The sequence below is a fragment of the Cibotium barometz genome, chromosome 8 (genome assembly GCF_041138505.1).
Source record: "Cibotium barometz isolate CiBa-2024 chromosome 8, ASM4113850v1, whole genome shotgun sequence".
NCBI lineage: Eukaryota > Viridiplantae > Streptophyta > Polypodiopsida > Cyatheales > Cibotiaceae > Cibotium > Cibotium barometz.
The window spans coordinates 7,559,180-7,703,358 of NC_141053.1; the positions used below are offsets into that span (position 1 = coordinate 7,559,180).

Below are 144,179 nucleotides of genomic sequence, written 5' to 3' on the forward strand. Positions count from 1 at the left end.
ATTGGAGAGGATAGTGTTGCCTTCCTCAACATTTATGCTTTGAATGCTGCTTTAGGTAGAGCCCTCTTTTGGAGCTCAGTAAGGCAGGCCCTCCCTCAAGTTGACTTTTGGTGCTTAGGCAGTGACTTCAACATGACAGAGGCAACAGAGGACAGGCTTGGAGGTGGCATGACCACAGTTTCACGAGCAGAGTACTTAGCCTGGGAGGAGGAGATGATTCTTGTAGTCAAGGGACATGACACTTGGCATCTTCCAGAGTTTGGGCGTAGCCCTAGGATCCTTTTCTTCTCGAGATTGGATAGCAGGAGCACCAGCCTCAACCTCTCTAGACTAGATAGGTTTTATGTTAATGAGTGGGCTTGCAACCGAGGGGGTATGATTGGTATTTTGGCAGGTGCTTCATTTTCTAATCATGCCCTATTTATTTTGTCCTTAGGAGGCATGACAGACATGTGAGCTCGAGGATCTTGGAGAGCCCAAGATATGCAGCAAGATAGAGTAAATATGGGCGGGATTGGATTTTCTTTCAAGCTCTACTGCGTGCACATTGGATGAGGACTTAGGGGAGATCAACAATTTCTTGCAGGAGGCAGCCTAAAGCCGATTAGAGGGTTTCCAGGAGTAGGAGAGGAGTTTGAGGAGGAGTCTTGTCTCTTTACAAGGGCTTCAGGAGAGGTCCTCGGACTAGAAACACTTTGTCACCTAGACAGTGGGTATTTGGACATGATCAGCCCGGGGGGGACAATCAGCAATATGAGGTCTTCTTTGTTTTCTTTCGATGGTTGGGTCTTTGGCATAATTGGCTTATGTGAAATGCTTTCATCTTTGATTCACAATCAGGGGTGAAAGGTCGTGTCCAGCGCGTTCGTGGTCTATTGCTTTGGCAAGTTTCTTCTTTGATCAATGCACATGTTATCACCAGGGCACAAGTTGACCCTTGGTTACATGCTCTTCGTACGGTGGGCATGCCTCATGTGGCCTTTTAGTGTGTGCGGTGTGATGGCCTCTATGTACATGTTTGTATAGTTGGTCATGTGACCTTTGCTTTGTATTACATTTTCGTAATCTAATCAACCAACCATTACGGAAGAAAAAAAAGAAAAAAGAGAGAGAATTGCACGTAAAAGATAATGATTAGATTGATGATAGAACCATTGCCTCGTACATGCATAGCCAGTGGATCAAGAGTCAGCTTGCCGCCGCTTGCAATGGAGATTAGATCCATAGAGGAGAGGAGGGTGGAGTATAGGTATCATGCCAGGGCCTCTTGCTGGACTCAGGCAGGCGACAAAGTCACATGGGATCTCTTTGAGAGATAGCCGACCCCCACAGGAGGAGAGACGATATTTGCAGGTTGTGTGGCCAAGATGGAGCTATTGTTTCAGATCCCCCTAGGTGAGAGCCATCATCATCGACTTTTTTCGATCCCTCCTCACTAGTGCCCTAGCATCTCCACAGGGTGGACGCACGCAAGAGGGTGGACGAACGCAAGAGGGTCTGGTGGCATACAAGGGAGGTGGTTCCCCACTCTCTTTGGTCATTCTTATTGACACCATTTACTGTTGAGGAGTTGGCAAAGGCATTGATGGCACTTCCCATGGGAAAATGCCCGAGGGTGACGGGTTTTCAATCTCCTTCTTTCTTCGCCATTGGGACCTCATGGAAGGTGGCCTTCGAGCTGCCTTCAATGAGATTATGATCACATGTGCCATGCTAGAGAGGCTGTCAGAGGGCTTGATTCACTTGATTCCCAAGGAGGGTGGTGATAGATTGGAGATCCAGAAATGGAGACCCATCACTCTTCTAGGGACAACCTATAAGATCTTGGCCAAGGCCATCAACAGGAGACTTCAGCCTTTTCTCCCAGACTTGATCCACAACTCATACTAGCTTTGTTCAAGATTGGAGCATTCTAGGACAACATCTTTACCTTCTAGGAGAGGTGACAGCTTCGGCCAGGATGTGGCAGCAGGACCTCATTGTGCTACTCCTAGACTTTGAGAAAGCTTATGAGATAGGGTGGATTGGAGCTTTCTAGAGGGCACTATGAGCCAGATAGGATTCTCCATGGATTGGATTTGTGGAGTCTCGGGACTTTACATAGCCTCACACAGCCAAGTTCTCATTCAAGGAGCCCATGGAGACAAATTCCCCCTCTCCTGCTTGGTTAGACAGGGCTGTCCTTTGGCACCTTACCTCTTCCTATTCGTCATGGAGGGCATGAGTAGTTTTCTCTCTGCCCAGGAGACTGGGCTTCAGGGATTATGTCTTCCCCTCTGCACGTAGGAGCTCCAGAGCTGCTGGACTCAGAGTTTTCATATGACACAATAGCTTTCTTGCATGAGATGTGGGGGAATCTACAGAGATTTGTGGAGGCGATTGAGGTTTTTTGTCTTGCATCAGGAGCACAAATCAACTAGCACAAGTCATGTGGTTTTTGGTTAGGCTTAGCATCGGCCCCGACTTGGCAACCAATTGAGGATTTTTGGTGGATCTCGAGGGGCACTCCAGTTTGATATGCTAGGTTGGCATTGATATCTCTTCCGAGCAGTAGCTTGCCTTGCTTCTTTTGAGTATTTCGAAGAAGCTTCTATATTTGAGTTCAACAAGGCTCTCCCTAGCAGGCAGGGTGGTGGTGGCAAACGAGGTACTTCTTGCCACCATGTGGTACATCACTTCATGTTGGGCCTTTTCTCGGGCATGTATTGGTTAGGTACAATGATTGATCCGGAACTTCTTATGGGCCGAAAGTGATGGGATTCCAACCAGGGCCAAGGTAGCATGGAGAGTGATTGTTCAGCCACGTCACCTCATTGACCCGGCTATTTAGAGTCGTGCCCTACTGGGCAAGCTGATTATTAGAGGCCTCCTTCTCGGTGGTGGATTTCCTATTGGCTCGGATTTGAGCCCGCACTCCAAGTCTTGGGCCCTTGGCCTAGATGGATCTTCACAAAGATGCGAGCCCATGGTTTTAGCTTGGCTTATGAGGATAGATTTGCAGCCTGTTCATGCTTAGGAGCACCTTAGGCCTGCCCTCAGACAGATAGCTCCAATTGCCTCAAAGGAGCGACTTTGGTAGCTTTTGGTCTGGAACCCCCTGATCTGTTTACCCAGTGGCCACATGCTAGGGGCCCGACCGCATGTTTCTTGGGGTGCCTTGAGCATGGGGCTAGCCAAGTCTCTTGGAGACTGGATCGCCCACATCAAGCAGTTACCCTCGGAGGTATAAGAGAGAGGCCTGACAGGGATCTGGGGTAGAAATAGGCTCAGCATTGACACTGACTCAGGAGTGGCTAACTCCCCCAGACCCGACCCCCCCAGTGTTGGTAGGAGTGTTTACCAGACATGATATCCTTGTGGCGGTCCACGGAGCATATGAGGACAATGGTATGCTCACTTTCTCTATTGGATCCCATGGCAGACTAGAGAGATCTAAGCAACCCTTGGAGGATTTTAGTGGTTGCACCTTACAGAGGGTGAGAGTGATTGGTTTTCGGGCACGGGAATGGCATATTGATCCAGCACCGGCCAAGGTGCCCAGGGAGAGATTATGGCAGCTATGGATATGGGAGTGTCGACCTCTCACACACGTTCAGTGGGATTTGGGAGAGTGGACTTGGCATGATGCTGCAGATCGGGAGGAGACTCTGGATGCCCCCTTCTTTGCATATACTACGCGGCTAGAACACAGGATGATCCAGATGCTTGAGATAGACAGCACAACGGCAGCAAGTAGCACTTTGGTAGTCTTAGGGCCTCTCACAACTTTTCCTTTTAGATTTTTGGAAGAGATTGTGGGATAGCTTTTGGCCAAGAAAGATCACCCTCTTTCTTTGGTTGAGATGGCACATAGAGGTCGGTACTTGGCTCTCAGTTGTTGGTGGTCCACCAACGGCTTGTCCGTGGTGTGGCAACCCCCAGGAGACTTAGAGACATTGCCTTTGGGATTGCCTAAAGGCTCAATAGATTTGGCAGTGGATTCTCCACATCTTTGCTATGGACAAGGCATCAACCCGGATCATCACATGGGGCATTGTCGCGCTTGGGCCACAGTGGGGCTGGAGTGGGCAAGGCTTATGAGGAGGATGGAGGAGGGCTAGGTGTTCAAATCTCTCACCATCGTATTGCAACAGTACCAATCACAGCCCCACCTACAGGCGACAGGCTCATTCTAGAGATAGGAGATTTCCAGTAGTATAGCAGCCTGATACATTTGGCATGCTAGATGCAGCGGGCCATCGAGGGTACCCACACTCCGTCGAGACGGAGACCATCAGGAACATATGGCTTGATATCATTCACACCCTCCGCGGTTAGTGGGGGCAGTTTACAGGGAGGTTCTGAATGCATGCGGAAGCGGCGAGAAGATTTCTTGAGACTTTGGAGGCCTGGCCCTTTCCTCACAGATAGAGGTGGCTACCCCATTTGGCACTATAGACCACCTGTGTGGTTATTTCCCCCCCCCCTTCTCCCCTCCCCCTGTATGAGATAGCCTTCTTCTTATAAAGCAGCCAATCGGAGGAGAAGTGTCTTTTTCCCTCATGATCATTTGATTCTCGCCCTTAAATGAGATGAGTTTGTATTTAGCCCTCTGTGTTTGTATCTAGCCGTTTGCGGCTATTTTTTTCTTTAACTAATTGGAGGATCTTTTTCCCAAAAAAGAAGAAGATTTCTCCTCGAAAAGGATATAAAAGCTCCATTATGTTCCAATTATCATCCTCCCTTACTTTTGCATTTTTTCCCAAAAAAATTTGTGTTCTTGAACACCAAGCTTCATCTCTCACTTGGATTTGGGTTTCATCCCTTATATATAACCTCATCCTCTCTTCTAAGTATCAAGAAATCTTTATCATTGCCTGACATTTTAACATTCCCATCAAGTTCCTTCTCCTCGAAAGCTTTGAAACGAGTTGACTGAATTTGAGAGAGGGGACTTCAGTACTCTCTTAGAGTTGGGCTTTGCATATTTCATCCCCAAGGCAACCTGCCATTTATCCCCTTCTTGTATGAACATGGCTGCATGGTGAGGTGCTCATTGGACATGGACTGATTTGGCATCAACAATTATGAATTGACTTGTTGTGGGAGCTAATTCAGATCTTGTTTGAGTTATGTGGAATGGGTTTAAAGGGATTTGAGGCTACACTTGTGTGAACGAGCTTCCTTGTGATATAGATTGGTGTAATCATTTTGGTACGGTCTTCTTTTGGCAACAAAACTTAGAGCTGGCAAAATAGGAGCTACGAGATGAGCAATAAGCATAGGGATCGTATCGGGGAGAGTAGGAGTACAGAGTAGTAGTAGTCTCATCATTAAGGTGAAGGAGTGAGTGTAGACGGAGATCATGATTGCGGTGATATTCAACAAGAGTAATTGTAATTATGAAGCATGAGGGAAGGCACAAGGGTGAAGATGATGATGAGAACAATCAAGGTGAGAAGGAGAGGATATTTAGTATTCAAGCTTTAGTTGGTTATGGCCCGCCGGCCCCAACGGCCCAGTGTTAGGGTTTGAATGGCACGATTTTCAAAAGACATTTAACATGTAGTCTTGCCATTTTTGCAAGCATGGCAAATTTTTAGTGAGCCTTTCTACTGACATGTTTAAAAAACCTTCAACATGCAAAAGTCTTTATACAAATTTTTCGGCTTCCAAAAGAGTATTTGAATAATATCCAAGAAGTAACATATAATGTATTAGTATGCCAAACATCTACAAGTCCAGTTGCAAAAGAGGATTAGTACAAAGTTTTTCATATATATAATTGGAAAGCCTTTGGCACGAGGACACAAAAAGGCTCATGAGTGGGAACAAAAAGATAGGTGAGGAAAAACCATGACTCATGAGCATCAAGTGGCACTGTTTATAGCATAATAGATAGAGAAGGATGTTAAGAACACAAGCCCAAGTCAAGTTGTATGCATGGGTATGGATTTCCTATTCTTCAAAAGCTTCCAAGCTTCAAAACATTTATCCCAAAGCACATCTTCAGGGTGTTTTACCTTTGGAGTATTCAAATCGATAAACATCATCAAGCTAAGCATATCAAGTGACAAACAATTTCAGAACTTGTCTTTGATCTTATTTATCTTTGAAAACCCTCTCTCGCATGCTACCGATGAAGGGGATAACACTAAAAGAACTCTCCAAAGCTTCATAGTCCATGGAAATGACTAATCCCACAATCTTGCCATGCTAAGTGCATATCCTTACCCTTGAAACAATTCCTCATTCTTGTAATAAAAGGCCTACATTCCCCTTTGCACTCCAGCTCATTTATGAATGCATTCGGGCCTTGTCCAAAGTGATTACAAAGAATTTGCAGCCATTCTCTTGTGGAGACATCCAACTTTGTCAAATCCTCATTGTAGTCCTTTGGATTGAAGATTTGGATTGAAGAACTGCCACAAAAAGATCAAAATCTGCTTTAAACCTGTCCCACAATGCTTGTGATATAGCTTTGGCATATTGAAACCAAATGCATCATTACACTCCCAATGGTTTTGTGTGGGTTTACAACATCCCCTCCACACATTGGTCCCAAGTGCAAGTAATGAGAGTGAACAAGACCATTTGTATCTTAATATCACTATTCCCATTTGTCCATGTGCCATCCTTAAGAAAGCTTCTACATGCTTAGTATCAACTCTAAAGCTATTTCGAAGAAATGCTAAACGAAGAGTTTCATTAGTATCCGGATACTAAGTGGCATCCAATAAGAGAGATATCTATCTGGATGCTCTTCTTGCAATTTACAATTTGAGAACATCTAGCTCTCCAAGCACATCAGCAAAAAAGTGTAACAAAAACTGCACCTTGTAATTATTAGTGAGTGAAGAGTACATGGCTGCAAATTCAGACTTCATGATTGTCAACAAGGCTGGCATAATCTTTATGGTTCTCACCGTGACTTTACCCTTCGAGAGCCATCTCACACAATGCATTATTAGTAATCTCAGTTTTCCAAGTGTACCGAGACCGAATTCATTCACAACATCAGTGACAATCACATGCATTTTGGCTGACCTGGCTGCCCACTCATAAAGCCTTTTTTCTATCATATCTATGAGCTTGAACTCTTTGAAGCCATTAAAAGCATCTCCAGCTGCAAGGGCCTCTCTATGTGCAAGGGCCTCTCTATGTGCAATGCAATGGAAGCTCACTAGATGTGGAATGTGGTTCTTCAACCTTGTAACCAAACCTATACTAGAACCTGTCATCACACTTGCTTTATCTGTGGCAATTCCAATCATTTTCGACAAAGGTAAATCCATTTACTGTAAAAAGCTTATCAAAGCACTATGTAAAGCCTCAGTTGTCGCATTTTTTAGTTGCAAAAGATTTACAAACTTTGTAGTGATTGACCCATTCCCTCCCTCCTCAATGAGAGTTATATAGATAATCATGTATTGGTGCATATGGTGATGTATGTGCTTTCATCAACCTGAATGGAGTAAAAGCGGCTGCTATTGATTGCTTTCTTCAATCTATCCCAATATACTAATTTGATTGCCTTTACAAATTCTTTACCAGCATCTGCACTTGTGTAGGAGGAATACTCACTCACTATAGGCATATTTGGCGTCCTAAGAAACCGTTGGAGGTTGCATTGATGATGAAATTCTTCCAAAGGAAAACTTCTCTTCATGACATACCATAAAGTCTGCATGAGTCTTATGCATGAGTCTTATGATCCTTCCCTTTTCATCATTTGTCATGGGTGCAATATGCTTTTCCATAGGCACAACTCACCTTTTCTCATATTCTCTCCACATTTGCCTTGCCTCATTGTGTTCTTTGGAGTTGTCATGCACACTTAGTGCATTCTTTTGTATTGTGACGAAGACCATTCTTTTGCAAAAGGATTATATAATGACAAGTAAGAAAGCTTCAAGTGGATTACCACCACATTATTGACTTGACATAAGTTTTAAGAACTTGGAACTTAAAAGTACATGTGCAATCACTTGGAGAAAGAGAATGAATAAAAGCACTCTAACATCTTCCAACTCCATATTTCATTATTGGTGGGTGATTTGTATCCATTCAACATACTTGTCACCTATCATTATGATAAAGTAAAACATGTAACATATCTAAAGCAATGCAATGACTTAAGAAGTAAAAATAAAAAAAACTAATATACACACGTATGTGTATTTCATGAAAAACAAAACACCTTAGTGTAATAATGGCATCCTTTAAAAGTAAAAATGTACACAAAAATTAACTTCAATAAGAGTAATTTGCAAAATGTTGCAGTGCATCAGTTAAGATCATTTGAGTGTCAATGGCTTTGCACCAAGATGCTAGAATGAACCATTAAGGATTTCTCCTTGTAAACTAGTACATATAGCCAAATTACCTGTGCACAAAAATCATTTGCCATAAAATCCCATATAGAAGTTCATGAAACACACATATAACTTGCCTAAAACTAATGGCAACCAATAAATAATCATTAAAAAATCTTATCCATTCATCACATGAGAGCAATGTTTTGGCACCCATTCATCACACGATAGCTATGGGTGGGCTCATATACATGCCAAAATACATAAAGCGGACTTCTCTCGAGACTCAAGTAAAACAAGCTCAAATTTCCATAGAGAAAACTCTCTTACGGCACATCTTCTACATATTAGATTAAGATCCATCACTAGTTGTGGTGTGAGGGGCATGACAAAGTGGTCATGACACCACCATAGACAAAAAGGTATGTAGAAGAAAGGTTAAGAAAAGGGACCATTTTGTCTTAAACTTGTTGAAGTAAGACTCTCTTGAGCTAATGAATACCAATGTTGCTGCCTCTCTCTCTCTCTCTCTCTCTCTCTCTCTCTCTCTCTCTCTCTCTCTCTCTCTCTCTTTGCTAAAATTGGTTGCACTCTGTTGATGTAATCGGCTACTGCTTGTGCCAAATCGAAGGATGATTTGCAGGCTATGGTGGTCATAAACATAGACACTCACATTATGTTGTTGAGTGACTTCCTCCTTTTCGAGTTTTGCACTACCCTACATTATTGAGCCTATATCTCCTCCTTTGATGAACAAGTTCAACTTCCTTCTTCATTATAGATTTCTTTTATCTTATTGCAAGTTTCTTGCACATGTGAGCTAACATGCCCTCACCTCATATGTGCATTATCACTATGTATCTGTAGTTGAATGACTATGGATGAATCTTCCCACAATGCAAGGCCACTCTATATGTGGGCAGCCTAATAAGTAATTGAAAAAATTCACTACCTTCATAGTTGACATGAGCAACTTATGAATTACCAAAATATGTTGTTATTAGTGTTTGCACTACCCTCTAAATGAGAAGGGATTTCTCTCGACTCCTATGATAATTAAACCTCAACACATGGAGGTGTAACAAGAGGTTTATCCATCTAAAAAGATATCATCCCACTCCCATAAAAAATAGAGCTTGGCATTACAACATGGAGGTCTACCATATGGAAAGATCCATAAATACCTAGGGTTCATTAGCTCAACATTTTTGATGCAGTAATTTTTCTTAGCAACTTGGGAAATATTGCACAAATATACATGAATGCCAATGGCTACCAAAATGCTGAATAAATACTAATGGCTACCAAAATGTCATTCCAAGTCAGACAACAAATACCATGGCATCATGCTATGGGACTTCCCTGGCGCGAGAACATTGGGACGAGTATTTACAGCCAGATGCCTACTTTTTTACCCTTATAAAAATGTGACATACCTGCCACCCACAGGCAATGCAAACTGCCGAGTGTGTTGTCATTGATGTGTGGAAAGAGCATCAGGTGCACCTATACCCTTACCCATTCATTTGATACATTGAACGTTACCTTAACTCATCACTCACAAGGCTATAGTAGTCCAGCTACGTAGAGAACAACATGCTCTATGCTTTCTAGTGCTCTCCTTTGATCATTTCATGAAATCCATTAGGCTCTTTACAAACTTAAGCGCCATCTAGCAGTTAAAAGCAAAGCGTCGCTTGATACTGAGTGGCGGCCCCATTCAGGTATTGTTTATAATTCGATTTTGAGGTTTCCATATTCGGGGGGTGGACGTATTAGGAAAGCTATAGTGAGATCCCTTAACAAATGAGAGGTCAAGGCGATGAGATCCCTTAATAAAGGAGAGATCAAAGACTATGACATTGCAGGCCAAGCTTGCCGGTACAAAAGGCCATTGCAGACACAAAAGGCCATGCGCTTTTCTGCGCACCAAAGCAAATCAATTGCTAAAATCGATAGCACAAAGTAACCGATTATGAGATAATACATTGTAGACAAATCTTGGCAATACAAAAGGCCATGCGCTTTTCTACACACCAAAGCAAATCAATCGCTAAAATCGATAGCACAAAGGAAGGCGGTCGCCTGTAAGAATGCGGGATGCAAGCAAAGATTTGAGGCTCAGATTTATAGGTCAAAGCTTTCAAAGGGTTTGAGGGATTGCGTGAGCCCTGGGCCCTGAGTGGATGGTCGCTCACCGGAAAGCTTGGTAAAAGATTGGAAAAGGTGGACGAGCGCCGAGGATAACTTAGAACTTGTTGTATTCAATAAAATCTCATTTAAAAACCCTAAACAATACATGCAGGAGTTACCTTAGCTTGCAAGCTACGGCTGTGGAGAAGACAAGTGTGTGTTAGAGCCAGCTGTTGACCACCAGTGACCACCTGTCTAAGGACCACCACCTTGTTCCTCTATGAAACCCTGCTAAGCAATCCCAAAAACACAAAGAAAGCGTATCCAATATCTATTTCAGAAGAAAGACAAAGATTTATTTCTTTTTTTATAAGTTTATATAAGCATTGAACAATTTCCCAAAATCAATCTTGATTGAAATTTGGAATCCTAAAAGCTTTGATTCCTTTCTAACACGAATGGACTTAACTTGACTTGGTGCTTCTCAAATTTCAATGCAAGAGTTGAATTTTGAAGGCCTAACCAATAATAACCATAGAATTAGTACTAGATGGGCATTTTTTTATATTGCCCTTCCATTGTGACATTTTGGCTATTTTTTTTACGATTTTTTGAAGACTTGCATTTTTACATTTTGCTTTTCAAATGAAATTTTCCATATTAACTTGGCTTGCATGTGATGGGTTAGAGGGCTTTGGATGGGCAGATGGCCATCAAAACCTGTCACTGGTTGTGGGTGCCGTTGGGCAGCAAAAGTTGCATGCATACTTTTACTGGCTGTGGCTTCTTCTAAGAGTTATGCACAAGAGGAATGTCTTGGCGCCCGTTGTAAAGGGCGGACAATGTGAAAGTGGAGTGTCGGGAATGCTAGGCTTGGGTGGGTGACTTGGCACGCTGAGGTGGAGTGCCGAGGCAGCCACCCGCCGCCCGGCCTGCTCCGGCCTTCAGTCCCCCGCCCAGAAGAGGAAAATCGGAGCCGGGCGGACACGAACCAAAGTTACGAAACGGTCATATTCTCGCTTGCGAATCTACCTGTCCGCACGACCACTGAAATACGCCTCTCTGCTGATGCACACTGCAGAAGGTTTAGAAAAAACAACAAAAACAAAAGCGCGCAAGACCTGCAGGGCAGCAGAGAGCGCACATTGGGAAGGGAGACGCCTGGTCACGGTGAGACTCCACTCCTCTCTCTCTCTCTCTCTCTCTCTCTCTCTCTCACATCTCACCGCCTCTCAGAATCGGTGCTATTCTACCTAGTTCGGTCCTTGAGACTAGTGAGACTCTCGTTCCTTGCTGCCTGTAGGCCGCACACTCCCACTTGCCACGGCCCCCCACACTGAGAGCACACTCTCTCTCGCTCATCTCTCTAGTTCCTTCTTCCACAGTGCATGCCAGCTTCAGCTTCCTTATTAAAGTCCCTTCTACAGCTTAACCATTCTTTCTGACAATAGCACAGTGGCATCCGAAGCATCTCTGCATCGCCTTCTTCCCTTCAATTTCTTTAACCTCTCTCTCTCTCTCTCTCTCTCTCAGCGTTAATGTTCGAAATGGTGTCGAAGCTTGTACACGGACTTTTGCTATGGCTCCTAACCCTCTGTAGCCTGTCGGACTTGGGCTACGTAGCAGGTTTTTCTAATTCCTAAATTGTTCGACCTACGCATCATATTTCTTCCAAATTTCAAAGCTGTGTGTCATTTAAGATATAAGCTGTGTGTCATTTAAGATATAAGTGTCCCTTTAACTTGTGTCCACTACCACTGTGCTAGTTGCCCGCTCAGGTTAATTGCTTGTTTGTATTTAAATGGATTCTCGGTTAATCGTTCTAATCGGTCTTCTAAGAACTTCAGGGTCGTATGGATTGATTGACACACACTGTGTACCGATATATTTATGGGGGTGCAGGGGCTATTGTGGGTTTCAACTATGGTTCGCAACTCTCAGTGGTGCCCTCCGCTTCGCAGCTGATGAATCTGGTCAAGGTTCAGCACATGACAAGCATCCGCCTCTACGATGCCAACTCCACAATCCTGCAAGCCTTGGGCGGGACGGGGGTGCAGGTGAGCATCACCATCCCCAACACGCAGCTGCTGAGCATCGGGGAGTCCAATGCCTCGGCTGCCAATTGGGTGAAGAACAATGTGGTGGCCTACCTGCCCAACACCAACATAACAGGCATCATCGTGGGCAACGAGGTGTTCACAAGCCTGCCCAATGCCGCCCTGGTGCTACTCCCTGCCATGAAGTTTCTCTACTCGGCTTTAGTAGCTTCCAATTTCCAAAACCAGGTCAAGATCTCAACAACCCTCTCCACTTCCCTCATCTTGGACTCCTTCCCTCCATCCCAAGCCTTCTTCAACAAGACTCTCAACAATGTCATGCAGCCCATGTTGAGCTTTCTCTCCCAAACAGGGTCTTATCTTATGCTCAATGTTTACACTTACGACATTTATAAGGCTAGCAATGGTGTTATCTCATTAGATTATGCCCTCTTTAAACCCCTCCCGTCAGGAAGCGAGACGGTGGATTCCAATACGCTTCTCACATACAATAATCTCTTTGATGCTGTGCTAGACTCCGCATTTTATGCCCTGGCCCAGCTCAACTTCACAACTCTACCCATAGTAGTCTCGGAAACAGGGTGGCCTTCTCAGGGTGATTCTTCCGACGCAGACGCTACATCTGACAATGCCGCCACCTACAACAGCAACCTCATAAGGCACATTGTGAACAATACGGGCACTCCCAAACACCCTCGGACTGCCATAAACACCTTCATTCTGGAGCTTTTTAATGAGGATTTGAAGACAGGCCCTGTCACCGCCAGGCATTATGGGCTCTTCAACGCATCGAGCATGTTGCCAACCTACTTGCTGCGCTTGGCTGGCTCCGGCCAGCTCTTGTCCAATGACACCACCAACCAGTTGTACTGCGTTGCTAAGCCAGGGGTTGATGATGATGCCCTCCAGATTGCCCTGGACTGGGCCTGCGGTATTGGGCAGGCCAACTGCTCCGCAATTCAACCTGGCATGCTCTGCTATGAGCCAGACACAGTGCCCAACCATGCCTCTTATGCTTTCGATAGCTACTATCAATCTAATGGAAGATCAGACGATAGCTGCACTTTTGGTGGAGTTGCGGTTGTCACCACCACTAATCCAAGTATGTCTTTCGCGTGTGTACGCTTCTTCTTCTTCTTCTTCTTCTTCTTCTTCTTCTTTTGGGTGGGTTTGATTTGTTTTTGCAATGGCAAATTTGATTAGAGCAAGTCACTTACTTGGGCTTGTCTTTCAGGTTATGGTGCATGTCTCTATCCGGGAAGGTATGTCTACTTTTAGCTTGAACGTAAAAAAGAAAGAGAGGGTGGAGTACAGTCGCACCTAGTTTTGTTCCGAATGATATGAGAAGTTAATTAAGTCAGCCTCCCTCCCATATATATGTCTTTAACATAGGATTTGCTAGCAACAACACACATGGACACATATAGAGCATATAAATTGCTGATTGATTCGGATGCACAGGCAGCTTGAGTCGTCGTAGCATTTATGTTGCATGCAAGGCTTCTTTTTTTTTTTTTTTTTTGTGTGTGTGATGTGATGAGGCCTAGTATGTATACTAATTACTGAACTCTATCTACTACACTGTGTGCACATGTTAATAATTACAGCGTCTCGAACAGGTCCATTTCTTCCTCGGGCAACCTCACTCTATCGACACCGGCGAATAGCACACTCGATAGAAACAACACACTCAACGGCAACGACAGCACATCCGGAGCTGCCACCCACTACATCATCATGGAGCCAATGCAGCCGTCCTTTTTGTACGCTTTTTCAACTCTTGCGGCCCTGGCGAGTGTACTCGCTGTAAGCTCCTGGCTCTGAGCCTGAGAGACAGCGAGAACCCCCTCGTCACATGAATCAGGATTCAGGCCCCGACTCCCACAGCTAGCAGCAGCATTCGTAGTACATAAAAGTTTTTGTAAATCCGTGCCGACTATATAATCTAATGCTTAATCATGATGATTCAAGGGGCAATTATCAAAAAAAAAAAAACAGAAGAGGAGACCGTCGCAAAATCAACAAACATATAAATATATCTCGGATTCGAGATGCCATTTTCTATCCGGCGATTCCGGCCTTTTTTTGAACATGAATCGTGAAATTTGACGGTCGATCGATGGCGTTGAACTTTGGAAATTGGGAAGTTATCACATCAATCTGCTCATTGCTCGGTAATCTAGACGTAAATAAAAGGAAATCGCATCAATCTCCCTCTCTGTTCTGACGAAATGCCAGACTTTTGAGTACTGATGCATGCACTGAATCTCTTAAGCTGTACACGCTTCTTAACGTTCGTTTTTCCCTGCACGTGTCAGGAGTCTGCTATGTAGACTCGTCACTCTAGACTCTACTATGTAATAACCTTGTCCTTCATTTGCAACAAGGGTTTGTTCCTCCTACCCTTGTCTTACAATTACAATGCACATAAGGGGAACTTTTACAATGCTTAATCACTCAAATTTAGACATGTGAACATGTAATAATACTTTATTTCGTACCAGTAGATTCATGTTCACTAGCACTCCAAAGATTTGTTTCCAATCACTTTTTGGAGTCTTCTATCCTATCTCTACTAACACACCTCAAATATGTTATCCCAATTCACATTCTCAAGCTTCTCTCAAGCAGGTAGGGCTATTGTTACCTACCATGACGTCCGTCACGGGGTTGTTTGTGGAGAATCTTCACACAGTGGAACTAGCACCTTCATCTGGTTGTATGAAGGAGAATCCCCACACAACCGATCTAGTAAGTATGACTAGAACATTCTCTCTATTCTACTAAGAGTTAAAGATACCCTTTGTGGAGTAAGACTTGACTAATGTAGGTGCAAAATGTGCAATCTCTCCTTTGCATAGCACTTAATGAACCAATGAAGAGCAATCTCTGACATCAACTCTATCACATAATCAATCAAAAAATTGCCTTGTAAAACTTGTGACCTTATTTGTTGTTTGGATAATTTCTTGGTGAGAAGAGCTCTGTTGGTTTAAACAATCTACAAGTAAGATAACATCTCTTTCAAAAGTTATAATATCTAAAAATTCTTTTTGAAATTTAAAAGTTCTTCAACCAAAAAGTGGACTTGAAACAGAAGCCCTTGTGCATACAGTTTCTCTTTCTTTTGATTCCAAAATGAGAAGTGTAGGTGCTATGTTTACCAATCGATTCATCACCTTTCACCTTTGGACCTTCAAAACTTGATGATGCTTCATATCAAATGCATCATAAACTTGTCATAGATTAGACTCCTAACCACTCTCTCACCTTGCTTGTAACCCATGAAGATACGTGAACTCTGCAAAGCTTTAACTTGCATCTTTAACAAGGTTTGCATGCTATGCAATGTAAACTTGTTGTAAAGTAGACTCCTAACCATTCTCTCACCTTGTTTGTAACTTATCAAGATACGTGAACTTCACAAAGCTTTAACTTCCATCTTTAACAACAAGGTTTGCATGCTATGCAATGCAATGCAATGCACACCCACAAGATGGGGAATGTTTTGTCTAAGCTTTGTAACAAGGATTGCATTCACACTAACCATGGCACTAGCTCCATCTGAAGCAAACCCAATCATCTCCTTTCTTAATTATAAATCTTAAAGGAATTGTTTCACTCCTTCTTCGTACATAGATTGGGCCCTTCCATCCTGTATATGTACAAGTCTAACAAATTGGGTTTTACACACCAACTACTTCTTTAGACAGTACATTGTGTGAATACTTAAATATTTAACGATGATTTGTGTTTTCATCCACCATTATGGAAAAGAATCTTTCAAGACACATACACCTAGTCTCGAGCAAGGTAATTGAGTGAGCAAGACTCTTCATTATAGCCATGAGCAAGGAAGTCTTGAATCACTATAATATGGACTCCACATGAGAAGAGTAAGGTAGAGCACACTAGCGCACAACACGGAGGGCAAAGCACTCTATTCTTGAGCAAGTCATCCAAACCACTATAGTAGTCTTAAGCAAGGTAGTCATTTGAGCTTTGAGGAGACTAGTGAGCAAGGTAGCCTTAAGTTGGGTGAGGAGAAGGAGAGCAAGGAGTCTAAAGCAAGGTAGTTATGTAACCTACTGATGGCTAGCTCTACCACTCTTGGTAGGGCGGCTACTTTCCAAAATAGGCCTAGCTATGTCGACTTGATCAATAGCCACGTGACTAGCTAGAAGCACAGACCTATCTTAGGAAGTAGGCTCTTCTTGTCTCTTTAGCAATGAGCATTAAACATTTTATTGCTAGAAGCGCAAGAGCTTGGATGGAGGTTAGGTCATAGGTGATCATAGAAGCGAACAGATAGCATACGCACATGTCTCCGATCGGTGGGCGCCGTTCGACAACAAAAGAGTGACCGATTGGACCTCCTCGGACGGAGTGGTATCTCACACATGATCTCCAAAAAGTCCGATCGATGGTAAAGATCCTAATGGATGTTGCCGGTCGGATGTCGTCGGATGGATCTCGCACATGAAAGTCTGACCAACCGACCACCACACTTGTAAACATGCATAAACAAATTAATCAAGCTTGAGGGGAATTGAACCCCTAAGCAGCCATGGTGCCACTCTATGACCAAGAGGCTCCCCTACCCACCTCTCCATAGTTTGTAAAAGTTAAAAAGAGAGCAAACGATTTAAAAAAGCAAAAAATTACCTCATTTGTCTTTGCATCTCCCTTCTCAATCGCAAACGAAAATGATGAAACAAGGCGGCACGCAGCTTCCATCCAAGTATTCGTTGTCTCCCCATGCTGGCCTATTGCCACCACCACCATTTGGATGAGGATGATGTTGTTCTTATGGTTCTACCTCGCCATGCATCTGTACAAAATTATGTAACGCACAACAGGCACCAACCACTTTTGGGGCAAAATGCAATGCGACATTCAACTCTCTCAATATGCACCACTTGTTCTTTAAAATTCCAAGCGCATTTTCAACTTTCACTCTATCTTTGGACAAATGCCTATCAAACTCTATTGTGGCCTCAAGCATTTGTCTTGCAACTTGCCTAAATGGCTTCAGAAACTAGTGGGCTTATACGCCGAGTCAGTACAACAATATAAGGTCGTATAGTTTGCCCAACAAGTTTATTGTTGGAGTGTCCAATATCTCACCCCTCTTCAAATTTTTGTAAAGTGAGCACCCCTTAAAATGTGTAGTCATGCATACGACCGGGAGCACTACACACAACACTCCAAAACATCTTACGGGCATATACAATCCCTTGAAGCACAATGCTCGAAAAACCATGTCGACCCACGTACTAAGCCGGAAAACACTCTTGTGGTGGCTTTCGTTGCAACCTGATGTGTGTCCCATCTAAGGCACCACACATATTTGGTGGCAAAGACATGATTTCCTCAAACTCAGAATTAATTTTAACCAAGCAATCTCCAGTAGGCACCACTATTCCATGTCTTGCATCGGCAAGCACAAAATATGGATGATGATGCCCATATATTTACAAATAGTGGACTCCCCAATCCTAAATAAATGTGAAATTGATGTACTAGAATGACCATGCGCTAATCTCCAAAGAACAGTTGTTGCTAATGCAAGGTCAGCAGGTATAGGATCATGCACTATGTTCTCACTATGTATGGATGGCAAATGGGGCTCAATCATTTCACGCAAAACATGGAATGAGTCATATGACATTCGATATGCGTAAAAAAACCTATGTTGATTTTCAAGTCATGCTTCGGACCAAATACGAGAGTGAATGCGTCTCCAAAAAGTCACTTGGCGTGGGAAACACTGCCATTCTCGAGGACCGTACCTCCACCCCTCCTTTTCTAGGAATTCAATGATTATACTTTGCATCATAAAGGCACATAAAATAAGCATTAAAGTGCCTACTAGAATACAATTACGTTGCATTTCAACTGAAGTCTGGCATGGAGCATAATTAAGCATCGACAAATAAACCAAAAATCACAAGAGGATGCATGGATTGATGTGTACCTTTGATCAATCTACTATGTCACCTTTGGGTGAGTGGTTCCAAATGTTTGCACAAAAGTCGTAAAAGATTTCTCAAATACCTAAGGCAAAGAGCAAGAATACAAAAGTAACACATCAATACCATGATTAAATCTTACCATTCTTTGCCTAATTTGCTAAGAATCTTTGCAATTTCCACTTGCGTGTTTAAATAGGTTCTTTGCCTCTTTATCTCCTCTTCCTGTCTTATCTGAAAATAGTCTCTCTTCATGAATCATCTTTGCTGCTTCAATCTCGCCTAATTTATATGAAACTACTTTCATGCCGTCTCCATCGATCGACCAGAATGTTTAGTGAGGATTTCTTCAATTCCTTCACTTTTTGGCCTTTCACACGATCATGGACGATGCTTCCTTTTTTGCTTTTCGCTCGAGCTTGATCTATTGTTGCTTTAATGCCTCCGTCCACAATTGGATCCTCCTCCTCGTCATTCAGTATCTCTATGTCTACCCTAGTATCAACTTATGCCTCTGCCATTACATCGCTGTGTCGAGAGAATTCATCAAGCTAGTGCATTTTGGAGTTCTTCCCCACAAGGTATCACATTTCTAATATAAAAAGGCCATGATGATGGCTCAGCCGCCGCTGGGGATTTCTGCTTTACATTTTCTTTCTTATAAGCTTTCTTCAAGGTGTATTTTGTTTTTTTCTTGGTCTTGGCTGATGAGCCACTTGTATCTTTGTTCAGTCTGTCTGTGGTGATAACTTTTCAATCCTTTGCTCGAAAGTTTCCTTTGTTGATGTGCGTCCCGACCTCATCATAATGATGTAATAAAGTGTACGTTGTGCTATCAGACCACCATACAATTCTTGTAACCGTAGCCTTCTTTGATGGGGGGCCCATCCTTTAGAGATTGAGCTGGGTTGGATGGAGCACTTGAGGTCACTCTAGATTGAGTCGCACTAGATTTAGTCCTAGCATTTAGAGTGGATCTCGGTGGCCGATATGGCAAGGCTATGGGACTAGTAATTGGGGCTATGGGTGAACTATGTCGAGAAGAAACAGATGGATGTTGCATAGACGCAAACTCGATCGAACTTAAAGGCTTGCTTTCAGTAGGAAGTCCTTCCCATGGCATTGTCAACATGGACATGAAAGTGTTCCGCTGTGGGTGGTCTCAGGAGAGAAAGAGGGACGTACTCCTCACAGTCATTCTAATATGGAGAGCTAGTTTTAGTGTTAAACACAGTCCATGTAGGTACCTCCTTGCCTTGTTGAGATGACATGCTTCTACATACGTTATCACATAACTTACGCTTGCATGCTTATGTAATAAAACCAAATTGTACGCTTGCATGCATGTTGTCAATCCATAAGAAGTCTGTGCATTTGCATGGATTTTGCTCACCCACTTATGGACATGCATGTGCATGTGCACAAGCCCATATGCACATGCACACGAGCGTACAAAAACCCATGTGCTTATGTAATAAACCCGCCCATATACATGTATCAAAAACATGCATGCTTATGTAATAAACCCGCCCATATGCATGTATTTACAAAACAAGAAGTAATCAAAACACGGGAAATAGTCTTCACACACGCATACCTCTGATGATAAATTGATGAACCTCATTTGCAAAATGTTGAATTTTCCCATATGCTCTCCAAAACGAAGCTCTGTGAACAAAGGTAAACATGGCTTCGAGAATGAAGAGAAACTCCCCTTGGATGGCCTTATATAGTGGAAACTTCTTATTGGCGGTTGTGAATCGGTCATTCGTTGATTGCTTGAGCAATAGACAAAGCTTATTCGGTTGGTGTCAGGGTGGTGGTTAGGCTGAAGGCCATTAAAATATAGTTTTTGCCATTTTTAAATATATTTCAATCCGACTTGTCGATCGCCTTTGCTTCATGTGCAAAGGCTAAGAGAAACGAAAGTGAAATATGTAGTTTAAAACACAAGTGGGGATAATGGATTCGGGTAGGCAAAGCAAGGCAATGGTTTAGGTGGTCTCCAAACCCACTTAGGATTGTCCACTTCTTGTTGGGTATATATCTTGAGGTTCCAATCCACTAGGAATTCTCATTGTTTGGCTTTAACTCTTTAATAGTGTAAACACTCTCTCACATGTCTAATAATATCTTTCTTTAGTACTGGCAAGAAAAAGGATTTTGGGAATTTTTTTTGGGATCTTTTGTGCTCGTGTGCTTTTATGCCACCGTCAACAACAGCCAACAGGTTTTGAACCCAACACCTCATGCTTGGGACTTCAACACCTTACCGCTAGGCTGTGTCTCCATTGGCAGGATTTTGGGAACTTCTAATTAGACTTGTTAAGTCCTACATGTCTAAAAATGGGAACATCATGAAGGTATTTTAGGATTTATGATCTCCATTGATAATCATATACCTTCTTTCAACTAAGATTTCATCTTTTCCCTTGGCTAGATGTTAAAGGATAGTGTCAGGGTAAGGCTTGGCTTCTCAAAGCATTCCTAAGCTCTTCTTTAAACTATGATCCTACTGCGATGATTGCATTATAAAGAATCTTTTTTACCAAGAGCATCTTCTTCTTTGGTTCTTTTTTTTGATGAGAGATTGATGTGAGATCGTATTCACATAGAAATTTCATTCACTTCGTTTTTGACAGCTATATTAAGGAGATGTTGAGTAAATACATATTTGAGGCTTTGATGATCCTTCCTCAACATAAACTTGGTTCCAAGTAGCAACAAGTGTCTCCAATGTTTCAATGCACTACGATATTAATTTCTATAGCAAGGGTTGGTTACCTTGTATGATGATCCTTGAGCTTTCAGGATTCATAAGCTATGACTCTATTGCCTTGGGATAAGACACAACCGATCTTATTCCCATTGGCATTACAAGTGACCACATTGCCAATTTCAAGAATCATTAGGATGCATTTCTCTTTAATGTGTTTAAATGTTTTTTCATGTCTTAAGTCCATGTAAATCGAGATTCCTTCTTAGCCAAATTTGTAAGAGGATGTACTATTTTAGAGAAATCATTAATGTGTCCATCTATAATGAGTTAAGATGAGAAAGTTTCTCACATATCGAACACACAATTAGGAATTAGCCTTTACTTTGACTTTTTCATGGTCCATGTGTATCCCATCTTTGGATATCACACGTTTGAGATAGATATAATTTGGTCTTTGTTGGCAATGAAACATTTATATATTTTTGCATATAGCTTGTTGCCTCTAAGTTTCTGTAAAGCCTTTTGAAGATGAATCTGATGCTCTTGTTCATTCATAAAATATAATAATATACAATCAAAGAACACTAATCATCAAGGTACTAGATGTTGTTCACACAAAGTTCACAAAAGTATTTGCCAAACAGAAAGGTAAGATGGTAACCTCATAGTGTGTGTATCGAGTATGAAAGGTAATCTTAAAGATATCTTCCTCTTTTATCTAGATTTGATGATACATGGGGATCAAAGGTCAATCTTTGAAAATACATTAACATTTTACAGTTGTACCAATAAGTCATCTATGTGTGGTAGAGGGTACTTATTCTTGATTGTTTGCTTATTTAGCCCTTGGTAAAATTCACACATAAGCGGTAGGTGCCATCCTTCTTTTTTTCTCTAAAGAATGGGGCCACCATAGACAAACTTGGTCTAATGGATCCTTTCCCTAGCAATTCATCCAATTGATGTTTCAACTTAGTAACCCTTGTACACTGAAAAGATAGGAAGTTTTTACCAATGAAGTTGTTCATGGTACCAGTTGTATGGCATGATCTAAGGATCTAGTAGAAGGCATTCTTGGAAGATCCTCTAGAAAAACATTGGCATATGCTTCTAACAATTTCTTTACAAAAGGAGGATTGTCTTTACTTCCTACAAGGTCATTCTTTTCTCTCACTAGGATCAAAGATATTTGGCAACCATGATGAATTCCACGGATCCACTTCCTTGTGTTGGGTGTCATAAAGAGATACATCTTCATGGTGGCTGAAATATCCTATAATCACATCTTCCTTATCTTGGGTCTCATAAAGAAATACTTGGTTTCATAGTCTATGAGGCTCTAGTTTTGGTCAACCAATCCATTCCTAATATAACATCATACCTGCCTAACTTAAAGACTTGGAATTGGACTAAGCATTGGGCATTCCCTAGATTAAATTTGAGGGATTGGTTTTTTTTCTAGTAGCCATCTCTTTGAGTTTGTTCACCTTTATATCCACTTATAGATTCAAGGCCCTAAATTTTTTAGGAGATACGAAGCTGGATATTATAGGAATCTAGAAAAAATTCACAATTTTGAAGCTATGGTTATTATATGGATCTTAAATAAAATCATATTTCCCCCCCAAAATATATCCTTCAACCCTTATAACAAAAACTTGTATATGCACTTTACCAAATTAAACATGCATAAACAAGTCTCATACCATACCTTCTTCTCCATCAAGCGCTTATATGGCTAGGTTGTCCATTTCCACAACTTTATCTTTCATCTTCTAAGTGATCCCATGGTTCTATAGTGGTCTTGGAGGTTGGTTTGTTGCCCTAGTTATCTAGTCCCCTTCCTTGATGATTAGCACTATGGAAATTTTTGTATCAATTGCCCCGTGCCCAACCTAGCTCTTGTTCTTGTTTCCCCTAGATGGCCCCTTGCTTTTAAGCTCTGCTAGTCCCTTAAGCTAAATAATGGCCACTTTTGCCTTAACTTTTGAAGATATAAGTTATAAGAGAGAGAGAGAGAGAGAGAGAGAGAGAGAGAGAGAGAGAGAGAGAGAGGGAGAGAGAGAGAGAGAGAGAGAGAGAGGCATCCATGAAATATTAAGAAAATAACCATGGGAAAGAAATCCAAGGAAACCATAGCCATATCTAATATTTGCAAGATCAGCCACCACCATCATCATGTAGTAAAGAGCGACGAGATTATTACATGAGATAGTTCGATTTGAGCCATATCCAAGAGGCCAAGTGATAAGCCACACATGAGGGATCATGAGCTAACTCCCATGAAAGCCACAAGATAGTACCAATGTATTCCAAGAAATACACAATGTCTAAATTATAAAATGCTCCAAAAGTTCCATCTCATGGGTCTTCACCCCTATTTATAGTTTTCCCTAACTAAATGACCATATGCTACTTTTTACAATCTTTTAGGGTAATATTTAACCCCTTCATTACAATCCATCCCTTCCTACAAAGACTTTGTCCCGAAAATCAAGACACTTGCACATGACACAATTTCCAAAATCATATACAAAAGTGTCATGCTAACCACCATAGCCAATATGCCCATGACGAAGGCAATCATCCCATGTAGTAGACTACCAAAGTAGAGTAGTCTATCTCTTCACTTCTAAGTCCCTTAAGCATGTCTTCTAAGCTTCATTTGGGCCCATTCAGAAGCTCTTCATGTGCTGTAATTTCATGCACACAACCCCAAAACAACATCCAAGTAGAAGCCATAAAGCATGCCTATGACTTATCATTCGCCCCAAAACCAAAATACATGGTTGTAACTCCCATATAACCAATCCCTTATGAGTATAAGAAGAGCTCAAAATTGCATGTGTACCATCTCTGCATCCCACCAAGGCATCTCTTCATGATAAGCATCCAAATAAAAAGCGTGTTAGTCGCCAAAGGTGAAGTTAACAGAATTTCTAGCAAGCTATCAATCACTTTAAATGCCTCAAAATCACCCCGAATCATTAGGAATAAGCCCATGCTCTTGCACATAAGCTAAAGGTTTCCACATTCACTCATCTTCGAGAAATCCTTTCCACTTGTTGTGCTGATGAATTTTTTAATGGTATGGCCTCAAAACCTTATGTCTTTTTCCTGCTGCCTTTTTTGGTATATATTGGATCTATCCCTCCTCATCTATGGAAGGCAACACCTCTTCCCACATACCTTTTTAAGATTGGATAAATGAAACGCATTATGCATCCTTGGATAAATGCAACACATTATGCATCCTTGTAAAACTAGGTAGTTGCAATGCATAAGCTACTCTCTTCACATCATGAAAGGCCCATAGAACCTATGTGCTAATTTGTTGTTGAGTCCACCTTTGAGAGATGAAGGTTTTGACTTAGGCAATTTCAAGAAGACAAAATCTCCTTCTTTGAACTCTTCATGTCTTCTATGTACATTGGCGTAAGACTTCATCCTATCTTGTGCCTTCTTCATGTTATCCTGACATTGTTGTAACAAGCCTTACATTCTCTCCAAATTATCCTTTGCATGAGGATTGAAAACCTCTTATTGATGGCACATGCACTTGATATCCAAAGGGCCTCAAAAGGTGACATACTAATGCTCGAATGAGAGGTGCTATTATAGGAAAAAGTAAAGCCACTTATCCCACAAGTAACTTGAGTATCATGGCAATAATTCCACATGTATGTCACCACCCATTTGTTAACCCTCTCCATTTTTTCATTAGTTTGAGGGTGGTAGGCGATACTTGGGGTAAGCTTAGTTCTCATGCTCTCAAACAAACTTCTCCAAAAAGACCCCATGATTTTTGTAACTCTATTGCTCACAATTTGTTGAGGCATCCCATGTAGCTTGAACACATGTTCCATAAATTGATTGGCCACTTCGGAAGTCGAAAAATTGGGTCTTAGTTGGAATAAAATGAGTGGCTTTAGTAAGCCTTTCCACCACTAGATATATGGAATTCCATCCAGGCTTGGTAGAAGGCAAACTGGTGATGAAGTCCAAAGCTATGTGAGTCCATTTACCTTGTAGAATGGGCAAGGGATGAAGTAAACCACTTGGCTTATGAGTGGAGTCCTTGTTTTTTTAGAAGGAAGACATTGGGAAACATAATTAACCACATGCCTCCACAACATCTCTAATAGAAGCTTTGCCTCACTTTGTTAGAAGTTTTAAAAAGACTCGAATGCCTTGAAAGTGGAGTCCTTGTTTTGTTTGACAATGAAGGCATTGGGAAACATAATCAACCACATCCCTCCACAACCTTTGTAAAATAGAAGGTTTGCCTCACTTTGTCATAAGTTTCAAAAGGGCCCAAATGCCCCGAAAGTGGAGAATGAATGCATCTCTTGCAACACTTTCACCTTGTATGGGAAATTGGGAACCAAGTACAACTTTCCATGAAATACCATAATAGCCCATTGTGCACCTTATAATGAGACGGTACTCATCACATACACCTTGTAATTTTTGAAACATTGGAGCAACCACTTGATCAATCAAGTACTTCTCTTGTATGTCTATAATCCAATCTTTATAAACCTTTGAGATGGAAGAGAGAGTACATGTCCACATGTGTGTGAGAGCATCGGCCACCACATTGTCTTTACCTGGCGTGTAAGATATCTCAAAATAATAACTTTAAAGTGTGTCCAATCACGTCTTTTGCTTGGGAGAAAGATTGGGTGTGACATGAAGTACTTGATTACCTTATGAAAACTTCTCACCTTGAAATGACTCTCATAGATGTAGTGATGCTACTTGTTAATTGCATGTATGATGGCTAACATCTCTTTCTCATACACATGCAAACAGGGGTACGGTGAGCTTGATGGAGGTGTTAGCATCTGTGGCTTATCTGTACTCCAGGAGATGGGCCTAATTCGAGAGGTTGGCAGTGAGAGGATGGATTGGGAGGGTGAAGAGGATTGTGGGGTGGTCGAAAGCGGTTTGGCTCTAGAGGAAGAGGGTGACAAGTAAGTTAATGGAGGGGGGAGGGATTTTGGTGATGAGGCAGGAGAGGGTAGATGCGGTGATGATGGGCCTGTCTAGAAAGATATTATGTTATAGAATGTTTAGTTAGAGGTAGGAGAGGGTAGATGTGGTGATGTGTTCATCTAGAAAGATATTGTGTTAGAGAAGGTTTAGTTAGAGGGCCCTGAAGTTGAGTTCAAGGATGTGGGCGAGGTTTTGGGGTGGACAGGAGAGGGTAGGCAGCTCAGTGGGAAGCATCCATTAATGTAAGATTCCTCCCCAGACCCTCAATATGTCCAGTATCTTTCCCTGTAATAAAATCCCTCTTCAGAAATATAAAAGATCTTGTTTTTACCTGTTTTTATTTAGAGAGAGAAAATATTCTAGAGAGAGATTATTCACATTTCAGATATTTTTGGATGAAAAAATATCTCTTCTTATTAAAATAAAATCCCCTGAAACAGAAGTTCAAAAAGATTTTCAGAAGGTGCACATTAGAAATCAATTATAATCTGTTTAAAAGGCCTTATCCTAGGGGTCCAGATTTTCAAAAAAAATTAAATTAAGGTTTTGAGGGGCCAATCAGATTCATCCAAATGTAGGGAGGAGATAAATAGAAGAAATAAAGAAAATCTCCCCAAAAATGAGTAAATACTCAAATAAGATGAAGAGTGGACTAAGGACCAAAGAAAATACTAAAAAAATGAATTTTTGACACCTCAAGAGTGGGGATTCCCCCTCATGAAGGAGGCACCTATTTCACATGTGTGGTGGAGTTTTAAATTCTCAAATATTGAGATATTTCATCTCTCCTCTCTCTTAATTCAAGTCTAGTTCCAAAAAGTAAGCTAAACTGACCAAAAAATGGTCAAAAATTGACCAAACTGATTTGAAAAATTTTAGAATCGGTTTTCTTGGTTAGAAGCTCACTTCTTCTTATAAATAGAAGCCTCCCCCTTTGTAGAAACTTAATAGTGTTTTATGCACTGTTACTCTACAACTCCCAGAGCTAAAAACTGTGAATTTCTTAATAATTCATTAGTTTTTGACCATTCCCTCTTCTAAAGAATTGGTGGCCACTCTTGTTGCAAACAAGAGTAGATCCCTCAAACCATCAAGCCAAAGGAAAGCTCTCAAAAATTCATGTAAGCTAGAAATCCTACTTTTTCTTTATTCTTTTTTAATGGTTTTCTAATTTTTGTTTTCTTTGAAATGTAAAATGATGCTATGCCTTGTTGGAAAGGCTTTCCCCCTCTCTCATTCTTAAAATCAGCCCTTCTTTATCCTAGATAAGTAATCTAATTGTTGGAATCAAACTTTTCATATTATTTCTCTTTTAAAAGTGGAATTTCATTAGTTTAGAATGCTTTAAACCATTTGGGGATAATTTTTAAGTGACTTAAGGATAGGAAAATTTAAAAAATGGTCAGCCATACAAAGGACGTTATGGCAAAATTTTCTTAAATTTTATGAAATAAGTTTTATCTTTTATTATTCAAAAAGAGTAATCCCCACCGTTTGTGTATTCTAAAAGTGTTATTTTCATTCTAGGCATAGAAAAAAGCATAGTAGAAATATTTTTATTATAAAGGTGTTATTTTCATTGAAATTAAATTCTATGCATAGAAAGATGCATATTGGTTATTTTTTTATTATAAATGAGTGATTTTCATTAGTATTGATTTTTATGCATAAATAGATGCATAAAAGAATTTTTTATTATAAAAGTGTTATCAATATTGATTTTTATGCATAAATAGATGCAAAAAAGAATTTTTATTATTGTAAAAGTGTTACTTTCATCAAAATGGATTTTTATGCATAAATAGATGCATAAAAGAATTTTTTTATTATAAAAGTGTTAGTTTCATCAAAATTGATTTTTATGCATAAATAGATGCATAAAAGGATTTTCTTTTATATAAAAGTGTTATTTCCATAGAAGTTGGATTTTATGCATAAATAGATGCATACATAATTTTTTTTATATATCAAAATGAGAGTTCTCTTTAATCATTGTTTAAATTCCACGGATATTGGTAAATGAATAAGTAAATACTCTGTGAAGGAAAATTCTAATGTTTCATATTCTCTAGGATGGTAATGAAAAAATTCTGAAGATCTATCGAAGTCAAAATTTTAGATAAATGATTAATTTATTCCTCATAGGAATACGTGTTTAGTTTTGAATTCAGTTAAGCAAAATACTCAATGAATGAAATTCAGTAAAGTAGTAATTGAAATATTACCCTTCGAGAAAGATAGTTCAGGGAGAACCTTTCTAGACTCGAACCCTGAATCAGACTAAGACCACGACTTAATCTCCTTCGTCAGTTTCAAGAAAAGATGATGTGACCAGTTCAAGAAAATTCAATCAAGTCACCCACCAAATCTGAAATTAAATTGAGACCTTTGATTTTGATTTGAGGATCAAGATTACAGAATTCGAGGAATTCTGCTTGGGAATCCAGACCTGTGATCTAGAAGTCTTGGGATACGGAATTAAGATATACTCAGGGAAACCTATGCAAGTTGAATTGGCCAGTGGGAAGATTCTTTTCACTCACCTTGAGACAGATCGTATTCAGTTCAATCTAGATGGGAATTTAACTGACTGTCAATTCAGAGTTATACCTTTGGGAGTTTTCGATGGGATCCTTGGAATGGATTAGCTCCACAAAAATCAAGCTGATATTCACTGTCATAATGGAACCATTTCCTTCCGTGACCTTCACGAAAATAATGGGAGTTTTCGACGGGATCCTTGGAATGGATTAGCTCCACAAAAATCAAGCTGATATTCACTGTCATAATGGAACCATTTCCTTCCGTGACCTTCACGAAAATAAAGTTCAAGAAATCGGAATTTCAGGATCCCCAAGTCTGCAATTAGTAAAGGCTTCCAAGTTACTAAAAGGACTTAGAAAGAAGCAGCTCATTTATGTTGTCAAAATGAATCCAGTAGACACAAAGTTAAAAGCTAAAGAACCTGAATGGTTAAATGAATGGTTAAATGAATATGATGATTTATTCCCAATAGAATTATCAGAGATGCCTCTAATTCGGGAAGTAGATTATCACAAAGTTAAAAGCTAAAGAACCTGAATGGTTAAATGAATATGATGATTTATTCCCAATAGAATTATCAGAGATGCCTCTAATTCGGGAAGTAGATTATGTGATAGAATTGATCCCCAGAGCTCAGCCAGTAGCCCTGCGCACGTACAAAATGCCAGTTCTTGAAGCCATCAAACTCAAGGAACAGCTTAGACAGCTGTTAGAGCAAGGGTTTGTAAGATCCAGTGTTTCACCTTGGGGTGTGCCAGTTCTCTTTCAAAAAAAGAAAGATGTAACGCTAAGACTCTGTGTGGACTACAGAGGTCTCAATCAGTTGACAGTTATTTAAGAATACGTATCCTATCCCCAGAATTAATGAGCTTCTAGACAGGCTAAGTGGAGCCCAGATCTTCACAAAGATAGATCTCAAATCAGGGTATTATCAGATCAGGATTAATGAGCATATATCTCGAAGACAACCCATCAATACTCGATATGGGCATTATGAATTCACTGTCATGCCGTTTGGATTGACAAATGTCCCAGCTACATTCAATCGCTTAATGCAGGACATTCTCAAAGAATACTTGGATGATTTTGTTCTTGTTTTCTTTGATGATATTCTGATTTACCCATTATGAATTCACTGTCATGCCGTTTGGATTGACAAATGCCCCAGCTACATTCAATCGCTTAATGCAGGACATTCTCAGAGAATACTTAGATGATTTTGTTCTTGTTTTCTTTGATGATATTCTGATTTACTCAAAGAATGCAACTAACCATGAAGCTCATGTCAGAAAAGTTCTTGAGATTCTAAGGAAGCACCAACTCTTTGCAAAAAAGAGCAAATGCACTTTCTCTGCCGACCATGTTGAATACTTGGGCTTTCTGGTATCCAAAGATGCAATTTCTCCAGATTTCGCAAAAGTCCAAGCAGTCACATAGATTGGCTTGAACCTAAGTCAGTGAAAGAAGTCAGAGAATTCTTGGGATTGACTGGTTTGTATAGAATTTTTATACCAAAGTATGCTCTCATAGCTTCCCCCTAACTAATCTTCTCAAGAAGAATATCCCGTTTCAATGGTCTGCCAGGTGCCAGAGTGCTTTTGATAAGTTGAAGACCGCCTTGGTAACCAATCCCGTTTTGAAGTTGCTAGATTTCTCTCTACCCTTTGAGGTAGTAACTGATGCCAGTGGTTTTGCCATGGGAGGTGCACTCATACAGGAAGGTCGTGCAGTGGCCTATGAATCTTGAAAACTCAAAACACATGAGAGAAATTATGCTGTCCACACACGACCTGGAACTACTTTCAGTAGTATATGCCCTGAAGTTGTGGAGACATTACCTACTGGGTCAAAGATTCACTTTGATGACAGATCATCAGAGCTTAAAGTGGATCTTCACTTCAAAGGATCTCAACATGCGCCAAAGAAGGTGGATGTAGACCCTGCAGGAATTTGATTTTGAAATCAAGTACTGCCCAGGCAAAGAAAATGTGGTAGCAGATGCCCTCAGCAGAAAAGCCTCCTTGCTTGCAATCACTGTAGTGTCAAATCCCTTGATTATTGAATCAAGAGAGAAGATCATGCAGGATAGATTCTTTGGCCCTATTGCACCCCTACTTATGCAGGAAAGAAAAACTCCACAGGAGTTGAACCGAGTTCAAGGGTACAGCCTGGATGATGGAATTATATATTATAATCGCACGCTATGCATTCCCAATGATGAGGAAACTAAGGGTCAAATTATGAATGAAGCCCATGACAGCCTTATTGCAGGACATCTAGGTTTCATCAAAACCTGCATGTCTGTGAAGAAAAGCTTCTTTTGGCCTGGTCTAAAAAAGGATGTACTTAATCATGTACATCAATGTCTGACATGTCAAAAAGTCAAGGCCGAGAGAGTAAAAATACCTGGGAAGTTACATCCATTAGACATCCCCCCAGATGAAGTGGGAATGTATCAGTATGGATTTTATTGCTGGATTACCTTCAGTGCAATCAGGTTACAACTCCATCTTCGTGGTAGTTGATAGACTAACCAAAGTTGCCCATTTGATTCCAGTAAAAGAAACCTACACCGCAGTGGATGTGGCCAGAGTGTTCCTCAAGGAAATCTTCAGATTGCATGGCCTACCCAGGAGAATAGTAAGTGATCGAGATCCCAAGTTCACGTCAAGATTCTGGACTGAATTTTTCGAAGCAATAGGAACCTTCTTGGATCTCAGCACAGCTTACCACCTTGAGACCGATGGTCAAACTGAAAGGGTGAACCAAGTAATCAAAGATATACTTCGGTCATGCTGGCAGGAAACCTAAGAAGTGGCTAAGCTATCTGTACCTAGTCGAATTCGCCTACAATGCTTCTTATCACCGAAGTATTGGGATGAGCCCTTTCAAAGCTCTGTATGGACAAGATTGCTTAACTCCATTAACTTGGTCCGACCCATTGATTAGGGTCGAGATGTCCAGACACATGCTTGACAACATGGAGCAGCAAATGCAGTCAATTCGCAAAGATATAAAAGCTGCCCAGGATAGACAGAAGTAGTATACAGATAAGAAGAGGACAGACAGAAAATTCGAAGAAGCAGATATGGTCTTCATTTGAGTACACCCAAAAGAAGTTCTCTATCTCTTGGGACGTACAAGAAGTTATCCCCCAGATATTATGGACCATATCTGATCACAAAGAAAGTAGGTGCCTTAGCCTACGAGCTTCTTCTGCCTCCTCATCTCAAAGTACATAATGTATTTCATGTCAGCCTTCTTAAAAAGTATATACCAAGCCCGAATCATGTGCTTGATGATGAAATCTTAACTTCTTCAACCCAAGGGCAGATGGAACTCCAACCTGAAGAAATCCTTGATGTTCGAGAAAAGGTTCTCATGAACAGAATTCTGGAAGAATTGTTGGTCAAATGGAAGTTCTATCCTTTTGAAGATGCCACTTGGGAGAAAGAAGCCGAACTGTTGCGGGATTACCCCCAGTTTTGTGAGATGAGGACATCTCGCGTTTTTCAAGTGGGAGAAAATGTAAGATTCCTCCCCAGCCCCTCAAGATGTCTAGTATCTTCCCCTCTAATCAAATCCCTCTTCAGAAATATAAAAGATCTTGTTTCTACCTATTTTTGCCTAGAGAGAGGTTATTCAGATTTTAGATATTTTTGGATGGAAAAATATCTCTTCTTATTAAAATAAATTCTCCCAAAACAGATGTTCAAAAAGATTTTCAGAAGGTGCATTAGAAATCAATTATAATCTGTTCAAAACGCCTTATCCTAAGGGTCCAGATTTTTAAAAAATTTTAAATTAAGGTTCTGAGGGGCCAATCAGATTCATCCAAATGTAGGGAGGAGATAAATAGAAGAAATAAAGAAAATCCCCCCAAAAATGAGTAAATACTCACATAAGATGAAGAGTGGACTAAGGACCAAAGAAAATACTAAAAAAATGAATTTTTGACACCTCTCAAGAGTGGGGATTTCCCCTCATGAAGGAGGCGCCTATTTCACATGTGTGGTGGAGTTTTAAATTCTCAAATATTGAGATATTTCATCTCTTCTCTCTCTTAATTCAAGTCTAGTTCCAAAAAGTAAGCTAAACTGACCCAAAAATGGTCAAAAATTGACCAAACTGATATGGAAAATTCTAGAATCAGTTTGCTTGGTTAGAAGCTCACTTTTTCCTATAAATAGAAGCCTCCCCCTTTGTAGAAACTTAATAGTGTTTTATGCACTGCTACTCTACTCCCCCAGAGCCAAAAACTGTGAATTTCTTAATAATTCATTAGTTTTTGACCATTCCCTCTTCTAAAGAATTGGTGGCCACTCTTGTATGCAAACAAGAGTAGATCCCTCAAACCATCAAGCTAAAGGAAAGCTCTCAAAAGTTCATGTAAGCTAGAAATCCTACTTTTTCTTTATTGTTTTTTAATGGTTTTCTAATTTTTGTTTTCTTTGAAATGTAAAATGATGCTATGCCTTGTTGGAAAGGCTTTCCCCCTCTCTCATTCTTAAATTCAGCCCTTCTTTATCCTAGATAAGTAATATAATTGTTGGAATTAAACTTTTCATATTATTTCTCTTTTAAAAGTGGAATTTCATTAGTTTAGAATGCTTTAAACCATTTGGGGATAATTTTTAAGTGACATAAGGATAGGAAAAATTGAAAAATGGTCAGCCATACAAAGGAGGTTATGGCAAAATTTTCTTAAATTTTATGAAATAAGTTTTATCTTTTATTATTCAAAAAGAGTAATCCCCACCGTTTGTGTATTCTAAAAGTGTTATTCTCATTCTAGGCATAGAAAAAAGCATAGTAGAAATATTTTCATTATAAAGGTGTTATTTCCATTAAAATTAAATTCTATGCATAGAAAGATGCATATTGGTTATTTTTTTATTATAAATGAGTGATTTTTATTAGTATTGATTTTTATGCATAAATAGATGCATAAAAGATTTTTTTAATTATAAAAGTGTTACTTTTATCAATATTGATTTTTATGCATAAATAGATGCATAAAAGATTTTTTTTGAAATTATAAAAGTCTTACTTTCATCAATATTGATTTTTATGCATAAATAGATGCATAAAAGATTTTTTTAATTATAAAAGTGTTATTTTCATCAATATTGATTTTTATGCATAAAAGAAATTTTTTTATTATAAAAGTGATACTTTCATCAATATTAATTTTTATGCATAAAAGAATTTTTTTATTATAAATGTGTTACTTTTATCAATATTGATTTTTATGCATAAATAGATGCATAAAAGATTTTTTTTAATTATAAAAGTGTTACTTTCATCAATATTGATTTTTATGCATAAAAGAAATTTTTTTATTATAAAAGTGTTACTTTCATCAATATTGACTTTTATGCATAAATAGATGCATAAAAGAATTTTTTTAATTATAAAAGTGTTACTTTCATCAATATTGATTTTTATGCATAAATAGATGCATAATAGAATTTTTTATTATTATAAAAGTGTTACTTTCATCAATATTGATTTTTATGCATAAAAAGATGCATAAAAGAATTTTTTTATTATAAAAGTGTTACTTTCATCAAAATAGATTTTTATGCATAAAAGAATTTTTTTATTATAAAAGTGTTAGTTTCATCAAAATTGATTTTTATGCATAAATAGATGCATCAAAGGATTTTCTTTTATATAAAAGTGTTATTTCCATAGAAGTTGGATTTTATGCATAAATAGATGCATACATATTTTTTTAAATATCAAAATGAGAGTTCTCTTTAATCTCATTGTTTAAATCCCATGAATATTGGTAAATGAATAAGTAAATACTCTGTGAAGGAAAATTCTATTGTTTCATATTCTCTAGGATGGTAATGAGAAAATTCTGAAGATCTATTGAAGTCAGAATTTTAGATAAATGATTCATTGATTCCTCATAAGAATACGTGTTTAGTTTTGAATTCAGTTAAGTAAAATACTTAATGAATAAAATTCAGTAAAGTAGTAATTAAAATATTACCCTTCGAGAAAGATAGTTCAGGGAGAACCTTTCCAGACTTAAACCCTGAATCAGACTATGACCACGACTTAATCTCCTTCGTCAGTTTCAAGAAAAGACGATGTGACCAGTTTAGGAAAATTCAATCAAATCACCCACCGAATCTGAAATTAAATTGAGACCTTTGATTTTGATTTGAGGATTAAGATTATAGAATTCGAGGAATTCTGCCTGGGAATCCAGACCTGTGATCTAGAAGTCTTGGGATACGGAATTAAGATATACTCATTGTATTCAAAAGAAAATCAAAACTGAAAACTTGCATAGAAACCCTGTTTTCTTAAAGGACTGTCCTACGCCAGAATGCTGGAGGGAGCATTTGGTATATGTGTTTTTCTAAGGAAAGCTCGGTTGCAACAGATGGCAGGGAGTGTTCAAAGGACGGCTCACGCGACAAAAACCTGCCCAGGTCTTGACCAGCCTGGGTATGGTGAAAAATGGTGTGCTTCCGGTACGATAGGCGAGGGCCGACGAAGTGGTCCCTGAGTGAAGTGCCAGGACACCTAAGGAGGATCCTAGAGGGTTCTGACCAGGCGATGCACAGGCTCGCGGTGCTTAGGACACCCATGCGTATGTCATGGAAGATATATATATATATATATATGTATGATGACGAGAAAATTATTGTAATCTATCACTGGATCTCGTTGTTGCTGACCTCAAACAAACGGAGAGTCCAGAGTGATACTGTTTTGTGAGAAACAAGGATTGAATGGAAATTTTGAGTTATGACATCTGTAACCAATAATTGTTTGTCAATGGATTGTTTTAAAAGTTAAAGTTTAAAGGGGAGTGTGTGCGTATCTGTATTCTAAAGAAAAAGTTAAGAAAGGCATTCAATTATAGGTGGGTGAGTACTTGTCTAAGATTCCTCCCTCCGGCTTTTGAGGTGTGCAGGTGTAAGAACCTCTCCTTCTGATCTTATAATTATTCCCCTCTCTGAAATAAAAGAAAGATCATGTTTTAACCTGTTTTGGCTTAGAGAGAGAAAATATTCTAGAGAGAGATTATTTAATTTTTAGATATTTTTGGATGGAAAAATATCTCTTCTTATTAAAATAAATTCCCCCAAAATAGAAGTTCAAAAAGATTTTCAGAAGGTGCATTAGAAATAAATTATAATCTGTTCAAAAGGCCTTATCCTGAGGGTCTAGATTTTCGAAAAATTTTAGATTAAGGTTCTGAGGGGCCAATTAGATTAATCCAAATGTAGGAAGGATATAAATAGAAGAAATAAAGAAAATCCCCCAAAAATGAGTAAATACTCACATAAGATGAAGAGTTGACTACTAAGGACAAGGATATTAGTTAAAAAAGAAGAGATATTTAGAGAAATGATGCATTTTTGACACCTTAGTGGGGAATTTTCCCTCATGAAGGAGGCACCTATTTCACATGTGTTCTTGAGTTTTAAACTCACAAATAATGAGATATTTTCATGTCTCCTCTCTCTTGCTTCAACTAGATCCAAAAAGTGAGCTAAACTGACCTAAAAATGGTCAAAAATTGACTAAACTGATCTGGAAAATTCTAGAATCAGTTTGCTTGGTTAGAGGCTCACTTTTTCCTATAAATGAAGCCTCCCCCTTTGTAAATGATTAATAGTGTTTTATGCACTGTTACTCTACTCTACCCGAGAGTCAAGAACTATGAATTTCTTAATAATTCATTAAGTTTTGACCATTCCCTCTTCTAAAGAATTGGTGGCCACTTTTGTTGCAAACAAGAGTAGATCCCTCAAACCATCAAGCCAAAGGAAAGCTCCCATAATTTCATGTAAGTTAGAAATCTTACTTTTTCTTTATTCTTTTAATGGTTTTCTATTTTTTTTGTTATCTTAAAATGATAAACAGATGCTATGCCTTGTTGGAAAGGCTTTCCCCCTCTCTTCTTTCTTAAATTCTGCCTTTCTTTATCCTAGTTAAGTAATCTAATTGTTGGAATTAAACTTTTCATATTGTTTCTCTTTTAAAAGTAAAATTTGATTAGTTTAGAGTGCTTAAACCATTTGGGGATAATTTTTAAGTAATTTTAAGTTAGGAAAAATTGAAAAATGGTCAGCCATACAAAGGAGGTTATGGCAAAATTTTCTAAAATTTGGTGAAATAAGTTTTATCTTTTATTATCCAAAAAGAGTAATCCCTACCAATTGTGTATTCTAAAAGTGTAATTTTGATTTTATGCATAGGAAGATGCATAAAGAAATTTATTTTTATTTCAAAAGTCATTCTCATCAATTTTGATTTTATGCATAAGAAGATGTATAAAGAAATTTATTCTTTTTTTTCAAAAGAGTTATTCTCATCAATTTTGATTTTATGCATAGGAAGATGCATAAAGAAATTTATTTTTATTTCGAAAGAGTTGTTCTCATCAATTTTGATTTTATTCATAGAAAGATGCATAAAGAAATTTTTTTTATTTCAAAAGAGTTATTCTCATTAAAATTGAATTTATGCATAGAAAGATGCATAAAAGATTTATTTTTATTTCAAAAGAGTTATTCTCATTAAAATTAAATTTATGCATAGAACGATGCATAAAAGATTTATTTTTATTTCAAAAGTGTTATTCTCCTTAAAATCGAATTTATGCATAATTAGATGCATAAACAGCTTTTTATAAAAGTGTTATTTCCCATTGAAGTTGTTCTTATGCATAAATAGATGTGTAAAGAATCTTTATATATCAAAAATAAGAATTCTCTTATATTCTATAAATGGATGTGATAAGAATAGAAGTAATGAGAATGAGAGGTAAATAGATGTGATGATGTGTGATATGAATCAGATAGATGAGAATGAATAGAGAATGGATGTGATGGGAATAGAAGTGATGAGAATGAGAGGTAAATAGGTGTGATGAGATGGGTGCGAATCAGATAGATGGGAATGAATAGAGAATGGATGTGATGAGAATAGATGTGATGAGGATGAGAGGTAAATAAATGTGATGAGATGTGATGTGAATCAGATAAATGTGAATGAATGGATGGATGGATGTGGATGTATGTGAAGAATAGAAGTGGATGTATGTGATAGAATGCATGTGGATGTGTGTATGTGAAAGGATGGATGTGGATGTATGTGAAGAATAGAAGCGGATATATGTGAAGAATAGAAGTGGATGTATGTGATAGAATGCATGCGGATGTGTGTATGTGAAAGGATGGATGTGGATGTATGTGAAGAATAGAAGTGGATGTATGTGAAAGAATGGATGTGGATGTATGTGAAAGGATAGATGTGGATGTGTATGTGATAAGTATGGATGTGGATGTATGTAAAAGGATAGATGTGGATGTGTATGTGATAAGTATGGATGTGGATGTATGTGGGAGAATACATGTGGATGTAAATGTGATGGATATGAACAAGAATTGAGGCGATGAGATGTGATGTAAATTGGATAGATATGAATGATATAGGATGTGAATGAATGTGTTAATATGTGAATCGGGATGTGAATGAATGATATAGGATGTGAATAAATGTGTTAGTATGTGAATCGGGATGTGAATGAATGATAAGGGATGTGAATGGATGTGATGTGATGTGAAGGGATGTGGATGGATGTGTGGATTGATGTGGATGGATGTATGAATGATGTGGATTGATGTATGAATGATGTGGATTGATGTACGGATGATGTGGATTGATGAGTGGATGATATAAATTGATGTGGATTAATGTGGATGGATGTTTGGATGATGTGGATTGACGTGTGGATGGATGTATGAATGATATGGATTGATGTATGAATGATGTGTGGATTGATGTTTGGATGATGTGGATTGACGTGTGGATTGATGTGGATGATGTGGATTGATGTGGATGATGTGGATTGACGTGGATTGATGTGGATGATGTGGATTGATGAGTGGATGATATAATTTGATGTGGATCAATGTGGATGGATGTTTGGATGATGTGGATTCACGTGTGGATTGGTGTGGATTGATGTATGGATGATGTGATTAGATGTGATCTGATGTGGGAATGATATGATGTGATTGGGATCGATGAAGAAAATAAAATTGTGGTAAGATGAGAAAAGATGGGGTCTAATGTGAAAGGATGGGGTCTAATGTGAAAGGATGCGGAGTAATGAGAAAAGATGGGGTCTAATGTGAAAAGATGGGGTCTAATGTGAAAGGATGCGGAGTAATGAGAAAAGGTGGAAATATTGTTGGAACTGTATTGTATGTGAAATCTGTTTTTAAATGACTGTTTTATGTCAAGAATGCTGGGAAAGCATTTTGACCGTCTTGTGAATGAGGTCGTGGAGACCTATCTGTTAAAGTTGCAATTGCTGACGGAGAGTCATCGGAGGACGTTTCGCGTAGCAAGGTCGACCGAGGTCTTGACCAACCTCGATTTGAGTTAAATGGTGAGCTTTCGGTACAGTGGATGAGGGACCAAGGAAGCGGCCTATGAGTGAAGCGCTAGGTGACCTGCGAAGGATCCTAGAGGGTGCTGACCATCGGTGCTCGGGCTCTAGGTCGCCGAAGATACCCACAAGGATGTCGGGGAAGATTTTGGAACAAGGAGTAAGAGTTGTTTTCTGAATTCGGACATGGATTTGGTTGGTTGACCTGGTCCTCAACGGATGAGTCCATGGCTCTTTTATATGGATATGTTATAGTTGATCTTGCTGATCTTCAACGGAGATTCCATTTTGATATGTGAATATATTGTCGGTTACTATGAGATGGGAACTATCGAAAAGGCCCCTGAGTGAACAGGTGGTGAGCGTTCTGGTTGCCAATGATGCCATAGGTACACCAATGAAGGAATGTTTGGAAATAAGGATTCAACTGGATAATTAAAGGATTATGATCAGTGACACTATGGTTTCATTAAATGATTGTTTTAAAGATTGTTGAATCTGTGAAAAAGGCAAGTTCGTATTGGGTGTGTAGGTGGTGTGACTAGTTTTATGTTTGCATGAATATCCGGCTAGGGAGCCTGGGAACTCTTTTCCTTGGTACCCGGGACAAAACCTAACCAAATTCCTAATTGGATCCCATCACTAGTGGTTGGGCGGTTGGCTAACCCATGGGAGTGGATGGGGTTAGGCTAGACTGATGGATCCGTAATTCAAGACTCAATTTCTGTTTAGTACGATAGATGAGGTAAATCTTGGATAAAAATTGTTCTATGGAAAAGAATCAACGGCTGTGCCTCTCAATGAGGAAAAAAGCGTTGGTCTCTATGATCCAAGTATAATCTTTTCCCTTATCTGACTATGGGACTTACGGGTTCGGTCGGATCAGCTCAGTTAGTTCAGGCTTTGAACTACGTTAGAGAAAAGTTATCCTAGAGGAATCACCCGTGCTTTCTGGGCAAGGGAAGTTTTTTCGAGTTTGGTTTTGGAAGAACCGATGGATTAGTCTCTTGTCTGGATATCCGTGGGTGAGGCCTCGAGTGTGGGACCCTGCCCCACGCAAGAAGTGCTACTTCCGCTGCTAGCTCTCCCAAATTCGTTGCGCAATGGGGTCAGGGATCTTACAGCTGGTATCAGAGGATTGTTTGTCAATGAAATTTTGAGTTATGACATCTATAACCAATAATTGTTTGTCAATGGATTGTTTTAAAAGTTAAAGTTTAAAGAGGAGTGTGTGCGTATCTGTATTCTAAAAGCAAAAGTTAAGAAAGGCATTCAATTATGGGTGGGTGAGTACTTGTCTAGTTCTACCACCAATTCTAGTGGTTGGGCAGTGGCTAACCCATGGGCCGGATGGGGTTAGGCTGGAATCAGTAGAGTTTTAATAATAAAATTGATCAATAGGAATACGCTTAGAACTCGAGTAGTTAATTAAAAGCCTGAAGATTTCTCTGATGAATAGATCAACGGCTGTGCCTGATTCAATTAGGAAAAAAGCGTTGATTCCTTCAAGTTAAGTCTGTAATAGTTTCCCTTCTATCTGATTTAATCAGATAGAAGGTTAGTTCAGTATCTGATCTCGTTAGAGAATTTCTACAATGGCCGGCCACCCATTTACAATTGGGGGCCCAAAATTGGCTTCCTAGCTCTATGTACATCTAGCTCATTCCTACGACTAGCATTACACAAGCCGTAAGCTCGATCTTCCCAGATATCTTTTCTCCATAAGCACTTTATGTGGTTACGTAATGGTAGATTACAAGAAGCGTAACTACGTTTGAGAAATGATATTAACCAAAGTGGTTAACAAGTAATAAGAAATGTAAAATAATAGCGGATTAAACTTGAAAACACTCTTACTATTGTAAGTTTGCACAAATATTCAATGAATCTTGATCACAGCAGAGCAGACAATCCCATAAGGAGAGCAAGGAGATGTCGAAGATCTCCTTGAAAAACTCAAACGTTTGGACAAGCACAAAGGCCTAGAAGAGTCAGATAGCTCTGAAGGGGGAGTAGGTGAGGATGATAAAGGCAATGATAAGCAAGAAAAGTAAGGGTACAAAGAGCCTATAGAAGACAAGGACAAGGAAGACTGACCATCAAAGAGCCTACAAGCAAGAAAAGAAAGGGGACAAAGAGCCTACAGAAGACAAGGACAAGGAAGACCGACCAGCAAAGGATCCAAGCAAAGAGGTAAGGACAAAGGAGGACTCCCACTCACACCATTGCTTGCAAAGATTACACTCAATGTTGCCCTAAAATTAGGGAAATTGTGAAACATTTGTCAAGAAAATTAGACAATGTGTGCACATATTTAAGAAATGCAAGAAAAATGTGTATACACTCTTTTTTTTTTGTAGTTTCTTCTTGTCCTTGATCAAAATTAGGGCTTTGATACTAATGTAAGCAAGGTGATCATGAAAATAAAAGAAATTGTAGAAAATACTCATGATAAAAAACATATGAGAACTCCATAGCCATAGCATAACCATACATCAGGAAAACATGAAGATGATAGCAACAACGAGTGAATGGGTCTAAGCCATACCCGAGGAAGCCATGTGATAATCCACACATGAAGGATCACAAGCCAACTCCCATGAAAGCCTAAATATTAGTACCAATGTACTCCAAGAAATGACTATAGGTCCAAATAACAAATGATCCAAACAACTACTCTTCCACGAGCCCTTATTCTAATTTTTACAACTTTGGGTATTAAAATAACCCTTCATTACAATTTCACTTTATGCATGCTATATATAAACACAAATAACTAATCTAAACATGATTTAACACTTAAATTAGCCTAAAATCATGAGAAAAATGCAATCATTTTATACAAAAATGAGAGAAAAACATGTTAGATCTCACACAAATCTCTATCAAATCCCACTACGCAAAAGTGTGGACAATGAGTATGATTTAGAGAAAAAACAAGAAGCCAAGGGATTGCTCATTGGTTGTGCCATAAAAAATGTATAGGCTTAGAGAATAGAGAATCACTCTACCTCTACTTTAAGTATTATCATTAGAAACTCAACAACCAAGCTTGAGCCATGCTCCAAGTGCTCCACTCCTCCTTGGGAAGCTTGTTTTGCTGCTTCTCTCCCCCACACGACGACGAGCATTGTCACACTGATGTGTTAGACTATAGGTTCTAGTCTCTCTTCTCACCTCACACACTCCCTCACACAAGCTCACTAGCATCTCACTAAGCATGTGTTCAAGAAGATGATTCGCAGAGCAAGACTTAATTTTGCAAAATGGAAAAGTATATTGCATTATGACAAAAATTGACTTATATACAAGGCCATATAGTTCACACACACTTAAAGTGTGGTTGGTCGGATACCATGGCTCACAAGTGATGTATTTCTTATGCAATAATCTCATAATGCATCCATGAAGTACATTACGAGGGAATTCATTCTAGCTATTTCCACATGATCTTGAAGTGGGAAGAATTGCCATAAGTATCAAACCATTACGGGTGCCCGTCCAAGTCGTTGAACACTAGTGCTTCATATCTTAGTTCTTTGTTATGTTTATGTGTCCATCCTTGCTTTATCCTTGATTGTTAGTGTTGGCCCCACTATTAATCCATAAACACTGTATTAGATTGATAAATAGATTAATAGTGTATTAGATTATTGATGGTTGCCACACTTGTGTAGGACCTCAATGAATTAACACGGTAATAACTGAAAGAGTGCAAAGTGGAAGCAAATAAGCACTAGAGTGTGCTGAGTAGAGAGTGCAAGAGAGAGAGATATGGTGTAACTATGCTGAATATACTGAAGTGATACAACCCTAGCAAGAGACAGAAGTAGTCTCATAAGTGAGGGAGCAAAAGATAGACTAGGCAAGATGCAAAATTGAGACCAACCCATGCCCCCTCTGAAAACTAATGTCGGGACTCCACAAGCCCAACCAAATCCAAATTCCAATCCTTCAATCCCTGGAAGTACCACTATGCCCTAGACACGGTCACGGACACACCTGACTACAATCCAGAATCCTCACACAGAGTAAGGGAAATAGGAACATTCACAGTAGTGGTAACTGAAGTAGTAGTAGGAACATTCATAGTAGTGGTAACTGAAGTAGTAGTAGGCTCCAATAGCATCACACAGCATAGAAGCAAGCTCCTCCATAGAAGGCAAAGGGACCAGCAACACATCCTGGTCACTGGTTGATGAAGAAAGAGTCGGAGGCGAAGCAATATGAGACAAATCCCCCTCAGAAGCTGTGAGGAAAGATAGCCCACTATCTTCCTCAAAAAAACATTACTAGAGATATCATCCTAGCAAGGAGAAGTATGCACAGAAACTAAAGGCAAGGCAACAGGAGAAACAAACTCCTCAGATGCAGTGAGCAAAACAAGCCCACTATCCTTTGCTGCAGGAACATCTCCAAAAGAAGTATCCATAAGATCATTGGCTGCATAGCACCCAAAAGCAGAAACCATCTGCCAATTGCTAGCATCACCATACAAGTCACAAAGCAACTGCCACACACATAGAAAGTAGAAGCATCATCTGGAGCATAGATGAAGTGTCGAAGAACCAAATCCTGATAATTCAGGAGGAGAAAGCCATAGATCTGTCCATCAGTCTTCCTCCACTGACACACATTCTCCGCAGAGGCATTGGCAGGTGTAACAAGCCAATCCCAAAGATCCGTGCCACGCAAGGCTAATTTCACATTCACCTTACACAAGGTGTAGTTGGAACCATCCAACTTTGCAGACTTAGAGAACATATGAAGAGTAGTTGGGGCAGCCATCATAAAAGCTTGGGCTCAATCTCAGAAATATACACAATCTCAAAAGAAGAAGTGTCCGCCCACAGGTACCAAAGGTGCCACCAAATCCTGAACCACCACAATCCCCCTCTGCAAAAGGAAATGTCCACCGGAGAGAAAAACGCAAAAGGGAATGTCCATCGGAGAGGAAAGCGATGATACCATGAAAGAGTGCACAGAGCGGAAGCAAATAAGCACTAGAGTGTGATGAGTAGAGAGTGCAAGAGAGAGAGAGATATGGAGTAACTATGCTGAATATACTCAAGTGATATAGTCCCAAGCAAGAGACAAAAGTAGTCTCATAAGTGAGGGAGCAAAAGATAGACTAGGCAAGATGCAAAACTGAGAGGCCTCCCCACCTATTTATAGGTGGGGAGAGCTAGCCAACTGGGAAAAAGGCATCCAGGTTGGGAAAAACCCCAAAAAAATATATAAAGTAAGGGTGGCCAGCCCACAATTAAGGGCCATGCAAAAGGGACCAAAAGGACACCAGACATGGGCAAAAATTGGGGATGAATGTGCTAACAATAACTACATTTTCAGCAAAGAAGGGAAAGTGATATAATTTTGGTTTATCTAGATTTATTCTGTGTGTGTGTGTGTCTATACAGTGTGGGGTGGTGGCTAGTGCAGAATGTGTAGAGAATGACTCCCCAAAAGATATCAATCCCCCACGATGGAAGCTAGCTAATAGCTAATTGTCAGTTTTGGATAGAGTATCACCATAGAGGTTATTGTGTTTAGATCATAAGGGTAGAGGCTTGAGGCTCGAGACTTTGTTGATACCCTTCACTATCTTTTTCATGCCACCATGCACGAAATACCCATTGGGTAAATGGGTGTAGTGTAGGTCTAGGTGATAAGAGAAAGATAGATTTGCAATCTCGCACCCTTGGATCATCACAACTCTGAGACCTCATTTGGATCGTGCATGGTACGAGTCCGAATATTAAGACTCTCTCATTGGTCGGTCCTTGGGATTGTGAATGTGGTACATATCCTTATTATGATACATATAATTGTGCAATACCCTTGAATGGGCAATTAAAATGCATGAGGTTGGGCAACACCTGTAAATGGTACATATGTGTTGAAAGAGGAAACTTTGACTGACATGATCTTGGACAATGAGACCACATACATGTCTACAACTATAGCTTAAATAATTGACATAAGTAAATAAAACAACCTAAGACAAAACATGAATAAAACCATAAGACAAAAGCATTGGGTGTAATCTCCCCTCCCTCCCTCGACACACGAGAGACTTCCTCTTCTCACATGGATATTTAAATATTGTATTGCAAAATTAGCCCAATAATAGCTTTCAGATCAAAATTGGGCTTCCCTTTACAAATACAGCCATATGTCCATGCATATAAGGTTTTTACATAAAAATAAATGAGTAAAGTAAGCTTATAAATCAACACCCCAACTATACAAAATAGGTAGAATAATATGAAATCCAAAAATGTCACACTCGACCAACCAAAATAATACTCCGTACAACACCATAGGTGGTTGTTCACATGTGTTCTATATACAACCTATCATCAATGTATCACCTCAATACATGCCCTCGAGGATGCTCTCATCACCTATCTCATGAACATTAACCATATCAGTTACAACAAATAATTGGAATAATCCATAAAGTCAATCTCGACCTGATAATGTAAAGTAGGCACAAACACATACAGTAATAATAAACTAGCTCAGTATTTAACATAGAGATCACCCACAATACTAATAACACTACCATGGCTCCAAATACATACACCTCTCACCCATGATACCACTCCATCAGCATATTGGTCACATGGGCATCCCCGCATAACCAAGATGAGATCTAACATTTCCTCTTGCTTGAGTTAGCACCTGACTTGAGTTGCATGTTTGATTATATAAGCGAATGAGATTTGGACACAAAAAAACCACTCATCATGCATTCACTGAGCATCTTCACTAGGATGATTATTAAAGGTAAAAATATATTTTATGTAAGCATTACCCATGCATGTAATAATATTGTGCTGATGATCACAATGATAATGTTAAGCTCAAGTAATTGTTCTTAATCAACAATCCTCAAGATCTCAAACAAAGTCACATGATTCTATGAGAAAGGCATGTAGTTGGAATGGGTAAAGCCTACCTATAAATAATCTCAAATGGTACTTGCCTAATGACTGAGTGAGGTGTCTTTTTATAGGTAAATTGTAGAAGGTGATATATTTATCCCAAAGTTTTGGTTGATATAAAACATAAGCTCTAAGTAAATCCAAAATGGTTACCTCTCTTTGTCTAATGGAATGTGATCATGGAATCCAACTTTATGTCTAAATTCTCAAACAATGTAGTCCAAAAATGGCTATAAAACTTTGAGTCTCTATCGAATACAATGATTCAAGGTAAGTCATGATGTATAAAGTTTTTCTTCGTGAATATGTGTGTGGCTTATTAATATGTCAATGTATTCTTAAAAGAAATGAAATAGGATTGTTTACTAAAGCAATCCACTATCATTCAAATCATATTGTTATGACTCACTTTAGTAGAAAAGCCTATGATGGAGTCCATCGAAATCTGCTTCTAATTCTTCTACATAACATCCATGAGGATTAAACCTCACTTCCAGACCGTGCTTAACCATTTGTCCAATTAAAACCAGGTTCTTTATAATGTTTAAAACATGAAGGTTATAAGCCAAGTACTTCATTGTGCCAACAATGACACCTTACCAACATGCACAATAGGATGCCGAGTATTATCACCTATTTTCACATACCCTAGTTTTTTAATTTTTTGTATATCTTTAAACTTCTCGCCATGATTTATCATGTGGTTAGAAGCATTGGAATCAATATACCATATATATCTTCAGGATTTAGTACATCTACAATCATGGAACTTAGCATATGCTACACAAAACGTTGATCACTTCTACCTTCGGCTTGCTTACTTGGTTGAGGATGTATAGTTTCCTTGTTGCAACTTCCCACTTTTAATATTATGATGCTTTTTATAGCAGTCCTTTGTTGGTTTGCTATAATAATAGCACTCTAAGCTATTTCCACGTTGATTTCTTTGCCATCCAGCTTGGTCTCTTTGGCTCTCCCTGCCTCTAGAGTGGTCTTCCATCTATTTGTGCATTTGATTCCTATTTACTGGGTTATGATTTTTGAACAGCCTGCACCTCAGTCTCTAGATGAAGATTTGCCTCTACCTGTGTCCGTGTAAAAAGCCTGCTTCTACATATTTTCAGAAGATGATTCACTCCCGATATTCATCTTCTCAATGACAAGGACTGTAAGGTTCTCAAAGTTTGGGACGTTTTCTCAAGTTAAGATAAATGTACAAAACTAATCATAGTCTTTGCTAAGTCCATTCAATGTGATCAGCACCAAGTCATCGTCATCAATTAGAGCTTCAATAGAAGCGACGACATCTGCAAGCTCTTTTCCTTCCAATGAGTAATCACTAATATTCATCTTATTCCTATGTACATTAGGTAGCTTTTGCTTCAACTGCATCTTTCTTGCCTTGATACTTGTTATATACAACCTAATCAAAGTATTTATGCATCCTTAGGTGTCAATGCATCCTGTAATGGCCAATCATAGCATCTAATACATTAATAGACAACCAATAAATCACTTTGCTGGCTTTCTCATGCCAAGCCTTAAAGGCATGTGCTTGTTGTTGAGAGAAGTGACATTTTCTTTCGAAAGGTCCGGCTCCTCGTCGTCACTTGAAGCAAAATCCCAATATCATTTTTTCATGAGAAAGTTTCTCATCATGAACTTCCATACTTAGAAGTTATTCTTGTTGAGCTTTTTGCTCACAATTTGGGATCGACTGTCAGACATGATTACCTTTAGCAACTGTCACATGCACTCTGCACTGAGTGCAACACTGAGTGCATGGTGACAAATTGGCTCATCATCAGCAGTGCAACATTTGTACATTATTAGAACCCAATAGGATGATATTTGTCGTACGCCGTGACCCCATTGTACATCCTTAGTCAAGGATAAGTCAGGCACGAGCTACGTAGGTCATTCCTCAGCCTTAGCGAGTCAGTCAGTTAGTCAAGTCCCTTAACTCACTTGGAAAGAATCATTCATGCATGTAGAGTCAGTAAAAGCCTTAGGGTTTGCATCAGAAAGCACTCTGCATCTTGCATAATATCCATTCATATGCCTGTGCATCATTTAGAACATCCTAGAAGCCTTAGGGAATTTACTAGGATTTATCTAGCATTTTTTCCATATTTTATGGTATTTATTTAGCATTTAATGTCATTTATAAATATAAAGTTTATTAAATAAATGACCAGCCAACTTGACCAGCCCCTAGTTAGTATAAATAGGCTTGCATAGGGCTTAGGTCTTCATTCAGTCTTCAGTGAGCTAGGTGCCTTCCTCCTCAGCACTAGGAGCATTCCCCGCCTTCAGCCTAGACTGGTTCCTGCCCTTCTGGAGTTTGTGTTGTGCTTCAGCCTTCTTGCAGTCCCCTTAAGCAGCCCACAGCTCCACAATCATTAGGCGCAGCCCTTCTTGCAGTCCATTCAGCAATCAACTGCTCCACAATCCCTACAGCCATTAGGCACAGCCATCTGTACCCTAACGCAGTAGTTATGTCCCTTCAGCCCATAGGTGCCTGCATACAGGACCCTGCCAGGCCCCAGTACAATAGGTTCCCTCTGCATTTGAGCATAGATCACAGCCAGCAAGTATTCTGGATAGTTCAGTCATGCATTTGCAAATCTACAACAGTTTCCAACATTGAGTTTCAGTCTACAGTCTGCGTTTCAGTCCAGCATCAGTTCTACAACAGTATTCTGCCTTTTGTGCATCATCCATACATTAAACAATCATCTGGTGAAGGTAATATATCATTCATAAGCATTTACAACATAGTTACATAGCTTAGAACAGTCCACCGCAGTCCTTTCTCAGCCTCAGGTGTGCAACCCTTCCTCATGCCCTTGGGAAGAGTGCATAGGCTCAAGATCAGTTCATTGAGGTGTTTCTACAGCCGTGTATAGTTCAGCCAGGCTTTCGATCCTCCACGATCTTGCGTTTGGCTTATCTGTAGTCCACAGTCATTCTCTTTAAAGTAATAAAGCAAATACTATCTCGTTATTGGGATAAGGGGCCTTCAGTGGGTAATTTGGGACCCAATCTGGTGTACAGTTCTCATATCTCTCTCTCATATCTCTTTCTCATATCTCTTTAAAGTTTGAAGTATTAAAGTGGATTGCTAAACTCACGAAACTCAGGATACAGAAGATGGTGTGAGCATTTGTGTGGCAAAATCTTCCAACACAAAGACTTGTGCTGCATATTACAACAACTTACCAAACAATGCTTGCAAAAACTTCTGTACTTACATCAAACCTGTAACTTTTAACACTCACATCATGCAGTATTGTAAACCTGTTATACCGCAACTAAACTGTAACTCTATTATAAACTTGTTATATTGTAACAAGTCACATAAATATGCATACATCAACAACTTACAAATCTCAAATTTTATGAAAATTATTGCAACTTTGCAGAGAGAGAAGGTCTTGCACAATATACCACACTGAACAAGGAACAGGCCCCACCTCCTTTTAGGAATTTATTCAAAAATAATCCACGAGCATGCTGGCCAAGATCAATACAATCAATGAATACAAAAGCAAACAAATATGCCGATACTATTTATTTGCGATTTTACTGGATTTTCTTCTATCTATTTGTCTAGGGCCAGTCGGCCAGCCCTAGAGGTGTCGGCCAGTTCCCTCTTGCACTATATAAGGAGTTCCCCATTATTCACTCATTCATCCACTTCCCTTGCACATAGTTCAACATTTAGTTGTAGAATCCCTAAGTCAAAGTCAGTGTGTCGAGGCACGAGATCTCTAATGTTGAGCACACCACGGGGATGACCCGCAAGAATCTCTCATCAGGCTAGTACTAGATCCAATATCCAGATCCAAGTCCAAGTCCAAGTCCAAATTCCAGCCAGGCCCATATTCGAGTCCAAGTCCAAGTTCCAAATCCAAGTTCTAGTTCCAATCCAAATCCAAGTTCTAGTCCAAATCTAAGTTCAAGTTCAAGTATTACTTGCTCATCTCATGAATAATCTCCACAACTCCAATAGCTAATCAATGAAGGAAACCATGGAAAAGCTCTTTCTGGCAAGAAAACTGATGTGAAACTTGTTTTAATGATTTTCAAGCGATAAAAACCTCTAAAAAACAAATTTTAGGGTTTATGAAATTTTCAAGATTTTTGATTTTTTGGTCCGTACAGCTCTGCACATGTCCGTACAGTTCCGTATAGTTGTATAGATCCATACAATCGTACAGACATGTGATGATGTGGCACTACAATCGATGGAGGTGCTCTAAAATCAATGGGCAACGGTGAAAAACTCCATGGTTTGGTTCATGATGATGGAGAAGATGATCGCCATGCTTCAACGAAGATGGCAACACGATGAAGAGGTTCTTCTTCAACTTGATGCTCGAAAGAGAGGCTCATGCTTCTTTTATACTTAGGAAAGCCTTGCTTTTTATCAAAAAGTGATGCTTTTGCTTTGCTTTTACCTTTTACTTTGCTTTTGCCTTTTACTTTGCTTTTGGTCTTTTTAATAATAAAATATTACTCAACTTTAGTCAAAAGTTCTTCTTTTGCTTTTCTAGATTCAAGGCCTTGCTTTTTGGCCCTTGAGCTACTTTTTTGAAAAAGCGGCTTTAAGCTTTTTGGTCTAACTTAATCTCCTCTTTCCAATGGTGCCCTTGGCTCGCGGCGGTTAATCCTATTTGTCTTTTTACTTTTTTCTTGCTTTTTGACCAAGAATGGTGCTTTTTCTTAATCAAACCTTATGGACCCTGTCCCCATGTCTTCTTCCACTTTTGTCTGGTGTGTCCAGGCATAGGTTTCATCATGTGAAATAGAGCTAGGAGGACCAAATAGTTACATTCCCTCCCTCTTATATCGTAGTTGTTCTCAACTGCGGACTACAAGTGTTTCAAGCACATCCATATGTTCCATGTATATCCATGTGTTCCAAGTATATCAAGTACCTCCATATGTTTCAAATATATCCATATGTTCCCAATACGGCCATATGTTTCAAGGTACTAGTCCCATCTGGTGAGCTTGTGCATCTGGTCTTTCACCATATCTATGATGTCATCTACTCATCTAGCAACATCTCAATGCCTTTTTTTTTCTTCTTTGACCGATGTCCTTATTCTTGATGGTACATCTTTATGGCATGTCACATGTGTTAGATATAATAAATGCATACTTACCTTCTACAAAAACTAGACACAAGCTAGTTAACAAACAAGTATGCATCATTCGCATCTACTGGGTATTCTAGTAGGTACTGGCCAGGTAGTTTGGAGCCCAATGGACTATCACATGACATAAATCCAAGCATTGTCCACACATCAAAAACATCACACAAAGTCAAAGAAATTCAAACATACATCAGTATGCAATGCACAAGTAATGATCCTCCTATTAATGGATTGTCCTATCTGGTTTCATCGAGACTGTGATGAGCCATCTGATTCCCGAGAAAAACTGCTCAGATTATCCTTAAGGCCATCTAGTAATTAGGTCCGCTCGAGAAGTCTTCCATAGTCATCTAGGCCATCTGGTCGGATTAACCACCCAACTATGAGATCCAGTACATTCATATGGGCGATCTGGTCGCAATAACCGCCCAACTACGAAATCCAATACAGTCATTTGGGCCATCTGGTCGTAATGACCGCCTGACTACAAAATCCAATACAATAATCTGGGCCATCTGGTCGCAATGATCGCGCGACTGCGAAGTTCAATATATTTGGCATCGTTGTTGTCCAATGGGTCATCTGGCATCGTTGCCTCCCATATATAAATCTTGCTCCTTGGGCTATCGAGTATCGTTGCCACCCAAATTAGAGCATGCCCAAATAACCATTATAAGCAAAATAATGATCAATTCTAGTCCAGTATATATACAATGAAGAGAGTTAGAGGCACAATCCCTTTCTCTTGAATCTGTCTTGATCGCAAGATGTCGATATACCTGTACTTCAAATATATCTGAACCAACCACTTTCTCATAAACTCAATGTATGTTTGTATCGTCCTTTAAGTAATTCTTTTGCATCCATTTCTAAGAGGAACTTCTTGACCACTGTCTTTTCTCTTTTTCTCATAAAATGGAACATAGTCTGTTCTTGTTCTTCCACCCCTAGTGGATCCTCTAAAATAGGTTCCTCTGAGGGTAACCTGTACATGGTTTCCATAAACTGTCATGGAAGGCATTATATATCCTCCAGTGATTTGAACAGTTCAACCAATAACAAACATGGTTGATCTTTTTGGTATCTTGAGAAAGGTACCATCATTCCCTGACTTTGGCAATCCAAAGAAAAAATCCATAGCAATACTCTCCCATAGAACATTCAATGGGTGCAATAATCCTACTAGCTTTTGTTGGTCAAACTTGTCCATCTGACAAAATCCAACATTCTTGAACATTAAAGTTAATGTTCTTTTTGCTAGGCCATTGTAGTAGCTTCTCCCAAGCTTGAGTTATAGACACTTTTAGTCTTCAAGTTCTTTGTTACACATAAACGGATTTGCATCATATGAAAATACTACTTGATGACATAAAAAGGTCACCAAATCTCTAATTTGCAATTTATTCCAAAACATCTTTGAAATCCTCTTTGGTAGCATAAGGATCCTTCATCAAAGTGAAATCCATATGGTAAACCATAGAAACCACATGGCTCAAGGGTCTTCAAGATAATGCATCTGCTTCCTTGTTGTCTTTGACATTCATAGGCCACAACATGGCCTACTTGGTTCAAGACTGCTCCAATGCAATCTCATCATGTTCAACCACAAAAAGGTCTAGAATAACCAACACCGGTCCTTTGCTAGCATAAAGGCTCAATGCTTCAAAAGGGTTTTGTTTCAGCTTTGGTCCGTAAAAATTTCAGCTTTGGTCCGTAAAAATTTCACGGCTTAATTTATCGAAACATGCAATGGGCCAAACACCAATGTAAACCACTCGTCGAACTTCCTAGCATGATGTCAATCTGATGATCTTCTGATCTCTCTGTCTTCTTTGCCTTCCTTTCCCTTACTTGTTGTGAGGAAGCTGCATGTGAGAGAGCAGGTCTAGGAGTAGCTTCCCTATCTCCTCCATAAGAAATAGAACGAGTAGCTCTAGATCCTTCTGTAATGGTGACTCTTTTGGCCCGAAGATAGGCTTTAGTAGCTTCAACTCCTCTGGTTCAATGGCTCGATCCTTGAGCCCTTCTTTGGTTTTGTTGTCTCTTGGTTCTTCAAGAAAGAAATTCTTCATCTTTGAGAGGTCGTCTGAACTGTTGAAAGTCATGATACTCTTCTGATGTCATGACCGTGGTCTCATGAGCAAGACTGTTGGCCTTGGTTCCCATCTTGAAGTCCTGGATTGGCCTCATAGTTGTTCCCTTCATTAGGCCCTTGGTTTTTCTCTGCTCTTGACATGGCCCTATTATCCCAAGAAAGTTTCTTTAAGAGAAATCTTGCTCTCATACCACTGTAAGCCCAGCGGGGCGTGCAGTGTGACAGACTTAACTACGTGTCCAAGAGATAAAGATATAGAGAGGGAGGGGAGAGAGAGAAGGGAATATGGATCTTGCACAGTACACCACACTAAGCGGAAAACAGGCCTCGCTCCTTTTCAAGAATTTGTCAGGAACAATCCACGGCACGCTGCCCATGATTAATACAATCAATGAATACAAAAGCAAACAAATATGTCGATATAGAATCCCTAAGTCGAAGTCTATGTTGAGACACGAGATCTCTAATGCCTAGCACACCATGGAGATGACCCATAAGAATCTCTCATCGGGCTAGTACCAGATCCAAATCCAAGTCCAAGTCCAAGTCCAAGTCCAAATTCCAGTCAAGTCCAGATCTAAGTCCAAATTCTAGTCAAGTCCATATCTAAGTCCAAGTCTAAGTTTTAAATCCAAGTTCTAGTTCCAATCCAAATCCAAGTCCAAGTTCCAATCCAAGTTCTAGTCCAAATCTAAGTTCAAGTTCAAGTATCACTTGCTCATCCCATGAATAATCTCCACAACTCCTATAGCCTTGTCACAATGAAGGAAACCATGGAAAAGCTCTTTCTGAGACAAAGAAAACTGATATAAAACCTGTTTTAATGGTTTTCGGGTGATAAAAATCTCCAAAAAGCAATTTTTAAGATTTTTGATTTTTTGTTTGTAAAGCTTCATACAGTTTTGTATGGTTGTACAGATTCGTACAGTCATACAGACATGTGATGACGTGATACTACAGTCGATGGAGGCGCTTTGAAATTAGAGGCAACGATAAAAAGCTCCATGGTTTGGTTCATAATCAAGTAAATAACGATGGAGAATATGATCTCGATGCTTCAACAAAGATGGCAATGCGATGAAGAGGTTCTTCAACTTGATGCTCAAAAGAGAGGCTTATTCTTTTTTTATACTTACGGAAACCTTGTTTTTTTGCCAAAAAGTGATGCTTTTGCTGTGTTTTTGCCTTTTACTTTGCTTTTGGTCTTTTTAATAGTAAAATATTATTCAACGACTGAATTTTTTTCTATTCTTTTCTTTTTTGATAACCATAATATAAAGATAAGTGTACATACTATAAGAGAAAGTACTCACTAAAACATACAAAGGTCTATCTATAGCGTAAATCAGACTACATGAGCTACCACTATAGCTATGCCATAATTCAAGTGAACCTGTCTCACATAATCTCACCAACCATGCCAGTGACATAAGAGTAGAGTTGTCATTATGTAGTGTCACATATATACACACGAATGGAGCTCGATATCTCGATGTCATAGGACGCTATGGCAACATGTTTGGCAGGGCCAAGCCAAGTGTCCCTATCAGCGTCTGATAAGAATCGTTCGGCCAGATCGAGGCTCGGTCATATGCAGCCATGTAATACTCTGAACGTATGTGTTGCCCATGTAGCTGGGGATGCTCTGAATGTATGTGTTTCCCATGTAGCTAGGGATGCTGTGATTGTAGGTGTCCATGTATGCGCACACGGAGTCTAAAATATGGACAAACTAATAAAGACGATGATGGAACAAACTGCCCACAGCAGTCGTCTAGTTTCAACAGGCCCGCCTTAGATCGTGCTACAGAAGAAAATAGAGACGGCACAGAAAGGTTAAAATAAGGAATACCTGTGGAGATACGCTGGAGAGATAAGGAATGCTGTGGAGATACGCTGGAGATGATTCTGCTTGTTTTGCTTTGCTATGAGGAGTGGTGGGTATTTTAGCAGTGGCTGAACGTGGAGATGCTTTTCTACGTGTGCTTAACAGCCTATAGAATTAACGTTCTATGCCTTAAAAAAAAAAGGGGGGGGGGGGGGGGGGTGGATGGTTGTAAGTGATTTAATTCCTCGGGTCCGTGTAACCAAATAAAAACAGACCCGAACAGCCTGGAGCCTCAAGAACTAAAGATCGTCTCTCACTTACGAATGGATCTAATAAGCGTTGGCCACTCTGTCGCCTCGAAGCTTTCATTTCCGTTACATTCTTCGGGTTAGTATTCTTTTCTCATCAGATATCCAAACAGAATATATCCTGCTATTTCCAGCTTAAAATTGCATGAAATCAGTAGATTGTGCGTCCACGTCAAAGTTGATTCGTTCGTCGATTTTTTTGGTTTCTATCTTCGTGTCATATATCCTCTTTTGTGAGAGTGTGAAAATGTTGAGCATCGATTACATTCTTTTTGCTTTTCAAGAGATTGGGGGCTACATAGTAGCTCTGCTCTTCTACATCATCATGAACGGGTCAGCTCTTCATCTCCAGAGGTGATAGAATGGTTTTTATGGCAAGTCTCTAAGAAAGAATCGATGCACATGCGCCAGATAAAACTGATCGGAGATAGGTTTTTAAAGTCCCCAGAGTGGACATTTCTACACAAATAAATCTGCACCTACCCTTGGCCTCTGGCGGATGTTATGGTAGAGCTGGTGCTTCTCAAGAAAGCTATCTTATTATTGGACTTTGATATTTTTAGGGTTTGGATAAATTCAGACCTGCAGTGGTGCAGAATTGCAGAATGGGACACAACTGCTTACATTCCTGGGCATGGCATTGTAAGAACTTCAAGCTAGTGATGCAGATGTGTGAGTGCCTAAGGGGAAAGAGGGTGGAATGGAGTTAAGCAAACCAAAACCTTGAGTGTCATGCTTAGCAATTGATGCAAGACGCCAATCATGCTGAAAGACTGGCAAGGTATGTGATGACATATGTGATAATGATGGAAGGTTAGAGATACGCTGAGTGACACGGGGCTGAGGCAAGACAGTGCTTGCCTTGTCACATGTATCATCTTGTAACAAGCGGAAGCTCTGGGGGTCTTCTTTAAGCCCTAAACACTCTTGGAAACCATCTGATGCAAACCGCAGATATAGAGAGAGAGTAGAGAGAGAGAGAAGTGCTGGAAATTCAGTATATTGATATGGTACAAAAAGGTACTTCTACTACAGCCCTAGGCTGTCTTCATAAAAGGTGGTAACACACCAAAAACTATCATAGACCTTGATCCACTCCCTAGTGGAATGAATGACTCAATCTATGAGCACACTTGGCTATTTATATGGGTCTTGGATGCTTGGTATGCTGGCCGACTGCTGGTCGGCCAGTCATAAATGCATAAAAATGCTCTTTAACGCAGCCGACTGGTCCTCTTCACTTGGTGATGCGCCTGCAGCCCGCCCCTTGTCTTCTGGTTCAGCCGACCACACTCTGTGAGCAGCTGACAGCATCCCTTTTCTTCTAACTCAGGACATGCCCTCCAGGCCTTGCTCCAAGTCCATACTGTCCACTTCTATATCTTGTGCTCCAAACCTGACTCTACCTGGTTCATACTCTTTATCTGGCTGCCTTTTCTGGATTTAGCCCTGAAAATGTCCATGGCATTTATCATGCACATGACACATCTCCAGCATGGATGCATCGGTCATACCATTGGGGTTACTATGAGAGACTTGCTGAGTGTTTCCCATTGTCAGCCCTAGTTGATAAAAGGACGGGGGTCCGAGGATTAGGGAAGCACACAAGTAGATTAGGTGAGCACACCCTAATGCACTGGCCTATGAGAAAGAGTGGGCTGGAAACAGATGGAGCAGGTCTGGACAGAAAGAGGAGCACATCCCAGCCTGAACTAAGTTTGGGGTGGTTGTGTTACATTTGTCAAGTTCATAAGTTTAGATGCAAGTGTTCTCGTAGGTTCTCGTGTCTTCTTATTGAGATTATTTGTTTAGAGACTTGGCTGGGAAGGAATTGAGATTGATCATTGCACACCTCTCATTTGATATGTATCTAGCAGGATTGGCATATATGAAGTCGAAGGTGGGCATGATGAAGTTCAGAATGTCTGTTCCAATCAAGTTGGAAAAGGCTTTCAGTGTTTTGCATGGATTTAAAAAGCTTGTTGAGCCCATGCGCTACAAGGTATGTGTCCTTTTTTTAAAGTTTCTGAAAGTTGTTTTCATGGACTCTCAAAAAAGGAGGGGTTTTCATGGGAGCTTGGGAAGAGAATATGTTTTTCGTATTGGCTTTTAAGTTTTGCCATACCTATCATATATACTCTTTTCCCGAATGGGGCATTATAATTCCCCTTCATGGAGCATGGTGCTTTTTTCACTCTTAAGGAGTTTTTTCTTGTTGTATCAGCTTTTTGATCAAGGTATCGTGATATCGTTCTTTGCTTTGAGCTTTTTCTTCTTTGGTGTCGTAACTTTTTCTCCAACAAATGGGATTTTTCAATACCCAATAATACAAATTCAGATTTATCATACTCAATATTTTCAGAATGGGCATTGACCCACCTCCATCTTGGCGTCAGACTGGACGACAATAACCAGTCTTAGAGGCCGAATATGCAACGTGTATAGCAGGCTGGACAACCACGTGGCTGGGTTGTGGGCAGGTCGGGTAGCAGGTAGAGCAGGCCAATTCTTGACAGGGACCATAAATGGCCCTATAAATAGACATGCCCTCCTCCCCACTTTATTATCATCAGATACTCAGCATTTCACAGCAAGTGTGCAGCCAGAGAAAGGGACAAGTGTGTATTGGAAGGTGGTAATCAACAGGCAGAAGTCAGCGATTGAGGAGCGTTAAGAGTTCTCCATCAACTTGGGCTTATCTTCCTGCCAGTTGGGCATTTGTATTTTTGACACAGCATTGTACATATTTCATTCTCTAATTACGCTTGGGCTCTAGGGATCTACACCAGAATTAGTGTAGACACTTGTCGTGATTGTGTTTGTGAAAGTCTTTGGCAGTTCATATTCTTTGTTAACTCTGTCACAGCAAGTATGTCTAGATTTAGTTTCAGAGCCTAGGGTTCTCGCACAATTTTCTTCTTCAGCATCTCATGTGTATTGTCTGCCTGTTTAGGGTTAGTTCAGGAGAGCATAGTTAGGGTTTGGTTCCTTTGCTGAGTGCCAATTTTCAGCTTTCATCATGGCCACCAAGAATGTGATGGCTGCTCTTTCCAGTATGCTGTCAGAAGATATGGCAACATTCCAGCAAGAATTTTCTGCTCAATGGGTTGTGGGCCAGCAGGGGCGCCTGCCTCAAGGGGCCCTGGATTTAAAATCCGCCACAGCTGGCTGACACTCTTGGATTGTGGAGGATGATCACGAGCAAGATGGTGGAGCAGCTGCCGTACTTTGAGTATCGTGGTGAATGACAGCCCGAATGCTACTCCTGTTCTTGGGAACACTTGGATTGACATGAGAGCCAGCATGGGAGTCACCATTCACACCATAGTTGGTATTTGGATGGGGTCCCTCTGTGGGATCCCTCTCCACCGAGTTCTCATTCTTCTTCCCATTCCAGTTTGCCTGGCACTCAGGTGGAGTTTGGATGTGGGATGATTGCTGTCACTCACATTGATTACTGGTGTGCGTTGCAAAAACAATGGGAGAATTTTTGCTAGAGGTAGTGCAAGTATTTTTGTGAAAAAGTTCTTTTGTGAATAACTCAGTCACAATGTGCGAGTAAGTAATGACTTGCTTCTAGAAGTAGTTGCTCATGATTCAGAGGTCCATTTGGCCATCGAAGCAGGTGGAAAGATTTGTGGAAGGCTGAAAGTGGTCCCTCCACGCATTTGTACGTGCTCGTCAGTGTTGGGAGTCTCTAGGACATGGTTTATATTGCAATGATCCTTGAGATATGGGAAGATTTCAAGCCAGGGACACAACATTAAGAGCATAAAAGCAAGGAGATTTCCAAGGAAGGAGCTGTAATGCCACAGAGAGTAAGAACAATTCTAGTGGGGGAGCCAAAGTCACGACTCTTAGGAAGAGTTCTAAGCCAAGCGTCTGGGCAGGGCAATGTTTTAAGTGTGAGTCCCTTGAGCACATCGCAAAAGATTGTTTGTCCAACACAAAGGAGTAGTTTAAAGAGGAGGCTACTTCAGAATCTAAGGATGAGTATGGAGGAGATACATATGTGCTTGGCTCTCTTCTTTTTTTAGTTTACTCTCACTAAGCTTGCAGGATCATGTCAGGCCATTATGTGTCTCAGAGAAGACATTGTGGGATCCCACAAGCCTGGTGAGTGATTGAAAAGTCCACGTGTGAGATTATGGCCAGTGGATGTAGATGCTGGCAGAGCAGTGGGAGTTTCCCATAGGGGTACCCTTCGACCACGATTGCAGGAGAAATTTTTTTTTAGCCATGCGGGTGAAAGCATGTATAGGTGGTACCACTTTTTTCACCTTTTGGTGGTACCACCAATAGCCCCTAAAAGGAGGGAAGTTTAGTGTTTTTAAAATTAGTAATATGGAAAATAGTGGGCCATCATAAAATTAATTGGGCCCCCCTCTTCAAAGCATGCAATGATTTGGCGCCTCCCTTCTTGTAATATGGAAAATAGTGGGCCATCATGAAAAGGATTGGGCCACCCTCTTTAAAGAATGCATTGATTTGGCCTGTCGCGCGCGCCCCCCTTCTCCCTCTACTCCTCTTCTCCGTCTGCTCCGTTCTTGCATTCCCTCTCACCAAGCGAGCTTCCTGCCCATTCATCCCTCTGCTGCCTCGCATCACTCACGGTTTCACCGTTTCACAGCCGTGTGCCCAGAGATGAGTGATCCCACCCCCAAGAAGAACACCCCCCCTAGGAGGTGCAAGAGACCCTTTGCGGATGCTGACTCAGTCGTGCAGACCCCTTCACCGATGCCAGAGCAAGGTGAAGCTTCCTAGACAACATGCGGCCCCCCAACAGAAAAGTCCGCTCGGAAAGGTATTGTGCTCCTCTTCCATGTCTGCTGCATGCACATATCCTTCTTACATATCTCCTCCATTGGCTTTTGTTTGCACATTGTTTCCTTGTCAATGCATGCTCCCCTTGAGAACTAACATTTGCTTGTTCTCTGAGTACCCCAAGCTCTCCCGTTTTTGCTACTCAGCAGCTGAGTTGCATGCTGAGTACGGCTTGAGCATGGAGGGCAAGCTGCCCAAAGACCTTACTGTCGAGGATTTGCCACCTGAGGAGTGGCTGACTGTCTTCAAAGTTCCCGAAAAGAAGAAGACAAAGGTCTTCCTGCATATGGTGCAGGATCACCTATACGACGCTTGCCGTCTTTTGTACCAGAAAGTGTACCAGGCTGCCCCCTCTACCAATGGGGAACTAATGACAAAGTTTGCTAGGGGATTTACCTTTGAGAATTGTGCAGCTGCTAAAGCTCAACCCGAAAGTCACAAGATTGCATGGGCTGTGGTGGGTGGTATGGTCTTGGAGAATGTGAAGGCTCAACGGGGAGGTTTGAATCGCAAAGTGAGAAAGTTCATGTCCGATTACGGTGTTTCTATCTTATATGGACAAACAGAGCATGCTGTTGTCCTACGCCTTGACAATGTCTAATCATCCTGCAAAACCGACTGAGGTTGCATCCCAGCCCCTATACATAGAATGGTTAGGTAGAATTGCTGAAGATCTTGATGGGCAGGCCCATATTGCTGAAGCGAAGGTTGGTTCTGCTAAATTGGTCTTAGCAGAGAAGAGGGATTTGTGGCTACGCAACGAAGGTACCTATTCGGCCTATGCCCCCGATTATAGTAGAGATGGAGAGACTTAAAGCAGACATGGAGATATTAAAAGCATCTCCCCTAGAAAATGAAGCTCTCATTCTGAAGAAGGAAGCTGAGATAGGAGTGCTGGAGAGGGTGGTCTCAGTGGCTTCTGGTGCTGTGACGTTTGCTGCAGAGATGAAGGAGGAGGTGTCCACTATGCAGGTACTTTTGAAAACTCAAGCATTTTTCTATCCTTTAAGTAGTGGTCCAAGCACTTGCAAGTGATATATGCACTTGCAAGTGATTCAAGCACTTGAAAGTGGTGTAGCATTTACACCACTTGCAAGTGCTTGTTTCACTTGCATCACTTGCAAGTGCTTAGAGGTCATCGAGTTCATAGACCACTCATAAGTATTCAGACCTTTTGCAAGTGCTGTGACCACTTGCAAGTGTTATACCACTGTAAGTGCTTACATCACTAGCAAGTGCATAGAAATCATGCAAGTTCTTAGAAGTTTAACAAATGCTTAGACCACTTGAAGGTGCTAAGACCACTTGCAAGTGGTCATACCTTTTGCAAGTGGTCATACCACTTGCAAGTTCTAAGGCCACTTGTAAGTGTTCATGCCTTTTGCAAGTTCTAAGACCACTTGCAAGTGTTCATACCACTTGCAAGTGCCTAGGCCACTAGTGAAGTTCATGACCACTTGCAAGTGTTCATACCGCTTTCAAGTGCTCACTCAAGTGCTTAAAACACTAGCAAAAGCACAAAGCATAAAGCACATACAATTTCTAAGACCTTTAACAGGTGCTTAGAACACTTGGAAGAGCCACTTGCAAGTGGTTGCATCATTTGCAAGTGCTTAGACCACTTTCAAGTGCTTAGACCACTAGCAAAAGCACAAAGCACATACAATTTCTAAGACCTTTAACATGTGCTTAGAAGGCTTAAAACACTAGCAAAAGCACAAAGCACATACAATTTCTAAGACCTTTAACAGGTGCTTAGAACACTTGGAAGAGCCACTTGCAAGTGGTTGCATCATTTGCAAGTGCTTAGACCACTCACTGGTGCTTAGACCTTAGGGCACTGCACAGACCACTGACAGGTGCTCAAACCACTTACACATGCTTGAAAGTTCTGATAGCTGGTTGTTTTTCATTATGTGCAGGCTTCGGTTGAGGAAATGGAGCATGTGTTATGTGAGCTGAGGAGACAGGCCTCCTTCGTGAAGGAGGCATGCACTTTCTTGAAGAGAGAGGGGAGAGTCCTTCTAGTGCCTACCCCGCCTGCCAAGTCTGTCCTAGGTGCTGACACTGTCCTCATTGGTGGATCTTGTGTGGCCTGTGGCCAGCTGCTGTCAAGCAAACATGCGGCCGGCGTTTATTATCTGCCATGTGTCCACAAGTACCACTCCTTTTGCTTTTCCATTGTCTGTGCGACTGAGCCCAAGTGCATTGTTCCGGACTGTTCGTGGGAGATACCACTTGTAGCAAGATGTTGGGCACTTGGGAATGCATATGAGGAGTCCATAGGTAAGGCATGCCTTTCATAGGACAGGATTCATGCTACTTTTGATATGTACAGTAATTGTCTGTTATGTCTCAAGTGAGCCAGAGGTTGGCGAGGGGGTGGACCGAGCCGCTTCCACCTCATCCATGCATGATGTGGACGCCCCCTTCGACCTAGACGCCTTGATGATGAAATACAAAAACTTTGAGGGTTGTAGTCTGTTTGTTGAAAAAACTGATGTGCTTGGTGATGGAGGCATCCTGAGGGAGACACCTAGTTCTAAGATCACACAAGGTAATTTTGGTTGCTGTAACATGTTATCCTCAGACATGATTATCCATGATCATTGTGATCATATTAACTACCTGTGCTCCTAACTTGATTTCCTATTGCTATCCCAGGTACTGATGTCATTAAGACATTAAGTCATGTTAGTGCTCCAATTGGAGAGCCAAGCCGCGTCGACAAAGGTGTACATACTAAAGAGGAGTTGGACCTAGATATGGAAGGAGACCCTCCAATTTGTTGCAGGAGAGCTGCGGAAGAAGAAGAAAAGGCAGGTGGAGGATGGGCCTCGTTGGGACCCCATGAAAAGTACTAACCCAATTTTTCCCAAAGCCCTGCAAGCCGCATTATTTTGCGGCAATATAATATATAAGTCCTTTGTCTCAGTGTCTGTGCGTGTCTTGACTATCTTAATTGTTGTGCATGTAGTTAAAATTCAAGTTGTTGGCTCGAAAACCCTACCACCCACTCATGAGGTAGAGCACATTGAACACTGCCCTCCACGCTATCAGTTTCGACGCTTCAATGACTCTCGAGACCTGGCAGTCGTTGTTGACTTCAACAAGGTTCTTTTGTGTGTGCACGATAAGCGCAGTACAGAGATTCCCCCAAATGTCTCAACGCTATACTTTTCCAAAGTCCGTGAGGATGAGAACATCACCTATTATGTACGGCAGGATGCAGAGGTGTTCTTACTTGCGTGGAGTCAGGTTGCAGAGGTATTTGTGTGGACCTCCCACAGAGGCAGGGAATTGGAGACAGCCATGGATAAGTGCCTGCCTCAAGCCAAGAAATGCATGAGTGGATGGCTGTCGCAAATCGCTTGCCATGTTTGCACTTGGCGCTTTGATAATCCTCCTAGGCCAATGTTCTTGAAAAACCTAGATACCTTCTGGCATCTTTTCTCGAAATTCAATAAGACAAATATACTTGTGCTAGATGACTCATTGTATAAAATGTACTCTAATGATCTTGCATGCTATGTGATCCTTCCTGAAGTGGAGAAGCAAACTGAGGGGTAGTGGGAAAATTTTCTGAAACAGGATGTGGCTGACTTTGTGTTGCAGTGGGCAGAAAGTGCTGACAGAGCAAAAATTGTCAGAGAGTGCCCTTTTGATGTCAGGGATGATGCCTTGCAACGGTCGAATTGGAGAATCGTGCGGAACAATGTTGAGGAAATGAAAGAAATTGAAGCCCCCACGTTGCCGAAAATTACCCCCAACCTGGATCCTAAAGAAAGAAAGAATAAGTGTCCAAAGAGTAAAACAGTAAATTAGAAGTGCTTTTGCTGGCATTTTTCCCATTGTACAGAGGACTGCCTGTAGCCCCTTCACTGCCATGACACCATGCCCTTACTGTGTAGCTTAATGTACTCTGACACCGTGCCTTTATTGTGTGGCTAACTTCCAACACTTCTTGACATATATACAAACAAAAATGGTTTTGACCTTGGAACGATTTTGTGTCGATCTGGTGTCATTTTCTTTAGCTTATACTGTGGTTGCATTTTGTGGACTCTTAAGAAAGTGATGGTCTAAAAGTGCTTGTCTAGGTACTGAAGTGCTTGTCAAGTGGTTTAAAAGTGCTGGTCTAGACACTAAAAGTGCTTGTCAAGTGGTTTGAAAGTGCTTGTCTAGGTATTGAAGTGCTTGTCAAGTGGTTTGAAAGTGCTTGTCTAGATACTAAAAGTGCTTGTCCAGGTACTGAAGTGCTTGACAAGAATTTCTCAAGTGGTCTGAAAGTACTAAACATGTGCTTGTCTAGGTACTAGAAAGTGCTGGCTAACTGCTGGTCAGGTAATCTGAAAGTGCTTGTCAAGGTGCTTAAAGCGCTTGTCAAGTGGTCTGGAATGCTTGTCTAGGTACTAAAAGTACCTGACAGGTGCTTACCATGTGGCCTCCAAGTGCTTGTGTAGGTACTTCAATTGTTTGGGAAGTGCTGGTCAAGTGGTCTGAAAGTGCTTGTCTAGTTACTTAAAGTGCTTGTCTAGGTACTTAAAGTGCTTTTCAAGTAATCTGAAAGTGCTTGTGTAGATCCTAGAAGTGCTTGTGTAGGTACTAGAAGTGCTTGTCAAGTGGTCTTAAAGTGCTTGTCTACTACTGAAAGTGTTGTCAAAGAGTTGAACGTGCGAAATAGTGCTTCTTAGGAGGATGCATTGTGCTAGCTTGAAAGTTAGAACTTACAAGTTCTCCTTTGGGGGCATGCTATTATAGATTTGTTCAAATACATCATTTGACAATTCATATACATTAGGCTCACCTTCTACCGAGCACATCGGAAACCTGATGCATCGCACCAGATGGGAGTAGATAAAAGCAGGGGGCTTGTCATCCAAAAGAACGTAGGTGTCATCTTGGCCATTTACCTTGTCGTAGAAGAGTCCCTCAACGACAAATGAGTTCTTTTGAACATGGTTATGTCATTTATCCCTTTCAGATTTGATGGTCAAGCGCTTGGTTTTAGTGCACTTCAAGATGTAGAAGTCTGCACTTGGCTCTTCTGCATTCACTGCGAAGTTCTGGCCAACCATCAAGGCATCACTTAGGTCGTCATGGTGGCCAGCATACATGGGGGCTCCTGGTAACTCATCATCGCTGGATGCTTCTCCATCGTTTTGAACATTGATAGTCGGTTGTATTCGCAAGTACTGCCACCTCTCAACGTGGTCCTTGTTTACACATCTCCTCCATTGGTCTTTCATGCACGCATGGCAAAAGCAGGACAATGGTCTGCACCATAGCTCGTGCATATTTGATTGACTGTAGCCGTTGACACAGTGGAAGAGTCGAGACCCTTTGATCCGCATGCAATCCCACTCTCTATCTCTGTCTACATCACCGAGCTTGACCTCCCAGAATCTACGATCGACTTTCTTCCCTATCAATGGACATTCTTTCTTGAGGGTTGCGTTGAGGAATGCCACCACACTTGAAGCGTTATGTAACACCCATCCGTCAGATTTCAGCTGCTCCTGTGTGAGAGCTCTTTTGAGCACCGCACCAGCCCCATCGTGCTCGCCCTTCCCATGGTCGGATGCGAAGAAACTGTGCATCATCTCAATACCTGTCATATTGAAGTATCGGGCTACAAAATAGAAAGGGTGCCTTGCTTTGAATTGTGAAGCAACGCCATCAGACCACACCCAGTGTCGCTTGACATTGCATCCTTGAGCTTTCAGCCACTCATTGTGCAAAAGAAAGCAGTGCTGCACAAACAAAGTGTCGTGGATTTTGACATCAGAGATGTAGAAGTGGGTTGTCTTCCGAATGGTACCAAGCACATCACGCAGGTACGAAATGTGGACCAAGATTGTCACGTGAGTTGAATACCAATGCATTGACTGAATTTCATTCTGCACCTTGAAGGAGTAATTCTCTGCAAAATCCACTACCGACACCACTACATCATCTAGAAATTTATCCAAACACTCTTTGAATTGTTCAGCTTGCCATCTGTACTTATAATTGTGTTGATGAAGTTTCCCAATTTGCTTTGAAGCAAGGAAGTGAAAGTCCTCGGGCTGACTTGGCGAACAACAAGATCTTTCCGAGTTTTTGCTTGATCGTTCTCATCCACTTCCTGTGTAGGAACGTCGTCAAAAAGCTTGACAGTCATCATAGAGATGTCATCGCTTTTTTCATGTGGACACAAGGAGATCAGTTTAATGCCACAATGTTGGCATGTACCCAAAAGACATTGTCTACGGTGATAAGCATAGTCAATGGGTTTTAGGCACGATACAGACTCCCACAGGTCTGTTAAGCTTAGAAATGTGGCATTGGAGGCCGCGCACTGTGCTGTTCCATCATGAGAACTGCAAACAAGGCACCTGCAACTGCATGGCCGGCCATGTAGCCCATATCTTCCCTGGCGCATCTGATTAAGAGCTTCCTTGAAGTAGACAAGCTGCACATGGTATTCACAGCAACAAGTGTTGCGGTCCTTCAACTTGCGTACGAAGTATGGCTTTAGACCCTCAAAACATTTGAGGGAGATTCTTATGTTAGGATGAGCCACTTGGAACTGCATATAGAAGTCCCTCTGTGACAAAGAAGACAAATTTAGACGCACTATCAAGCATTATAAATCATTCTGAAGCAACCTATAGCATTGGTAAGCATTATGACGCACTTTCAATCAATGTAAAGCTATGACACTCATTGGGTAAAGCTCTTAGACGCACTTAGTAGCACTTTTTGTACCTGGCAGCACTTGTAAATGGTTGTAAAGCACTATAAAGCACTCTCAGGCACCTCCAAGCACTTAGAAGCCCGAGGATCCATTTAGATGAACTTGGAATAACATGGAATTTCTTGGAAGCACTTGGAAGCACTTAGAAGCACTTGGAAGCACTAGCAAACACTTAGAAGCAAGTAAAGCATGTGGAAGTACTTGGAAGCACTTAGAAGCACTTAGAAGCACATGGAAGCACTTAGAAGCACATGGAACCACTAGCAAGCACTTGGAAGCACTTGGAACCACTAGCAAACACTTGGAACCACTAGCAAGCACATAGAAGCACATGGAAGCACTTAGAAGCACATGGAAGCACTAGCAAGCACTTAGAAGCACTTGGAAGCACTTGTAAGTACTTAGAAGCACTAGCAAGCACTTAGCAAGCATTTAGAAGCTCTAGCAAGCACTTACAAGCACTTACAAGCACTTGGAAGCAGTTAGAAGCTCCTGTTATCACTTCTGAAGCTCTGTTAAGCCATTCTGAGCATAAGCACTTGGAAGCGTTTGGAAGAACTCTCAGGCACCTGGTAGCTTTTTGAAGCACTATTAAGCACTCAGAAGCAACAAAAGGCACCTAGAAGCACACAGAAACATTTAGATGCACTTGGAAGCACTTACAAGCACTTGGAAGCAGTTAGAAGCTCCTGTTATCACTTCTGAAACTCTGTTAAGCCATTACGAGCATAAGCACTTGGAAGCGTTTGGAAGAACTCTCAGGCACCTGGCAGCTTTTTGAAGCACTATTAAGCACTCAGAAGCAACAAAAGGCACTTAGAAGCACACAGAAACATTTAGATGCACTTGGAAGCACTTACAAGCACTTACAAGCACTTGGAAGCAGTTAGAAGCTCCTGTTATCACTTCTGAAACTCTGTTAAGCTATTACGAGCATAAGCACTTGGAAGCATTTGGAAGAACTCTCAGGCACCTGGCACCTTTTGGAAGCACTATTAAGCACTCAGAAGCAACAAAAGGCACTTAGAAGCACACAGAAACATTTAGATGCACTTGGAATGACATAAAATTACTTGGAACCACTATGAACCACTTAGAAGCACTTGTGATCACTTGAAGAAGTATGTCAAGCACTATAAAGCATGGTTAAGCAATATAGTGCACTGTCGGGCACTCAGAAGTGGTCTGAAAATGCTCAGAAGCACTAAGATGCACTCATGACTTGGAATTTCTTGGAATCACCATGAAGCACTCAGAAGCATCTGAAATCAATTGTAAAACTTCGTAAAGCACTATATGGAACCATCCAACTTGGCAGACTCAGCAAACATGTGAAGAGAAGTCGGTGTAGCCATCACAAAAGCTTGGGCTCAATCTCAAGAAAGAAATTGCACAAACTCTGAAGTAGAAGTGTCCTCCACAGGTATCAAGAGTGCCACCAAAGCCTGCAACACCAAAGACCCCCTCTGCAAGGGAGCAAACCCACGGGAGAGGAAAAACGCAGCAAAGGAAGCTGCTGTCCTGAAGAAAACAGGCCGCCTATGTCCCAAACTCCACGTGGAACAGAAGAAAACTGGTCAAACAGTACCAGAAGGCTGTGTTGATGAAGCCAAACTGAAGGGCGCAGCAACCAGCAAGTTCAGTCCAGAAAACGCAGCAAAGGAAGCTGCAGATCTGAGAGAAAAATGCAGAGGCAAAGTGACCAGGTTCAGTCCAGAAAATGCAGCCTGAAAGAGCTACAGATCTGAAGGAAAACGCAGAGAAGGAGGTGCTGAAAACAGTGCTGAATCTGGGGCAGCAAAAAGGTTGCTAAACCGGGAGCTCTGATACCATGAAAGAGTGCACAGAGCGGAAGCAGAGTGGCACTAGAATGTGCTGAACAGAGAGTGCAAGAGAGAGAGAGATATGGAGAAAACTATGCTGAATATACTGAAGCAAAACAGTCCCAAGCAAGAGACACTACGAGTCTCATAAGTGAGGGAGCAAAATATGTACAAGACTGAATGAACAATGAGAGGCCAGCATTTATAGTAGAGGTAAGCTGGCTGATTGGAGCTGCAAAACAGGCCGACTAGAGCTACTGGACAGGCCGACTGGAAAATGCCAGAAAAGCTGGGAAAAATCCCAAAAAAATACTAGAAAAAGGGGTGGCCAGCCCACAAGCAAGGGCCATGCAAAAGGGACCAAATGGGCACCATAAAAGAGCAGAATCTGGGGATGAATGTGCTAACACTCTTTCCAATGGTGCCCTTGGCTCACGGTCAACCCTGTTTGAACTTTTACTTTTTTTTTTTTTTGCTTTTTTGACCAAGAATGGTGCTTTTTCTTAATCAAATCTTATGGACGCTGTCCCCATGTCTTCTTCCACTTATTTGATATCCGGGCATGGGTTTCATCATGTGAAATAGAGCTAGGAGGGCCAAATAGTTACATTCCCTTTCTCTTATATCGCAGTTGTTCTCAACTGCAGACTGCAAGTGTTCGAAACACATCCATATGTTCCATGTATATCCATGTGTTCCAAGTACATGAAGTACTTCCATATGTTTGAAGTTACTAGCCCCATCTGGTGAGCTTGTGCATCTGGTCTTTCCCCATATATGTGGTGTCATCTGCTCATCTGGCAACATCTCAATGTCTTTTCTTTGACCGATGTCCTTATTCTTGATGGTACATCTTCATTACCTGTCACATGTGTTAGATAAAATAAATGCATACTTACCTCTGGCAAAAACTAGACACAAGCTAGTTAACAAAAAAGTATGCATCATTCGCGTCTACTAGGTATTCAAAGTACTGGCCAGAAGCTGCACATAAAGTCAAAGAAATTCAAACATACATTAGTATGCAATGCACAAGTAACGATCCTCCTGTTCATGGATTGTCCTGTCTGGTTTCATTGAAACCGTGCTGAGCCATCTGGCCACTAGGACTGCTTAGACTATCCTCAGGGCCATCTAGTCACTAGGACCGCCCGAAAGTTCTTCCATAGTCATCTGGGCTATATGGTTGCATTGACCGCCCGACTATGAGATCCAATACAGTCACATATGGGCCATTTGGTCGCAATGACCGTCCGATTGTGAAATCCATTACAGGCATCTGGGCCGTCTGGTCGCAATGACCGCCCGACTGCGAAGTCCAAGATATCTGGCATCTTTGCCATCCAATGGGTCATCTGACATCATTGCCTCCCATATACAAATCTTGCTCCTTGGGTTATCTAGCATTGTTGCCACCCAACTAGAGCATGTCCAAGTAACCATTATAAGCAAAATAATGGTCAGTTTCAGTCCAATATATATATATATACAATGAAGAGAGCTAGAGGCACAATCCCTTCCTCTTGAATCTGTCTTGATTGCAAGATGTCCATATTTGTACTTCAAATACATTTGGACCAACCACTTTCTCATAAGCTCGAAGTATATCTAAATAGTCCTTGAAGTACTTCTCTGGGATCCATTGGGCATCCAATAGCAAATAATTCTCGAATTCCAAGAGGAACTTTCTGACCACTGTCTTTTCTCTTTTTCTCACAAAATGAAACTCAATCTATTATGACTCTTCCACCCCTGGTGGATCCTTCAAAACGAGTTTCTCTGGGGGTAACCTATACATGGTTTCAATAAACTGTCATGGAAAACATTATATATCCTCCAATGATCTGAAAGGTCCAACCGATGATATACATGGTTGATCTTCTTGGTATCCTGAAAAGGTCCATATACTATCATTTCCATTTTGTGACTTTGGTTAACCAAAGGTAAATCCATAGCAATACTCTTTGAATGGGTGCAATAATCCTGCTAGCTTTTGTCGATTAAAAGTTGACCATCTGACAAAACCGAACATTCTCGAACATATAACTCAATGTTCTTTCTTATACTAGGTCAATAAAAAGTAGCTCTCCAAAGCTTGAAGTGTAATCAAGGTGTCTCTATGTCCCATGTAGGGAGAAGCATGGCACTTTCATTACTTTGGCCTCAATTCCTTGTGTCACACATAACTTGTGTTTGCATCATAAGAAAACCCTACTTGATGACATAAAAAGTCACCAAATCTATAATTTGCAATCTGTTCCAAAACATCTTTGAAATCCTCTTTGGTAGCATAAGGATCCTTTATCAAAGTGAAATCCATATGGTAACCCATAGAAACCTCATGACTTAAGGCTTTCCGAGATAATTCTGCTACCTTGTTCTCCTTGACGTTCATAGGCCACAACATGGCCCTTTTGGTTCAAGACTTCTCCAATGCAAGCTCATCATGCTCAACCACAAAAAAGGTCTAGAATAACCAACACCGGTCATTTGCTAGCATAAAGTCTCAATCATAGTTGTTTCTCATACCAGTCATTCGTACCGTACGGTTCGTACGGTACGAGGAGCCTCCCCCCCCCCCCCCCCCCCTTCAAGAAAAAAATTCCAAATGCTAAAAAAAATATAGAAATCCTGCTTATTAACGAAGATCCCAAATGCCCACAATACTTCGCAACCTTCGTGTCCACTCAGTATTCCATATTGGAGATCCCTGGTATAGGTAGGCTAGACAGTCAGATCCTCAAGTTATGTACGAGGGAGAAGATTTGGACATGGCCATTTTGATCTAGAGAGGAGTCCCTAAACCTATCACCCTAGATGCATTGCCCGTATTGTGCAAGGATGGTTCCTTAGTCATAAACGCTACATTGGGAGACCTTTGGTATTGCATTACCCATGCAGGTTCTTTTTGGAGACAATTGGGAGATCCAACTTGGAGAGACACATCTCCATGTTCTGGTTCCTCAAGCACTGTAGGCACATGGTTTTAGCATGGACAGATTGCCTCCCTTCCAGTATTCTCTGGAGGCACCCTCTCTCACTCTTACACGGACAGAGATTACCAGACTCATCCGTCAGGATTTAGTTCAGCTGGACATTAGGAGGACATGGATACAGCCGACTGAGGAGCTGGGCACGAAGATGGCTTTCTACAGAGAGCATTTTCTTCAGCTCACAGCAGATGGTTTTGTGATCAGACCCAGTTACATGGATGTACACTTGTCTCATGCAGTACGATGTGCTATTGGTCAGATTCGTACATCCTCACACCAGCTTGAGATTGAGATTGGCCGATATAGAGGTATACCAGCTGAGGCCAGGATATGCCGAGTATGCCATGGGGAGCCAGAGACAGAGCTGCATTATATATGCCATTGTACTGCATACTATGAGATACGTGGTCGTTTCCACTGTTTATTCAGAGAGGGTTTTGGACCACTTTCCAGAGTCATGGGGTACCAGGACCAGAGGTGTTTGGGATTGTTCTTGCTTGAGCTGCGGAGACATAGAGATAGCCTGCTTAGGCGCACAGAGAGCCAGACTCAGAGGCACATTACAGACTTCTTTAGTCCCGCCATCACTGCGCCAGATGGACCACAGCAGCAGCAGGACATGGATACCGCCCACACCAGGGGTACACTGATTGATCGTGCGATTGAGCTTGGGTGGTCCAGACGCCCACGACTACGGAGGAGGGCATCCCAGCATAGACGGAGGTTGCAGCGGCAGATTCGGATTATTCTTGCGAGGCATGCGAGACACCCAGTCAGGGTGCTGACCACAGAGGATATTGAGGAGATCCGCCAGTGTCCGATGCGGCACATATTATGAGATGGAGGTACCTCCATAGTGTACCTTCCAGTTCCAGTTTCATTTTCTAGGTGCCAGTAGTATCATCTTTATTTTTCATTTTCTGGGGTTTTTTATCCAGACATTGTATCAGATCCACCATGATGTAACTTTTGGTCTCATAGGTCATTATGGCCTTTTGAAGACGTTAATATAACATTTCATTTCATTTCATTTCCCCAACCTTCCCTACATTCAAGCTTGAAGCTCCATAGTTTGTAAGTTCCCTCTTCTGTCGACATGGCTCTGTCACCCCAAGAAAGTTTCTTCAAGAGAAATCTTGCTCTGATACCAGTGTAAGCCCAGCGGGGCATGCCGTGACAGACTCTGTTAGTAGTCATCTCCTGTCTGTACACTATGTCAGGGCCTCTGTTGTGGGTGTGCCCGCCCGTATTTGGTGTCTTCCCATTTTTCCTCACTCTCCGTATTTTTTCCCTTTTATTTGGAGCTGTGTATGGGTTGTCGGCTGCCCCCAGGTACTGGCCGGCTGTGGCTGCTGGCTGCCCGACTACTCTACTGATACCTGACCACCCTTTCCGTGCTGGTTGACTGGGTTTGATCTAGCCAATTGACCTTTTCTACTGGTCGTGAGCAGTCAAGCTGCTGTCGGCCTGTTTTGGGCTGGCCGACCAGCCAGGGGCCCTATAAAATGGCCCCTTGCCCTCACACTCCTTCATTGTGTATTCCGGGATTTTATTGGTGTATATAGCAAAGTTACACAAGCTTCTCTCTCTCTTTCATCTGTGTATTGCTCTCTACAGTAGTTGTCTTCATTTCCATTGTGCATTTTGATAGACTCAACCATGTGTTCAAGAGAGAGATATAGAGAGAGGGGAGAGAGAGGAGGGAATAGGGATTTTGTACAGTACACCACATTGAGCGGGGAACAGGCCCCGCTTCCTTTCAAGAATTTATTCAGGAACAATCCAAGGGCATGCATGCTGGCCAAGATAAATACAATCAATGAATACAAAACAGACAGATATGCCGATGTAGGATATCCAAGTCAATGTTGATGTCGAGGCACGAGATCTCTGATGCCATGCCATAAATTTATTCCATAGTCCTTGGACATATCCGCATGAAAAGCATATAAAAGAGACTTTTCAACCATTAACAGTGTTTACCTAAAATAGTTCAAGGCAAACAACACACAATTCTCCTTGTACAGGCATACAAGGGTTAAGCATCCAAAAACACTTACAATAAATTGCGAAGAAGCACCCAACTTTGCAATACTCAAAGTATACTTAGCTTTTCTTTGCCAGGTTCGTCATGAAGCCAAAAGAAGATCTCCTCACCATATATATAAGATATCTTGAGATATAGCTTGATATAGCTTGCTCGTAAGCTTGATTATATAATCCATGATATCCATATGGAAAGAGTGCTAAACACGGGCACATAAAGCTGTCTACTGCTCATGCTCTTGACGCATGATTGTAGCAATGATGGTAAGTGTGGTCCCCACTTGAGATCCTCATTGATAAAAGAAAGCCTCAGCTTACCACTATAACCGAAAATTCCGATGCCCGGGGGACTAAGGTCTTTGATACAGTTTTGCATGGCCATCAATCTGAACATACACATTTAAACACTAGCCACATCCATTAAACATAATCACATATGCTGAAAAATAATATTATATGCATAGGACACCACACTGGGGCCGGAACGGCTGGCCCCCTTCGACGGAATTCTCTATTCCTGAGGAAACAAAGGATGCGGGTGCTCAACACCGGAATTTTCCAAGTACATATGATTTCCAATCAAAGAGAGAAATTGAATTTGCGAGAACATTGTCCCATAAACTCTCAAAATTGGGCACTTGTAACTTAAGGCCAAAGTCTTCGACATTTCTCGAAAAGCAAGCAGCTTTTCGCGATGAAACTCTCCAGAATCGCTTCCAAAGATACTGTGCTGTCTATGCTCGGGTCACCATGAAATCACCTTTGGCACCCAAGAGTGAACATAAAACAAAGTCTTCGACATTTCTCGAAAAGCAAGCAGCTTTTCGCGATGAAACTCTCCAGGATCGCTTCCAAAGATGCTGTGCTGTCTATGCTCGGGTCACCATGAAAACACCTTTGGCACCCAAGAGTAAACTTTCAAACAAAGGATGCGGGTGCTCAACACCGGAATTTTCCAAGTACATATGATTTCCAATCAAAGAGAGTAATTGAATTTGCGAGAACATTGTCCCATAAACTCTCAAAATTTGGCACTTGTAACTTAAGGCCAAAGTCTTCGACATTTCTCGAAAAGCAAGCAGCTTTTCGCGATGAAACTCTCCAGAATCGCTTCCAAAGATGCTGTGGTGTCTATGCTCGGGTCACCATGAAAACACCTTTGGCACCCAAGAGTGAACATAAAACACTTATCGGTTGCGAAGAAACAAGCTGTCCATTTCTGAAATTCTGTTTTCAGCCCATAAACACTTCACAGAAGAGTTTGTGCCTGTATGATATGAGTCAGAGAAGCTCTACTTATGCACATGAGAGAGAGAAAGAGAGAGAGAGAAATGAAATGAAATGTTATATTAACGTCTTCAAAAGGCCATAATGACCTATGAGACCAAAAAGTTACATCATGGTGGATCTGATACAATGTCTGGATAAAAAACCAGAAAATGAAAAATAAAGATGATACTACTGGCATCTAGAAAATGAAACTGGAACTGGAAGGTAAACAGAAACCCTTATAGGGTGTGAATATAGTGAGGGGGGGGTACGCTATGGAGGTGAGTGGAGTACAGTGAGGGGATACAATATCATGTGGGACGGGGGGGTACACTACGGAGGTGCCTCCATCTCATAATATGTTCCTCATCGGACGCTGGCGGATCTCCTCAATATCCTCTGTGGTCAGCACCCTGACTGGGTGTCCCGCATGTCTCGCAAGAATAATCCGAATCCGCCGCTGCAACCTCCGTCTATGCTGGGATGCCCTCCTCCGTAGTCGTGGGCGTCTGGACCACCCAAGCTCAATCGCACGATCAATCAGTGTACCGCTGAGTGATGGCTGGACTAAAGAAGTTTGTAATGTGCCTCTGAGTCTGGCTCTCTGTGCGCCTAAGCAGGCTATCTCTATATCTCCGCAGCTCAAGCAAGAACAATCCCAAACACCTCTGGTCTTGGTACCCCATGACTCTGGAAAGTGGTCCAAAACCCTCTCTGAATAAACAGTGGAAACGACCACGTATCTCATAGTATGCAGTACAATGGCATATATAATGCAGCCTGTCTCTGGCTCCCCATGGCATACTGGACATATCCTGGCCTCAGCTGCCTGGTATACCTCTATATCGGCCAATCTCAATCTCAAGCTGGTGTGAGGATGTGCAAATCTGACCAATAGCACAGCATGAGACAAGTGTACATCCACGTAACTGGGTCTCATCACAAAACCATCTGCTGTGAGCTGAAGAAAATGCTCTCTGTAGAAAGCCATCTTCGTGCCCAGCTCCTCAGTCGGCTGTATCCATGTCCTCCTAAATGTCCAGCTGAACTAAATCCTGACGGATGAGTCTGGTAATCTTTGTCCGTGTGAGAGTGAGAGAGGGTGCCTCCAGAGAATACTGGAAGGGAGGCAATTTGTCCATGCTAAAACCATGTGCCTGGAACCAAGATGTCATCTGTCCATACCAACAAGCGGTGTCTCCCTGTAAAGCTAACTGTCGGGAGGACTCAAGGACGAGGCGTGCATATCTGTCTCGGGGGAGATCCCACAAGCCATGTATGTAGGAGCATGATCTAGTAAGAGCCTCAATCACCAGAGGGGCAGCCGCGAGAGAGAGAGAGAGTATTGTAGGGCCTGCTATGGGGCTGTCCAAAATATAAAACAGCAAACCGCTACCTTGTATGTCAAAGTAAGAGAGGAGGAGAGCTTGAAAGGCACATGCGCAAGCCAGCTATATACACACATGCAAGTCGGCCAGCTGAAAATAACTCCCCCTGCCTTCTTTTGCAAGTCGACCAGCTCAAAATAACTCTGAGCCCTTTTTAGCACCTCCTAGAGCTATTTGTAGCTTCCAGGCACCCAAGCTTATGTTTTGTCCATAATTCATTAAAATAGTCCACCTTTGGTGTGTATTGACTAATAAGTTATCAATTGTTGGCCGCCCAACTTCATTGAGTGTGTACACATACACTTATAAACCACATAAAGTGAATAAAATCCCATGAAACTTATGTTTTGTGGCATCTTTCATGCATATCCATGCCAGATAAACCTCTGTAAAGACTCCACATCTAATCTTGACCTCCATAGATGTCCTCTTCCATGTTCGTGGATTCATCTAGGTATATATATATATGTCCATATCTCATAAATATGAGCCTGTACTAGAGCACACCATACCATGTATGTGTGAAATCACAATTCATAGAGTTCCAGATTGTTTGGCAACCCATAATACCTTGGAAAAATTCCCCATTCGCATCCTTCGTAAAATAAGTGTGGGCTAACTGGACATTGTCCAAATCATAAGGGTGGACAAAATGGTGACAGGTGGGCACCCCACACCTATGGAATGGGCACGTCATAGTAGGCATGTACTCTTTATCTTTATGACAGGTGGGCACCCCGCACCTATGGAATGGGCACGTCATAGTAGGCATGTACTCTTTCTTATAGTATGTACTCTTTATCTTTATGTTATGGTTGTAGAGAAGTGAAGAAGAAAGGAAAATTCAGCCATCCATTTCTTTCTTCTGTGCTTGTCTATTCTTTTGTAAGCCCAGCGGGCCGTGTCGTGACAAATTCAACCACGTGTCCAAGAGGTAAAGAGAGAGAGAGAGAGAGAGAGGAGAGAAAGAAGGATATAGGGATCTTGCACAGTACACCGCACTAAGCAGGGAACAAGTCCTGTCCCCTTTCAGGAATTTATTCACGAACAATCCACGGGCACGCTAGCTAGGGTCAATACATTGAATAACTACAAAACAAACAGATATGCCGATGTATCATGTAGGATATCCAAGTCGATGCCGATGTCGAGGCGCAAGATCTCGGATGCTGAGCACACCACGGGGGATGATCCACAAGTATCTCTCATCGAGCTAGTACCAGATCCAAAATCCAAATCCAAATCCAAGTCCAAATTCTAAGTCCAAGCTCCAAGTTCAAATTCCAAGTCTAAGTTCCAAGTCCAAGCTCCAATGTAACCAAGATCGCATACGAGGAACATAGGTGATGTATGTGTAAATGGCAAAGTTTTAGATGCCCAAAACAACGTTGCTCTGGTTGATGAAGGCGGCGCACAAATGGTGGTGGAGTTACTTGGCGGCAGTGCTCAGAGGCAGCAGGTGGTGCAACGCTTAGGGGCAGCAGGTGGCGCGATGCTCAGGGGCAGCAAGCAGGCAGAACAGGCACTGCTGGGTGGCAGAGGCAAGCGTAACTGGCGCTGCAGGGTAGCGCGGTGGTGGAGCTGGCGGTGCTACAGGGAATTGCACGGTGGCGGTGGTGCTACAAGGTAGCGGTGGCACTGTAGGGCGGCTGTACCACCAGCGGTGGTGGCGCTATAGGACGGCTGTACCACCAGCGGTGGCGTTTCAGGGAGATGGCGCCGTAGGCGCAGTTGGCGGTGTAGTTGAAGCGGATGATGGAGATAATCCTTGTACTCTCCACAAAGTTGATCTTCACAGAGTTGATCTCCATCGAGTTCAAATTGATCTATATCATCAAAAGGGATACATGCTTCTTTTATACTTGAAGGGTGTCCTTGCTTTTTGCCATGCTTTGCTTTTGTCTTTTGTCTTTTAAATATTTTAATAATAATCAAATATGGCCAGAGTTCTTGATTTATGCTTTTCTAGCTTCAGGGCCTTGCTTTTTAGCTCTGGAGCTGCTTTTTGAAAAAGCGGCTTTTAGCTTTTTGATTCGGCTCAATCTCCTCTTTCCAATGGTGCCCCTGGTACGCGGTCAACTCAGTTTGACTTTTTTGCTTTTCCTTTCTTTTGATCAAAACTGGTACTTTTTGTGTAACTATTTGGTTCTGGTAGCTCTTTTCACATGATGAAGTCCATGTAAGGACACTAGACAGGTGGAAGAAGACATGGGGATAGGGTCCATAAGGTTTGATTAAGAAAAAGCACCATTCTTGGTCAAAAAGCAAGAAAAGGCAAAAAGTCAAACAAGGTTGACCGTGGGCCAAGGGAACCATTGGAAAGAGGAGACTGAGCCGGAGAAAAAAGCTAAAAGGTGCTTTCTCAAAAAGCAGCTCTAAGGCCAAAAAGCAAGGCCTTGAAGCCAAAAAAGCAAAGCACCAAAAGTTGAGTAATATTTTATTAATAAAAGTAAAAAGAGCAAAAGCAAAGGCAAAAAGAGAAAAGCAAAGCATAAAAAGGCAAAGCAAAAGCATGATGGCTTTTGGGCAAAAAGCAGGGTCTCTTACAAGTATAAAAAGAATTGGACTTCTCTTGTAGTACCATGAACAAGATCATTGAAGATTGAAGGAGATCGTGGAGTGTGTGTGGGCATCATTATGATCATGGAGAGCTTCTTCTTCGCCATCAACACCTTCTCCAACTTGCTTTTCAGATGTGCGGTCAACCCTAGACTTGTATGGGCATATGCATGGGCGATATGGACTCGTGTACGGAGCTGTACGGACAGAAATTTCAAAAACCTTGAAAATTTCAAAAACCCTAAAATTGCTCCAAAAACCCTAAAAATTGCTTTTTGGAGTTTTTTTATCGTCCAAAAACCATTAAAACAGGTTTTATATTAGTTTTCTTGCTAGAAAGAGCTTTTCCATGGTTTTCTTCATCAACAAGGTTGTTGGAGTTGTGGAGATTACTCATGGGAACTTGGAGTACTTGAACTTGGACATGGAGAACTTGGTCATAGAGCTTGAACATGAAGCATGAAGCTTGGACATAAACATGGAACTTGGACATATAGCTTGGGCATGAAGCTTGGACACGAACATGGAACTTGGACTTGGATTTGGATTTGAATCCAGACTTGGATTTGGATCTGGACTTGGACTTGGACTTGGACTTGGACTTGGACTTGGACTTGGACTTGGATTTGGATCTGGACTTGGACTCGGACTCGGACTTGGATTTGGACTTGGACTTGGACTTGGATTCATTGGATCTGGATTTGGATTTGGATATTAGATTTGGTATTAGCCTAGTGAGAGATACTTGTGGGTCATCCCCATTGTGTGCTCGACATCAGAGATCTCGTGCCTCGTTATCAACATCGACTTGGATATCCTACATCGGCATATTTGTTTGTTTTGTATTCATTGATTGTATTGATCTTGGCCAGCGTGCTCGTGGATTGTTCCTGAATAAAGTCCTAAAAGGGGACGGGGCCTGTTCCCCGCTCAATGTGTTGTACTGTGCAAGGTCCCTATTCCCTTCTCTCTCTCCCTCCTCTCTCTATATCTCTATCTCTTGGACACGTGGTTGAGTCTGTCACGGCACGTCCCGTTGGGCTTACAATGGTATCGGAGCAGGATTTCTCTTGAAGAAACTTGCTTGGGGTGACAGAGCCATGTAGAGAGAAGAGGGAAACCAAGGGTCTAACGAAGAGAACAACTATCAGGCCGATGGAGGGCTTCAGGATAAGAACCAGGGTCGTTGATCCATTACTCATGGGACCATGTCATCAGAAGAGTACTATGACTTTCAGCAGTTCAGACAATTTCTTAGAGATGAAGAATTCCTTGCGTGGGGAACCAAGAGGGAACATGACCAAAGAAGGGCTCAAATGTTTGAAGATTTCATCAAGGATCGAGCCACCAAAGCCAAGGGAGTTGAAGCTACTAAAGCCTATCTCAGAAGGATCTAGAGCTACTTGGTCTATTTCTTGTGGAGGAGACAAGGAAGGCTACTCATAGGCTTGCTATCTCTATATCTTCTTGGTTTCTTGAAGAGGTCCATATACCATCATTCCCTGACTTTGGCAATCCAAAGATAAAATCCATAACAATACTCCCCCATAGAACATTCAAAGGGTGCAATATTCCTGCTATCTCGTCGATCGAAACTCGACCATTTGACAAATCCAAATATTCTCGAACATATTACGCAATATTCTTTCTCATACAAGGCCTAATAAAAGTAGCTTTCCAAAGCTTGAGTTGTAGTTAGTATGCTCATGAGTAGAGCATGGTTAGACAAGATAGGGAAGTACCTTGTCATTATTGGATTCTAGATATCTAATGTCAATTTTCCACTTTATGTGAGAAAGACTGATAGGGGGATTGTGCTAGTAGTCATCTATGCTGATTACTTGATTGTTGCAGGTGACAATGATGATGACATTTGTAAGCCCAGTGGGGCGTACAGTGACAAACTCAACCATGTGTCCAAGAGATAAAGATATAGCGAGAGAGGGGAGAGATAGAAGGGAATAGGGATCTTGCATAGTACACCGCATTGAGTGGGGAACAAGCCCCGCGTCCTTTCAGGAATGTATTCAGAACAATCCACGAGCACGTTGGCTAGGATCAATACAATCAATGAATACAAAACAAACAGATATGCTGATGTAGGATATCCAAGGCGATGTCAATGTCTAGGCACAAGATCTCTGATGCCGAGCACACCACAGGGACAACCCACAAGCATCTCTCAACGGGCTAGTACCATATCCAAATCCAAATCCAATGAATCAAAGTCCAAGTTCCAATCACAAATCAAATCCAAAACCAAGTCCAGATCCATGTCCAAGCTATATGTCTAAGTTCCATGTCTATTCTCCATGTCCAAGCTCTATATCCAAGATCATATCCAAGTCCACGTTCATATCCAAGTTCAAGTAGTCCAAGTTCCCATGAGTAATCTCCACAACTCCTACAACCTTGTTGATGAAGAAAACCATGGAAAAGCTGTTTTTGGCAAGAAAACTGATATAAAACGTGTTTTAATGGATTTGGGCGATAAAAACATCCAAAAAGTAGTTTTTAGGGTTTCTAAAATTTCTATCCGTACAGCTTCGTACACGCGTCCATATCGCCCATGCATATGCCCATACACTTCTAGGGCTGAACGTACATCTGAAAAGCAAGTTGGAGAAGGTGTTGATGGCAAAGAAGCAGCACTCCATGCTCATAATCATGCCCATACACACTCCACGATCTCCTTCATGATGCTACAAGAGAGGTTCAAGTCTTTTTATACTTGAAAAGGGCTCTACTTTTTGCCAAAAGCTTGTCCATGCTTTTGCTTTTTCTTTTTTGCCTTTGCTTTTGCTATTTTACTTTTATTAATAAAATATTACTCAACTTTTAGTGCTTTGCTTTTCTGGCTTTAAGGCCTTACTTTTTGGCCTTAGAGCTGCTTTTTGAGAAAGCGCCTTTTAGCTTTTTGGTCCGGCTCAGTCTCCTCTTTCCAATGGTGCCCTTGGCTAGCGGTCAAACCTGTTTGTCTTTTTGCTTTTTCTTGCTTTTTGACTAAGAATGATGCTTTTTCTTAATCAAACCTTATGGGCCCTGTCCCCATGTCTTCTTCCACTTGTCTGATGTCCGAGCATTGGTTTCATCATGTGAAATAGAGCTAGGACTGCCAAATAGTTACATTCCCTTCCTCTTATATCGCAGTTGTCCTCAACTGCAGACTGCAAGTGCTCTAAACACATCCATATGTCCGTGGTATATCCATATGTTTCAAGGTACATCAAGTACATCCATATGTTTCAATGTACATCGAGTACATCCATATGTTTCAAGATACGAGCCCCATCTGATGAGCTTGTGCATCTAGTCTTTCCCTATATCCGTGGTGTCATCTGCTCATCTGGCAACATCTCAATGCCTTTTCTTTGACCAATGTCCTTGTTCTTGATGGTACATCTTCATTACCTGTCACATGTGTTAGATAAAATAAATGCATACTTACCTTCTACAAAAACTAGACATAAGCTAGTCAACAAACAAGGATGCATCATTTGCGTCTACTGGGTATTCCAGGTACTGGCGAGGTAGTTTGGAACAAGTGGACTATCACATGCCATAAATTCAAGCAATGTCCATACATCAAAAATAGCACAAAGTCAAAGAAATTCAAAATACATCAGTATGCAATGCACAAGTAATGATCCACCTGTTCATGGATTGTCCTGTGTGGTTTCATCGAAACCTTGCTGAGCCATTTGGCCACTAGGACCGCTCACACTATCTTCAAGGCCATCTAGTCACTAGAATTGCCCGAGAGTTCATCAATAGTCATCTGGGCCATCTGGTCACATTGACCGCCCAACTATGAAATCCAATACAGTCATCTAGGCCATCAGGTCAAAATGACCGCCCGACTGCAAAATCCAATACAGTCATTTGGGCCAGCTGGTCGCATTGACCGCCCGACTGTAAAATCCAATACAGTCATCTGGGTCATCTGGTTGCAATGAAATCCAATACAGTCATCTGGGCCATCTGGTTGCAATGATCACCCAATTGCAAATCCAACACAGTCATCTCGGCCATCCGGTCGCAATGACCGCTTGAGTGCGAAATCCAATACAGTCATTTGGGCCATCTGGTTGCAATGACTGCCCGACTGTGAAGTCCAAGATATCTGGCATTGTTGCCGTCCAATGGGTCATCTGGCATTGTTGCCTCCTTTATACAAATCTTGCTCCTTGGACTGGTAGTTTGATTTATATGACTATCATCAAGCCAGATTTGAGCTATTTGATTGGATTGGTGAGTTAATTTATGTAGGCCCCGAAAGCCACATTTAGATGTGCCTAGGAGGATACTCAAGTACTTAAGATCCACAATAAATTATGGACTTGTCTTTGAGGTTGGGATACATGTGTAGGTACATGGGTGCACAGATGCAGATTGGGTTGGTAATATCTCAAATAGGAGATTTACTAGCGGGCCGCGGCTTTATGTTCTCTTTTGGGAGTGATGTTAGTTGAGCAACAAGCAGCTGCCGATGGTTGCTTTGTTGAGTACGGAAGCTGAGTATAGGGGCGTTGCTATATAGTGACATGTGAGGTAGCTTGACTGCAGAAGCTACTTGTAGATATGGGTGAGCCCATGGATAGGGTAGTTGTCATTTATTGTGACAACATCAGTAGCATACATTTGGCTTGTAACCCTGTATATCATGCTAGGACGAAGGAAATTGAGATACATTATCATTTTGTGAGGGAGAAAGTTCTAGCAGGTGATGTGGATTTGGTTTATGTCAGCACAGAGAGGATCAGGTGGCTGACATCTCACGAAGCATTGGGTACAGAGAAGCTTCACAGATTAGAAGCTTACTTGGAGTGTAGATGGAGTTGAGCTCAAGGGGGGAAGAGTTGAGGTATCGAGCTCAACTAGTGTGGATATGGACGACACACCATGATGACACCTCCGTACTTATGCCATTGGTATGGTTGGTGAGATTATGGTTGATATGCCACCAATGCTTTACAGGCTGTATGACAACCACTTTGGTTTACCAGAGTTATGGCGGAGTTATAGCGCCTTGTATGTTTTAGCAGTAGAGTACTTTCCCTTATAGCCACGGACACATACAAGCACCAGGGACCACTCGGGTAAGCTCCAAATCAGAATTTGCAGCTTCATTAGTAGTCAACTAGCTCTTGGGACACCTTTGGTGTTGTTCATATAGCCATACAATGGGTAGTAGATGATATGGCAACCACATTAGGGTTTCAGTAGTACAACACGGACACCCAGAATTAATAGTATGAATAGGATGTTTATGAGATGAGGATCACAGATATGGGTTCAATTTTGCAAATGGTTGCATGTACCAAGAGATATGCATGTTTACATGCTTGAAACTGTTTCCATGTGACTTGTTTTCGTCTGAATGCTTGCAATGACGTGCCTAGTCCGTAGGCAAAGATGCTCGTCCATGGACCTATGTTTCATGGCATATGAAACAATTGGTAAGTACTACCAAAAACCTTTATTTTATTGTTTGTAAGGCTTTGTAATGTTTACAACCTTTGCAGGTTAACATTCATTTAAAAACTAGGGTGTCCAAGCTACAGTGCCTAGGTGCTCAGGGCCTCAAGCCTTGTCCACCTTACCCCCCTTTGTGAGAAAATCACGTTCTCTCCCAAGGAGGCCACCTTAACCCATACCATTAAAAATCAATTCCCACATGTCACTTAAGGTTTGCAACCCCTTCAATTTTGACTAATCAACCACCTTTCCTCTCTAAGTGTACTATATGCAAGCTTCTCTCCACATAGGCTCAAAAACGTTTATGCTTGTGCACATGCACTTTGTCATGACCAAACTTCCTGTTTTTTCTTGGGGAGCGGGAAGGTGGAGGGGGAAAATGATAGGTTGCAGAGGGGCCCAGGGGGGAAGGCTGACATAGAAGGGCAAAGCAGGGCGCATAGAGGAGGGCGAAGCGGGGCCGTAAAGAGGAGGGCGACCATGGGCGTAGAAGTAGAGGCACACCATGGAGGAGAAGGCAAGGGAGCGCAATGCTCAGTAGCCAGGAAGCTTCATGATCCCCATTTACCTTTATTTTGCCACCACTTTTGGCCTCTTTGAAGTCCCTTTTTGGTGGCTACCCATGCTTTTGCAGGTTTGGACCAACCCTCTCTCCCACCTTGCTTTATTTTTAGCACCAATTGCTTCATAGCAAGGGTGGAGGCTATGAGCTATTACTCAACGCATAGTAACAAAAAAACCCGTTTCTAGCTTTCGAAACCTCGAAATGTCAAAACGTTTTTAAAAAACCTCAAAACCTCTCCAGTATGATAGTTTCGCCCAAATTTCAGGTTTCGTTTTTTTTTTCCTGGAATTTTTTGGGATTGATTTATTTATTTTTCTTCCATATCCTCCTCATCACCTTCCCTCCCTCTTCTCCTCCTGCCTCCCTCCTCTCTTAGATTGGGACATGTGGCAAGAAAGTGGACCAAAGTGAGACAAGTGACCTGACACTTGTTAGAAAGTGGATCAAAGTGAGACAAGTGGCCTCACACTTGTCACTTCAGCTATTGTGTGGCTCTCCACTGTCATTGTAGCCTTCACTTGCCATTTTAACTCTTGGGAGGCCCAAATCTATAAATTGGAGCCCTCTCTCTTCATTAATGCTCTTCATTAATGGAGGCTTTCTTGCTGCACACTAGCTTCTACCATGGTTACAGGCTGCCCTAATGATGGCTTCTCTCTTTCTCTCTCTCACTTGAAGGCTGCCTATGAAGAATACCGGCTGTTGGGGACTGTTTTGGAGGCTTCCATCGCGAAAAAATACTGAAGGCAAGGGTATTTAATCATTTATTATGATTTCTACCCATTGTACTTGTTGTACCAGTCTTTGTACCTGCTATACTAGCCATTGTACTGGCTGTACCAGTGCTTGTACTTGTTGTACTTATTGTACCACCCATTGTACCGGCTATACCAGCTTCTGTACTTGTTGTACCAACCATTGTACCTGCTGTACTAGTCACTGTACATACTGTACCAGCATTTGTACTTACTCTACTTATTGTACCAGCCACCGTACCGACTGTACCAGCCATTGTATTGATTGTACCAGCCATTCTACGTGCTGTACCGGCTGAATGGAGAGTTGTACTTGCTGTACCAGCTCTATTGCATGAAGACCCGTGGTTTTTGGGGAAGAATCAGTACCCATACGGAGGTATATGGATTATGTTGTTGGCTCGGCATTTCTACAGCCTGTGTTCCGGCTCGGTTGCCTCGTGTTGGGTTGTGTTATGGCATTTGTATATGGATAATCCGGCATCTCCCGTGGGGAGAGTAAGGCCCTCAAAGCTTGTACATGATATTATTCTGCCTGGGTAATAAAATACTCCAAGAGGGGGGTCGGCCCATTCCGGCCTCTATGCGGTGTCACACGTACAAGCTCCATTTTCAGCATTTGTGGATGTTTTGTCCAGCTTTTAAATGTTTTAATATGCATTGATGGTATCAACAAGTGTGTCAAACGTCCTAGTCCCCCGGGCACCCGCCGCGAGTTACATTGGTATCAGAGCATAGGCTTTCTTGGAAGCGGAGGCTTCCTTCTATCAATAAGGAAGAGAAAAGATCTCAAGTGGGGACCACACTAACCATCATTGCTATTAAGCATCGCCAGCCACTTCATAGCCTATGAAGCAAGAGCATGAGCAATAGACAGCTTGGTCTAAGGATGTATGAATTCACAAAATTTATTTTGGAAGTATGGAGTTGGCTTTATATACACACGTTTAGCACTCTTTCCTTATGGATATTGTGGATCATATTATCAAGCTTACAAGCAAGCTATATGGAGATATATCTCGGGATATCTTAAGGATATGGTGAGGAAATATTTCTTTTGGCTTCATGACCAACCTGGCAAAGAAAAGCTAAGTATACTTTGAGTTTGCAAAGTTAGTGGTTTTGCTATGAAGTGTTTTTGATGTTCACTAACCATGCAAGGAGAAACGTGGTGTTGTTTGCCTTGAGATGGTTTCAGGGAAACATTGTTTATGGCTTCCTTTAATGGGATGAATTCTTTTCATGGCTCCCTTAATTGGGATGGATTATATCTATGGAGATTTCTTTCTTGGACAAGATTTATATACAACATCCTGAAGCAAACAATACATTGTATATTGATTTTCCTCAACAATGGGTTTGGAACTTTGGGTTGAAGAAATGGACTTTATTTGGGATGCATTGGACTTTTGGAACTCATGGTTCACATACTTTGTGTAGTGTTCTCTTGTCCTACGTGCTCTCCTGAAGATTGTTTCTACCATGTGTGGGTGGAACAATAGAGAGCAGATGGAGGGAACATGGGCACTTCAAAGGGTAGTGACAAGCACAACATACCCTGTGTAGTGTTCTCTTGTCCTACGTGCTCTCTTGAAGATTGTTTCTACCATGTGTGGGTGGAACAATAGAGAGCAGATGGAAGGGAACATGGGCACTTCAAAGGGTAGTGACAAGCACAACATACCGTGTCTAGTGTTCTCTTGTCCTACGTGCTCTCTTGAAAATTGTTTCTACCATGTGTGGGTGGAACAATAGAGAGCAGATGGAAGGGAACATGGGCACTTGAGAGGGTAGTGTGGGTTGGTGGCCGAAATGCCTATAAACTATGTGTAGCAGAAATGCTTATGGAACACCAGGTTATCTATGCCTGCGAGTGATTGTTTTATCTTGTTACTTGAGCCCACCTCTCATCCATGCCTGCGAGTGATTGTTTTATCTTGTTACTTGAGCCCACCTCTCATCCAAGGTGTGTGGTCAGAGTACTAGCACGGAGTGCAAGTGGTAAAGTGGACATGACGCTTGGTTGGCACGGGACTTATGTCTATGCCAAGGGTCATGTGGACCGATGTCTTTCTTGGCAGGAGACTTATTTTGTCTCGCCCATTTACTTGGGACATGATTATGATATCTGGACTTATGGGACTGTTTTGTTTCACCCATTTCTTTGGGACATGGATTAAAAAAAAAATAAAAAATTTTAAAAGTCATATTAGAATCAATATCTCCCCATACAGAGGCCAAGAGGTTGATTGTTCATCTCACCATGCATGTGGATTCATGTTGGGATTGTGAGAGGGCAATTCAATGAACACTCCACCATACACGTGGATTCGTGTTGCGATTGTGGAGTGAGTGTTTCATCTCATAGTAGAGGCATCTGCCATCCTCAGTGCTAGCTCTGACAGCAATCAGGATCTCCAACTGTGTAAAGGCTCCCATCCACCGTGGGGCCACTGGCTCGAGAGGCGTGAACCACTCCTCTGTGAGTGCCTCCTGTATATCATCACTCATAATCAACCCCCCTCTGAAGTGACTCAGCCTCTCCACCTGGATCTCTTCTGGTAGACTGCAGAAAGCCTGCCAGTCTCCAAAACTACGAGCTGGGCCTGCCGCTAAAGGTCCCCAGGCTAGACGAGGCCGAGAACCCAGCATATGACCCTGCTCCGTGCGAACCGCTGGGCTCCAGATGAGCGGCTGTCTGGCCCGCTCCTCAACACAAGAAGGAGGCCGCTGAGAGAGCCCCGGTCTCAGCAGCTCCCAAGCTCTCAGGATACTCAAAGCAAATCTGTCCTCCCATCCTCTACTGAGGCCTGTCCTCCTCATCTCTATGAAGATCCAGCGAATCTCTGGTGCCCAAGTACCCCCTGCTGGGGGCGCCCGAGCCTGCAGTCTCGCTGCAAGAGGAGCTCTTTCCAAGGCTCAGCGCCTGGAAGCAACCCCCGAACAATAAGCTTCCCCAATAAGGCTCTACTCTGATCGACTGGATCTATAATGCCCAAACCGCCCTGAGTCAGCGGAAGTGTAATAATTGCCCATGCAACCTTTGCCCCGAGCTGGCTGACCGTCCCTCCCGAACCACAGAAAGTTCCTGATCAGCCTCTGTACCTGGCTGATGCAAGAGCTCGAGAAAATCCAGCAAGACGTAATGTACCACATGGTCGCTAATAGCACCTGATTTGCCACCACCACCCTCCCAGCCAAGGATAGTCGAGCTGTACTCCAATACAATAGCTTCTTCCGAATGCTCAGAAGAAGTGGGGCAATCTGCTGCTCAGGTGACAAATCTAGGCCAATCTGGCATCCCAAATACCGCACTGCTGTGCCTGGAGGAATCCATCTAAAACTAGGGTCCGGGCTCCATGCCGGAGTGGGAGCACTACTGATCCAAAAGGCCACTGTCTTGCGCCAATTGATCAGTGCTCCCGAAGCTGCACTAAAAACCTGGAGCGACTGCTCAGCCCGAATAAGATTGGTCTCATGGCCATGCAAAAATAAGCCCGTGTCGTCTGCAAACTCAGCATCAAGCAGGTCCTCCCCCCGGACTGGGAGCTGCAGTCCTCTCAAACCAACCTCTTCTGCCGTCAAATACATACTCATAGCCTCCGCAAAGAAGAGAAAAAGGAAAGGGGCGAGAGGACACCCCGGACGGACTGATCTCGTCAGCTCAAAACTCGCCCCCCGTCCTCCTGCAATCAGCACCTGGCTGCGAGCTGTGGAATACAGAGCTGCCACCCCTCTGATCCATCCTGGCTCAAAGCCCAGGCGAAGCATAGTGCCCTCTAAGAAACCCCAATCAACTCTATCGTATGCCTTCTCAAAATCGAGAAGCATCACGACCAAGTCCTCGCCAAGAAATCTAGCTCGGGCTGTCGCCTCCGAGAAAGTAAAGATGTTGTCAAGGATACTGCGCTCCTTGACAAATCCTGTCTGAGTAGCATGAATCAACTCCCCCAGGAAGGGCTGGATCCTCAAACTCAAGGCCTTTGCTAAGACCTTGTAGACAGTATTGAGGATCCTAATAGGCCTCCAATGCCGAATGTCATCTGATACTCCCTCCCCCTTGGGGATAAGATAGATCAAGCCCTCTGAAAAGCTCTGCGGCATCACCCCAGTGTCCAAAACATGCTGAAAGCCCCTGCGGAGGCCTGGTCCCAAAAGGTCCCAATAGCGCATAAAAAGGGCCGGCGTCAGTCCGTCCTCCCCTGGGCAACTATGTCGCGGCAGGACCCTCAAGGCCTCAGCAAGCTCAATCTCTGACAGAGGCGCACCTAGAACTGTACGCATATGGTCTGTGACCGTCCTCTGCACATGGGCCCACACAGTCTGTCTGCAAACATCTCGATCCTCAGTGGCTGGCTCCGCTGAAAGCAGGTCTCTATAAAATGCAGTAGCAATGGCTCTGATCTCCCCGAGCTTAGTAGCTACCGATCCATCCGGTCTACCAAGCTGGCGGACTCCTGCTCGGGCATGACGGGGTCCAGTGATCTCAAAAAACTCTCCAGTCACTCTATCACCAAGCTGCGTCCACTGAGAGGCCTGACGACGATAGTAAAACTCATGTCTCTGCTCCTCTACCTCTCTAACCTCCTGGCGTGCCTGGCTCAGCTGGGACGCCACCCACTCACATGTAGGCTGCTGCTCCTGAAGGCGCTGTAGCGAAGCAAGGCTGCGTCTCAGCCGTTGCTCCCGCTCGCAAATCTCTCCCAGTCGTGTCAAAGCTGCAGCGTGTAGAAAAGAGCTAAGATCAATGAGTCCCTGGGCACACTGGCCCGCTGCATCCTGGTCAGAGCACTGACTATCATGCCAGATCCTCTCAATGTCCTCAGCGAGACTGGGATCTGTAAGTACCCTCTCTAGGATCCTCAACTGCAAGCTGGGCTCCCGTGTCCCCTCCTCCAATGTCAATATAACTGGCGCATGATCTGAAAATGAGGTGCCAGCGAGAATGCCGACGGAGCCCCCTCGCTCCCCTAACCAGTCGCCCACATAGAAGCGATCAATCCGTGATAGATTAGTCCCTCCCTGCCGGCGATCCGACCGAGAGAAACTAAGACTGTCCTGAGACCGGGAGAAAGCCCCATGCTGCCATGCATCAGTGATCCTCAGTGACATGCAAAACCGATCCCAAGCTGCAAGCTCCATGCCGTGCACTGTAACATGACTGCCTCCCACCCTATCTGCCGGGTCCTCAAGCATGTTGAAGTCTCCCCCAACACACCAATGTGCGGCCTCTGGCAATGCATCTGTAACCTGAGTCCAGAACTCTGCTCTGGCACTAGCATGATTGGGCGCATAGATGTTGAGCACACCCAATAGCTCATCATGCATCCTCAGAATGACATACTGTGCTCTACCAGGCACAATGATCCCTCGATCCACAATGGCCTGCCGCCATACATCTGCAATAACCATGCATACTTCTCCCAGTCCACCCAAAGGACCAAACCCTGCAGACCAAAAAGTGTCCCATCTACCAGGCATCACCGAACCATATCTCCGGATCCTGCTCTCACCCAAGTGGTGCTCCTGCATCATCAAAATATCAATGCTGCCACCAACCAAGCATCTCTGAAGCTCCTGCCTCAAGCAACCTCGATAACGTATAAAGTGTGCTCCGCCAAGGCCCTGTACATTCCATGAGATGATCCTCATGGATGCCCTGCTGAGGTGGATGCTGTCTCAGCCGTACGGCGAGCCTTCGCAAGCGGCTTGGATGGAGAGTAGTCCCCATCCGAACGGCTGCGAATCTGCCCACCCGGTGTACTGCAAGAATCCCGGATCAGGCGCCAGTGGGCTGTGGCCCATGGCGACTGCCTCCTGCTCTGATAGAGCAACCTCGTGTATACTCACATATCCAGGGTCGCGTGCCAAGTCTGCCACTATGCGCACGACCAAATGCCGAATCCCTGAGGTATCCACACTCCCGGGATCCAAGAAAAAATGAGCCAACTCCCAAAGTCGGCCTATCACATCTGTCACCTCCAGATCGCTCATGTGATGAGAAAACTCAACTGCCTGAGTCTTCAAAGTGTTGAGAGCGAGCTCTAGAGTCCACTCCCGGTCACAAGGTCCACATAGAGGGAACGAGAAGGCCACCGCTGAGTCTAGTGCCTCCTCCCCACGGGCCGGAGGTATCACTACATGAACTCGGATGGGTGCTGGCTCATGGGGCCCCTCTGCTCCAAAAAGCCGTGTGAAGGTGTAATCAAAAGCCTCCGAGTGCTGTCTAATGCCAAGGCGACTCAACCGACTGCGGATAGATGAAATCCGTGAGGCCCTAATCGGCATAGGTCTCCTCTGTGATGCTCGAGCGAGGTCAGTGCTCAGCGCTCTCCGGACTGCAGGTGAGCGCCGCCTCCTGGGAAGGTGAGGCGGGCGGAGGGGGAGGAGGGGGAGGCGAGGCAGGTGGAGAGGGAGCCGCTGCCGAAACCGGAGCGGAGACGGGAGGAGGCGAAGGTGGAAGCGAGGCGGTGGGAGGGGACGGGGGTGGGGGGGGTGAAGGAGGGGGTGCTGGCATCTCTTGGTCCTCAGTCGCTGCAGGGGTCTCCTCTTAAAGGGGAGCAAAGCTGTTCCTCACGGGAACCCAGTGAGGCTGAGACTGTGGGCTGCTGCTGCAGCGGTCTCTGGGCATTCTGCTGTGGCTGTCTCCCTCGGCGGCGCCCCTGTCCAGGCTGCCACTCCGAGGTCTCTGTGGCCTGAGCAGGTGTCCCGGAGGCAGCCTGCCGAGCCGAATCTGTGGGCGGGCCATCAGTAGCCTGCTGCTGTGGTGAGGGTCGAGGTCTCCTGCGAGGGGCAGGCCTTGGCCAGATGACCGACCTGCCTGCAAATGAAGCACTGGTTCGGGAGCCCCGAGAACTCCACTTTCTGATCTATCCACCCCCCCCCTATCCTAGGTAGCTGAATGACCTTAGGAAGGGAGGAGATGTCAGACACCAACACTCTGACCGAAGGTAGCCCAGTTGCTCTGGCCACCACTGAAGCTGCTGAGGGGCCCGTCTCTAATACCGAGCCCACCAATGCTCCGAGCCTGGAGAGGAGCGGAAGATACTCCCGGCGGAGACCAGGGAAACAAACTGTAATATGGAAGAGGCGCTCTCCCTGCTCCGCCGCTGCTGGGTCAAATCCATGCTGCCAAGGTTTGAAGAAAGCCCGAGCACCCCTGATGTCCAGAGGACTCATGGCAAGGACCTTGGCAACGCTCTGGGCGGCCTCGAACTCGATCTGATAATGTCCCCGGCCCAGGAGCTGTACATCAAGGATCTTGCCCACATCTGCAAGAAGGCGAGCCTGAAGAAGATCCCTGATCTCCCCTTTGCTGGGGCGAGTGCCGACTATACGGCAGATGGTGGAATGAGCCTGGAGGCGTTCCACCTCTGCGGTGAGGCTCGCTTCCTCTTCCGGCGAAAGAGAAAGCCTGATGGGGATGTCCTCGGGGGTGGGCGAGGGGGCTGCGGATGAGTCCCTCTGAGGCGAGGCGGGAGGAGTCTCCACCATCAGAGTCTGAAGCTCAGGCGAAGGCGAGGCGAAAGCGGAAATCCTGCAAGAAACGGGTTGCACACAAAGAGGCGGAAGACCGGATGAAAAGGAAAAAACAAAACCCCCTGGGGGTGAAAAACAGCACGAAAGAGGAGGGAGGGGGCGAAAAATCGAAGGAGAAGCCCTGGGGGGGGGGGGGGGGGGGGGGGGGGGGGGCGGCGGCAGCAACGCGAAAGGGAGGGGGGGCGGGGCGCTGCTGAAGGGAGGCGCGAACAGGCGAATAGGGGGGGGGCGAACAGGCGAAAAAGGGGGGGGGGGGGGGGGTGCGAACAGGCGAAGAGGGGGGGGGGGGGCGGCGAACAGGCGAAGAGGGGCGAGGAGGGGGGAGGCGCAGCAGCGAGGAAGGGGGGGGGGCGCAAGCGGGCGAGAACAAAGGGGGGGGCGCAACGGCGAGAAGAAGGGGGGAGGCACAGAAGCGATGGCAGGCGGGATGAGGAAGGAAACGCGAGGGAGGGAAGGCGATGGGCGAGCAGCGCAGGGGTGAAGGCGGGAGCTTCAGCGAGCAAAAATCTTCATCTTGGAAGTATGGAGTTGGCTTTATATACACACGTTTAGCACTCTTTCCTTATGGATATTGTGGATCATATTATCAAGCTTACAAGCAAGCTATATGGAGATAGATCTCGGGATATCTTAAGGATATGGTGAGGAGATATTTCTTTTGGCTTCATGACCAACCTGGCAAAGAAAAGCTAAGTATACTTTGAGTTTGCAAAGTTAGTGGTTTTGCTATGAAGTGTTTTTGATGTTCACTAACCCTTGTATAGCTATGCAAGGAGAAAGGTGTTGTTGTTTGCCTTGAGATGGTTTCAGGGAAACATTGTTTATGGCTCCCTTTAATGAGATGAATTCTTTTCATGGCTCCCTTTATTGGGATGGATTAAATCTATGGAGATTTCTTTCTTGGACAAGATTTATATAGATATTGGGCTTCACAAGCAATTTCTATGGACGAATCTGTCCGAGTTTATAGAGAAGAAATCTTTGGATATCTCATGGATATGATGCTTTTATGGATAAAAGTCCACCTCTACTCCAAGGTGTGTGGTTAGCACGGAGTATGTGGTAAGAGTTATGGTATACAAGGATTATGGTATACAGGTCTATGGATTCCTGGACTTCTTTTCTAGGGTGGATCCATCCTCAGGTTTATGGATAATATTTATGACTCTCTTTTACTGGGATGGATTATTCTTTATGGCTCCCTTTATTTGGGATGCATTGGACTTTTGGAACTCATGGTTCACATACCTTGTGTAGTGTTCTCTTGTCCTACGTGCTCTCCTGAAGATTGTTTCTACCATCTGTGGGTGCAACAATAGAGAGCAGATGGAAGGGAACATGGGCACTTCAAAGGGCAGTGACAAGCACAACATACCCTGTGTAGTGTTCTCTTGTCCTACGTGCTCTCTTGAAGATTGTTTCTACCATGTGTGGGTGGAACAATAGAGAGCAGATGGAAGGGAACATGAGCACTTGAGAGGGTAGTGTGAGTTGGTGGCCGAAATGCCTATAAACTAGGTGTAGCAGAAATGCTTATGGAACACCAGGTTATCTATGCCTGCGAGTGATTGTTTTATCTTGTTACTTGAGCCCACCTCTCATCCAAGGTGTGTGGTCAGAGTACCAACACGGAGTGCAAGTGGTAAAGTGGACATGACGCTTGGTTGGCACGGGACTTATGTCTATGCCAAGGGTCATGTGGACCGATGTCTTTCTTGGCAGGAGACTTATTTTGTCTCGCCCATTTACTTGGGACATGATTATGATATCTGGACTTATGGGACTGTTTTGTCTCGCCCATTTCTTTGGGACATGGATTAAAAAAAAAAGTAAAATTTTTAAAAGTCATATTAGAATCAATATCTCCCCATACAGAGGCCAAGAGGTTCATTGTTCATCTCACCATGCATGTGGATTCATGTTGGGATTGTGAGAGTGCAATTCAATGAACACTCCACCATACACGTGGATTCGTGTTGCGATTGTGGAGTGAGTGTTTCATTGTTTCCACACCATGCTTGTTGATCAGAGTTGGGATTGTATGGGAGAACATGGGAACTGTTGGGATTGGGAGAAAGGATTGCCAGAATTATGGAGAACCAGCTTTTCTGTCACCATGGTTTGTGCTCTTAAATGGCACCAGTTTGTGTGCATAGCACATGTTTCTGTGCGAGGCACTAGTTTCTTGTGCATGGCACTTATTTAAGTGTCTTAGCACTTGGTTGTTGATTTTCATTGGCATATGATTATCTCATTGATATTGGTGATTGAGACACAATTGGCTCTTGTGCCTGTGTCTAGCATATCTTCCACGGAATTCTCGCCCATTTATTTTGGGACATGATTTTAATATTGCTATTATGGACACTTATTTAGTCTTACCCATTTCTTTGGGACATGGATTCTTCAATTATATTAGATTTTTGAGACTGTCTCGTCTCGCCCACTTGATGGGACATGATTATATCTTGAATATATGGCTTGAAGCTTAAAGTTACGGACGACTTTTAAGAAGTTGGGGAGGATGTCACCAGCCTGGACGTTTCCCAGTATGAAAGGAGTCTGGTGGACTCCAGGATGTCTAAATATTTGGAAAGTACAAGCTTTGGGAATGGGGGATTATCCTAGAATACAAAGGACCACACTCCTAAAATTTAGGAGAGTTGCTATTTTTGGCCCGACTCCGATGGAAATTCTGTTCGCGTCATTACATCTGGAATTGAGCAGATACCAAGAGCTGGCAAAGTGCCTATGACAGAATGTCTACCAGTTGGGATATTTTTAGAGGTAAAGATTATGGAAGGACCCATCTCTTAGATTGGGACATGTGGCAAGAAAGTGGACCAAAGTGAGACAAGTGGCCTGACACTTGTTAGAAAGTGGATCAAAGTGAGACAAGTGGCCTCACACTTGTCACTTCAGCTATTGTGTGGCTCTCCACTTGTCATTGTAGCCTTTTCTTGCCATTTTAGCTCATGGGAGGCCCAAATCTATAAATTGGAGCCCTCTCTCTTCATTAATGGAGGCTCTCTTGCTGCACACTAGCTTCTACCACGGTTAGAGGCTGCCCTACTGATGGCTACTCTCTTTCTCTCTCACTTGAAGGCTGCCCATGAAGAATATCGGCTGTTGGGGACTGTTGTGGAGGCTTTCATCGCGAAAAAATACTGAAGGCAAGGATATTTAATTATTTATTATGATTTCTACCCATTGTACTTGTTGTACCAGCCTTTGTACCTGCTGTACTAGCCATTGTACTGGATGTACACTCTCACTTGAAGGCTGCCCATGAAGAATACCGGCTGTTGGGGACTGTTTTGGTGGCTTCCATCGCAAAAAAATACTGACGGCAAGGTTATTTAATCATTTATTATGATTTTTAGCCATTGTACTTGTTGTACTAGCCTTTGTGCCTACTGTACTAGCCATTGTACTGGCTATCCTTGCTGTACCACCCATTGTATCGATTGTACCAGCTTTGTACTTGCTGTACCAACCACTATACCTGCTGTACTAGTCACTGTATATGCTATACCAGCATTTGTACTTGTTGTACCAGCCATCGTACTGACTGTACCAACCATTGTACCTGTTGTACCAGTCACTGTACCGGCTGTACCAACCATTGTACTTGCTGTGCCGGCTGAATGGAGAGTTGTACTTGCTGTACCAGCTCTATTGCATGAAGACCCGTGGTTTTTGGGGAAGAATCAGTACCCACATGGAGGTATATGGATTATGTTGTTGGCTCAGCATTTCTACAGCCTGTGTTCCGGCTCTGTTGCCTCGTGTTGGGCTGTGTTATGGCATTTGTATATGGATAATCCGGCATCTCTCGTGGGGAGAGTAAGGCCCTCAAACCTTGTACATGATATTATTCTCCTTGGGTAATAAAATACTCCAAGGGGGGGGGGTCGGCCCATTCTGGCCTCTATGCGGTGTGACACGTGCAAGCTCCATTTTCAGCATTTGTGGATGTTTTGTCCAGCTTTTAAATGTTTTAATATGCATTGATGGTATCAACAAGTGTTTCAAACGCCCTAGTCCTTCGGGCACCCGCCGCGAGTTACACTATGAGTATACTCCCTAGCTTCTACTAACATGTAGCCTTTGTCTTAGTGATCCCAGATTAGCCATCGTGAAGCTCGCTTCACATGGGCACGGCTTTGCCATCTAATGTATCACTTTAATAATACAATATTCTTCTCTATCTTTGTTATTGTGCAATTTGAGTTTTAAAGTTTTGTGTTTTGAAAAATCCTACGTGTTCTTGTGTATACATGGCAGGTTGTATCCTCTTACACTTTTTGGGAGGTTGGCAATATAAAAAAGCTAAAAGACGATACAAGCCTATACTAACTCCTCCACACAATTCATCAGGCATCACTCTGAGTATACTTCCTAGTTTTGACTAGCATATAGTCTCCGTCTTCGTAATTCTAGATTAGTTATTGTATACATCGCACGTTGTATACATGGCACGTTGTATCCTCTTACACTTTTTGGGAGGTTGGCAATTAAAAAAGCTAAAAGACTATACACGCCTATACTAACTCCTCCTCACAATTCATCAGGCATCACTCTGAGTATACTTCCTAGTTTCGATTAGCATATAGTCTCCGTCTTCGTAATTCTAGATTAGCTCCCTTCACACGGCCACAACTCTACCATCTAATGTATCACTTCAATAATACAATATTCTTCTCTATCTTTGTTACTGTGTAGTTTGAGTTTTGAAGTTTTGTGCTGTGAAGATCCTACTTCTTACAAGTGTTCTCGTGTATACACGGCACGTTTTGGGAGGTTGGCAATGCAAAAAAGCTCAAAAATCATGCGGAAAGACGAGAGGAACTTAATGCACCTGATTTTAGCCCTGTTTTTGGAGAGTTAACGAGCCCCTCTCCGCATCCTCCCTCTCCGGTGGATCACTCCCAGCCACTTCCTTCTCCCGCTTCCCCGTCCGCGTCCCCCTTCGCCTCCGCCTTCGCCTCTCCTGCCCCCCTCCACCCCCCCCCCTTCTGCTCCGTCCCTCTTCTTTTGAGCCTGCACTACCCCCTCTCTCCGCCTCTCTTGAGCATTCCTGCCACCCTCCGGCAGCACCTAATTCGGAGCGGAGGTAGCTGGCCAGTTCCCTCCGCCGATTGATCCATCGCTTCTCGGAGCTGGTCAAGATGACCATCACCGCCTCCCCAGTGAGGGCTCTCCCCCCAGAGTTGCCAGCCCCCCCCCCCCCCCTCTCCTCGCGGGGTCGTGGGGCTGCTAGTGGATTACAGTTTCTTCCGATGTCTCTCGACGGAAGGAATTGATATTTTCGAGGAGACAGTGGCTCCCATTCGGATTTGTGTGGTGTTCCATCCTTCCAAGCCATCCACTCTAGAGAGTGGCGCGATCGATGTTCTCCTTTCCCTTGAGCGTAGTCCCAAGGATGGGGTGGGATTCAGAGTTGATGGTTGCTGCCATCTAGGGGCAGGTAGTAGAGCTCTCGCAGCATCTTCATGAGCTGTGCATCACCGACGTGCTTACCCATTTGTGGTCCCTCCTCCAGTGTGGAGGTGCTGCCCTTTGTGTTCCTTCATATCTCAGTTGTAGTACCCCTTCCCTGTTGAAAATATGAAAGCAAGAGCAAAACTAGAAATGAAACAAGAACAAATGAAAGACAAAGAGTTACCTTGAGATGAGTGTAGACAAGACACAAGATTGATGCTTTCATTGATGTGACACCTACAATATATAGGTGAGAAGTACAAGATTGAGTAGACTGACTTATGGGATAAATGAAGAGGTGCCACATGGCACTAGACTCAAGACACAAAGACTCAACTGAAACTAGACTAGAGAAATAGTACACCTAGTGTGCACTTATTTCCAACACCCTCCTTAAGTGGACACTAGGAGGAAGACAAAAAGACAAGACTATGACATGACAAAAGATAAGACCAAGACAGAGAGACTAGACAAGGATTGAGAGACAAGCTAGAAGACAAGATGGACAATACTAGAAGACAGATATAAAGACTGATAGACTGAGAGACAAGACATGAGAGTCAAAAGATCCTGAGACACCCCTCCTCAAGTGATATCCTCATATGGGTCCACAAGGATAGGGACAAGATGGATCTTAAAACAAGACACAGTCAGATTGATAGACAGATAGACAGACAACAGATAGACAGACAGACAAGACTAGATAGACAGAAGACTGACTGTAGACAAACAGATGGACCTTGAAGACATCCCCTCCTCAAGGGCAATCTCTGCCTCTTGGGTAGGGACAAAAAGCATAATGAGTAAGACACTAGAACCCCTTGACCTACATCATCGGTGGTCAAAGTGGTAGACAAGAAAGGTGAAGTAATCAGAAAGCCCATTCCTCATCATGTGAGGAATGAACAGCAAGATCTGCTGATGCAGATGTTGCAGCAACATGGGCTGAGGTAGATGCAGGGGCTGATGTAGAGGTTTTAGAGTAGCAGTCCTTCTCCCGGTGATTATCACGGCCACAAATGGTGCATGGATGAGCCTTGAAGCAGTCCTTCTCCATATGATTAGTTTTTCCACAATGGGTGCAAGGCTTTCTTACCTTAGAACCTCCTTTCTTTGCTGAAAATGCAGTGTCAGTTACCTTTTGTTGTTTTGTTCTTTCCTCTTCTTGGAGAGCATTGATGATACCTTCAAGAGTAGGATTATTGTGATACTTGAAGGTAGTGACAAGAGTAGCATAGGTGTCAGGTAAGCTTTTGAGAAGCACAGCAATAGCAATATCTTCGGAGATGGGGGACTTCACTGATGCAAGCTGAACCATAAGACTGCGAAAATAATTGACATGAGAGGCTATAGTAGCTCCCTCCTGCATATATAGATCAAAGAATGAGATCATAAGTGCAATCTTAGAATTTTTAGAGCGGGGTCCAAAAAGGGTATCCAAAGTGATCCATGCTCGAGAAGCAGACTGTATGTCGGAGATGTGATGAATGTAATCATCTCCAAGACCGAGCAAGATGATAGCATAGGCTTTGTCATTCTTGGCAGTGGGAGCATAAGTGATAACTTGCTCAATGTCGGAATCTTCGGGAGCAGCAGGATGAACAACGTCCCAAAGACTTTCTTTCATAAGATGGCACTTGATTTTGATTTGCCAAGTATGAAAGTTGGACCCATTGAATTTGTCGATAGACATGAGAGAATGAGTAGAAGAGGCCATGTGGAAAGGTCTTACCTCTTGCTAAAATGCAAGGGCAGTGTCTATTCCCTTACAAGATTGCAGAAATGAATGAAAGAAGAGATCCAAACTGTTTTTAGAAGCCGGCTCTCTCACCACTTGTCAAGGCCATAGCATTTGACAGCCCATCGAAGCATGAGGAACTAGCAGTTTGCAGATATGAGGATAAGAAAAGGACTAACCAGCAAACTGATGGAGACAATGCACAGTACCTTGTAGACTCTTCAAGAGGAAGCAATGGCAGAACTGAATGCAGCAAAATAGCTCGTTTAGGAGGACAGTCGATCTGCAGCTTCCTTGAGATGATACGCACCCTTGAGTTGATGAAGAAGGCAGCCAAAGAAGAGCTGCAACAGTACGGCGGGCAGCAGCAGCTACTAAAATCAGGCCGGCGCAGGGCGGACAACAAAAAAAAAAAAAAAAACTGGCAGACAGCAGATTCAGGTCGGCGCAGGGCGGACATAATGTGAATAGGCTGTTCAGGTCGGCGCAGCGTGTGCAGAATGTGAATAGGCTGGTCCTACAGGCTGAGTGCAGCTAGGGAGATGGTGGCCTGAAGCTATGGCAGGCAATACAGGGCAGAAGCAGCCTGCTCTGATACCATGTTGAAAACATGAAAGCAAGAGCAAAACTAGAAATGAAACAAGAACAAATGAAAGACAAAGAGTTACCTTGAGATGAGTGTAGACAAGACACAAGATTGATGCTTTCATTGATGTGACACCTACAATATATAGGTGAGAAGTACAAGATTGAGTAGACTGACTTATGGGATAAATGTAGAGGTGCCACATGGCACTAGACTCAAGACACAGACTCAACTGAAACTAGACTAGAGAAATAGTACACCTGGTGTGCACTTATTTCCAACATTCCTCCCCTTTTACAGATACTTCCATTGTGACCGATGGAGTTAAGAGTATGTGTACTCTCGAGCTCGGGCAGAGTGGCAACACATGGAGGACAGGATCCGTGCCCACCTGGCGTGCCTTCGTCCTAGGATTGACTGTGACTACTCCCCATCGAAACCCACACCCAAGACTCTTTGAGTGGAGGGCAGTTCCGATAGTTCCGCCTCCCACAGAGATTGATATGCGGATTGTCTCATGGAACATTCAGGGTTTGGGGGGGGGGCCTTAGTGCATTCAAAGGCAAGGCGTCCTTACGGGAGAGCTCCATAGAGTTGCAGTTGGGGGACTCATCCACATTCTTTTCCTCCAAGAGCACCATCTCTCTGAGGGGCATACTGGTCACTGTGGGAAGATTTTACCAGGCACGAGTCACACATTTTGGTCTCTCTTTTGGCCCCTCCGGGACACATGGGGGAGTTTGTATTTCTGTCAATGAGCAGCTCTTGCCTACAGTGGCTGGCGTAGGTGTCATTGTCACTAGGCGAGCTCAATGGGTTACCATTAGGATTGGAGAGGACTATGTGGGTTTCCTCAATGTTTATGCCCCGAACGGCGAAGCTAGTAGAGCCAGTCCGTCAGTCCCTCCCGTAGGCTAACTTTTGGTGCATGGGTGGAGACTTAAACATGATCGAGTAAGCAGAGGACAGACTAGGAGGAGGCACGGCTACAGTCTGAGGCTCAGAGTACTCTGCTTGGGAGGAGTTGATCCTGGCACTTAGGGGACAAGACCCTTGACACCTACCAGAGTTTGGGCGCAGCCCTAGGAGTATGTGCTTCTCGTGTTCTGACAGAAGTAGCACTGGGCCCAATCTCCCTCGACTTGATAGATTCTATGTGGATGAGTGGGCTTGTGGTCGCAGGGGCATGATTGGTATCTTGGCTGGTACTACCTTCTCTGATCATGCTCCGATCATTTTGTCTTTGGAGGACCCTCGGAGGCAGGACAGGCGCTTGAGCACTATGATTCCGGACAGCCTCATTCGGGACCTAAGATCTATAGCAGGATAGAGCAGAAATGTGAGGGGCTGGATTTTATATTAGTTTCTGCCGCACGCACCAAGAGGCAGCACATAGCAGATTGGTGGGATTTTGTGAGCAGGAGAGGAGCATTCGGAGGGGTCTTGCCTCTCTCCAGCGTCTCCAAGAGAGTTCCCTCGATAGCCCGTGGATTGAGAGTTAGCTTGCTGCCGCCCATACAGAGATCAGAGCCATAGAGGAGAGGAGGGTGGAGTACAGATACCATGCCAGAGCCTCCTTTTGGACCCAAGCTAGAGATAGAGTCACTGGGGATTTCTTTGAGATTGCGGGCCCTCACAAATGGAGAGATGGTATTCGCAGGGTGCGAGGCTAGCATAGAGCTTATGTGTCTAACCACCCCCATGTGAGAGCCATTGCCACTGATTTTTTCAGATCCCTCCTCACGGGTGACCCATTATCCTCATAGGTGGTGGATGTGCGAGAGAGGATGTAGTGGCACAGGAGAAAGGTGGTTCCTCCCGCTCTCCAGACCTTCTTAGTGATTCTCTCCACAACATAGGAGCTGGCGGAAGCCTTCACGGCTCTTCTTAGTAGGGGAAAATGCCCGGGGGCGGATGGGCCTCCAGTTTCCTTCTTTCTTTGCCACTGGGATCTCATGGCAGCCTTCAATGAGATTATGACTAGAGGCACCATGCCATAGAGGCTCTCAGAGGGTTTGATTCACTTGATTTCTAAGGAGGGTGGTGACAGATCGGAGATTTGGGAGTGGAGACCCATCACCCTCCATGGGACCGCCTACAAGATTTTGGCCAAGGCCATAAGCCAAAGACTTCAGCCTTTCCTCCCCTACTTGACCCATGACACTTAGATAGGTTTTGTTCACGATCAGAGCATTCTGGACAACATCTTCACTTTCTGCGAGGTGATAGCCTCAACCAGAATGCAGTAGCAGGACCTCATTATGCTCATTCTGGATTTCGAGAAAGCTTATGATAGAGTTGACTGGAGCTTTGTGGAGGGCACGATGTACCGGATGGGATTCCCAGTGGAGTGGATCCGCGGTATCATGTATGTTAGGTCTCTACTTAGCATCTCACAGTCAACTTCTCATTTAGGGACCCGAGGTGACGGATTCCCCCTTTCCCACTCGGTCCTGGAGGACTGTCCACTGGCACCATACCTCTTCCTATTTGTCGCTGAGGCCGTTAGCAGTTTTCTCTCATCTCAAGAGATGGGGCTCTAGGGATTGCGTCTCCCCATCGGTACTCAGGAGGAGCTACTGGACTCAGAGTTTGCAGATGACACAGTAGCATACTTATTTGGAGATGTTGGGAATCTCCAGAGATTCACAGAGGTGATAGAGATCTTTTGTCGCACAGCAGGAGTGCAGATCAACTGGCACAAATCGTGTGGGTTTTGGGTAGGCTCTACACCCGCCTTGACCTGGCATCCAATTGAGGCTTTCCAGCGGATCTCGAGGTGCACTCCAGTCCGCTATCTTGGATGCCAAGTGGGCATCGATATCTCCTTGGAGCAGATGCTCGTCCCTCTTCTTTTGAGCATGTGGAAGAAGATTTTGTACTGGAGTTCAGCGAGGCTTTTCTTAGCCGGCCGAGTGGTGCTGCGAACCAACTCCTTCTTGCCACCATGTGGTATGTTACCTCTTGCTGGGCCTTCTCCCGAGCCTGCATTGGTTAGGTACAGCGGTTGATCTGCAACTTTTTGTGGGCCGGTAGTGATGGGAGGCCTGCTCCGGTCAAGGTGGCTTGGAGAGTGATCATTTAGTTGCGACGCAGAGGTGGCCTAGGCATGATCGACCCTGCCATTTTCAGAGCCGTGCCTCGCTACAACATTCCACAAAAATAGAGCTTTGGAGATCTAGCAATTTGCACATCTTGGGAAACTCAATTGAACGATTGTTAGAGGACTTCTCCGAGGTGGTGAGCCTTGGAAGGACTTCCTCTTGGCTAGAATTTCAGCCCGTACTCCGAGCTTGGGGGGCCCTTGGCCGCAGAGCACCAAATAGATCTTCACACAGATGTAGGCCTGTGGCTTTAGCCCAGTTTTTGAGGACAGATTTAGTGCCAGCCTTCTCCGAGCTGGGGATCACCTTAGGCCGGCCCTCCAACAGAGCGTTTCGGTAGCCTCGAGGAAGCGTCTTTGGCAGCCCCTGATCTATTTACCGAGTGGCCACATGCTTGGGGGCCGACCTCATGTATCCTGGGGAGCGATGAGCATAGGACCTGCCATATCTCTTGGAGATTGGCTTGCATTCAGATAGCTTCCCCCTTAGCCTCAGGCGGTTGGGATCTAGGGTAGAGATAGACTCAACCTCGACATCGACTCTGCTATTCCTCAGGAGTGCCTGACCCCTATCCTAGACCCCCCCCCCCCCCCCCCCGCGCCCCTCCCTTGCGCCAGTGGTGGCTGGGTGTTTCTACTAGGCATGATATTCTCTTGGCAGCTCATGGCTCGGATGAGAGTTGTGCTTTGCTCACTTTTTCGATTGGACCCATGGCAGATTAGAGAGACTAGAGCTCCCTTTGGATGATTTCAATGGATGCACCTTACAGAGCGTGAGGGTGATTGGATTTCTAGCACATGAGTGGCACCTTGACCCCCCACCAGCCGAGGTGGCTAGGGAGAGACGCTGGCATCTATGGATTTGGGGGAGCCAGCCCATCACGCGCCTCCAGTGGGACCCGGGGGAGTGGACTTGGCGTGATCCTGTTGACAGGGAGGAGACTCTGGGTACCCTGTTCTTCGCATACACTGCATAGCTAGGCCGCAGGATCTAGATGCCCGAGGTTGAGGGCACCTCGGCAGTAGCAGTACACTGACAATCATAGAGCCTCTCACGGCGGGTTCTCTCAAATTTTTGGAAGAGGCTGTAGGACAGTTTTCAGCCTCGAAAGATGACCCTCTTTCTTTGGGTGTTGGCACATAGGAGTTTGGCGGTTGGCCATCCGCGGTCGACCAACAGCTTGTCCGAGGTGCGCCCACCCCCAAGAGTCTCAATGAGATTGTCTTTCGGATTGTCCGAAGGCTCAGTAGGTTTGGCAGCGGATTCTCTGCATTTTCACGATGGACAGGATTTCGACCAATATCATTTCATGGGGCACTGTCACTTGGGCCACAGAGACTGAGGTTATCATGGTTTATGAGGAGGAAGGTGGGGGCTAGCCCTTTAGGTCTCTCACCTTTGCATTTTGACAATACCAGTCCCAACCCCTTCCACTGATCATTGGACCCTAGGTTCATGCCAAAGATGGGAGGTTGGCTCGACATCATTCATACCCTCCGCGGTCAGTGGGGGAAGCTCTAGGGTGGCTCTGACCGCATGCGGAAGCAGTGGGAAGCCTTCTTGAGGCTTTGGTGGCATGGCCCCTTTCTCATAGATAGAGGTGGTGATCCCACTTGGCACTACAGACCACCTGTGTGGTTATGCCCTCCCCCTCCCCTTGTATGAGATAGTCTTCTCCTCATAGAGTGGCCAGCTTGAGGAGAAGAGCATCTGTCTCCACTCCTTGGTTCTTTGATCCTCGCCCCGTACAGGGAGGCGAGTTTGTATCTAGCCCTTCAAGGTTCTATTTAGCCCCTCGTGGTTGTTTTTTGTTAACTAATAGAAGGGTCTTTTTCTTGGGGGGAAAAAGAAAGACTGGGGGAAAAAGAAAGACTGGGATGGTGCATGCCAGGCAGTTAGTTCTGAATACTTGTATAACAAGGTGATTCGTATAAACATGTGTGGAGCGAAGGGGTCATTTTGGTTCTCAACATTCCTTTCAATTTACACATTTTCTGATTTTTATTAGTCCTTGCAAGTACTTACACGGGGCACATTAAAGTTCTTCACAAATTCATATATTTTTAAATGCAAAACCCAATGAAGGGTATCTATATTAAGAAAGTCACACCCGATTACACTGGCACCATGGCCTTGGGCTTATCATTTATAAAAGCTTCACAATTGAGGCAATTGGATTTCTTTTGCAACAAACTCGTTTTGTTGCCACATTTTTTTCTGAAAACTTTAGTAGAGGTTTATGGTCACCTAATAACCTTTTGGGCCACTTATTTTACAGGTATGGTTATTGGATCAGTTTGGTGTACTACATGATGGACAGAAAGCCTATCCTGGAGCAGTTGATACTTGTATGGTGGCTACCTTTTTCTTTTGGTGGAATTCAATTCTATATTTCTTGTATTTTTTGGTTGTATTTAGAAGTACCAGTTCACTTCTCACGGTTCAAATATTTGCGACAGTGAACAGGATTGCAAGTACAGGTGTAAAGCTAGTTATTATAAGCAACTCATCAAGGCGAGCAGAGTCAACTTTTGGAAGGATGGAAAGCCTAGGGTTTGACCCCTCTTTATTCGCAGGGGTAATCACAAGTGGAGAGGTTACCCATGAATACCTTTTACGGTTAGTATCTATAAAACACCTTTAGGGTTGCATTATTACACTAACTCTCATGAGTAAAAGATCAGGAAAATTATGAACGGTAGCATCCACATTTTTAACTATTTGATTGAAGTCAAATGCTAAGGGTGTCATTGTCAATTGTGGAACAGAAGGCACGACCCATGGTTTGCAGCACTTGGTCGACGATGCATACATATAACATGGAGTGAACGTAGTTCAATCTCTTTGCAGGTGTGCTGGTGCTATCTGTCTTCTTTTATAGAGCACATGCTAGTTCATATAAAAGTCTTCCATGGTTTTTTATTACTTGAAAGCTGCAAAGGATTCTAGACTAACTGAAGATGAGAATTGTCTATTTATGGATAGGGTTTAGGGTTGGACATTGTAGAGAACCCTGAGCTTGCAGATTTCATCCTCGCACATGGAACAGAGGCTTTGGGATTGAGGGATGGGGGTGTCAAGCTTGCAACACTAGAGGAGCTAGAGGGTGTGATGGCCCTTGCTGCTGGCAGAGGAATACCCATGGTGGTTGCTAATCCTGACCATGTGACCGTAGAAGCAAGAGATTTGAAGATAATGCCAGGTATGTAGGTGTATATATGTTACAGTTATCTCTAAGATAATGCCAGAAATTTAGGTGTATACTGTTATCTCTAAGGTTAAGCCTGAAATTCTTTCAGAGGTGACATTCCTTTGCAGAATGTTGCAGCCCATTGCATTATTTTTCTTGCTTTAAAAGGCAACGAATGGAGGTGACTTTGAAGAAAGTTCTTTTGCAGCTTGGGAGAAAATCTTGGAAACACACCATTTTTTTTTTTTTTTTTGTAAGAAGTGTTGTTCTATTACTTCATTGTACAAGGAAAGAGGCCCTGAAAAGTGAGGGAAACTTCTTCAAGATCAGAAACAGTGGAAAAACAAGTCTAACTGCATCTCTTGTAGTCTATGGCAATCATATAGAGATTGGCACAAAGACTCGAGAAAATATGAGTACTTGTCAATCTGTGTAGAGTGAAAGATCAGATGATTGCGGCTAATCTAGAGTGTCCAAAGTGTCCCAAAGTGTGTCCAGTCTTTGGTGATATCTCCCAAAGATCTAGAAATGCTTGGAGAGGCAACACCCTGGAAATCTGGCAGCCAAGCAAACAAATAATCTGAGCAAGAAATCTCTGGTATCCAAACAAGCCCATAATAATTGAGACATAGTCTCATTGCGATTTGAGCACCTAAAACAAGACGCAGAAGCTATCCTTCTAACCGACAGCCTCCTGTGTCCCTCCACAAGGTACTCTTGTCCATATTAGCAGTATATGCTCCAAAATCTGGTTCTTTATTTGTTGCCCTTCAGGGATCAGCCCTAGGATTTGCCAGCGTATGTCTTGCACATGACATCCCCCTCTGCTAAACTTGATGAAGGGATTCCAATCTCTATTCTTGGATGACTCATCATCCCATTATCTATTCACGGAGTCCCAACCTATCATCCTTCCCTTCCTGGCGACCTTTTCACTGAAAACCTGGCCCAGTCTCCAAATCTGATGAAGATTTATGCATCTGTTCCATCCTATCTCTTTTCCCTTCATGCCCTATCCCTGAACACTTTCTCTGGTCTTCTTTCCCGAGTATTGAGTTTGCCACTCTCACTCCACCCCTTGGAGGATCATCCTCCCTTGAACCGTTGCCTGAAAGCCTTTCCTGGTGTGCCCCAAGTGGCACCCGACTCATAGGAGTGCCATTCCCTTTGGGTCTTGTGGAACACCAACCAACCTCCTGGGAATTTCTTCCATGTGTTGTGTTCCTTTCCTTGGGCCTCGGACCTGTGCACTGAGGGTAGTGATGATTTCATTGAGGTGAGACCTCGTAGGCGAGGCATGAGTATGCACACAGATCACATGGTTTTTGAGATTTTTGCATTTGATTTAGGCATTTCCATAGATCTAGTGATTATGGAGACATACCATACTTGTGGTGATATATTAGTTGACTTGGATTATGAGGCATTTTGTTGTGATGCTCGTGAATGCTTATGCATTGATGTGGATTTAGTTTATTGGGCATTCTCTTTTGGTCATACCTGAGATCATCTTGAGTGCCTTGTACTTACTGATGCAGCACGCCATCATGACACATTCATCTTCGACCTTGATGGATATCTAGACCATGATCTTGGTGGCGTATCTTGTGGATTTTTATTCGATTCATGCTTCCTTGGTGACCACCTTTCGACGGTGGGGCAGTGTCACTTCGTATTCGACGATGGGGTTTCCATGGTGATTTGTCTCATATCTCAACTTAAGTCTCACTCCATTACACACACTAACAGTTTCAAGGTTTGCAAGGGTGCCCATATAATGCAGAAACTGTGTGGGATGTCTGTATGCCCCCTTGATATGACTATCCTCACTCATCAACTCTTACACATGTCTCAAACTACGAGGCTGGATGTAGGGTGGCTAGAAATGTTGAGGACAAAATATAAAGTATTGTAAATGAAAACCGGTTTTTGTCTTTCCAACTCAATATGTCAGGAACATAGTTACATAGTGTGTAGACGTGCTATATGTATTCGACTAGCTAGAACATGACATCTATGACGAGAGGAGCTGATCCGAACTCGGCAAATACTACGACATCTGGCACTGAGGGCTTAACTCCGGATCATGCGTGAGAGCATCATAACCTGGAGTCTCTCTACTCTCAACCGGTCCTACTCTTCCAGGTGTGGGCCCTAGAAAGGCACCCCCCACATCATTGCTAGGGGGACCAAAGTATCAGATAACCAGCATTTGGTATTAGGTTCCTGGAAGTTGGATTGAAAACATTGCATCTCCAAAAGAGCAAGTGTGGCATATCCCCACGCCAAACATGCCTCCAAGCACATGGTAAAAGCAGGCTAGTGAAAGTGATCGCCAGTTTTACACATGATTTGACCAACTCAACCTCATCTCCTTTGTATGTGAAAGAGTGTATGCTACGTGCAACCAGATAGGTGTTAAAAAGCATAATCTTGGTCTTACTATGAGGTCTGTCTCATCACAAAAAGCCTACAATGCCTCCAGATGTCGCTGCAATCCCTCGGCTGAATCTGATACAAGGACTATGTCATCTGCATATAAGAGAATGGATATCACTCTGTGCTAGCCGAGAGCCCGTGCCACCCAATTGATCAATGAATCCTGAGAGCTCATCAATGTATATCCCAAAGATTGTAGGAGAGAGAGCGGGCAGCCTTGTTTGACCCCAATAGTGCTAGGGACCTCTCGGGAAAGACCCCTACTAGTCACGGGCTATATTGTAAGATCCCTCCAAGATCTCCCTAAACACACAACAAGATTAGTACCAAAAAGAAGGGGTGCAAGCTAGGTCACCTCCCAATTGTAGGTTTGCGGCTGCAAACCACCCCCAAGCCAGAGGCTAAGTCAAACCCATTGTCACAACGTCTGTCAACATTAACAATAATAAATCCACAAGTCGTTTTTATAGTGATTACTTCTATAAATAACCAACTAGTCCTAAATAGCCAATAACAATGGTTTTACTAATAATCCACCGTATCAGCTTGCTTTCCCTAATCCCAGGTTTTCCCTAACCCTACTAGATTAGGCCACTAAATCCCAAGGATTATTGTTAGGTAAACGACATATATAATGCCAACACTCCCCAGATCATCTAAGGTGGCATTTGTAAGCACCCAAGAAGTTGTGACCTGGGAACCGAGTCAAACGCCTTGCGGAAATCCATAAAGCAACAATAAACACGATGTTGGTGTGTCCTAGTCTCCTCAATGATGGCCTTGAGGGTAAAGACATGAATGTCGAATAGTTCTCCTAAAGCCTGCTTGTCCTGGTGCTCTCTATCTGTGCCTCTCTGCCTCCAATAGAGCCCATTAGATCTTGGCCAATCATGGTAGTCCGGTAGTTATTGGTGGCCATAGGGTCTCCTGCCTTATGGCTAGGTACAATGGTGTTTGTGGTCTAGGAGGGGGGAAGGCCTTCACCATAGTCACAGGGGACGGCGGGGACGGAGCCTAGGAACGTTGGGACGCCGAAACGGGACGGCGCAGGGACGGGGACGGACGGACGTCCCCCGACGGGCGTTTCATACCGGGGACGGCGCAGGGGACGGCACAGGGACGGGGACGGCTGTCGGGGACGGCCTGTGCGGGGACGGCAGAGAGCCGTTGCGCCTGCGCTTGCGCCCGTTTCTGGCCGTTGCCCTGCCTGCCCCTTCGTAGCCGTTTATGGCTGTTGGGCCTGGGCTCTTCTAGCCGTTTATGGCTGTTGGGCCTTGGTCCTCTCTCTCTCTCTCTTGCCCTTGAGGCTTTCCTCTCTCTCTCTTGCCTATCTATATAAGAGCCCACCTCTACAAGGCTACAAGCACACACAAGTTCATAACTCTCAAGGCTCATTGCTCAAGCTTTCAAGGCTCAAGCTTCTTGAATCTTCTCTCTTCCAACTTCCAAGTTCCAAGCTCTAGGGCCTAGGCTCTCACCTCTCCCTCAAGCCTCTTGAGTCTTCCAACTTCCAAGTCTCTAGGCTCTCTCTCTCTCTCTCTCTCTCTCTCTCTCTCTCTCTCACATTCCTCAAGGCTCAAGAGTCAAGCCATCTTCAACCATGGCATCCTCCTCACGTGCCGGGGCTCCTCGTAGAAGGACAACGGGATGGACATGGTGGGAGGAGGTAAACTACACCACATCCGTTCATGGAGGCGGTTCTCGGCCATGGGTATGCAAGCTTTGCCCGTACCGGCGAACGGGTGGCGCCGACAAAGTGCGAGCCCACCTCTTGCATGAGAGTGGGCATGAGGTGAGGTTTTGCACGAATGTCACGCCCGAGAAGAGACGGGAACTTCTTGACAAGCTTAGCGTCTACGAAGCGGTCGAAGCGACAAGAAGGACACCACGAGTGGCCGTGGATCCCGCGACGATGGGGAGAGGAACTCAAGCCTCTACCATGGAGTCATGCGGTGGATCGGGATCATGCACACCATCACCTTCACCATCAAGTCGGAATGTTACTCCATCCACGACACCGGCACCCTCCATCTCCACGGCCTCTCAATCATTACGTGGCCCACGGCGACAATCTACACTTGGGGAGAATTGGAACCCCAAGTTGAAGGAGGAGGTGGATATGGCGGTGGCCCGCTTCTTCTTCCACGACCACATTGCCTTTCAAGCGGCTAGGTTAGTGCAATCGATCATTGCCAATTCATCATTCATGTTTTCATCATCCTAGTCCCCTTCTCATTAGTAAATTACTTTCTTGAATAGGTCGGAATACTTCAAGGTAATGGTTAAGAAGATTGGGGAGTATGGCTCAACCTATACGCCCCCCTCATCCGAGAGCTTGCGCACTACATTGCTCGACAAGGAGAAGCGCATTGTAGAGCAAGCGGCCGACAACACAAAGCGGCAATGGGAGAGGAACGGAGTCTCCCTCATTGTGGATGGATGGAGTGACACCCGCAAGAGGAGTATTCACGGCATGGTTGCATATTCCCGTGGAGAGATGTACTTCATCTCATCTCATGATGCATCCGGCACTGGGGGAAGAGCGCGGATGTGCTTGCGGCGGAGTGGGCTACCACCATGGAGATCGTTGGCCCCGAGCATGTAGTGGGCTTTGTTGCGGATGGGGAGCCTTCCAATAGGGCGGCGGGAGCTATTCTCCAAAGTATGTATGGACATGTCATGGTGACCTTTTGTATGGCTCATTGCCTAAACAACCTCCTCAAGGACATCGGGGCATTACCATGGATCAGCCCGCTCATTGAGGAGGCCAACACCATGGTCTCCTTTGTCCTCAACCACCAAAGACTTCGGCATGAGTTCAACAAGAGGTCCTGTCTCTCTCTCCTCAAATATTCCGACACCCGGTTTGCCTACAACTTTCTCATGTTGGGCCGGTTGAAGGATTGTAGTGGTGCTTTGAGGGGGCTTTTCCTTAGCGACGAGTTTGTCGCCATGCAAGAGTCCCATACAAACACTGGCCAAGAGTGTAGGCTACGGGCGGATGACGCCTCTTGGTGGGAGCGTGTGAAGACCACAGATGCTATGGTGAGGCCCATAGTCCACCTGTTGAGGATTGTAGACGCTATGCAGCCATGCATAGGCAAGGTCTACGAGGCCATGGATCGCATGATAGAGAAGTTGAAAGACTTCGTGCCTGACGAAGACAGATACGAGGAGATCCATGCCTTGTGTCTAGGAAGGTGGAATTCCTACTACTCTCCATTGCATTGCAGCAACTTATGTGGTGGACCCAGAATTCCAAGGCAACAAGCAGGAGAGCGACCGGGAGGTGAGCGCTGGATGGAGGATCATCTTGGATCGTCTTTTGCCTGATGCATCAGTTAGGCGCAAGATCAGGGACCAGCTTTCGATGTACAGGTCATTTCATGGCTCCTAGGGCTGTCATGATGCACAGGTTGACCGCTCCAAAGTTGGTGCTGCTCTATGGTGGGAGGACTTTGGTTCAGATGGACCGGAGCTGCAGCAGCTTGCCATCCGCATACTTAGCCAGGCCGTCAGCTCCTCTTGCTTGGAGCAACTTTGGAGTACCTATAGCCACATTGCCTCTAGGAAGAGGAACCGACTCGGGGTAGAGCGTGCCAATGACCTTGTCTTTGTCAGCGCAAACTTGCGAATGCTTTGCAAGAGCGTGACCAAGAAGGCAGATTCCTTCACCGAGTGGGAGATGAGTCAACAAGAAGAGCAACGGGAGGATGAGGTGCAGGAGCAGCATGCCAGTGAGGATGAGACTGAGGATGAGCTTGATGCTTCTTTGGTAGCCGCACAAGCTACCCATGACCATGAGGCGAGCACTTCACGTGGATGATCATTCATGGATCATGATTCATGGGCCTTACTACTTAGCTCTAGCCTCTAGCCTCTAGTCTTCAGTACTTTTTTGTCATTGACTCATTTGAGTCCGTCCTTGTATTTTGCCTCCTTAAGGCTTAGTCCTAACTCTTGAGTCATGACTCATTTTGTATCTACTTAATTATTAATATGACTCAAAATCTTACCATTTTAGTGTAAATTTGTGCTCATTTTGATGTACTTCCAAAGTAGAATAAGTGCAGAGTAGAAAAATTTAAAAAAAAAGTATTTTTTGAGTGCCGTTCCCTCCCCCGTCCCCGTTCCCTACTTATGGCCGTCCCCCGTCCCGTCCCCGTCCCCCGTCACCGTCCCCCGTCCCTTGTGACTATGGCCTTCACACAAAGCCCTATTGAAGATCTGCGCAAGGATGGGGAGCAAGATGACGGTTCCATGTGCGAAGTGCTCCGTGCAAAGGTCCTTATGGTCCTTGTCTCTACCATTTTGCAGATTCAATAGTGTGTTGGTGACATTGCCAGTGGTGAAAAGCCTGGTGGAGGTAGGGTGGGGGATGCGGGATAAATCAAAGGGGGGCTGATTCGGGATTTCATATAGGTGGCATGTGTAGGTCTCCCATATGAGAGGGTGAGTGATGGTTGTTTGTGTCTTCTGTTCCTCCAAAAGGTGCCATGAGTCTGAGAGAGAGAGAGAGTGTGTGTGTTACATGAAACATCTATAAAAGACCCAAAGACCAAAACGTGTGGCTTCAATCTTTGAGGCCATGTGCTCCCTTTAGGCCTATGAAAGGCCTCCATCTACATGTGTCATTCACACGACAAACTGCATGAATGCCTATGCTTCTAGGCACAAAGCTTTGGTTTGACCTTTACTCCATGTGTTTCAATGCTGAAGTAAACTTTTTGTATTTTTCCAAAGGTCATAAATATAGGTAAAAGCCATTTTGTTGAAACCTGTGAGCAAAATAGCGGGCAGTATGAGTTTTTTTCCTTTTTGCAAAAAGCTCTACATCTCTTTCCTTCCAACCTTCAATAAAAGTTTGATTAAACCTTATATCAAGGCAACCTTATACTGCACTCTCTAGGTCGGTTTTAAAAGAAGCTTTACCTTATGGCTTGAAAAACTCAAAAATGTATCGGATTTTTTTTAAAGCCTCTTGGCTTTCAAGGCGAAAACTAAGGTTTTTTTTTTCTCAAAAGAAAGCCTCTCTCTCTCTCTCTCTCTCTCTCTCTCTCTCTACGCATGAAATCCATGTTTATGCTTACAACAAATCCTAAATTTTCCATCAACTGAAAAACCAGTGTCAAAATCCAGATATCTCTGCCCAAAGAGTGTGGGAGCAGCCTTGTTTCACCCCAATTGTGCTGTGTACTCCAACCAATGATGTGCTTATAGAGTGTGATTGTGGCCTTAGGACGTTATCTTCCACCCTGTGTGTCTTGCTCATGAAAGTGTGTTGAAGGCCTTGCAAAAATCCACAAAGCAACAATTTAGCTTCTTCGATGATGGCTCTGAGCGTGAAGATATGATCTAGCATGGAGTGGTCTTGCCGAAATTCTCCTTAACCCATGGCTTGAACTTCCTGTTGTTGTGTCTAATGATCAGTCACTATGATATGCCTTTTATCGCTGAACCAAATATTTTGGCCATCAAATAACCGACCATGATGTTCTGGTGGTTGTGGATTTATTGTTTCCCTGCCTTGTGAATGGGTCTAAGGAAGTTCTTCAACAAGTTTTGAGGCAAGCCATAACAAATAGACGCATTGAGAAGCCTGGCCTAAAAAGGTGCGAGGGTCTTACAGCCATAAGTGAATAACTTTAATTGAAGCTTCCTTCACCCGTAGGCCTTTTGCCTTATTGTTTTCGAGTTTGTGGATAGCTTGTGTTACTTTCCAGTAGAGAAAAGGGCTGAGTGTATCTATGTATGCTTGCCATATGGCCGGATCGGTAAGAGGGGAGGCTGATTTTTTTGCAAGAACTTTTATTTATCGCTCTAATAAGACATCTATACTCTCTCTCTGTTTGGCTGTCCTGTGGCTGGTGATGTGTGTGTTATCTCCCCCTCTGTATTATGTGTAGATGTACTCCTCACACGGTATACCCTCTGCTCTCCCCATCTCAATTCGAATGCTATGGGGAGACACCCTCAATCGGTTGCAATCCTCATGGTGTGAGACGTGTGCCGGTCATGCTCAATGAACCCATCTTCAGTGACTCGCAAAAAGTGTTCTCTATAGAACTGGAGTTTTGTGGAAAATATTAGCAGGGACAGCCATGTCTGAACCGTATGAAGTTAAATCAGGTCTACACTGATGATACAGATAATATCTTGGTGTGAGAGATCCAAGAGAAGGGCATCCAGGCTGTACTGAGTACTCAAAGTGGGGGAGACTAAGACCATGTGAGTCAAACCAACTGATGATGTGGGAGTCCAAGAGCTACTTTGCTCCTCATGAGAGAGAGAGAGAGAGAGAGAGAGAGAGGCTTTGATACCAATTGTAAGCTCCCCCAACCTAAAAAGGGGAAACCTTAAGATAGTCTCCTAAGTCTAACAAAAGAAAAATTTCCTACTCGTCGACATCTTGACCATGTAAAGATGTGAGGATACGACTAATAGGTAAGACCTAGTTCTATCCCGCAAGGGAGCGTGGTCTCCTAAATGACTCTTGAAATTGAATCATCCATAGAGTGATTGACCTTAACTTGGGCAACTTCTATTCTTGATTCTTAGAAACAACGCTTTTTTCCCCATCTATGTGAGGCACAGCCGCTGGCCTAATCCTCTAGAGTAGGGTTGCCAAGGGACCTACTTACGTACTGTATAGCTTTCAATTAAGTTTGTTGGAAAGCTACCCACCATCCTATGGACGGGTGGACCCGATTAGTCGTATCCTCGCATCTTTACACAGTCGAGGTGTTGACGAGTAAGAAATTTTTCTTTTTTTAGACTTAGTAGACTATCTTAAGGTTTCCCCTTTTTAGGTTGGAGGACCTTACAATTTCTTCTAATTGTGCTAGTATAATATGAAAAATTAAAAAATGGATTACTTTAACACAACAAATCGTTAATCTTATGATCCGTTAAGATGAGTAGATCATTCAACCTGTCTGTCCACTTGGTTAAAAATGACTTGTGAAGCTCTACTAGATTGAGTACCTGTCCACTTGGTTGAAAATGACTTGTGAAGCTACTAGATCGTTGACACTCTGGATACCCTATTTTGGATCCTGTGTAGGTTCGTTGGGTTTAAAATATGAGAAGTTAGGAGGCCACGTTCAGTATATGGGCAAGCCTGATTCTGTAAGTATCTATGCCAGATATCTGATATTTTAAAGTTTGAAGTTTTTTTTAGCTCCAAACAGTATGAATGCAGTTTTTAAGTGATGTAAAACAATCAATATGATTTATGTACTTTTTAAATAATAATAAAAACTTTTCAATAAATGCAGGTAGTCTATCAGGCTGCAGCTGAGTTGACAGGAGTGGAATTCTCTGACATGGTAGCTGTAGGTGATTCTCTTTTCCATGACATTCACGGTGCTGCTAGAAACTGTATGGACTCTGTGTTTGTAACTGGTGGAATTCATGCAAATGAGCTTAGCATCAGTGACATTGGACAGCAACCTAAACTTGAAGACCTTGAGTCACTCTTCAGAATCCAGAACATTTATCCCACATTTGTTGTCCCTATGTTTACGTGGTAACTCAAATTATTCTTCTGAATGCTCTATCCGTCTATGTTTGTTTTGGAACCGTGCATTTTTTGTTGGCTCATGGAGAAGAGCCCAATTGCCTCCATTCTCATTTAATGAAGAAGGTAGTAGTGAAGGCGGCTACTCAAAATGAGGTAGGCATCTCTTGACCTTTGAATAAAGGCTTGTATTGTTTATATGTAGGGCCTGCTGATTTGCAGTCTCAGATAATGAGCCACCTGTCCTTACACTTTGACTCATAATTTCAAACCTATTGAGAATGCGTCCTCTTAAAAGCACACGTCGTGGGTGGTCCATCTTCATAAAAGACAGTAATCCTCTTGGATGATGAGTGGCTTTCTTCTTCTTCTTCTTCTTCTTTTTTGTTGCCATGCTTTGATTAATATTGCTAAGGCAACATGGGAGCTCCACTCGATTTACTTTGCAAAGTAACTGGATGATTTACTTTCCCACTACATAGATGCATATGCATGCATGCGTGTCACACATGCATATGTAGTTATTTTTTGTTTCTATTATGCATGTGTGTGTGTGTGTGTGTAAAAGTCTTTGTACATGAATGCTGCTGCATGAGTTTTATGTGCGCAGACTGTGCATACACATATGCATTTTAAGAAATGGGCCATTATTAATTTTTCCCTTTTCATGGCTCATGGCTCCTTGGATAATTGCATAATGCATGATTTAAGTTTCAAACTAAGACTTGCGAAGAAGAGAGTCGATGTGCAAAAAAACAGGACACGATGTTAAAGAGAGTGATGGATAGCGCACTTTATTAGTACACACTAGTAGAGTCATATTTTTGAGACCCTTCTGTCTGTTTGTTTGTTTGTTTGTTGACATTGTCGATTTTATTACTAGATACTAATTCATGTTTCAGGATTTTCTTTACGTGTGCGCGCTAATCACGACGGCACTATAAAAATGACTTGAATCTGGAACAAGGAAAATCCCAAAACAAGGAACGCTTCAATCAAGATGATGAATATTTACACATGGGTTAATGGTTTCAGGTCCCTTTGAGACTTGAAAGCTTGTGAAACTACCTATATCATAGTGTCTAGTGAAATAAGTTTTTCCAAGAAGGAAGATGACTTTACCAATTGGTTGCTAACCTAAACAATAATTAACACCAACACAATCTTGTCTCATCAGGTCAAAGAGTAACATTCCAAGTCTAGTCATTTTAGGGATCCAAGTCTAGGCTTGGTCATTAGATGAGTTAGCAAAGTTACCATTATTAAAAGCCACAACAATAAATCTAGAGAGAGCAATGCCATTCAGCCCTTCATGTAGTGGGAGTTCAAGGGATGTACATAAACAGAAGTGAGTGGATGCTTAGATTTTAACTTCATTTAGGAAAATCACCGACAATATTACGTTCTAAAAGTGACATAGATATATAGCCTAAACAAATTTTAGCATATCTAAATGTTCTATCAAGGAAAGTGAAACTAGGCCCATCCTGTACATCCATATTTTTGGGAAATGCATCATGTTTTTCTCATGATTTTGAAATCTTTCTCTATCCTTTAGGATATCCCATATGGCCATTTTTTATGTTCCTTTATTTTCTATAAGCTTAATAAGTCATGATTTTACACTGACACTTTTAGTATTTATACTAAAGTATAAGCTTAATAAGTCTTGATTTTGCATTGGTACTTTTGGTATGTATACAAATTTTCTAAGCACTAGTACTTTTGGTATTTATACAGCTTTTCTAAGTACTAATACTACATTTTATCACTACCTTTTTTTACCTTGCTAGGGTGTGCATCCTATCCACCTATTATTTTCTACGTTAATGCTACTCTTGTACAAAAAAGAAGACATTTTGTAGTTTTTGTAAAAAACATTGTTTCTCTTCAAGTCTATCACGATATTAGCTGAAAATAAAAATCAAGTGCAAATTATAACTTTTTATATTTAACTTTGAAAATACCTTTAAAAGAATTTTAAGCACACTAAAAATGTAGATCTAAAATTATTTTATATTTATTTAGTTTCTAGGTTCATTTAGAGGTAACAATGTTGCACACACACACACGCACACGTACGCACTGTGTTTATGCATGCATACAAAAGCTTACATAAACACATATATGCGTATGTATATATGTATGAATGTATACATTTATGGCTAAAAGCATGATTGGGTGGAGTAGAAAGCAATGACCAAGACACTAATTTTGTTAGATTTAGATATCACTATGCAAGTATTAAAAACAAGTAACACAGTGCTTTCAAGGCCATTTTGAATTTACATTAAGAACATTAAAGAATTCATTATGATAACTACGTCATTAGTATTAAAAGCATTTAACCTAAACATGCTTTTGATCATCACACACACCATTGTTCTTGGAGCATAATCTTATAAATTCACTTTGGCTATTATAAAACCCCTCAGGGGAAGGGGGAGTCAAGAAGTCATTTTTCAAGTTAATGGTTAATGGTCAATCCCATAGGTTAAGGTCCTAAAGAATTAGCTTATATTATAAAGACCCATGGTTGGAAGAATAAAGTACCCTATTTTAGTGAGATTTTATCTAAAAATATTTTTTGAAAATCATTTTTTGTACTTATGGCTTGATTTTGATTAAAAGAGGATAAGTTGGATGCATGAAACTCATTGAAGAGTCTCCAAATTGAATGGTATGGGAACTAAAATCTTGACAAGTGTTGGATGGCTAACAAGGTTGGCAAGAACCAAAGTTGTTGAAAGGAAAGTAGCTTACCACAATTGGCCTCCTTTTCTTTTGGTCAACCAAGAGAGGGGGTTTTGTATGCAAAATGTTTGGGATAGTGATTAGTCGAGAAACTCTCAACTTTCTCAATGGAGAGGAGGTAATGAGAAGGGGGACAATCACACCCAATAACCAAGAACATGGAGCATCCACATAATCCACAAGGAGAGCCATCACCAACATTGCTAATGAGGAGCTATGATAGTAGTAGGCGATGATGGTGAGGCATGTTTTCCACACGTGTGGAAGGACACAGTGACCTAGATCAGTAGCCACAATGCACATGAAGGAGAAGCATGGAGAGCCTCTCTCTCTCTCTCTCTCTCTCTCTCTCTCTCTCTCTCTCTCTCTCTCTAAATGAAGGGGATAAATAATATCCTAAAAGATTGTAAAAAGTAGCATATGGTCATTTAATTGGGGAAAACTATAAATAGGGGTGATGACCCATGAGATGAAACTTTTGGATCATTTTATAATTTGGACAATGTGTCTTTCTTGGAGTACATTGGTACTACCTCTATGGCTTTCATGAGAGTTGGCTTATGATCCCACATGTGTGGATTATTACATAAGGTAACGTATGCCAACCACATTTGTACCCTAAATGTGAGTTGGTCTAGTGTTCAATATGTTGTTGCCAACCACACAAGTACGGAATGCCTCCACCTAAGATCCAGGTAAAGGAGGTATCTGGTACGCATACTATGTGAGGATAGAAAACCATAACACTATACATTACTACATGATGATGATGGGGCTGATCTTACAAATATTAGATATGGCTATGGTTTTGTTACATTTCTTTCCCATGGTTATTTTCTTAGTATTTCATGGGGCTGCCACTCTTTACATTGGTATCAGAGCTTTGATATGTTGTGCCATCCACACAAGTACGGAATGACCCCAACTGATCTTACAAATATTAGATATGGCTATGGTTTTGTTACATTTCTTTCCCATGGTTATTTTCTTAGTATTTCATGGCTGTTACTTTTTACATCGGTATCAGAGCTTTGATTTGATCATGGGAGTTTTGATTTTCAATGTGGCAAGAAACTTGAAAGAAAATGGGTATCTACTTGTGATCTTGGCGATTTTTTTGATCTTTGCACACTATTTTCTATGATTTCTTTCATTTTCTTGGAAAAAAATTACATAGATTTTCAGGGATTTTTTTTGGAATTCTTTTAAAAAATGCACTCAACTTAGCTATCCTAAGACAAGGGCAACCATGACCATTTAGATTTTGGGACTTTGATGAATTCTCTTCTCAAAAAAAAGAAAGAAGCCACGTTGAGGTCAGTAAGATCTCCATGCAAAGCAGGCAAGGTCTTTGTATCTAGCCTCATGCAAAAAAAATGTGAGAGAAGAAGAAGAACTGAAGAATAGCAAAAAAAAAACCTAGCTTGGCATACCATGTTTAACAACCCAACCATTATAGATACCAATGATTCCAAGCATCCAACGTGTATCTTCCCGGCCACACACCATACTCACGAGCCCCCTGTGTCCGTGTTGGTACCCCCATGCTACACATCACTAGGTCTTTAGCCTACAATCTTCACCCATGAACTTTATAGATTCACACTTATTATTATAAGCGATGATGTGCAATAGTATGCCGCCATTGGTTTACCCACACAACGTCTGCATGTCCCATGCATTACTGGCGTGTAAATCCCATGTAACAAAGTAAACATCCCACGTGTTGCCTTGTGTAAGCTCCACATCTTGCCACATGTAAGGGCCGTAACGTTCTTTTTCCCTTTTAGGAATCATCGTCCTCGATGACAAACTAAGGATTACGCTTTTCGAACCTAAAATTTTGTTTCCCAAGTTGCATCTGTCAAAGGACGTCCTTTCCATTTGTTGGTAAGTCTAACTTGTTGAAATATACAAGTGAATAGGGTGTGTGCGGGAACAAGCCCTTGTTGGCAAGAGGCTGTAAAAGAGAATGTGTAAATGTGAGAGAACCTGTAAAAAGGTGAGAAGAATCTACTGGGAGAGAATAAAGGGTAGCATGAGAAGATTTAGGAAGTGTGGAGATATTCTGGGAGAGGTGGAGAGAATCAAGCAAAAGAGGTGAAGTGAATAAGGAGAAATCAGTGGGATTAGATGCTTGGATGTAAACTCTATAAATTGAGGCATTGGCCTAATGAGAATTTGCTGGTTTTTGATTATCCATGCCTACATTAAGCTATTTGTTAATTACTCACTAATCATGTCTTAATTATTTGCTAATCACTATTAATAATGTTGATTCTAGTATTTAATCCACCATAGCTCATCACATTGTTGTAATTTTAACATGGTATCAGAGCCAAGCCTAGAACCATCAATTTGTGAGCCCATTATCTTGCTAATCACTTTGCTAATTAGGATTAGTAGAAAATTAATATTTTCACCTCTTTTTGAACTAACCTCTGTACCCCCAGCCAGTGGAGGAGCTCCCTCTCTTTGCACACTCAAAATTAGCCCAAACCCTTCTAGCCATAGATAGCTAACTCAATGGTGCTCCAGCCAGTCGAATCAGAAGCGCAAACCGCCGGCGCATATAGGAGAAATTACGTTTTTTTTCCAGCGTAATTTTTTGTGAGAAATTTGCAGATCTTGTCTACTACAAATCAAATTGGTCTAATTCCTCATAGCTCCGGGGGTTTTCAAGCATGCTCTACAAGCTGGTGAAGTCAGAATTTGATTTGATCAAGTCTACAGTGAGATCCAAGCTCTTCATCAAATCTGCAGGTGACTTTGGTAAAACAGAGATTAAGCATTCGATGTTTGGTCAAATCTTGTGTTTCTTGTCTTAATCCTCTACTAGACTAATTGCTATTGATGGCCTTGAAAGGATTTGAGCTCATTTGAACTCTAAGGCCTCAGATCTGGGCTCCCCTATTAACTTTAGATTGCAATTCGGAGTTGGTTTGATACTCCAACCATTCCGTACAAATTGGTTATCCTTGATTTAATGTAATTTCTGGAGATATTCTGGGAGAGGTGGAGAGAATCAAGCAAAAGAGGTGAAGTGAATCAAGGAGAAATCAGTGGGATTAGATGCTTGGATGTAAACTCTATAAATTGAGGCATTGGACTAATGAGAATTTGCTGGTTTTTGATTATCCATGCCTACATTAAGCTATTTGTTAATTACTCACTAATCATGTCTTAATTATTTACTAATCACTATTAATAATGTTGATTCTAGTATTTAATCCACCATAGCTTATCACATTGTTGTAATTTTAACATGGTATCAGAGCCAAGCCTAGAATCCATCAATTTGTGAGCCCATTATCTTGCTATCACTTTACTAATTAGGATTAGTAGAAAATTAATATTTTCACCTCTTTTTTAACTAACCTCTGTACCCCCAACCAGTGGAGGAGCTCCCTCTCTTTGCACACTCAAAATTAGCCCAAACCCTTCTAGCCATAGATAGCTAACTCAATGGTGCTCCAGCCAGTCGAATCAGAAGCGCAAACCGCCGGCGCATATAAGAGAAATTACGTTTTTTTTCCAACGTGATTTTTTGTGAGAAATTTGCAAATCTTGTCTACTACAAATCAAATTGGTCTAATTCCTCATAGCTCCGGGGGTTTTCAAGCATGCTCTACAAGCTGGTGAAGTCAAAATTTGATTTGATCAAGTCTACAGTGAGATCCAAGCTCTTCATCAAATCTGCAGGTGACTTTGGTAAAACAGAGATTAAGCATTCGATGTTTGGTCAAATCTTGTGTTTCTTGTCTTAATCCTCTACTAGAATAATTGCTATTGATGGCCTTGAAAGGATTTGAGCTCATTTGAACTCTAAGGCCTCAGATCTGGGCTCCCCGTATACTCTATTTTTTGCACACAAAACAGAGGATTAATTTGCTAATTAGTGATTAATTAGTACACTAATCATTGTATTTTGGTGCAATTGAGGGTTCAAATTAACCATTAGGTATCTGATACAGATCCCTATAACTTTAGATTGCAATTCGGAGTTGGTTTGATACTCTAACCATTCCGTACAAATTGGTTATCCTTGGTTTAATGTAATTTCTGGTGATTTTATGCTGGTAAATCTGTTTGTAATCATCTCTTAAACACCAGATTGAGTTGTAAAAGGGTAGACACTGCCTTGAATCTTGAAATTGGATCAAGAGGTAAGACCCCCTTCACATTATCATGAGTACAGCACAATAAATAGCCAAATTTAATGGGGAGTAGTTTTACACATGGCAGACAAAAACCATGTATTTGCTCATGAGGAAAAATCTGTGAGGGCTAGTTGAGGGAAGAGATGAATGCCCAGAGGTGAGAGGGAAAAATGAGTGGAAGAGCAGGAATGAAAAAGCATTGGGACTTATTGCACTCAGTTTAAATGATGAAATCATTCATCACATCACATGGATACAATGGGCAAAAGATGCATGGGATGAACTCAATAAATTTTTTGGCACAAGCAAAAAATTCAAAGATAAATCTGTTAATGCAATTCTACAAATTGGATATGAAGGAAAGTGAACCTTTAATCACACACTTGAACAGATATAAAAGCATTAAGCAACAACTGACAGTTATTGGCAAACATGTAGAAGATGATGAGGCAATAGCAGTGCTTCAGAAGAGTGTGGACAAAGGTGAATATGAAAACATTGTAGCAAAAATAAAGAATGTACCTGAATTGAAGCTACACGAGATAGAAGGAGCTCTACTAGAGCAAGAGAGCAGAGGCAAAGAGAAGAAATGGCTCGATTCAACAGCAGGAGAAGAAAAAGCATTCTTCACCCGAGGAGGATTCTCTCGAGGACGAGGACGAGGAAGAGGCAGAGTAGGAGGAAGGACCTTCACTTGCCCCCACAACTGTGGAAAGCTAGGACACATGGCAAGAGACTGCTATACAGCAAACCCAGTGGAGAAGGAACGACATCGGCAAACTTCATGGAGGCTCCAAAGGAAGTGGAGTCGGATCATCTTTTCTGAGAGAGAGAGAGAGAGAGAAACCCCACAACCCAATGTAACCTGCCCCAACAAAGTAAAACCACCTCTGAGCCACCGATGATGTAGGCCACGTGGTAGATGTATGTGTGAGCACTTTAGTCAAGGTCACGGGGCATTTGTAGTAAGCCTTGGACACATAGAGAGAGAGAGTGTCAAGGACTATGAGTTTAGGGACCTGAGGCACTGGTCGTGGATATCAAGTAAGAGAGAAACTTGGTATAGGGTCCAAGTGTGCTAGGAGTATTCACTTGAGGGGAGGTGTTGAAATATACAAGTGAATATAGGGTGTGTGCGGGAACAAGCCCTTGGCAAGAGGCTGTAAAAGAGAATGTGTAAATGTGAGAGAACTTGTGAAAAGGTGAGAAGAATCTACTGGGAGGGAATAAAGAAGATTTAGGAAGTGTGGAGATATTTTGGGAGAGGTGGAGAGAATCAAGCAAAAGAGGTGGAGTGAATCAAGGAGAAATCAGTGGGATTAGATGCTTGGATGTAAACTCTATAAATTGAGGCATTGGCCTAATGAGAATTTGTTGGTTTTTGATTATGAGCTGTTTATTAATTACTCACTAATCACGTCTTAATTATTTACTAATCACTTTGTTAATGATGTTGATTCTAGTATTTGATCCACCATAGCTCATCACAGTGCTGTAATTTTAACATAACTTATAAGCCACATCTCCAACTCATTTCAAAATCGTCCACGGTCCACAATATCTAGGAGACAACTTAGTAGATTTACCCGCACGAAGCGTCTTCATTCTCGGAGGAACAAGTAGAAACACTTTCTCCCCTTCTTTAAAAGAACGAGTTATCCTCTTAGGATTAACATACTTAACCGCTCAATCCGTACCCCGATGGATATAGTCTCAATCTTTAGCTAAATTTAATTGCATCTGAGACAGAAATTTAATTGCATTGGGCCTCTTCTGAGGTAATCCAATTGTACCTGGCATCAACGTATTATACCCATAATTCAATTCAAATGGAGAAAATTTTGCAGAGGGATGCTTGCGTGACTTATACGCAAACTCCAATAAAGGAAAATACTTTTCCCAATCGCCCTATCATTCTCCACCATATGCTCTTAACATATCCTCCAAGACTTGACTGACTCTCACACTCTGACCATTATTCTGTGCATGTTCACCGTTACTTATACAGAGTTGTGTGCCAATTTTACTGAAAACATGCTACCAAAAATTACTTGCAAACCGCAGATCTCTATCCAATACAATGGATTCTAGCAAGCCATGTTATCTAAACACATTGACAATAAATAATTTCGCTACTTGCGGAGCTTCAATCTTGTTCCTAGTAGGAACAAAATGTGCCATCTTAGATAATTTATCCACAATGACAAAGATAGCATTATAATCTTTCTTGGTTTTGGGAAAAACCATAATGAAATCCATGGAAATACTATGCCATTTCCACTATGGAATAGGCAACGGATATAACAATCCAGGCGACTTCACACATTTGAATTTAGTAACCTAACACTGTAAACAATGTGTAACATAATGATTAACATGTTTCTTTAACTGTGGCCCCACCAGTAGAAACGTCTAATGAGCTCAATTGTTTTCTTTATTCCCAGGTGTCCAGCACAATGTAGACTATCGTGACATTCTTGCGTCACTAATACCCTCAGATTATCTGAGTCCGGAATGCATACCTTGTCGTTCCTCTTGAGAATTCCATTCTCAATGGTAAATCTACGTTTACCATATAATAAGTTAGACAAAGCTCATTCCTCATCTACTTGGCTAACCTTTTGCCATAATGATTGAACATATAGATCCGTCCTTTGAGCTTCATGTATTCTATGAATGATCTCATTCTCGACTATACTTTATAAAACTCATCGGATACATTATACGAGACAATGCATCAATAACAACATTTTCTTTTCCTCGTCTATACAAGATTTTCATGTGAAATTCCATCAATTCAATCCATCTTGCTTGATGGCCTCTTAGATCCAAATGGTTACAAATATACTTCAATGTATCATGATCCATGTGTGCCTTAAACTCAGCTCCATACAAATAATGCCTCCACACCTTTAGTGCATGCATAACTGCATACAATTCAAGCTCATGTGTGGGGGGCCACTTACGTTATGAACTATTGAGTTTCTTACTTTCAAAAGCCATTGGTCGGCCTTCTTGGCTCAACGCAGCTCCTATGGCAATGCTACTAGCATCTGTCTCAACGATAAAAGGTAATGATAGATCCACGATCTTCAACATAGGTGCAGTTGCAACCGCCTGCTTTAACTTATCAAAACTTTGCTATTGAATGTCGGTCCAGATGTAAAAAACAATTACTTGAAAGTCAGTCAATGGTGCTGCTATTTCAGAATAGAAAATAATAAACTTTCTATAAAAACTAGATAGTCTTAAGAAATATCTGAGCATAAACTTTCTATAAAAACTAGATAGTCCTAAGAAACTAGATAGTCCTAAGAAATATCTGAGCATAGTAACTCTTTAGTAAGAGCAAGAAGGAGCATTTATTGTATGTGAGGCAAGTTTTGGATTCCTTGAGGGAGCATACGTTGTATGCTATAAAGAGAGTAAATGCTATTTCATGGAGGAGGAGGTAGGGCACATTGTGAGTTATGAAGGCATCAGGGTGGACCTAAAGAAGTTGCAATGTGTCCAAGAATGCCCCAGGCTCCCCCTTTCAACCACTAGCCAATCCACCCCCTATTGGTGCCCACGAACATCCCCTTGACCCCCCTACCCTCCACACCAACCTCCTCCCCAATCAGCCTTTCCCTATTTCCCTTGCCACATACCACCCCGCCTCATATACCCTCGCCACCCCCTTCTTCAACTCCACCCTTGCCACTTGCTTTCCTCCATCTAGGATTGGGCCCACTGCTGCTCCCCCTGATTAACTTTCATGGTCGGCATGGCCGCCCATCCTCCTTGGTGCCTCCATCAGTACCACACCCTCTACATCAAAAACCCCTCCCCATCTCAGCAGGAACCCCAACCCTCCGCCCTCTTTACCCCCATTCTCATCGAAGAAGCAGAAATTCCTCCCCAACCCCCACAAGAAAAGGATGAGGTGGATCTTCCACTTAATCCCCTCAACTAGCACGACCCTTTGGATTGCACTGAATTCGAATAGGCCATCCAAATCTAGCTTGGCCAACTCCAACAAATGCATTTGACTAAATTCACTAAACCGCATGGATATTTATGTCCTTTATCTTTGTATTGATGCTAAGCAGGATGCTTGGAAAAGATAGCACCCACACTGACAACGCAGAGGCTACACGTGACCCAACCGTGATGCTCGTGGCCCAATCATGTTCGATCTTATGAGAAAACAACCTGTCTGGAAATGCCCCTTCCTCTTCAAGCCTCACATCTCACTAGAATACCGCAAGGCCCCACACCACCTCCACATCAACCCAGCATATCTCCCTATACGTCATCATCATTGAGCATGGGACCTATTTTCCAATGAACAGTGGAAGAATCTGAAGTTTCAGTTTAACTTCCCTTAGTTCAACCCACCCATTTCTGACAGTCCATACATAGAATCTAATGCATGATCGCCCGGATGATCACGTTCATTGCCAAGTATGAGCAAGTGCCCGACCTCACCGTCATTTCCACCATCCACTTCTTCCACCTGAGCATCACCCTCTTGGCAAAATTCCCTACTTGGCACCACTATGATAAAGGAGTCCAAGGCCTCGCCTTCAACATCAACAAAGACCCCACACTCAAGCAACTATTCGACTACGAGCACATATAGCGGATGCCCGCGTGGCACCTCCAGACCTTTGAATACATGATGGAGACAACCTTCTGGACTAGTTACAAAGCTTTCCATCATTCCCCCCAATAACCCAAATCATGGTACGATGTTTTCCGCACCTACTCCCTCTACTACCAGCCACTAAACTTTCTTGCCAGTTTTGAGGATGGACCTCAATTAGGGAGGGGAGTATATTAACCACAATGGCTAACATTACTCAAAGCACAGTTACAATTCATGTAATTTGTTTTTATGCAAAACTTTGCTAAAAGCGCTTCATGTAAAAAGATATGGGATGACCGAACTTGCTACATGTGTAATGCCGGCCATAAGCAACAAAGACTAGGTGTACATAAAGCTAGTCTCTCTCTCTCTCTCTCTCTCTCTCTCTCTCTTTCTCTTGCACACATGAAGGCATTAAGTTAGAAGTTGAGCTTTGCATACCTCCTTCTCTCATGGCTCTCTACCTTACATCGAAGAGTTAACCCTTTTTTTTTAGGGTTGGCTAAGTGCATGTTCCCGAACTGACCCTTGCATCTTCTCTTTTCTCTTCTCTTCTTCATGTCTCATACAAGGAGAATTCTCATTTAAGTAAACAATCATATTTTACCCAAAAATAACCTTGAATTCTAGGCATAAATAAGATTCATTCAAAAAAGTTTTATCTTAGTGATTATGTAGGTGTAGTTTTCTTTTATGATAAAGCGATTATCTTTCTAATTTGGAGTAATCACTAGTTAAAAATGGTATTCTTCATGAAACTTCAGTAAGACCTTAATTTATTTACTTCCTTGAAAAGTGGTCTTAATTCATCATGTGGTGTGAAAACAAGAACTTATCAAAGTTTTGAATGAGAATTAACTTAGCTTCACCCCTGTAACTCTAGAATTCCAATCGAGCATATGTAGAAAAAACTTGAAACTATCGTTTCACTTAGACATAAATGTGTGAAAAAAAAAATCCCTTCAACAATGCTAGATATTATTTAGATACAAGCTAATAAGAAATCTTGGGTTAACTTCATGGCCCATAAAAATTAATTTTGTCAAAATGGTCACCATTAAAGTTGAAAAAAGGAACATTAGATATGAGAAACCAAACTCAATATATTAAAGTCATAATGATGCTCATAAAATTTTGAGTAACATTTGTGACAAATGATTTTCCTCATTCTAAAAAGATTGTCCCTTATTTATTGAAAAAAAAAATTATGCACACTTTACAAATAATAATAGATCCAAAAGTATTATGCAAACAAGACAAAAGATTACAATCTTTGTATGGCTCTTATATAATCATATTCGAAAATCAAAACTTATCCTAACAAGCCTATATAGTAGATTCATACATGAATATGCACATTTACATCGTCTTGCATGCACATGCAAGACTATATTTATGTGTGCACGCACACTCACATGTGCATGTGTTTGCATGTGTGAGTGCGCGTGCACACACACACACACACACACACACACACACACACACACACACACAAGTTATATATGTGTATGTACTTTGATCTACATAGGTTAAAGTGGGATTGGCCAAAAGATGGGGGCATGATATGTTAAACAAATAGGGAAGAAAGCTTGAATGAGGATAATACTAATTATTAAAAGTGTGTGGTTTATCACGTACTAAGATGATAGTTATAAATGAAAAAATAATATCCTAGCATATTATGATATTATCTTATCAAGTTATCACATACTAAGATGATAGTTATACATGAAAAAATTATATCTTGGCATATTATGATATTATCTTGTCAAGTTTGAAATCTAACCCCCTAGTGCTTGAGTGCAAAAGGTTAAGATCTCTTTGAGCATATTTACCTAGAACTAGTTGGAACCTAGTGTATATGTGTCACAATTAATGGATATGTTTCTCTATTTATACTATTCATTTAGCATGGGGTGGTCATATCAAATTTCTCCACATGGTCCTATCTATCTCTTAGTATTCACGGAGAGGAACATGCACACATACACATGCATACATATATGTATGCATGTGTATACACATGCATATACATGTATACATGTGTATGTGTGCATGTGCATGCACATGTATACATGTGTATGTGTGCATGCACATGTATACACATGTGCATGCATGCATACATGCACACAAGAGAGAGAGAGACACACGAGAGAGAGAGAGACACGAGAGAGAGAGAGAGAGAGAGAGAGAGAGAGAGAGAGAGAGAGAGAGAACAAGAATGTAGGATTAATGCTCAAGAGTAAGAATGTGAACAATCTTTTTCAGGGATTGTCAAGGTTGTATAAACGGATTTTTTTAGAGTTTTAGCTCATTAAAAGTTACTTTTGTCATAATAAATACATGTGAGATATGAAAGCACATTACTTAGGTCCACATGTGATTAAGTGTGCATGTGTGGGGTGGTGTATACTACCTTTGCTAAAAAACATATGGGACTTTAGTCAAATAGGTTTAACAACCGTATTTATGATCTTTTATACAACATTGTATTTATGATCTTTTATACATAGGATTTTTAAGCTTGAAGTATCAGGTCTACATATAAGATCATATATGTATGTAGGTTATTTTAGAAGACAATGGAAATAAAATGGTTTTACTCAAAAGCAAAAAGTATACACATTCCAAGTGTGGATTCTTGCAAAGTATGCACAGTCCATGTGTAGATTCTTTCAACCTAGTGCTTATCTCAACACCTTTGGAAAGAAATTAGAAAATCTCATGATTAGGTGCAAGTTACAAAATAGGCCTTTCTTAGACATAGAGGCTTAGAGCAAATGTGAAATCTATTGAATCATCTTTGGGATTGCAAGAGGGATATAAATGTTCCTTTGTTTGGTTCGTAATCCCAAGTCTATAATAATGTGCATAATAAGAACAATATCCCATGGCCCTAGTAAACTTGGTTGTGTGCATCGACTACTTCACATTTTGACGTTGCAAGTTTGCATTTATTTCTTTTGGCCAATCGGGGACCTTTATACTACAACTAGTTCGTTGACCTGTGCTCTGTACGTCTCCAACCTCCAAATTCAAATTCTACCCCGACCTCCTCCTCCTTTTCTCAAACCTCCAAATTTATGCCACCTGATAGCTTTGTGAAACTCTTCCTTAAGATAATATATATGGAGAGGAGAGGTAGAGAAGACGATGACCTATGGGTGTTCTGAAGGCTTTTTCATGTTGTGTAAAGAGCCTTAAGCCATTGTAAAATGCATGTTTCTGGGTGTGCGCGTGGTGGTGTAGAATTTGTATGGCTGTTTCGTAAATGCTGACTTTTTTTTTTTCGAAGTTGAAAAATAGAGGGAGGGGGACATGATGCTTGTCGGAGGCCTCCTCGTTAGCAGCTGTAGCTGGAGTGGCCCTCCACGTTCATCGATTCCCATGCAAAAAATTCCCGTGCTTTATTATTATAGCTGCTGCGGCTCCAAATTATTCTTCCCTCTCATCATATATATATATATTCTTTCTTTCACGTACGATCTGATCGAGGTAGAGGGTCTAGTCTCTCTCATGAGCTCAGTGTCGATGAGTATGCATGACCCTGCCGGATCCGCTTTAAACATCTGCTTCAATTACTTTGTCAACCCAGTCTGTAGCTTTTATTATAGCTGTCGCAACCTGCACAGTCTGAGAGTAGAGTGTGCCAATGGAAAATGCCAAATCTCTCAAGAAACCCCATAGCTCAACCATCTCTCGTTACTACAGTGCTGCTGCTGTGGCTTGCATTGATGCAGTTGCCTTCACCAGTGCTTGCACCATGATCCCCACCACTGCTAACATTAAACCGCCGCCTCCTAAACAAACCTGCAAATCTAATGCGGCGGCAGCAAAGCTGCAAGCCCAGTACACCAAAGCAGAAGGGACAGACGATCACCCTGTACCGCTACATTTTGTAAAACAAGTGAGTCGAGCCGACGAAGAGAACCGGCCATCATCCAAAACAGTGAGATTTAGCCTCGGTACGGAGGAGAACCCATCATTCAAAACAGTGAAATGGGTGCAAGTGCAGGACAACCCATCCCTCAAAACAGTGATCAGAGTTGTGCAAAAAGACGACAACAACCCATCATCCAAAACGGGGAGATTAGTGCAATATTCAACGAAGGATCAAGCAGCTATTACGTCCCCATTTGCCACCACACCCACAAAAAGCCCTGCTTCTCAACACCTACCTCTGCATTACCAACCCCCTAGTCCCTGTTCTGTGTGCGGTAAACCCTTGCAAGTGGGATGGCCAACAAGAAGCTTGTCTTATGCAGAGATCAAAGCTGCCACAAATAACTTCTCCAGAAACAAGTTCCTGTTTGAGGGAGAGTCTTCTTTTGTCTATGGAGGTGTTCTGAGTGATGGAAAGCAGGTCGCTGTAAAGTCCGTTGGGCAGAAAACTTCCAAATTCCACTCTGAAGTTAACATTCTGAGCAGTGTGCAGCATCCCAACGTAATAAGCTTGGTGGGTTATTGTGATGAAGCTGGAAAGGCCATGCTAGTGTATGATTTTATTTGCAATGGGACACTTGATTGGCATCTGTCAGGTAAAGATGAAGCTGGCCCTATTGATATATGTATTTCAGCATACTGGGAGATTATTTCTTACACAAGTCACTTATGCTGTTCATCAGGAAGAAATCCAAATGTTGTACCCTGGCATGCTAGGAGAATCATAGCAGTTCAAGCTGCTAGAGGACTACAGTTTCTACATGAATGCAGGTTAGGATGTCTGCTTCATCAAGACATTAGAGCCAGAAACATTCTACTAACTCATGACTACATACCAGTGGTGAGTTCTCCAGCACATGTTTTTGCACTTCAATATATTTAAGGGAAATAGGTTCCTTGAATACCAATCCTCTTTGTGAATGTAGATTGCAGGATTTGGGCATGCAAGATGGGCAGACGTGGGAAAGGAGTTGCAAAATGATCCACAAGCAAAGGCAACGATGTGATGTTATTAGCCTCCACAGTGACTGTATTTAGTTTAGTACACTGGTGGCATGTTAAATAAGCTGACAAGCATGTACTTAAAAGGGAGTTATGCATACATACATATATATATATATGTGTGTGTATATATATATATATATGAACTGAGATGATATAAAACATGTGAACTAGACCGAATTTTATTGCCCTCTGCACTCAGTACGTATGGGTCTGTCAGGCCCTTGGGCTGTCATTTCTGTGAGCTTATCAACTATTCTTGCATGCAGTCACTCTCCTTCTCCAGAGGATGCAGCAACAGCTGATGTTTACGCATTCGGAGTCTTGCTTCTGGAGCTTATCTCAGGAAGAACAGTGCTTGACCCACATGAAGACCTAGAGCCACTAGTAGTATGGGTGAGTCTAATGTTGCAGACCCCTTCTCACATTTTAAGACTTTGCCCCAACCAGGATGACATTGAATTGAACAGGCTATGCTCATGTTTGTTCCAATGATAACAGCAAATGTCACTTCTTGAATAATATTGTTGCTTGCTTGCTTGTTTGACAAATAGCTGTCCAACTTCCAAGTCATACAAAAATTGGCGCATTTTCTTCCAATCAAATCCCTTATGATGTAAAATCGTGCCTCCACTTACAAAGTCATGATCGCCCATCACCAAAACCTTCCATCAATACATGTGAATGATGTTTTGATAATGTACATCCAATCGTCTACAATCACTTTTGATATGATGTTTTTCTCTCTCTCAACAGGCTAGGCCATTGTTGCTGGAGGATTTTGAAGCTGTGCTGAATCAAATCTTGGATCCAAGATTGGGGCTGCAGTACAAGCATTATGAGCTGTTTTGCATGGTGAATGCAGCCTCCATGTGCATCAGGAAGGATCCTGCAACCCGCCCACGCATGAGACTGGTATGTATCTGCCAGTAGACTACTCGGGCCTAGTGCTGCATTACAGAGTTAAGCCAGCAAAAAAATTGGATTCATGCAGTTGGTTCGAGTGTGTTACAAGGATGAATATTACTAAAGAATCCCTGGTGCTGTTAACCCTGTACTGTCTGTCACTAAACTTTGAAGTCTTGGTCTTTAGGTTGATCTCTAACATCTGACACCTATGCTCTAGCATTTAGGGGGGAAATACCCGTTTGGAAGCTATACACTCCTATGTCTCATTCATGAATCATCAATTAATTTTGTGTTAAAAATGGCCTTGGGCTTGTCGTCAAATAAAGGACAACAGCGGTGACTTTTCGGTTTGTTTGTTCTCGTTAGATTCTAAGCTGCTTGGAGGATGCAAGGGAGCGGTCAAGGAGCACTCCTTTGATGGATTTCATCCAAGCACGGCCAGCAAATCATCAATCAGCAGCAGGAGGAGGGACTAGCCACATGACCACTTACCGACAAGGTGCACCACGCACTAGTGTGGCTACTTCACTTATAGTAGGTGGCGCAGGTGGTATATGCCATTATAATAGCAGCAGCACGAAGCTGAAGAAGAAGAAGAAAGATCAAGTACAAGACACGACGAAGAAGAAGACGACGACGACAGTACAGCACTACTACTAACTATATAGTACATGCGACCAATACAATCAAGCCGCCCAGCATCAACATGCAAAGCTCAGCGCTCCCCCTCTCTCTCTCTCTCTCTCTCTCTCTCTCTAAGTTCAAAAGTCTTGAGTTGCGCCTCACTCTCGTAATGATGACACGCCAAAATCAGCTAACCTTAGTCGTATATATATGGACACAGCTTTTGTGTAAAGCTCTCTTTCTTTCATTTACGAGCCGCTCGATGCACGTTTGCAGGATGTTTTTTCTTTTTAAAAAAAACTAATTCTCTCTCTCTCCCCTCTCTTTTTATCTCTCTTCCTTTTTTCCCCTTTTTAAAAAAGGCTCATTTTTATCTTTCCCACTTCAAACAAAACAAAATACCTAAAATAATATTCTCTCTATCTCTCTCTAACTTTCTCTCTCTATAACTCTCTCACTCTCACTCGCTCCCTCCTTAACTCCTCTCTCTCTCTCTCTCTCTCTCTCTCGCACAAAAAAACTAAGTGTTTACTCCTTGGCTTCTTACACATGACTGCACCCTTGTCCTGTCATGTGTCCCTCCTCTCCTCCGTGCTTAATAGATAGTATAGAAAAATATATAAATATCTAGAAGTCATGGATTCACACGTTGTTGTAGCATATAATGAATGTTCCTACATGTTTGTGTGTCTGTATCTTATTCTATGTTGCATACACATGTGTATCTCTCTATGTTACATACAATGAATGTTCCTACATGTGTATATATGTGTCTCTCTTTATGTTATACACATGTACATTCACCTCTCTCTCTCTCTCTCTCTCTCTCTCTCTCTCTCTCTCTCTCTCCATGAAAAATAAGCATAAACACATGTATGTATTACTAATATCATTGAATAAGTAACGATATCCAAATAAAAATGCAAAGAATATTCTCGTTGTATAGCCATGAACCACACAAAATGCATGATGTTGTTGTTCAACATGATACGATGGTGACACATCTTTGCTACATTGACCATGAAGTGTGGATGTCTTCTTCTTTCGTGGGACTATACACAAAAGAGAATTATTGATCAAACATTAATTTAAAAAACTTATTATAGTTAGTCTTACAAGACACAAACGAAGATCGAAATAAAGCTATGCCAGGTGTCATAAAGAACTCATATCAAAAGAAGAAGGTCCTAAATGTAGTGAATAAGACCTAGGCCTCTGGTATAGAGTATCTCTCAAAAGAGGCAACACATCTCTCTATGTCGTGTACTTTAGAGGAGTTTTTGTCCTATTGCTGCTCTCTTATGGAAATGCCTTATGCTATTGCTTACCAATCATATACAAGCCTCACATGGTTCCTGCAATCCTAAAAATGCAAGCAAATTATTTGTCATTAAATTCTTTTTCTGCATCTTCTTTAGGACTGCAAATCTGATGTGACTGAATCACTTGTACCAAAAGCCTGCTTGTGCTCTAGTCACTATAAGGGCACTTAGCTTGTAGAGATTATTGTGCCCTACTCCTTTGCTGATGACTAGCTTACTAGCAGCATCTAGAATTTCTACTTCATTTTTCTTAAAGTGTACTTCAAGCCCATGATCTATCATCAGCAACAAATTAACAACAAATTAACATCAGATTTCTCTTGATTTGAGGTACATAGAACACGTTGATGACTTCTTCATTTCACCTGTAGTAGCTGCCACAAAAGAGATGGTTCCAAAACACTTTGACTGGACATTTAGCATTATTCCCAACAATAGCATTAATGGGTTCATGTACAAGCTTCCAAGAACTATACTAGCTCATTTTACTAGTCATGTGTCGGGACGCTTCACTATCCAAAATACATAAATCATCAACAAAATGGAGCTTGAGAAGATGAGCATACCTCTTTAATGGTGACCCAAAATTTAAGCTTGGTATTGGCATTGTTAACTGACTCCTTTCCCTTCCATGAAGGCTTCAAGGTGTCGTTCTTCTCATCAGCCTGCTTCTTTCTATATTCTTTGACAGTGTGACCCTTCTTGTTATAGTAATAGCAGAGCTTCTTCTTATTTGGCTTCTTTTTCTTTTCATCAAAAGATGCTATGGCTTTGCCTTGTAGTATCACCACCATCATGGGGTCTTCCGCTACATCTCCTCCTCCTTAAGAAACATCGCACTAAATTCTTCAAATGATAGAGGTGGTACTATAACCTAAGTGTTTAGTGCCATCACCAAGCCATCGCACTTTTACAAAAGAATCTAGATGCACCTCCAGGCTTGTTCCTCACTGGTCTTTGTAATCCCCATACTCTCCCCATAGCACCCATTTAATCCCGTAAATTTTTTATCTGTGTGATAAATGCTTTGGTAGCTTCTCCTTTAGCAAACTTCTCAACAACAAGCTGATTCTCTAGGTTCTAAATCTTGGTCTAATTCTATGGTCCACACCTCAGATGTCTTAGTTGTTTGTTGAATCAGAGTAAGAATAGAATCACTTACACTGGTGATGATGGTACAAAGTGCATCACCATTGTGCCTCTTCCATGCTCGAAAAAGTGTAGCATCTAGTGGAAGTGTGTTTGTGCTATTATTGGGGTCAAGGGTTTCCACTACATCTATCTCTAGAATACTTTCTAGAAGCTCATAAGTCTAGAATGGCATTGATTCTAAATGTCTAGAGAGTGTAGTTTGTCCCATCAATCTTGCCTTTTGTAAGGACTGGTAGAGCAACATGCAGCTAAGGTAGAAGCCATCACTCCTAGTAAGAAAGACTAGACTTTTATACACTATTTTTGCTAAAATCACCTAAGCTTTGATATCCTATAAGAATATAGCACAGTGGAAAGATAGATAGAAAAATAAAGTGCAATAGATAGAGAATGGAGAGAATTTAAAATTATGAGATAGGTAAAAAATGCGATGGTGATGTCCACCCATGTGCTCTCAAGTAGAGCTTAGATGGCCATCCAGTCAAAATTTGGATAGAGGATGTATTAAGTGTAGAGGGTGTAGATACTCACAAGCATTGGATACCTTAGCTTGTGATAATTATGTTCATATATAGTGTTGCAGGTGGTGTGGTACATGCATATACAATGTGGGCAGTTATGCGGCACAAACGTAGGGTCATCGCCCTCAACATGGCCAACTGGCCATCGCCCACTCATGATGAACCCATACTATTGGGCTGAGGGCTCTCACCTCCCACTAGAGGGGCTACTAGTCCCCTTGGGCCTCCTAGCTAGGGCTAACGCATTGGACCTGAGCTAACTATTAATAGTCATAATAATGACCCCATTGGTGTCTAAGCCAAGGTTCCCACCAAAGACACATGCACTAATGGATTCTCCTAATAATGGGGGCCTTTAAAAATGTGCACTAAACATTGACATGTGAGGTACATGTTGAGAGGTGGGCATTGAGTGTACACTAACACCAGGCCCCCTCAATGTCTGCCTAAATGTAGATTATGTTTTTGGGCCAACACAAAGTTGATGAAGATGCTAAGTGAGATGGTCATTCCCAAGAGCCTTGGTGAAGATATCGGCCCAGTTCTGGTCTGTAGAACAATACTCCAGCTCCACTATCTCATCCTTAATCAGCTCTCACACATAATGATACTCAATCTCAATGTGTTTCATTCGAGCACATGAAACACAAGGTTCTTGGCAATAGGCATGTAACTCTTGTCACATTACAAGGCTATAGTCCCACTAATCTAAACTCCCATGTCCACAAATCCTCATCAACCATACTACTTCATAAGCAGCAAAACAAGTTGCCTTACACTCAGCTTTTCTAGAAAAAAGTGCCATTGTAGGCTACTTCTTGGTGGTCAAGATAAAGCACTAGAACCAAATGAAAAAATACCCAAATTTTGATTTCCTGAAATCACAATCCCTTGCCCAATCTGAATCACAATAATCCATAAGAGTGTCACCTACACTGTAAGTAATGTTGTATTCAAGAGTATATGTGATGTACCTAAGAACTTGCATTCCTTGCTTCCAATGAATCTCCCATGGCTTGTTGGAAAACCTACTCAAAACACCAACTATGAAGCTACTATCAAGTCTACTGTTAGTGAGAAAAACTAAACTCCTCATCACTAGCTTCCTGTACTTCTTAATGTCTACTAATGGTGAAGAATTTTCTATAGAAAGCTTCACATTCACTTCCATAGGCATTAACAAAGGTCTGCATTTAGTTATCCCAAATGAAATGAGAATATCATGAGTATATTTCTATTGCAATATAAAGACACATGTACTAAGAGGAGGACATTGAGTTTATACTAACACAACATACAATTTCCCATGACTAAACACCGGTGTTGCAAAGTATAATCCTAAAAGAGACATTGAGTTTATACTAACTCAACATATAATTGTCCATAACTAAACACTGATGTTGCAAAGTATAATCCTAAAAGAGACATTGTTTGGCCTTGTGATTTGTTTATTATCATGTCAAATAGAAGCTACAATGTACTTGGAATGAAAGTTATCCTCGGAACGTACATTTTATTCCCAATATAGTGTCAGTAATAATTTTTTCCTCTAATACCTTTGTGTGGAACTCCTTGCAGATTTTATCCCCAATGTTAGTGCCAGTAATAATTTTTACCTCTAATACCTTTGTGTAGAACTCCTTGCATATTAATTGAGTTCCATTGTGCACATAGATTGCGCAATAAAATTATTGGAGCATTTCTTTTCAAAACCAGCAAATGAGGTGGATACCCACCACCAAGATTAAGATTATTTAGGTACTTTGTTACATACAGAAAAGAACCTTCACTAGTGTTATTGATTGAATCTACACTTGATTACTCCTTTCTTTTTCGAGACATGGTATTTAGTGCGTTGCTATTGATTGCATCAACCTCAATATTTCAAGGTGCAAGAATGGCATGCTTTCTAAAATATGATGCATACTCTACAACACTTAAAATCTCCCTATATACATTGATTCAATCAAGTCTTCCATAAACCCTCTCTCTAAAACAATTTTAATAGAATTGACATAATCCTTGTTTGTTCCATTGTCAGTGTCTCGAAGTCACTGTATAAATTTATGCTCTATTGAGTTATTACCATTTTGAAGGACCCGCATGTTCTGTAAACTTCAAAAGTTTATTGTTTCTCCGTATCGGTGAGTTGTCAAATACGACATTAACAATGTCCTCTCGTCTTGTCCTCTTGTCCTCCCTTATCTGTCAAACAATATGACCTTTCCACCAGAAGTTGATCACTAGGCTATGATGTCTCTCAATGTTTTGTCTAATGCTTCAAAGGCATATCAATGGGTCATGGTGCCTCATTCCAAATTATTAGCTTAGCTACCTTCACAATATCTACAAGCTAATTGTTAACCTTTATATTACAAGTTCTAGCCACATGTAAGTCCAATGGTATTTTGAATCGTTGAGTGAACTTGTGCTAGGGGATTCACCAGGAATAAGTTTGGATTCTACTAGCCTCGTTGGCATGGTTGTTGGTGGCATCGGCTATGGAGGTGGAACCTTCGATGCTCTGTACGGGTTTCTAGCCAACATGGGGTTCATTGCTACATGTGTAACATTTGGTCCCACTGTAGGTGGGGCTGGTAAAGCTAATGGCTAAGGAGCTACTACCGATAGTGCAGGTGCTCCTGTCATCCTGTGTATGGTAGCAAGTTGATGATACAAGATTTCCATATCTTTTACAATATCCACACCAATGGTTTTGCCTTTCTCTCAAGATTGGGAACTCATGCACTATGTGGTTGCTCCTGCATATAGGGCACCAAGTCATTTCCTACCTTAGAGCTAAATGCGGATGGCACGTCTCCTTATTATTAGAAGAAGGTTTCCACACTTCTTCTAACCCAATCATGTAATTATTTTCTTCTCAATCCTTCTAAGAACAATGATATCGGCTTGTTTTGGCTTGGTTTTTCCTCACAACAAGGCATTTACTATTTAAGTGCTTATTAAGATGGTTGATATAGTCTCTTACAAACTTATGCTCAAGATGTTAGAATTGGTGCATTTGTGTAGCAGAGCTATGCTTGACACTGATCTTATAGAGAAGCATGTGGGGTAAAGGCTAGTTGATTGTCTTCTAGCATATAATGCATCATTGTTTCTCATTAACCCTTCGAAGATTAACACTCTCAACTTGGTTTGGCTCATTTATTGTTTGAGTTCTTAAGATGGTTGATACTATCTCTTATAGACTCGTTCTCAAGCTTTGTTGGAATTGGTATAATTGTGTAACAGAGCAATGTTTAACAGTGGTCTTGGAGAAGCCGGTGGTAAATAGTAGTTTGAGACCTCCATGGTCCATTTTTATGATTCTTCTGGCATTTGGAACCACAACAATTCTTTACCTTTTAGAGTCAATTTGAAGGCATCTATCTTGATTTAGGATCAGTTATTCTCTCTGCTATGTAGATTTATCTAAACATAGCAAGATGGATGTAGGGATCCCATGATCCTTCAAACTTGGACACTAGCTTAGATATGTGTGAGGATCTAATCCTTGGAGGGTTGTGATCGTATTCATCCCCCATTCCTCTGATGTTGAAGGCATCTATCTGGATTTAGGATCAGTTATTCTCTCTGCTATGTAGATTTATCTAAACATAGCAAGATGGATGTAGGGATCCCATGATCCTTCAAACTTGAACACTAGCTTAGATATGTGAGGATCTAATCCTTGGAGGGTTGTGATCGTATTCATCCCCCATTCCTCTGATGTTGAAGGCATCTATCTTGATTTAGGATCAGTTATTCTCTCTGCTATGTAGATTTATCTAAACATAGCAAGATGGATGTAGGGATCCCATGATCCTTCAAACTTGGACACTAGCTTAGATATGTGTGAGGATCTAATCCTTGGAGGGTTGTGATTGTATTCATCCCCCATTCCTCTGATGGTCTAACCACTACTACAGGAACAAAATCTAGCATTCTTCTCGTTTCCTCAAGGATAGAACTCATGCTCTCAATTTTGTAGGCTGAGGTTGGCACTCCAACTGATGAGTCTAACCCCCATTCCTCTGATGGTCTAACCACTACTACAGGAACAACATCTAGCATTCTTCTCATTTCCTTGAGGATAGAACTCATGCTCTCAGTTTTGTAGGCTGAGGTTGGCACTCCAACTGATTAGTCAGGGTAAAGGTTCTAGGAGCACATTGGTTGTCTACATCTAGGGTATCCCACTACTAGTATCCCATTAACCATTGGTAGGCTCATGGGGGTTCCCAATCTCTTTGAGCTAGTACTCTAGTCTAACCTTCTCACTTTCCCTTGTTCCATCAGAGTCCAAATAGAACTCCCGGTTTCCACTAGCTAACAATACCACTTGCAGGTTGTCCAAGAGATCTGGCTCAATTCCATGCACTATAATGAAGGAACAACTTTAGATTAGATCTAGGACCTTGTTCATGGGCTCAAGTATAAAAGAGGACTCATGGACTACTATTGTACCTTTTTTATCATATGACTTTTGAATGCACATTGGCTCGAGTATAAAAGAGGGCTCATGGACTACTATTGTACCTTTTTTATCATATGACTTTTGAATGCACATTGGAGCCTTGAGCTACCATGCTTTGGCCTATGGATGGTTATTTCCATCCTCTTGGTGGGAGGTTAACTCACTTAGGCATCATGGCCATTATATGAGATTATCTCTTTAATCTTGTATTAACCCATGGTGATTGTCCCTTATCTCAGCTTTATGATCACTCCATTTCACTTGGTATCAGAGCTCTTGGCTTAGATCTTTGTTTAGGGAGTGATTAGATGATTAATCATTTTAAATTATTTTTAATCTAATTTTAATCATGATTAGTGATAATCATTTTTAGATTACTATTAATCTAGTTTTTAGAATGCATTTTCTTGATCATGATTAGTGTTAACTATTTTCGAGAATTGATTTTTACACAGTTTTTAGATTTGCTAATTTCATGATTTGAGAAGATTAGCAATAAAATTTGTGTTAATTAGTTTTGAATTTGTATAAATCAATCTTTTCAAAACCCTAATCTACTTTACTACTTGATTTCTTGAAGTTCTTGAAGAGTGAAAACAAGAGTATGCTTGAGCATCTTGCTTGGCCTCAAGAGAAATCAGGCACAATAGGGAGTATGCCAGTCCACCAACAACCAGCACTTTGAGCATCTTGCTTGGCCTCAAGAGAAGCATGCGACAAAATAATCCTCATCTTTTGTTAGATCTTTAAGCTCGACGAGAGAAATGTGCAAATCTTCAAGCTCACGTCTATGAGATGGCGGGTAAGGGACAGTAGCTGTGGTGCGAACTATAGTATATGGTGTGTTAGCAGCATGCGAGCGATAAGTAAAATAGAGTCAAGCCATTGGGAGGGGTATGGTGGCTTAGTAGCATGTGAGCGATAGGCAAAACGAAATCTACTCGTTGGGATGTTAAATAAGCGTGAGGGCTTCATCGCTTAGTAGCATACGATCGCGCGACGACAGGCAAAACAGAATCTGCTTGTTGGGATGGTTTCTTCTATTAAGCGTGAGGGCTTTATCACTACAAGCAGTGCAGAAGCGCTCAACTTTCCTCGCTGATCAGCCTACTAGAGCAGCGTACTAGTGTATTTTAAAAAAACTAGTATTGGACCC

The 144,179-nt window shown here is 42.3% G+C and overlaps 3 protein-coding genes across 5 annotated transcripts; all 3 read left to right on the plus strand.

The window, feature by feature from the left end:
• Nucleotides 1–11,645: 11,645 nt before the first annotated feature.
• LOC147635867 (glucan endo-1,3-beta-glucosidase 3-like) lies at nt 11,646–14,548 on the plus strand. 2 transcript variants are annotated; one of them, XM_086801246.1, is made up of 4 exons: nt 11,646–12,053; nt 12,330–13,586; nt 13,719–13,746; nt 14,104–14,548. In XM_086801246.1, the coding sequence occupies exons 1-4, from the start codon at nt 11,966–11,968 to the stop codon at nt 14,306–14,308; spliced, it is 1,578 nt and encodes a 525-aa protein (XP_086657372.1). In that variant the 5' UTR covers nt 11,646–11,965; the 3' UTR covers nt 14,309–14,548. The 2 variants fall into 2 exon arrangements, with proteins under 2 accessions (XP_086657372.1, XP_086657371.1); XM_086801245.1 differs by having other exon boundaries at nt 11,649–12,053; nt 14,092–14,548.
• A 40,561-nt stretch (nt 14,549–55,109) lies between these two features.
• LOC147635868 (Haloacid dehalogenase-like hydrolase (HAD) superfamily protein) lies at nt 55,110–117,690 on the plus strand. Of its 2 annotated transcripts, none has more exons than XM_086801247.1 (9): nt 55,110–55,293; nt 55,458–55,571; nt 57,367–57,494; nt 106,661–106,730; nt 106,842–107,001; nt 107,151–107,232; nt 107,368–107,584; nt 117,075–117,139; nt 117,289–117,690. In XM_086801247.1, exons 1-9 carry the CDS (start codon nt 55,284–55,286, stop codon nt 117,541–117,543), a joined length of 1,101 nt encoding a protein of 366 aa, XP_086657373.1. In that variant the 5' UTR covers nt 55,110–55,283; the 3' UTR covers nt 117,544–117,690. The 2 variants fall into 2 exon arrangements, with proteins under 2 accessions (XP_086657373.1, XP_086657374.1); XM_086801248.1 differs by having other exon boundaries at nt 57,370–57,494.
• Nucleotides 117,691–132,726: 15,036 nt separating this feature from the next.
• On the plus strand, nt 132,727–135,866 carry LOC147635869 (putative serine/threonine-protein kinase PBL18). Its single transcript, XM_086801043.1, has 6 exons — nt 132,727–133,612; nt 133,700–133,857; nt 133,943–134,019; nt 134,288–134,414; nt 134,775–134,933; nt 135,294–135,866. The coding sequence occupies exons 1-6, from the start codon at nt 132,727–132,729 to the stop codon at nt 135,585–135,587; spliced, it is 1,701 nt and encodes a 566-aa protein (XP_086657169.1). The 3' UTR covers nt 135,588–135,866.
• The last annotated feature ends 8,313 nt before the right edge of the window (nt 135,867–144,179 follow it).

What these genes read in the sequence shown, in the direction of transcription:
- LOC147635867 (XM_086801245.1), top strand. Translation starts at nt 11,966, where the DNA reads ATGTTCGAAATGGTGTCGAAGCTTGTACACGGACTTTTGCTATGGCTC. An exon ending in GGACTTGGGCTACGTAGCAG is followed by an intron (nt 12,054 to 12,329) that starts GTTTTTCTAATT and finishes ATGGGGGTGCAG; the next exon opens with GGGCTATTGTGGGTTTCAAC. An exon ending in TGTCACCACCACTAATCCAA is followed by an intron (nt 13,587 to 13,718) that starts GTATGTCTTTCG and finishes CTTGTCTTTCAG; the next exon opens with GTTATGGTGCATGTCTCTAT.
- LOC147635868 (XM_086801247.1), top strand. An exon ending in AGATTTGAAGATAATGCCAG is followed by an intron (nt 107,585 to 117,074) that starts GTATGTAGGTGT and finishes GATCCTGTGTAG; the next exon opens with GTTCGTTGGGTTTAAAATAT. An exon ending in ATATGGGCAAGCCTGATTCT is followed by an intron (nt 117,140 to 117,288) that starts GTAAGTATCTAT and finishes CAATAAATGCAG; the next exon opens with GTAGTCTATCAGGCTGCAGC.
- LOC147635869 (XM_086801043.1), top strand. Translation starts at nt 132,727, where the DNA reads ATGGAAAATGCCAAATCTCTCAAGAAACCCCATAGCTCAACCATCTCT. An exon ending in ACTTGATTGGCATCTGTCAG is followed by an intron (nt 133,613 to 133,699) that starts GTAAAGATGAAG and finishes GCTGTTCATCAG; the next exon opens with GAAGAAATCCAAATGTTGTA. An exon ending in CTCATGACTACATACCAGTG is followed by an intron (nt 133,858 to 133,942) that starts GTGAGTTCTCCA and finishes TTGTGAATGTAG; the next exon opens with ATTGCAGGATTTGGGCATGC.